The sequence below is a fragment of the Diceros bicornis genome, chromosome 12 (assembly GCF_020826845.1).
Source record: "Diceros bicornis minor isolate mBicDic1 chromosome 12, mDicBic1.mat.cur, whole genome shotgun sequence".
Taxonomy (NCBI): domain Eukaryota; kingdom Metazoa; phylum Chordata; class Mammalia; order Perissodactyla; family Rhinocerotidae; genus Diceros; species Diceros bicornis.
In genome coordinates this window covers 3,473,888-3,582,732 of record NC_080751.1, presented here as the reverse complement: position 1 = coordinate 3,582,732, position 108,845 = coordinate 3,473,888, and the positions used below count along the sequence as shown (strand labels likewise).

General features: G+C 38.5%; 1 protein-coding gene, 1 non-coding gene and 1 pseudogene across 3 annotated transcripts; 1 reads left to right on the top strand and 2 right to left on the bottom strand.

Annotated features, from left to right (window-relative positions):
* Nucleotides 1-18,940: 18,940 nt before the first annotated feature.
* CHMP3 (charged multivesicular body protein 3) lies at nt 18,941-105,736 on the bottom strand. Of its 2 annotated transcripts, XM_058550754.1 has the most exons (6): nt 105,589-105,717; nt 61,879-61,939; nt 47,292-47,471; nt 23,593-23,714; nt 20,384-20,498; nt 18,941-19,478 (listed from the first exon to the last, which is right to left on the bottom strand). In XM_058550754.1, exons 1-6 carry the CDS (start codon nt 105,631-105,633, stop codon nt 19,336-19,338), a joined length of 666 nt encoding a protein of 221 aa, XP_058406737.1. In that variant the 5' UTR covers nt 105,634-105,717; the 3' UTR covers nt 18,941-19,335. The 2 variants fall into 2 exon arrangements, with proteins under 2 accessions (XP_058406737.1, XP_058406738.1); XM_058550755.1 differs by lacking the exon at nt 61,879-61,939 and having other exon boundaries at nt 105,589-105,736.
* LOC131412306 (U6 spliceosomal RNA) lies at nt 26,595-26,701 on the bottom strand. The gene has a single exon (XR_009221749.1). It is a non-coding gene; the product is annotated as a U6 spliceosomal RNA (small nuclear RNA).
* On the top strand, nt 62,819-63,251 carry LOC131411755 (small ribosomal subunit protein uS9-like; annotated as a pseudogene).
* Nucleotides 105,737-108,845: the final 3,109 nt, after the last annotated feature.

Genomic DNA, 108,845 nt, shown 5'->3' with positions numbered 1-108,845 from the left:
TTAGAAGTCTGGGTAAAGTTCCTCAAAAAGTTAAACAGAATAAAATTAACGTGATCCATCAATTCCACTCCTAGGTTTATACTCAAAAAATTGAAAGCAAGGATTCAAACAGGTACTTTTACACTCCTGTTCATAGCAGCATTATTCACAATAGCCAAAAGGTGGAAACAAACCAAAGGTCCATCAACAGATGAATGGATAAATAAGATGTGGCATATACATACAATGGAATATTTTTAAGTCTTAAAAAGGGAGGAAATTCTGACATGCTACAACATGGATGAATCTTGAAAACATGCTAAGTGAAATAAACCAGAAACAAAAGGAAAAATATTGTATGATTGCACTTATATGAGGAAAAATCATTCCTAGAATAGTCAAGTTTCATAGAGAGTGAAAGTAGAATGATGGTTACTGAGGCTGGGAGGAAGGGGGAAATGGGAGTTATTGTTCAATGGGTACAGTTTCTGTTCGGGATGATGCAAAAGTTCTGGAGATGGGTGATGGTGATGGTTGCAAAACACTGTAAATGTACTACTGCCACTGAATTGTACACTTAAAAATGGTTAAAAGGGTCAATTTTGTGTTGTTTATATTTTACCAAAATAAAAATTAACTCCAAGTAGGAAAAGCCTTTGGAGTTCAATGGGAAAATGACATTTTTATTTTTAAAAAATTGATCAAAACAGGCAGGAAAGAAGGAACAAATGGAACTTTTCTAAATACTCCAATTGCAAGATACAGATGGTCTGCCTGAATTAAATAAAAGACTGAACTATATAAAAGATATAGTTTAACTATAGGTTAAAAGTATAGAAAAAGTTATACTATGGAAACACTAATCATATGAAAGCAAGTATGGCTATATTAATGCCAAAGTGATTTTAAGATAAAGAGTATTACCAGAGGGCTAGCCCGGTGGTGTAGCGGTTAAGTGCGCACGCTCCGCTGCTGGCAGTCTGGGTTCGGTTCCCAGGTGTGCACTGACACACTGCTTGTCAGGCCATGCTTGGTGCCATATAAAGTAGAGGAAGATGGGCATGGGTGTTAGCCCAGGGCCAGTCTTCCACAGTTAAAAGAGGAGGATTGGCATGGATGTTAGCTCAGAGCTGATCATCTTCACCAAAAAAAAAAAAAAAAAAAAAAAAGTATTACCAGAGAGAGAAAGTTTTCACAATTACAAAAGGATCAACTTGGCAGGAAGATACAATAATCCTAAGTAGGTTATGCATGTAATAGCAGAACTTCAAAATAATATGAAGCAAAATTTGACAGAATTAAAAGGGAAAACAAATTTACAATCAAAGTTGGAGATTCTAACCCACCTCTTTCTGTAATTGATATAATAAACAGACATAAAACCAATACAAATATAAAATATTTGAACCCAACAAATTGACATTTATTAAAACACTAAAGCCAATGACTGCAAAATACACTTTCCTTCCAAGTGCACATTTATTGTTCATCCAGAAACCATACACCGCACCAAAAAGCAACTGTAAATAAGTTCCAAAGGATTATGTAAGTTGAAATTGAAATCAGAGAGAGTATGTTCTATGATGTCAATGGAATCTAACTAAAAATCAATAACAAAGATAACTACAAAATCCCCAAATGTTGAGATATTAAGCAACATACATCTAAGTAACCCATTGATTGAAGAAGAAATCAGAATGAAAATTAGATATTTGGAACTGAATAATAAAAATACAATACTTCAAAAATGGTGGGATTCAGTTACAACAGTGCTTACAGGGGAATTTATAGCTTTAAATGTATACATTTAAAAAAGAAGGCTTAAATTTTTGCTTATGTACAAGTAATATATTAATATATATTGAAGATTTTTGCATCTTTGTTAATGAAGGATATTGGTTTATAATCTTTGAAATGTCCTTGTAGTGTCAGGTTATGATATCAAAATTATGATAACCTCCTAAAAAACAAGTTGGGAAGTGTTCTCCATCTAATCTCTGAAAAAATATATACACACTAGTAATATCTCTTTCTTAAACCTTTAGTAGAAGTATTTCATCAGTGAAAACATGGACTGGGAAGATTTTTAACTGGATTCAACTTGTTTAACAGATCTAGGACAATTCAGATTTTATATTTTTTATTGTCTATTTTATGTTACCTGTGGGTTTGTTATATATGACCTTTATTATGTTGAGGTATGTTCCCTCTATACTCACTTTATGAGAGTTTTTATAATTAATCGATGTTGAATTTTGTCAGATGCTTTTTCTGCATCTACTGAGATGATCATGTGATTTTTAATCCTTGATTAATGTGGTGTATCACACTGATTTGCAGAGGTTGAACCATTCTTGCATCCCTGGAATAAATCCCACTTGATCATGGTGTATGATCCTTTTAATTTATTGTTGAATTTGGTTTGCTAATATTTTGTTGAGGATTTTTGCATCTGTATTCATCAGGGATATTGGCCTGTGATTTTCTTGTCTTGTGTTGTCCTTGCCTGGTTTTGCTATCAGTGATGCTGGCCTTGTAAAATGAGTTTGGAAGTGTTCCATCCTCTTCTGTTTTTTTGGAAGAGTTTGAGAAGAGTTGGGATTAATTCTTTGAATGTTTGGTAGAATTCACCAGTGAGGCCGGCCCCGTGGCTTAGCGGTTAAGTGCGCGTGCTCCACTACTGGCGGCCCGGGTTCGGATCCCAGGCGCGCACCGATGCACCGCTTCTCCGGCCATGCTGAGGCTGCATCCCACATACAGCAACTAGAAGGATGTGCAACTATGACATACAGCTATCTACTGGGGATTTGGGGGGAAAAAAAGGAGGATTGGCAATAGATGTTAGCTCAGAGTTGGTCTTCCTCAGCAAAAAGAGGAGGAATGGCAAAAAAAAAAAAAAAAAAAAAATTCACCAGTGAAACCATCTGGGTCCTGGACTTGCTTTTGTTGGGAGGTTTTTGCTTACTGATTCAATTGCCTTGCTAGTAATTGATCTGTTCAGATTTTCTGTTTCTTCATGATTCTCTCTTGGTAAGTTGTATATTTTTAGGAATTTATCTGTTCTAAGTTGTCAAATTTGTTGGCATATAATTGTTCATAGTAGTCTCTTATGATCCCTTTTATTTCTGTGGTATCAGTTGTAATGTCTCCTCTTTCATTTCTGATTTGAGTCCTGTTTTTTTCTTGATGAGTCTATCTAAAGGTTGGTCAATTGTATCTTTTCAAAGAACCAATTCTCAGTTTTATTGATCATTTCTGTTGTCTTTTTAGTCTCTGTTTCATTTATTTCTGCTCTGATCTTTGTTATTTTCTTCCTTCTACTACCTTTGGGCTTCATTTGTTCTTTTTATAGTTCCTTGATGTATAATGTTAGTTTCTTTATTTGAGATTTTTCTTATTTCTTGGGTAGGCATTTAGGCTATGAACATCCCTCTTAGAACTGCCTTTGCTACATCCCATAGTTTTGGTATGTTGTATTTCCATTTTCATTTGTCTCAAGATATTTTTTGATAGTCTCTTTTAATTTCTTTTTTGATGCATTGGTTGTTCAGTAGCATTTTGTCTAATCTCCATATATTTGTGAATTTTCTTATCTTCTCCTAGTTGATTTCTAGTTTTATTAAAATCTCCTACTGTTATTGTATTAATGTTACTTTCTTCCTTTAGGTCTTTTAATATTTGCTTTATATATTTAGGTGCTCCTTTGTTGGGTGCATAAATATTTATAAATGTATGTCCTCTTGTTGGATTGACTTCTTTATTATTATGTAATGCCCTTCTTTGTCTCTGATTGCAATATTTTTGCTTTATATTTTAATATGTTAATTATATAATTATATTAATATAATATATTAACATTATATATATGGATAATATGATCATGTGGGGTTTATCCCAGGAATGCAAGACTGGTTTAATGTTTGAAAATCAATCCAAGTATTTCACTGCATTAACAGAATCAAGGAGAAAAACTTTGTTATCATTTCAGTAGATCAGAAAGAGCTTTTGAGAAAATTCAGTAGCCTTTTTTGATAAAAATTCTGAGTAAACTAGATGAGATAAAGGGTATTTATGAAAAACTACAGCTAAAATGATACATAATGGTGAAATATTTACTACTTTCTCCCTAAGGGCAAGAATAAATCAATGATGTTCAAATTCTAACCACATCGACTCAGCATTATACTGGAGTTCCTAACCAGTTCAATGAAGGAAGAAAAGGAAGAAAAAGATTTGGAAGTAAGAAGTAAAATTGTCTTTATTCACGGATGGCATGATTGTATACATGTTAAATCCAAAAGAATCTACAAACTACTAGAATGAATGAATTTAGCAAGGTCACAACAGTATACCAAAATCAATTGTATTCCTAAATATTAACAATAAACATTTTTAAAATAAAATTTAAAAATATGGTTTACAATAGCAGCACAAAGAAAATTCTTAGGAAGAAATTTAAGCAAAGATATGCAAGACTGTTACATTGGAAACTACAAGATATGACTGCCAAAATTAAAGAAGATTTGCATAGAAAGAAAATTATACCATGTTGCTAGGTTAGAAGACTCAATATTGTTTAGATGTCAGTTTTCCCCAACTTGGATCCCATAGATTGTTAGAAGCCAATTCTCCCTGAGTCTCTCACGTTTCTGCATGTATTGTGAGAGCCCCTGACTAGGCTTTGTTTTGGACTGTCTTCTCAAAGATGTCTGCTAGTGAACAGCCTTGGAGGAGATACTGCCTCCCTCTGGAGCAGAACTGTCCATTATAAAAGATTTGGATTCCCTAAGCTCAGGATCCCTCTCCTGTAATATAACCTCTGTGTGTGGAGGTATCATCTGGCCCTCTTCACATCACTCTGGGCATTGGGACTTGGGGAATTAGCAAAAGAAATGTGGATACTGAATCTCAAATCCTTTACCAGCATCCATGAAAATGTGCCATGCTAAGTTGTATATAGAGTAAAATGCTTGTAGAATGCAGCTGAAGAATTGCTTAGAAGAAAATGTGTACCTTAAAAACATTTATTAAAAAACAAAGACTGGAAAAAAAAAAGAATTAAGCATTTAACTCAATAAGCTAGAAAAACAAAGTAATCTCACAGTACACAGAAGGGCAAGATTAAGAAAAATGGAAGTAGAAGGTAAGAAGTGGAAATGATCAACAAAATCAAAAGCTGATTTTGAAAAAAATTAGTAAAGTGGACAAACTTCTGGCAAGACTGATGATGAAAAAGAAAAAGCACAAATGGACAATATTAAGAATGAAAATGAAAATAGCTACAAATAGAGATTTTAAAAATCATAAGTGAACTCTATTAATTTAAAAACAAATGAAATGGACAATATTCTAGAAAAATCAAAATTGACTGAAAGTCTAAATAAATATTATTAAAATAATTGAATTGTTAATCAAAAAAGCCTCTGCACAATCCATACCCCCCAAAAGGCACCAGACACAGACAATTTTACAAGTGAGTTTGAACCAAACCTAAAAAACAATCCTTGTTTTATGCAAAATAGTCAAAAGGATAGAAAACAGAAAAGTACTCTGAATTGTTTAAGGCCAGATTTTGCTAACAAAATCTGACAAGGGCAGTCCAAGAAAAGGTAATTACAGGCCAATATTACTTACACATACTTGGGAAAATCCTCAATAAAATATTAGCAAGGAAGGTCAAATGCAGCAGTGTATAAAAAATGGTATGACCAAAAAAAGATTAAGGAATACAAAGCTAGTTTAATATCAGAATATTTACAAATTAACTCACCACATTAACACAAGAAGGCAAAAAATCCCTGTAGTCATCTCAAATATACAAAAAAAATTATTTAGTAAGATTCAACATAGATTTATAAATATATTTTACTGTTTTTTATTGTGGTAAAAAAATATATGCCAGCCCTGGTAGTCTAGTGGTTAAGGTTCGGTACTTTCATCACCTTGGCCTGGGTTCATTTCTCAGTCAGGAAACCACAACAGCCATCTGTTGGTTGTCGTACTGTGGCAGGTGTGTGTTGCTGTGATGCTGAAAGCTATGCTATTGGTATTTCAAATACCAGCAGGGTCAGCCATGGTGGACAGGTTTCAGCAAACTTTCCACATTAAGACAGTCTAGGAAGAAGGACCTGGCCACCTGCTTCTGAGAAAACTGGCTATGAAAAAACCCTATGAATGGCAGTGGAGCATTGTCTGATACAGCGCTGGAAGGTGAGAGGATGCCACACACAAAAAGGGACTGAGCAAGGCTCCGCTCTGCTGTGTACAAGGTTGCTAGGAGTCAGAATCTACTAGATGGCACTAACAACAAAATATTTTAACCAATTTTACGTGTACAATTAAATGGAATTCACAAGTCTGTGTGACCATCACCATTATCTATTTCCAAAAATTTTTATCACCCCAAGCAGAAACTGTACCCATTAAGCAAAAACTCTGTTTATCCCCTACCCACAGCTCCTAGTAGCCTCTAATCTATTTCTGTTGATGAATTTGTATATTCTAGATATTTCATATAAATGGAATCATACAATATTTATCCTTTTGTGTCTGTCTTATTTCACTTAGCATAATGTTTTCAAGGTTCATCCATATTGTAGTATGTATCAGAACTTCATTATTTTTTATGGCTGAATAATATTTCATTGTGTGTATACATATATGCCACATTTTGTTAGTCTCTTTATCTGGTGATGGACTCTGGGGTTGTTTCCACCTTTGGGCTATTGTGAATAATGTTGCTATATGAACACTGATGTACAAGTATCTCTTTGAGTCCCTGTTCTTAGTCCTTTTGGGAATATACCTGGGAGTGGAATTTATAGATCACATGGTAATTGTATATTGAACTTTTTGACTTACCACCAAACTGTTTTCCACAGTGGCAGTATTATTTTACATTCCCACCAGCAATGCATGATGGTTCCAGTTTCTCCACATCATTGCCAACATGTATTACTTTCCTTTTTTTAAAAAAAAATATAGCCATCCTAGTAGATGTGAAGTGTTATCTTGTTGTGGTTTGATGTTCATTTCTCTAAATGATGTTGAGCATCTTTTCCTGTGCATATTGGCCATTTGAGTACCTTCTTTGGAGAAATGTCTACTCAAGTCCTTTGCCCATTTTATTACTGGATTGTTTGTCTTTTTGTTGTTGAGTTAAAAGAGTTCTTTATATATTCTGAATATTAAACCATTATCAGATATGTCATTTGTCAATATTTCTCCCCATTCTGTGGGTTTTTGCATTCTCTTGATAGTGTCCTTTGATGCAAAAAAAAAAATTCTTAAATTCTTTATTTCAATGGTCTAATTTATCTTTTTTCTTTTGGCTGTGCTTTTGGTGTTATATTTAAGAAACAATTACGAAATCCAAGATCATGAGATTTGCTGTTATGTATTCTTCTAGAAGTTTGATAGTTTAACTCTTAAATTTGGGTTTGATCCATTTTGAGTTAATTTTTGTATGTGGAGTAAAGTAAGCATCAAACTTCATTCTTTTGATTATGGATATCCAGTTTTCCAGCACAATTTGTTGACGAGATTGTTCTTTCCCCATTGAATGGTCTTGGCATCCTAGTCAGAAAACAATTGACCATAAATGTGAGGATTTACTTCTGGGATCTCAATCTGCTCCATTAGTCTATACATCTGTCTTGATGCCAGTACTGCACTGTTTTAATTCCTGTAGCTTTGTAGTAAGTTTTGAAATTAAGAACCATAAGTCCTCTAACTTTGTTCTTTTTCAAGATGGTTTTAGATATTCAGGGTCTCTTTGAATTCCATATGAATTTTGGGATGACTTTTTCTGAAAAAAAAAAAAAGCCATCTGGATTTTGGTAGAGATTACATTGAAACTTAACGTATATTGCTTTGAGTAGTATTGTCATCTTAACAATATTAAGTCTTGTGATCCATGAACATGAGATGTCTTTCCATTTATTGGTGTCTACTTTTTCTCCCTAGCTTTATTGTGATATAATTGACATATAACATTGTGTAAGTTTAAGATGTACAATGTGTTGATTTGATACATTTATATATTGCAAAATGACTGCCCACTCTTGTCTTTAATTTCTTTCAGCAATATTTTCTAGTTTTCAGTGTACAAGTCTTGTGCTGCCTCCTTGGTTAAATTTATTCTTAAATATTTTATTCTGTCTGGTGCTATTGAAAGTGGAATTGTTTTCTTAATTTTCTTTTTGGATTATTCATTGCTAGTATATAGAAATGCAACTGATTTTTTTCAACTGATTTTTGCATGATTTTGTATCCTGCAGCTGTTGAATTTGTCAGTTCTAACAGTTTTTTTGTTTGTAGAATCTTTAGAGTTTTCTACATATAAGATCATATGATCTGTGTGCAGGGATAATTTTACATCTTCCTTTTCAATCTGGGTACTGCTGATTTCTTTTTCTTGCTTAATTGCTCTGGCTAGAACTTTCAGTTCCATGTCAAATAAAAGTAGTGAAAGCAGGCATCCTTGTTTTGTTCCTGATCATTCTTTTTCTTCCCTGCCTATGCTCTTTAATTAAAATAAATCCAAATAGCTCTCCCCTTGCCCCCTTCCCTGCTTTTTCCTCACACACTTTCTTACTGATTCTAGACAATTATGAAGGCTGTTTCCCAGAAGGATTAAATCTGGGCTTCATCTTTTCTTAACTTTGTAATCCCTCAGCTTTTTTTCCCCAGACTGCCAATTTCCCACCTTACCATCTCTTTTGATTTTTAGTGTCATGTTAAACAACAATTTTTAGTGCCTGAGACTAGGAAATTACTTTCTTTATTTTCTTTTTCTTAAGTTTGATCACTTTATGAGTGTGCTCTGTATGGAAGATGCAAGAGAAGTAACCTAGTTCAGATATTAAGAGTAACTGGGCTGAGTGAAATCAATAGCAAGGTTTTTAAAAAGTCCCTCATCACGTCAATGGTAATAAACATGGACTTGATGCTTACTGTGAATCAGGCACTGCATTGAGCACTTTCTCATGTAACATTTCATAATCCTCCAACAACCTAATGAAGTAGCTGCCGTTATTATTTCCTCTTTTAGAGATGAGGACACGCAGCCATTTGCTCTTACTCAGTTTTGTTGCCTAATCTCAAAAGAGATTTTTTTTTAAGTTTATTTTTAAATTTTTTTTACCTTTTGACCCCCCTTCATCTATTTCTCCCCCTATGTCTGGCAACCACCGATCGGTTCTCTATATCTATGAGCTTGGTTTTCTGTTTTTAGTTTTTTTAGATTCCATATATAAGAGACATCATCTGGTATTTGTTTTTCTCTGTCTTATTTCACTTATGATAATGCCCTCCAGGTCCGTTCATGTTGTCACAAATGGCTAGATTTCATTCTTTTTGTGGCTGAATATATTTCATTGAATGTATGTACCACTATTTCTTTATCCATTCATCCATCAATGGACATTTAGATTGTTTCCATATCTTGGCTACTGTAAATAGTGCTGCAATGAGGGTGCATATATCTCTTTGAGTTAGTATTTTCGTTTTCTTTGGATAAATACCTAGAAGTGGAGTTGCTGGATCATATGGTTGTTCTATTTTTACTTTTTTGAGGAACTTTCATATTGTTTTTTGTAGTGGCTGTACCAGTTTACATTCTTACCAACCATGCACAGGGTTCCCTTTTCTCCACCTCCTCGTCAACACTTGTTATTTCTTGTCTTTTTTGATGATAGCCATTCTAACAGGTGTGCGGTGGTATCATTGTGGTTTTGATTTGCATTTCCCTAATGATTAAGGATGCTGAGCATCTTTTCATGTACCTTTTGGCTATCTGTCCTCTTTGAAAAAAATGTCTATTCAGACCTTCTGCACATTTTTTAATCAGGTTTTTTTTTTTTTTGCTATTGAGTCGTGTGAGTTCTTTATATATTTTGGATATTAACCCCTTATCAGATATATAGTTTGCAGATATTTTCTCCCATTTAGTAGGTTGCCTTTTTACTTTGTTGGTGGTTTTCTTTGCTGTGCAGAAGGTTTTAGTTTGACAAGCAGTCCCACTTGTTTATTTTTGCTTTTGTTGCTTTTACTTTTGATGTCTGATTCAAAAAATCATTGCTCAGACCTATGTCAAGAAGCTTATTGCCCATGTTTTCTTCTAGGAGTTTTATGGTTTAAGATTTTATGTTCAAGTCTTGAATCCATTTTGAGTTAATTTTTGTGTATGGTGTAAGATAGTGGTCCAGTTTCAGTCTTTTGCATGTGGCGGTCCAATTTTCCCAACGTCGTTTATTGAAGAGACTGTCCTTTCCTAATCATATATTCTTGGCTTCTTTGTGATCTTAACAGGGAAGCTTTCAGTTTTTCACGGTTGAGTATGATGTTAGCTGTGCGTTTTTTGTTTTTTTGTGTGTGAGGAAGATTAGCCCTGAGCTAACATCTGTTGCCAATCCTCCTCTTTTTGCCGAGGAAGATTGGCCCTGGTCTAACATCCTTGCCCATCTTCCTCTACTTTATATGTGGGATGCCTGCCACAGCATGGCTTGATAAGTGGTGCGTAGGTCTGTGCCCAGGATCTCAACCTGCAAACCCCAGGCTGCCAAAGCGGAGCGCGTGAAATTAGCCCCAGCTGTGCATTTTTTGTATATGTCCTTTATCATGTTGAGGAAGTTTCCTTCTATTCTTAGTTTTTTGAGTATTTTCTATCCTGAAAGGGTGTTGGATTTTGTCAGATGCCTTTTCTGAATGGAGATGACCATGTGGTTTTTCTCCCTTTGTTTTATTAGTATAGTGTATTACTTTGATTGGTTTTCATAGGTTGAACCATCCTTGCATTCCTGGGATAAATCTCACTTGGTCATGGTATATAATCCTTTTAATGTGCCTCTGGATTTAGTTTTCTAGTATTTTGTTGAAGGTTTTTGCAGCTATATACATAAGGGATATTTGTAGTCTTTTTTTCTTGTAGTATTTTTGTCTGGCTTTGGTATCAGGGTATTGCTGTCCTTATAGAATGAGTTAGGTAGTGTTCCCTCCTATTCAATTTTTTGGAGAGAGTTTGAGAAGGATTGGTGCTAATTCTTCTTTAAATACTTGGTAGAATTCACCAGTGAAGCCGTCTGGTCCTGGAGCTTTCTTTGTTGAGAGTTTTTTAGATTGCTGATTGTCTCCCTACTTGATATAGTTCTACTCAGATTTTCAGTTCTTCAGTTTTCGTTGTTTGTGGGTTTCTAGAGATTTTCCCATTTCATCTAGGTTATCCAATTTGTTGGCATATGGTTGTTCATATTTCTCTCTTATAATCCTTTTAATTTGTGTAAAGTTAGTTGTAATGTCCCCTTTGATTTTAGTAATTTGAGTCTTCTCATTCTCTCCTTCTCTCTCTCCTTCCCCTTTTGGTCAATCTAGCTAAAGATCAGTTTTGTTGATTTTTTTCATAAAACCATCTTTTGGTTTTGTTGATTTTCTCTAGTGTTTTCCTGTTTCCAGTCTCATTTATTTCCACTCTAATCTTTTTATTTTCTTCCTTCCATTAGCTTTAGGTTAGTTTGCTCTTCTTTCTCTAGTTCCCTAAGGTATACAGTTAGGTTACTGATTGGAGGTATTTTTCTTTTTTACTGTAGTCATTTACAGCTATAAATCTCTCTCTCAGCACTTTTACTGCATCCTCTGTGTTTTGGCATGTTGTCTTTGCATTTTCACTCATCTCAAGATATTTTCTAATTTCCATTGTGATTTTTCCTTGACTGGTTGGTTAATTTCTGTATATTTATGAGTTTCTGTTTCCCTCTGTTATTGATTTCTATTTTAATTTCTTTGTGGTCATAAAAGATATTTATTATGATTTTAGTCTTTTTAAATTTCTTGAGAATTGTTTTGTGGCCTTATATATAGTTTATCCTGGAGAATATTCCATTTGAGAACAATGTGTATTCTGCTGTTGTTGGGTGTAGTATTTTGTATATGTCTATTAGGTCTAATTGTTGTACATAGTGTTGTTCAAGTCCTGTATTTCCTTATTGACTGTATGCTTGGCTGTTCTGTTCATTATTGAAAATTCTATCCTATTGTAGAATTGTTTCTTTTTCTCCTTAGTTCTTGCAATCTTTGATTCATATATTTGAGGGTTCTGTTGTTAGGTGCATATATAATAGATTGATCCTTTTATCAATATTTTGTCCTTGTCTCTTGTGTTCTATTTTGACTTAAAATCTATTTTGTCTGATAATAATATAGACACTCAACTCTCTTTTGATTACTGTTCCTATGGAATATCTTTTTTCATCTTTTTACTTTCAACGTTTTGTGTCTTTGTATCTAAATTGAGTCAGCTTATAGTTGCGTTATGTTTTTTATCCAGTATCCCACTCTCTGCCTATTAATTGGAGAGTTTAATCCATTTATGTTTGTAAATATTACTCATAAGGAAGGACTGACTTCTCCTGTTTAGCTGTTTTCTGCATATACTTTTTGTTCAATTCTCCATTACTGCCTTTTCATAATATTTAGTTGAAATTTTGTACTGTACCATTTTGATTTTTTCTTTCCTTTTCTGTATATTTTTTAGTTCTATTCTTAATAGTTAACTTAGTGATTACAGTTAACATCTTAAACTTATAACAATCTAGTTTGAATAATACCAATTTTGTTTCATTAGTATACAAAAACTACACTCCTGTACATCTTTGTCCCTTCCTCTTTATATTGTTATTGTCACAGCTTAATATCACTATACATTGTGTGCCCATTAACATGGATTTATAATTATTTTTGTATACATTGTCCTTTAACTCATGTAGGAAAAAAGAGGAGTTACAAACCGAAAAGTACAATACTGGCTTTTATTTTTACGAATGTGGTTACCTTTACTAGTGTTCTTTATTTTTTCTTTTCTTTTTTTTTTTTAAAGATTTTATTTATTTATTTTTTTCCCCCCAAAGACCCAGTAGATAGTTGTATGTCATAGCTGCACATCCTTCTAGTTGCTGTATGTGGGATGTAGCCTCAGCATGGCCGGAGAAGCGGTGCGTCGGTGCGCGCCCGGGATCTGAACCTGGGCTGCCAGCAGCGGAGCGTGCGCACTTAACAGCTAAGCCACGGGGCCGGCCTTGTTCTTTATTTTTTCATATGGCTTTAAGGTATTCTCTAGTATCCTTTCATTTCAGCCTGAAAGACTCCCTTTAGCATTTCTTGTAGGAGAAGTCTACTAGTATTGAACTCCTTTAGCTTTTGTTTATCAGGGAATATCTTAATTTCACCTTTATTCTTAAAGCATAGTTTTTGCTGGATATGGAATTCTTCATCAATGGTTTTTCCTTTCAGCACCTTAAATATGTCATCCCACTGCCTCTGTTTCCATGGTTTCTTTCTTTTTTTTTTTTTTGTGAGTAAGATCAGCCCTGAGCTAACATCCATGCCAGTCCTCCTCTTTTTGCTGAGGAAGACTGGCCCTGGGCTAACATCTGTGCCCATCTTCCTCCACTTTATATGGGATGCCGCCACAGCATGGCCTGACAAGTGGTGCATCGGTGCGTGTCCGGGATCTGAACCTGGGCCGCCAGCAGCAGAGCGCGCGCACTTAACTGCTATGCCATGGGGCTGGCCCCTCCATGGTTTCTGATGAGAAATTAACTGTTAATCTTATTGAGGATCCCTTGTATGTGAGGAGTTGCTTCTCTTCTGCTGCTTTCAAGAGTCTCTCTTTGTCTCTATTTTTCAACGATTCTACTTATGATGTCTCAGGGTGGATCCTTTTGGTTTTATCCTACTTGGAATTAGTTGAGCTTCTTGGATGTGTAGATTCATATCATTCAGATCTGAGAAATTTTCAGCTATTATTTCTTCAAGTATTGTTTCTGCTCCTTTCTCTCAGTCTTCTTCTGGAACTCACGTAATGGATATGTTGGTAAGCTTGATGGTCTCTCTCAAGTCCCTTAGGCTATGTTCACTTTTCTTCATTTTTCTTTCTGCTCCTCAGACTGGATCATTTCAATAGTTCTATCTTCAAGTTCACTGATTCTTTCTTCTGCCTACTCAAATCTGCAGTTGAACCTCTCTAGTATATTTTTTTATTTCAGTTATTGTACTGTTCAGCTCCAGAATTTCTATAATTTCTCTTTATTGATTGGTAAGTTTCTTACCTCTTGAGCATATTTAAGATAGTTGGTTTAACGTCGTCTAGGAAGTGCAATGTCAGGCCTTCCTCAAGGATGGTTTCTGTAAATTTAATTTTTTCCTTTGAATGGGCCATACTTTCTAGTTTCTTTGTATGCTTTGTGTTTTCTTGTTTTTGTTGTTGAAAACTGAACATTTGAATATTCGAGAATAATTCTGGAAATCGAAATCTCTTCTATCCCCAGGGTTTGCTGTTCTTACTTGTTGAAGGCTTAGCTGTGTTCAGCCAGTGTTTTGACAGAGATTTCCTTGAATGCCAGGACCTTAAAAAAAACAACAAACAAACAAAAACACCTGTCTCAGTCTTTATGGATTGGCTTTGTGCTGGGACACTCTTTTAACACTTAGCCAGACAATTTATAATTCTGCCTCAGTCGTCACTTCCCTTTTGCATTGAACCTATTAGCCAGTGGTGAACGTTTAGTCTCCTCAGGTCTTTTCTGAGCATATTTCTTGTCTTGGGCATGCGTGTGGCTTTCTAAGTCCCTCAGTGTATGTATGCTTTTGAATGCCCTAATATCCCAAAGAAATCCTCTTCCTGGCCTTTCCTCCTCGGTTTTAAGCAGTCTACTGTATGTCTTAATTGTAATTTTTCACCCCAGGTAGTCACACATTTTTAAAATTTCCTTAACGTGTTTTCAAGCAATGCCTGCTGCTTTTCCACCCTAAGTTCCAAGATAGGCAAACCAGAGATGAGTGCCTTGTGTTAGTCCTTCAGGATGGCCCCTAGTCAGGTTAGGGCAGACAAACAATAATTTGTGAATAAGGTCAGCTGTGATCCTCTGGAAGTAGGGACCAGGGTTCCACACTGATAATATGGGCTGCTATCTTCAAGATTGCTGCCAACCTGGGAAAGGTGTTCGGCAAGGGCAAATAAAAATGACACAAAGCTTTCTTACTGTTTTTAAGGTTTTTTTTTTTTTTTTTTCCTTAATACAGCTTGCACTTGGTTGCTGTAAACCTTTGTTTTCCAGAGTTCTGACAAAGTTGGTTCTGACAGTTTCTGGTACCTTTTTCAGTGTTTCTCTAGAGGGATGGGTGTTGGAAGCTGTCTACTCCACCATTTTGCTGACATCACTCTATATTTTTTAAAACTATAATTATGTGTAGAAGAGAACTTCCTTAGTTTAAAAAAAGGCTATGAAAGGCTCTGAAAAGTTGTAAAAAAAATCTGCTTTATGTTTAACCAAACATTTCCCAAGTTTATTTTACTTGAGAGCCTTTCTTATTGGTAATACAGATTAGCATTTGAGGAGCATCATCTGTCACTAGGGTAGGACACGAAAAATGGTTCCAGTTCTTCAAAGCTGAAGTTTTATGATTTTTCACAGTTGTTCCCATAGCCACTGTTATGGGGTTAGGTGTCAAGGAGAAGTGCAGAGGCAGACATGACTAATACTATTTGGGAACAAATATGAGTCATAACCCCTTCTCTCCATGAGTTCTGAGACACACCTGGAAATGTACAAGACAAGGGGTCCCAAGGCCATGTGGCTGTACAAATGGTAAGAGCTCAGGAAAGCATCTTTTTTTTTTTGTGAGGAAGAAGATCAGCCCTGAGCTAACATCTATTGCCAATCCTCTTTTTCTTTTTCTCCCCAAAGCCCCAGTAGATAGGTGTATGTCATAGTTGCACATCCTTCTAGTTGCTGTATCAGGGACGCTGTCTCAGAATGGCAGGACAAGCAGTGTGTTGGTGTGCACCCGGGATCTGAACCTGAGCCGCCAATAGTGGAACGCGTGCACTTAACCGCCAAGCCACGGGGCCAGCCCAGGAAGGCATCTTTGATAGAAAATGTAGGGAGTGGGCAGAGAAAGTGAGGTTACGGTCTGCCTAGAGTGAACTGCTGGGTGATCACAACAAGCTGGGCAGTGATTTTTAAAGAGTAAGCTGTGTTTAAAAACAAAACAAATGAGTTGGTTGCGTGGAATGCTATTCTGAGCACCCTTGAAATTGTGTTTTTTAGGGCACCAAGTAGATTCAGTCTGTGGTTGGGATGGGGAGAGTGGGAGCTGGTACTGCTAGTGCTGGACCTAAGTCAAGGACCTCAGGATAGAAGAAAACTTTTATTGCAGGTGTTTACACCATTATTTCCCTTCCCAGATTGTGGACCCTTCCAGGGCCTGGAGAGTATCTGACCTTGTTTCCAATGATGCCTAACAGAGTACTGAGGGAAAATGGAATAAATGACATGACAATGAGCCAACAATGCGCTTTCCTTAGCCTGAAAGCAGGAATGGAGAAAGCAGGACCTCTTCAAAACAATTAAACCTACCCTACATTTAGATAATTTTATTTGAATGGCTATAAGAGTGGTTTTCATTATTCTGACTGTCCATCCATTCACCTGGATAAACTCTGGTTATCTGCATAAGAATAAAAATTCTCAAGGATTATGAGCATCCCTTAATTTCAATATCAATTCATGAATAAACTAGCCAGATAAATGCAATCATAGAACTATATCCTGTCAATATGTCAGTTCTCAACTTGATTTATAGAGTCAAAGCAATCCCAATCAAAATCCCAGCAAGTTATTTTGTAGATACTGACAAATGAATTCTAAAGTTTATATGGAGAGGCAAAAAAGACCCAGAATAGCCAACACAATATTGAAGAACAGAGTTGGAGGAGTGATGCTACCCAACTTCGACTTACTATAAAGGTACAGTAATCAAGATAGTGTGATATGGGTGAAATAGCATGAAACAGGCCCACATAAATATAGTCAAGTGATCTTTGATAAAGGAGAAAGGGCACTACAATGCAGCAAAGATAGTCTTTTCAACAAATTGCGCTGGAATAATTGGACATCCACATGCAAAAAAATAAATCTAGACACAGACCTTACATGCTTTGCAAGAATTAAATCAAAATGGATCACAGACCTAAATGTAAAACACAAAACTATAAAACTCCTAGAAGATACCATAGCAAAAAATCTGGGTGATCTTTGGTATGGCAATGCCTATTAAGATCCAACACCAAAGGCCAACCATGAAAGAAATAATTGGTAAGTTGGATTTCATTAAAATTAAAAACTTCGGCTCTGTGAAAGGCAATGTGAAGAGAATGAGAAGACAAGTATAAGCTGAGAGAAAATATTTGCAAAAGACAGATCTGATAAAGGACTATTATCATTTAAAACTATAGTTTTAAGAGAAACTCAACAAGAAAATGAACAACCCAATTAAAAATGGGCAAAACACCTAAACAGACACCTCACCAAAGATATACAGATGGCAAAAGAGCATATGAAAAGATGTTCAACATCATGTGTCATTAGGGAACTGCAAATTAAAACAGTGAGCTACCACTACACACCTATTAGAATGGTCAAAAGCCAAAACACACCACCAAATGCTGGTGAGGATGTGGAGCAACAGGAGCTCTCGTTCATTGTGGTGGGAATGCAAAATGGTGCAGCCACTTTGGAAGACAGTTTGGCAATTTCTTACAAAACTAGACATATTCTTACCACATGATCCAGCAATTGTGCTCTCGGTATTTACCCAAGTGAGTTGAAACATATGTCCACACAAAGACCTGCACAGACATTTACAGCTTTATTCATAATCGCCAAAACTTGGAAGCAACCAAGACATCCTTCAGTAGGTGAGTGGATAAAGTGTGGTCCATGCAGATAGGGGATTATTCAGCGCTATAAAGAAATGAGCTATCAAGCCTTGAAAAGACATGGAAGAAACTTACATGCATATTTCTAAGTGAAAGAAGCCAATCTGAAAGGGCTACCTACTGTGTGATTCCACTAACAAATGCATTTCTGTGGTGTGGGATGTCAACAAACACAAGTACAGGAGCCTATGCATATATTGGGGCAAGAGGTATATGGGAACTCCGTATTTTCCACTCAATTGTGCTGTGAACCTAAAACTGCTCTAAAAAATAATGTCTACTTAAGAAATATCCTGAAGATGAAATAAAGAGTAATAGGATGGTCCTCTGGGTTCAGGATTGCCATTGTGCATGATGAGACTAGACGGACCTCGCTGCAGCAACATCTGAGACATCAGGATTTCTCTACACAATCCACAAAAACCAACCTGTGAGAGAGTGGTTGGGTTTTCTTCCTGCCTGGTTAGTTTAGTGCACACAGGACTTAGACCAGAGGGATCTGGGTAACCCCAGCTCTGCCACTTCCTGTGATTTAGGATATGTCACTTCAGCAAGCTGAGCTGTTTTCCTTATTTGTGAAGATTGAATGAGACCACATATGTCAAAGAGCTCTGTAAACTATCAAACACACACAAACATAAATTGCTACTGCTAAATTATTTATAAATGTAACTTAGGAATGTCTCAGATGTGTGCGAGTTGTTTATAATGCATGACCATACCATGCCTCTCACTGCTCAGCTCCTGGCTTTGAGAAAACACTGGCGTGTAGGCTCATATCCCATGCATCTAGACAACCAGCTCAAAGCAGGGAAAGGCAAGCAGAGGGTGCAAGAGTCCTAATCACACAGCTGTCTGCTCTGGGTGCAACTTGCAATGGGAAGGAAGGAAGGAAAGCTACACACACACCTCAGGACATAATCCAGCCATCCAGCCAACAGGACAGGGGGTCACGATTCCCAAGCATCGTTTAGGTTAAACATGTGACAAAAAGCAGAAGAGTGGCTCCCACACCATGTCTGTGAAGGCCGAGGAGCAGCATCCACAGAGCAGGAGCCCCTTCTGCTGAGCTTCCAAGTCCCATATGCCTGGCCATAGCACCTCGTCTCCTTCCAAGGCCAACATATGAAATAATTTGGGACAGCAAACACCTTGAAAGTTCATCACACACAACAATCTACAGTAAGACCAAGTGTTAAAGCAGAAATTTATTAAAATCCATTTATATAGTGTTTTACAGACAAAAAAATGTACAGAGTCCTCAATATTCAGGCAATCAATTCTATTCTCAGAAGTGCTTTGCGAGAAGACAGATTTTTTTTGCCCTCCCTCCGAAAAGAAACTTCTGTTTATACTCCTGAAAATGATGCATTTATTACACCACCTCTCAAGAACAATCCTGTCGAGATCCCAAAACCTCTGCAGAGAGTGAAGAGATACTAGCAGAGAAACTTCTCCAGAATGCAATGCCTCATTCAGAAGTGTAGTGCAAGAGATACATAAATGGCGGCTACTTCAGAGGAGTGTGTGCACACCCGGCGGGTGGGCCATGAGAAGAGCCTGAGGGCCCAGCTGGGCAGCCCCTAGCTGCGGAGTGTGGCCAGCCGGGACTGCATGGCCTCTAGGGCCTCTTCCTCCTCCTCGTCTTCAGAGGCAGCCATCGCTCCTGGAGGTTCAGGCTCTGGAAGGGCGTCGGTCACTTTACTAGGTGCTTTGCCCAAGGCCCCTGAAAAGAAATAGAGCCAAGAGATTAACAAAACATCGGCTTAAAGAAGTGGTTCTTATCTTCCTTGCCTTTCATGCCTGGATCAGTCCAACAAGAAACAGAAAAAGGGCAATAAAACAAGCTGTTGTGGTGGGGTTTTGCTCCCTATGACAAATGTGCCAACAAAACTTAAATCTCACCAATTATATTTTTCATTAAACATAAAACTCAGAAAATCTAGAAGTAAAAATAAAGTTTAAAAACTCATTAACCGTCACTCAGAGATAATTACTATTTTTATTTATCCCCCCTTCCAGACTTTTTCTATAGACGTGTGTTTTTTACACAAAAGTATGTATTTAAGTAACAAGGCTTTTTCCACATAATATATTGTGAACATCTTGCTATGTTTCTACATTACCTATCAAAACAAAGTATTTCATTAAAACAGATATAACAATTGATTCAATCAGTACTCTGTTATTAGGTATTTGGCTTGTTTCAAACTTTTCAATATTATAAATAATGCTACTATAGACATCCTTGAGTTAAATCTTTCAGCACATCCTTAATTACTAGAGTAACTCCGAGAAGTCATTCTGTTAGGTCAAGGACTTTTGATAGCTACTGCCAAATTGCTTTCAAGAAAGTCGATACCAATTTAGGCTCCCAACAGCAGTATGTGAAAGCAAGATTTCCCCTTAACATTTTGAGAACTCTAGGAATTTAAAAAATGCTTTGTGTTTTTTAAAAGATGGTTCTAGATATTGTGCTTATTTTTCAAGAAATAACTTGCATAATCTAAAATAAAACATGTAGAAGTAAGGGAGTTATAACCTAAAGAAAAAGCTACTAGATAATTTAGTGACTCCAAGAAGAATAACCATAAAATGAAGGGAGAAAGAGGAAGAATCTCAGGGTCATACCTGCTGTAATTTCAAACAGAATCTTGTCAATTTCCATTTCTGCCGCTTCCTCCATTTCTTCCTGATCCTCCATGCTTTCAAAAGTGTCCTCTAACATCTCTTCTATGATCCCAGCCTAAACAAAGAAAAAACCATGTCACTTCCCTCAACTGTTAAATCTGTTCCCAACAGACACCTCTATGGGTCGAGCAGCAACCGAGCTCCTGTGTCTCCAATCTGGTCCACTCCTTCGAGGGCTAACACACAAGACAGTTGGCCACAGGCACTGTCCTCTCTGCAAAAGGCCAAAGGGAAATTGTTCTCCAAATTTATCACCACCAGGGTTGGAGGGGGCCTCTATCAGCAGAGTTTCACAAAGTAACCCAGACTCTAATGGCAGCACTTGGGGAAGAACTTGCTGACGGATGAGAGGATGTCCTGAGCTGTCTTGCAAAGCATCTCTCCTGACGTTGCAAATATAATCTGTGAGTGCAGAAGTTGAAACAGTGTGAAAACTGACTGGAGGCATAGTAGACACTACAGTAACAAATACCAAGAGCAGGTGGGGCTCCTTGGAATCCCAGAAAGTCCTGACGAGTACTTCAGCACGTCCAGGTACAGCTGCTGGCACCGGGTCAGTCCGGTGGGTCTAGCAAGGACCAATCAATTCACCAAAGCCTGATCATCCACTCCCGAGAGAACCGATAAGACAGTGTTTCTGGACCCATCAAGGTAACGCCCAGACTCTCTACTGGATGCCCTGTGCCTGGCAACCTGAAGCCAGCCAGTCACCCTCCTTTTGTCCTTCAGGAAGCATGGCACCACCATGGGGCACGAGAAAACCGCTCCAACACTGGCCAACGCAGGCAGGCCCTGCAGTCTGCCCTGCTGGACAGTGTTCTCTGCTCCCAGATAAGGCGCTATTTTCTGTTTGGTTTTGAAGCAAAAGATCAGAACAGCACCCTCCAGTGTCAAAAAGAGGGCCGCTGGCACCCCTGGGCAGAAGAGGTTGGAAGCGGCTGGGTGGCTGGGGCAGTGGGGAGGTGGCAGAGGGAAAGCATGGGTTCAGGCTTCTGAGAAGCTGCCAGAGAAAAATCCTGACTGCTCTGCAACCTGCAGTAACCGAGCCCGTTGCTTTGTACCTTGACATTCCAGTGATCCAACGAGCAGAAGGTCACGTGTGGAGCTCCAGCCCTGGCTCCCCTGCACTCAGCCAGGGCACGACCTCAATGACCATGCTGATGGGATCAGATTCAAAGCACGCCCTCTCTCCTGCCTCCCCTTCTGCTGCCAGACCACACAAGTGACTCTTAATGACATGAATCCAGCTAGTACCATATTCTGCCCATTCTCAGACCCTTTCCTCACAACTAAACTGAACAAATAAACAAATGTGCATTCAAGGTCATACAGGTGGAGCCCTCTGGCCTGGGTGGACCTCATCTTAGTGCTGGAGGCTATTGTAGAAGAGGTTCAATACATACTCCCTAACTGGTTAAAAGACAGAATCCTGACTGTTAACAGCCTCCACATCCTGGAGCTAGAAGTTGTCATTCATTCATTCATTCGTTCATTCAATCAATCAGCAACCATTCATCAAATGCCTGCTCTGTGCCACTCAACAGGCCAGGGTCTGGGGACAATTAGAATGACTAAGATCATGTCCCGGACCTCAAGGAGCTGGGCGCCCATCAGAGGCTTCAGTTTGTACCTGGGGATGCATCCTTGGCTGAATTCAGTAAATGTTTATTTATCTACTACATGCAAGCCTTCCTCCAAATCTATATTACTTTCAGGGTTCAGAAACCATTGTGGAAAAGATCCCCCCTTAGATCCTGGTGGTTCCATGAGTTAGAATGAGCAGGCCTGAAGTCATTTGAAGAATTACCTGTTATCCAGTTCTAGATGGACAGTCACCACAACCTGGGGGATGAGACATCCACACACTACTTTTAAAGGACACACCCTCCTGACCTGGTTTCCTCCTTACTACTACTGCCCAGGATTTCTCACTCCAAAGACCTGGGTTCTGGGCTTCTTACATTGCCTTTCTTTTCCATCAATTTTCTTCTCCCGTTCCTCTCTCCCATGCCCTAGAACCCTGTATATAATTCAAGTTCATAAATGAAATTCCTTAGGAGGAAGAGAAGTAATTTCTATGCACGAGCTATATACAAGAATTTCAGGAGTATAATCTTGGCTCTCAGGCCACAAGTTCGAAGCATGAACCAGCATCTGTTCCATTTGTATCACTGTTTCCTCTGAGGCAGCTCAGGCAATGAAGTCAGACACTTGTGCCCCAACTCCAGATCTGTCACTTACTATCACGGTCACTTAGGTAAGTTACCTGGTAACTTGAAGACTCAGTTTCCTCTTGTGTAAAATGGGAGAAAAAAATACCTACCTCACAGGGTCACTGGGAGGACTCTATAGGACAGTATGTGTGATGTACCCCTGCCTGGCAGGGGGCTCAGTAACAACACCCTCCTGAGCCCTGTCCCTGTCTGAAGGCCAGTTTATAGGTCCTTGCCAGGCCCTGATCCTGGGAGTGGATCAGGGAGGGGCAGGTAATTATTACTTTTTATTTGGTTCTCAGTCTCTCCTTTTTAGTCTAAAACAGGGGTCAGCAAACTACAACCCGCAGGCCCAGTCTGGTCCACTGCCCGTTTTTGTAAATAGTTTTATTGGAACACACACAGTCATGCTCATTTGTTTAAATATCTGTGGCTGCTTTTACACTGAAGAGCAGAGTTGAGTAGTTACAACAGAGATGTACGGCCCACAAAGTGTGAAATACATTTACTATCTGGCCCTTAACGGGAAAAGTTTGCCAATCCCTAGTCTACAACGACCTCCCTCGCCAGCTTCACTAACACTCCCCTTGAGCAGACGGAGGAACCTGGGTTTTCTGTTTCCTTGCTCATGTCAGAGCCTGTAAGCCCTAGCTCCCTGAATCTGAAACAGTTGCTCCCTGGATCCCCCACCTTTCCTAGGCCTCTGGGTATACTTTCCCTTCTTCTAAGGAACACTCTGGCAATCTGACCCAGTCTCTGCCAAGCTCAGCTCAGATGATTTCAACCAGTGTTAACAGCTGCTCCTGTGTCCTCAAAATCACTTCTGTCTAGCAACAGTGGTCTATCTATTCCCCTCCAGCCCTAGCCCTAGCCCCCTGCCACTTGCTGAGAGTGACTCAGTGGTCTGGAAGGGGATGCAGGGTAGCCCCAGGTCACCTTCATCATCTCTTTGGATAGCTCCCGCATGGTGGCCTGGATTTCTGGGATCTTCACAAGACTCTGCATGGCCCTCATCACTTCTGTGCTCTTCTGCAGGGAACCAGCCACTCGCAAAACCGCTGAAAGGGAAGGTATCAGTTAGGATTGTTCAACAGAATAAGACGCAGGATGGAATAGAGAGAGACAGTCAAATTACAAGCCATTCTAATAAGAGGCAGCTGTAGTAGGTAGGCTCCCACAGCTATTTATGTACCTATGGAATACATTACTGTGCTAGTTGACCAAGAGACTAACTTTTCTAAATTGTGTGTTACTTTGCCTACAATAGGTACAAATGGAGCACTCACACCAACTGGCCAACCTGGAGAGTGGCCTGAAGGCCTGCATGTGACCCTTAGGGAAGGAAGCTAGCTAGGAATGACTGTGACACCCTGGACAAATCACACATGGGAAGAACAGCTCTAGACCTTGCCAGGGCCACAGTGGAAAACAGAAGGCTTTAGGCTACCCAAGTAGTGCTCCCCATACACCAGCCTATGGGTGGCAGCTGCTCTGGAGAAACCTGCCACTGTTTCTCAGGAAAATGAGAGAAATCAGGGTAAGATGTAGTGAGTGTATGTATGTGTCAGTGTAAGGTGGTTACGGTTCCTTGCTTCAGAAAACTTTTCTGTAGTCTGAGATCATATACATACTATATATTCTTTATAAGAAATCACTGTAGAAGTAAATGGTCATTTTCCCCCTTAAAGTCAGTAACATGTCAAAATAGAGTTGGCAACCCTCCAAATCTGTTTTGGAACTTCATGAGACAAAGTTCTGAGAAATGCTATACATCAAGCTGTTCACCAAGATCGGCACAGAGACCTCCACTAGCACTGCGATGCTGGCTATGCCACGGGTCACTACAACTGGACGTCCGTCTGAATCAAGACTCTAGGAAGCTTTCCCATCTAAGGGAAAACAAGAATGACCAGAGAAATGCCTAGGTGACATACACGGCATTTTGCGATTTTTCTAAAGGAGTAAGGAAGTTTGCTAGTTGCAGAGAACACTTCATTCCCCTTAACATTGGAATGGGAAAGTAAAATATTTATCTATTTGTTAAGATTAGTATAATTACAGAAGAAGTGTCAAGAATCTCTATGACTGCAATAAGCAATAAATTATATGTGCCATTATCATGATATAAAAAGACAAATTCTAAAATGTTAAAGTTACTACTGACTATTGTAAAGAGGTAAGTGATGGGAATAAGACAAGAAGAGTAAAAATAAAACAAATTCCACATAATTCTGTTTGAATTATAAAAGTTTGATGTCTACACAGGCCAGTGTTTTATCCTAATTTGCATCCTGAGTCTGTATCCCAGAGAGAGTGCCTGAACATGACATGTGTTCAATAAACTTTTTTGAGCTGAATTTGTAAAAATGAGAAAAAAGATGGGAGACATAGAAAAAAACATGGTGTGACAAGTGTTAAGTTAAATACTGAAAAATTTGTATTTTGAAAATGGTATAGATTTCTGATAGTTAAACATGAAAAGGAAGAATCAATATAATGGGGAAAAGAGGAAGCAAAAATGAACTTAGAAATAAAATTGATCCAAAAAGATTTAATTTGATAACCAATTAAACAGGATTGGGGAAGTGGATTTTTAAAAGGCGAAAATAAATGTATGTTGTACACTTGAAACTCAAAACAAAGAAGGTACATACATAGAGGAAAGTAAAAGACTAGACTAAAATGTATTTTCTATGTTCCACGAGGAAAGCAGATGTGGCAGATAAAAATTATTTTATAATAAAAATAGTCCACCCCTACAAGAGAACGAGAAGACAAGCCATAAGCTGGAAGAAAATATTTGCAAAAGACATATCTGATAAAGAATTATTATCCAAAGTATACAAAGAACTCTTAAAACTCAACAATAAGAAAATGCACAACCCAATTAGAAATGGGCAAAAGACCTAAACACAAACCTCACCAAAGAAGATATACAGATGGCAATAAAGCTCTTGAAAAGATGCTGAACATCATATGTCATTAGGGAATTGCAAATTAGAACCACAACGAGATACCACTCCACACCTATTAGAACAGTCAAAAGCTAAAACACTGACAACAATAAATGCTGGCGAGGATGTGGAGCAGCAGGAGCTCTCGTTCATTGTGGTGGGAATGCAAAATGGTGCAGCACTTTGGAAGACAGTTTGGCCGTTTCTTACGAAACTAGACATATTCTTACCATGTGACCCAGCAACTGTGCTCCTTGGTATTTACCCAAAAGAGTTGGAACATATGTACATACAAAAAGCTGCACACAGATGTTTATAGAAGCTCTATTCATAATTGCCAAAACTTGGAAGCAACCAAGATGTTGCTTGCAAGTGAACAACAATAATGGATAAATAAATTGTGGTACATCCAGTTAATGGAATATTATTCAGCACTAAAAAGAAATGAGCTATCAGGCCATGAAAAGACATAGAGGAAACGCATATGCATATTACTAAGTGAAAGAAGCCAGTCTGAAAGGCTTACATACTATATGATTCCATCTATAGGACATTCTGGAAAAGGCAAAACTATGGAGACAGTAAAAAGATCAGTGGTGGCCAGGGGTTAGGGGAGGGAGGGATGAATAAGCAGAGCACAGAAGATTCTTAGCTACGTATATATTTCATAATAAAAAAGAATCTCCAAAATAAAAAGGTTAAAATTCTACAGAAAATGTTAATGTTAGCATTATAAAAACTAGCTGACATTTAAAATTAGAAAAAACAAAGTCACACAGAAGATTATGAAATAAAATGAGCAGTGTTTCATGGTTCCAGCTCTTTCTGCTAAGCCCGTCCCCAGCCCACCCCAAGGCCTTTCTGGGTTCCAGGCTCCATCCAGCTTCAGGGCCCTTGCACACGTTCCCCCCTCAGGGTGCAGTGCAGGGCCCCACTGACAGCTCTACACAGTGGGCACCTGATGGGCAGATTTCTTTCTTTTTTTTTAATATGGTACCCTTCATGAATTTGCATGTCATCCTTGTGCAGAGACCATGCTAATTTTCTTGGTAAGGTTCCCATTTTGGTATGTGTGCTGCCCAAGAGAGCACTAGATTTCTTTCTTATTTGGAGATGAACTCATGATTTTATGCCCAGTGCCTAGCATTGTGCCTGACACACGTGACACTCAAATACTGGTTGAATAAACCAGTGAATGAATTTAGAAGACAACAGGGAAAACTATCATGTTCAAATTGCATTAAAACAATGTTAAACATATTAGCGTCTTAATAGCAAACAGCACTGAGGTGGTTTTACAAAGCCTCAGGTGCTCCTACATATAATGACATTATTTAGTATTAGGTCAGAAATACATATTTCCTCTTCTGTACTGACCATAAAAATTCCAGAACATTTCTTTATAGAAATAAACAAAACAGTAACCAATTTCATATGGCAAAAGGAGAGGGAGGGATTTCAACAAACAGAAACTAGTTCCTCCCAAATTTTCAATTACAGACACAGAATGACTGCATACTAGTGACAAAACCAGACCAACTGATCTAGGAAAAGAAACTAAAATCCAGAAATAAACATAAAAGTATTAATCTTACAGCACGTTATGTGGAGAATTTTGACCATACACAAAAGCAGAGAAGCGTCATTTCACCAAAGAGGAGATACGGATGGCAAATAAGCACATGAAAAAATGTCCCTAATTGTTAGCCATTAGGGAAATGCAAATTAAAACCAAAATCAGATAGCTCTACACACCCACCAGAATGGCTAAAATAAAAAACAGTGATACCACCAAATGTTGCAAATGATGCGGAAAAACTGGATCACATACACTGGCAGGTGGGAATTTAAAATGGTATTGCCACTCTGGACAACAGTCTGACAATTTCTTATATGCAACCATAAATTGTTCTACTAGGCATTTATCCCAGAGAAATGAATACTTATGTTCACATAAAACCTGAACACTTTTATAGTAGCTTCATTTATAATAGTTGATAACTGGAAACAACCCAGAAGTTCTTCAACAGGTGAATGGTTAACACAGGTATATCCATACCATGGACTACGACTCAGCGATAAAAAAAAAGGAATGAACTATTGATACATGCAAAAACCTGGGTTAATTTCCAGAGAATTATACTGAGTGAAAAAGGCCAATCCCAAGAGGTTACACACCGTCTGATTCCATTTATATAACATTCTTAAAATAACAAAATTATAAAATGGATTATATTAGCAGTTGCCAGAGATTAAGAAGGGAGTGGGGATGGGAGGGACGTGGGTACAGTTATAAAAGGGCAACATGAGAGATCCTTGTAGAGATGGAAACTGGAAACGTTCTATAGCTTGACTGTATCAGTGCCAGCAGCCTGGTTGTGACATTGTACTATAATTCTGCAAGATGTTACCACTGGGGGAAAATGGGTAATGGGTACACAAAACCTACCGTATTATTTCTTACAACCACACATATGTGAATCTACAATTATCTCAAAACAAAAAACCTTAATTTTTAAAAAGCCCTCAGAAAAGAGTGTAAAGAGCCAGCCTGATGGCCTAGCAGTTCAAGTTCGGCACGCTCCACCTTGGCGGCCCGGTTCAGTTCCGGGGCACGGAACCACACCACTCGTCCGTCGGTAGCCGTGCAGCAGCTCACAGAGAAGAACTTTCAGAAGGACTTACAACTAGAATATACAACTATGTACTGGGGCTTTGAGGAGGGGAAAGACAGGGGGACGAAGATTGGCAACAGCTATCAGCTCAGGGCGAATCTTTCCCAGCAAAAAAAAAAACAAAGAGTATAAAGAGCCTCAGAAAACACTATATTCCCATGCCTGCTAGAGATACAAATGAAAATAAAAGATATTATACAATAAAAATACAAGTTCTGCTATGAATATTATTATAACAATAACCAAAGATAGAAACAAAGTAGCTAAATACAGACTTAGCTTCATAATCAGTAGCCGCAAAAACCAATTGAAATATTCTGAAAAGAAGCTGACACCAATAATGAAAGCGGCAAAACCACAAAGCTCTCTCTACCTATCACAGGTTCCTGTGGCAATTACAGTTAAATTAAAAAATCAGAAAAGGAAATGAAAATAAATACTAAAAATGGCATTAACAGCAAAATGCAGCTCCTTGATTGCAAGGGCCCAGGGGAGCAACACACTCACCAACTAGACTGATTGTGAATTTTAAAAGCCAACTGGAACATGGCAGTTACAAACAGAATGAATACAATTATCAGGAAATATGGCAACTTACAATGACATTTCACAGTAATGACAGGGAAAACCCAGAGAAGAGAGGTGATATTAAAAACATTCAAGCCTCAAAAGTAAATGTCTTTGAGGAGAATATTTCTTCCTTATAACAAGGTTAAGAAAAACAGTTAAAAGATAAATGATTTAAGGGCCAGCGCCGTGGCGTAGCGGTTAAGTGCGCATGCTCTGCTGCTGGCAGCCCAAGTTCGGATCCCGGGCGCGCACTAATGCACCGCTTGTCAGGCCATGCTGTGGTGGCGTCCCACATAAAGTGGAGGAAGATGGGCACGATGTTAGCCCAGGGCCAGTCTTCCTCAGCAAAAAAAGAGGAGGATTGGCATGGATGTTAGCTCAGGACTGATCTTCCTCACACACACACACAAAAAGATAAATGATTTGAAAGGAAATATCCAGCACATGATAAGAAATAAAGAACAGAAAGATAAAAATTAAAAGAAAAAGAGGATAGTACAAACATTCTATAATATAGGGAACCCAAACCAAAGGCCATAAAAGGGAATTACATCATAAAAAGTTAATGGAACCATGCACACTTGGGAAACTTTCAAAATTTAGAGTCAAGTTTATTTATAATTTATATGCTACCACTTGAAAAAATAATTTGAAGCTGTTTATTAAAAAGACATATATAGCAGGTATAAACTAAATACAGAAGCTCAAAAAGGTGAATTGATTCCTTAAGTGCCGGCCCAGGTGTCTCAACAATGGCATCATGGATAATCCTTCCCTGTAAGTGGCTGCTTTATGCATTCTAGAATGTTTAGCAGCATCCCTGGCTTCTACCCACTAGATGCCAGTAGCAATATCCCTCCTCCCTTGGTTGTGACAACCAAAAATGTCTCCAAACACTGCCAAATGCCCCGGGAGGGGCAAAATTGCTCCCTGTTGGCTAGTGCAACTGAGAATAAATGTGGCTTTGAGCACCTCAACAGCTAAGGCACAAAAGTTAATACTGTTCGGGGCTGTAGGACACTCACTGGTAGAAGCACACTGTTTCACTGGGAAAAATCATTTTTTTCCAGCACTAGGTTCTAAGATAAATTTCATAGACAATCTTTACTGACTGAACCAGTAACTGTATAGAAGTTACAGAAATATTCTTCGTATGGTTGTTTCTTATCCATTAAAAAAAAAAAAAGCAAAGGAACACTACGAAAACAGCTCAGTAAAGGCATATCTGTGGGAAGCAAAGCTAAAGGGGGTGAAAATGGCTTTCTGATGAGCTTGCTCCAGGGATGGGCTTTAAAATTATACATGGACAACTGTCTCATGTCACTGTCACTTAATGCCAATTCTGTGTTTTTTTTTTTTTGGTGAGGAGATCAGCCCTGTGCTAACATCTGCCAATCCTCCTCTTTTTTTGCTGAGGAAGACTGGCCCTGGGCTAACATCCGTGCCCATCTTCCTCCACTTTATATGGGACGCTGCCACAGCATGGCTTGACAAGCAGTGGGTCGGTGAGCGCCCGGGATCCGAACCGGTGAACCCCGGGCCGCTGCAGCGGAGCGCGCGCACTTAACCGCTTGTGCCACTGGGCCAGCCCCCAATTCTGTGTTCTTACACCACATTTACAGTTGAGTAAAATAAGTACTCATGTGAAGAAAAACTAAAATTAAATGTGAAACAAGCGGAAACAATCAATTTGCTAGGGAGGCTGATGTTTTTCACCCTTTTAAAAATTTCTTAATATTGCATTTTGTTTGTGTAAAGGAAAAACATTTCATTTGAAAAAGACAATTTGCTCTATAGAATTTGACTTGGTAAAAGTTACGAAGGAAAACATTTAAAACCACTGAATAAACACCACTGTGGACAATGCATAACACAGATACATATTTATTTTAGAAGATTACTACTGTTCAGCAAACCTTAAAGAAATTGAATTTTAATTTTGCATATGCTAGATCACAAACATTAAATGCCAAATAAAGGGAAAAGTCTGTTCCTATTTGTTTATTTACGGGCTTTGTCTTATAGACTTAGTTAATAAATAAAAGTGTATATATAATGACATACTGTTACACTAAAAAAGCAAACTGCAGAACAGTCCGGATGGTATTCTAATAGTAATTACTAGCGGATAAGAGGGCTGAGGCCAAGACAAGAGAATTGGTGAACATTTACTTTTTATTTGACATACTTCTGTAAATTTTTTCCTTTTTTTTATTTGGAAAGGAAGATTGGCCCTGAGCTAACATCTGTTGCCAATCTTCCTGTTTTTTCTTGAGGAAGATTGTCCCTGAGCTAACATCTGTGCCAGTCTTCCTCTATTTTGTATGTGGGTCACCACCACAGCATGGCTCGACGAGTTGTACAGGTCTGCGCCCAGTATCTGAATCTGTGAACCCCACACCACCAAAGCAGAGCACACCAACTTAACCACTATGCCACCGGGCTGCCTCTGTAATATTGTTTTTTACGGTAAGCCTAGATAACTTTTAAATTAAAAATACTAAAAAAATTATGAAAAATGTATGTGATTCAATGTTGGTTTAAATTTCACATCAAAGATCTACACTTTGCAAACTTACTTTCAAGTGCTCTGATCAGAGCAAGGAAACAAAACAGAGAAACAGGCCAGAGAAGGAAATCACAACAGGTACCTGGGAGAGGCATTGCCCGGGCCTGGCCCTCCCGGGCTTTTATTGCCTTTCTTGTCCCTCTAGACACTCTGCCCCCACCACCCAAGGGGTTAGAGCCCACATTGAGTCCTTGCCACCAGGACCCCACCATGGCTCAGCACCCAGGCATGCCCTACCTTTATTTTACTATTGTGGCAAAATATGCATAACATAAAATTCACTGTTTTAACCATTTTTAATTGTACAGTTCAGTGCCGTTAAGTACATTCACATTGTTGTGCAACCATCACCACTATCCATCTCCAGAACTTTTTCATCTTCCCAAACTGAAATCCTGTCCCCATTAAACTCTTAACTTCCCATTCCCCTCTCCCTCCAACTGCTGGCAACCACCATTCTACTTTCTGTCTCTATGAATTTGACTACTCGAGGTACCTCACAGAAATGGAATCATATAGTTATTTGTCCTTTTGTGACAGGAATATTTCACTTAGCATGACACCTTCAAGGTTCATCCATGTTGTAACGTGTGTCAGAATTGCCTTCCCCAGCATCCATTTATGATAAAAACTGAATAAAATGGGTATAGAAGGAAAGTACTTCAACACAATAAAGGCCATATATGACAAACCCACAGCCAACATCATACTCAGTGGTGAAAAACTGAAAGCTATCCCTCTAAGAACAGGAACGAGACAAGGATGCCCACTTTTGCCACTCTTATTTAACATAGAATTGGAAGTCCTAGCCAGAGCAATTTGGCAAAAAAAAAGAAATAAAAGGGATCCAAACTAGAAAGGAAGAAGTAAAACTGTCTCTATTTGCAGATGACATGATTTTATATATAGAAAACCTTAAAGAATTCACCAAAAAACTATTAGAAATAATAAACGAATACAACAAAGTTGCAGGGTACAAAATCAACATATAAAAATTAGTTACATTTCTGTACACTAACAATGAAATAGCAGAAAGAGAAATCAAAAATACAATCCCATTTACAATCACAACAATAAGAATAAAATACCTAGGAATAAATTTAACCAAAGAAGTACAAGACCTGTACACTGAAAATTATAAAACATTGTTGAAAGAAATCGAAGATGACATACAGAAATGGAAAGATATTCTATGCTCATGGATTGGAAGAATAAACATAGTTAAAATGTCCATATTACTAAAGCAATCTACAGATTCAATACAATTCCTATCAAAGTCCCAAAGACATTTTTCATGTAAATAGAACAAAGAAAACTAAAATTTATATGAAACAACGAAAGACCCCCAATAGCCAAAGCAATGCTGAGAAAAAAGAACAAAGCTGGCGGTATCACACTCCCTGATTTCAAAATATACTACAAAGCTATAGTAACCAAAACAGCATGGTACTGGCACAAAAACACACACACAGATCAATGGAACAGAATCAAGATCCCAGAAATAAACCCACACATCTATGGACAGCCAATTTTCAACAAGGGAGCCAAGAAAATACAATGGAGACAAGAAGGTCTCTTCAATAAACAGTGTTGGGAAAACTGGACAGCCACATGCAAAAAGAATGAAAGTAGACCATTATCTTACACCATACACAAAACTAACTCAAAATGGATTAAAGACTTGAATGTAAGACCTGAAACCATAAAACTCTTAGAAGAAAACATAGGCAGTACGCTCTTTGACATCGGTCTTAGCAGCATCTTTTTGAATATCACGTCTTCCCAGGCAAGGGAAACAAAAGAAAAAATAAACAAATGAGACTACATCAAACTAAAAGCTTCTGCACAGCAAAGGAAACCATCACAAAAAGGAAAAGACAACCTATCAAATGGGAGAAGATATTTGTAAACCATATATCTGATAAGGGGTTAATATCCAAAATAGATAAAGAATTCATACAACTCAACAACAAAAAACAAACAACCCAATTAAAAAATGGGCAAAGGATCTGAACAGACATTTTTTATAGAGATGGCCAACAGGCACATGAAAAGATGTTCAACATCACTAATTATTAGGGAAATACAAATTACAACTACAATGAAATATCACCTCACGCCAGTCAGAATGGCTATTATTAAAAAGACAAGAAATAACAAGTGTTGGAGAGGATGGAAAAAAGGGAACCCTCATACACTGCTAGTGGGAATGTAAACTGGTGCAGACACTATGGAAAACAGTATGGAGATTCCTCAAAAAATTAAGAATAGAACCACCATATGATCCAATTATTACATTTCTGGGTATTTATCCAAAAATACCCAGAAATTGAAAAAGATATCTGCAGTTGAAGTTGAAAAGATATCTGCAACCCTATGTTCATTGCAGCGTTATTCACAATCGCTGAGACTTGGAAACAACCTAAGTGCCCATCAATGAATGAACAGATAAAGAAAATGTGGTGCATATATATATACAATGGATACTACTCAGCCATAAAAAAGATGAAATCTTGCCGTTTGCAACAACATAAGGGGCCTTGAGGATATTACACTAAGCAAAATAAATCAGATAGAGAAAGACAAATACCATGTAATTTCACTCATAGGTGGAAGATAAAAACAACAACAAACGAACACATAGATATAGAGATTACATTGGTAGTTACCAGAGGGGAAGACGGGAGGCTGACAGGAGTAAAAGGGCACATGTGTACAGTGACAAATGGTAATTAGTCTTTGGGTGGTGAACATGATATAGTTACACAGAAATCAAAATATAATGATATACACCTGAAATTTATATAATGTTATAAACCAATGTTACCTCAATAAAAATTAACTTACTAAAAAAATAATTTCCTTCCTTTCTAAAGCTGAATAACATTCCATTGAGTGTATACCACATTTTGCTTATCCATTCATCCTTCAATGGATACTGAGTTGCCTTTACTTTCCGCCTATTGTGAATAATGCTGCTATGAACAAGGATGTACAAATATTTGTTTGAGTCCCTGCTTTCAATTCTTTGGGTATGTATCCAGAAGTGGAAATGCTGAATCATATGGTAATTCTATTTCCTGCCTCACCTTTGAACCTCTCTCTTAACTTTCTCCCCCAATGAAAACAAACTCATCATCTGTCTTCTGCAAGAAGCTGGTGTCAGAAAGCTATCACTTGGAAAGCATCTAATCATGACAATGTATTAACAGCTGACAAGGCCTAACATATTACCCCTCCCAGGGACATCGGCATTTTAATAGAGGAACATCTTAAGGAAAAGGAAGGACTTCATCAAACGGGGGCTTTTCAAAGCAGCAACATGCTGGGGGTGGGATGAGGGACATCCAAGGGCAAAATGAACAGAGACCTCTTGGGAACTCTCACTACAGTATTTCTAGTTTTATCTTTTCTCACTCCCAAAATGTAGACTCCTCCCTCCTGCTTTCCCAGGTTCTACCCTCAGTTACCTTCTCTGCTGTATTTAATTTGCCAACAAGCAATATCCTACTTTAAACCCTCTCAACAATCCTGCCTGGGGACTCCTCTGCAGGCATTGTGCTTAGGTGCTGGGGAAGCAGGGTTATGGTCTAGAGCTAGACTGGACAGCCCCAAATAGAACCTCCTTTCTCTCTTAGGCCCGTTTCTTTCCCTAGGTTTCCAATGTCTTTTAACGGCCCTGCAGTCTTTGCAGGTTCAATGGCTTGGAGCATCCCAGGCTTGTTTATACCCTCACCAAGTCCATTTACTCTGCATCCAGAACAGTTCTTCATAGTGTCCTCTCTTCCACTCTGTCCCATTGCACTAACCTAGTCAGGCCCTACCCGTCACCTCTCAGGTCCCACGCCCCCCACCCTGCCACATCAGTCCCTCCCTGCATCTGTATTCTGTGCTTACACTGTGCCAAGGCTCTTCACTGCCTGCGAAATGAAATGACGGTTCCTCAGCTTAACTCTCAAAACTCTGACTCCAAGTTACCTTTCTAGCTTTACCTCCCACTGCTCCCCTTAATACACTCCTGTCAAACTGAATCAAGTGCTGTTTGCTGAACCCAGTCTGAAATATTTCACCTGAGCCTTTGTGCACCCTAATCCCTCTGCTCAGATGCCTCCCTGATTCTCTCCAAAATACTTTTCCTCTGAACTCCCACTGCAGTTAATCTGCACCAGCACTACAGCATGTCTCAATCTGAACTTGTCTCTGAACACCCTTGTTCTCCTAACAGCTGTAAAAACTGTCTTCTTCACCTCCCTGCTCATCCTCTCTGGCCATCCCTCCCCCTTGCTCTCAGGTACCCCAACCTCCTAGAACTTCCTTCAGTGTTTTGAGTGCACAGTTCTTTTTGGCCCCAGGGCCTTCATACACGCTGGCTGGCACTCTGGTTGGAACACCCCCTCGCACACACACATACACGTAGTTGCTCATCCTCCCTCAGATATCATCATGGCCTGAAAGGAGCCATCCTTGACTGCATTTCCCTTTTACAGTCTCCTAGAGTGCTCATCCCAGTTTGCAATTATAAATATCCATTTATTTGATTATTAAATTTATTATTTTTATCCAATTATTTGCTTTTCACCCCATAACTAGAGGGCAACGACTGGGCCTGTAAAGTTCACTATTTTTTTTTTTGATGAGCAAGATTAGACCTGAGCTAACAGCTGTGCCCATCTCCCTCTATTTGATATGCGGGACGCCTGCCACAGCATGGCTTGATAAAGTGGTGCATAGGTCTGCACCCGGGATCCGAACCTGCGAACCCCAGGTGCCAAAGTGGAGCGCGTGAACTTAACCACTACGCCACCAGGCAGACCCCTTGCAATGTGCACTATTTTATCCTCAGTGTCCAGCAATATATCTGGCACATAATAGGGGCTAAAAGAAAGGGTTTATTAAATGAATTATCATTTTGCTCTTTGTAGCTTAGTCTATCTGCCTGAGAAGACTGGACAAGGTCCTCATGAAGCCTGCACTTAATCCAGCCTCCCTCCTCTCTTCCCTCCCTCTCTCTCTTTCTTTCTTAAAAAAGAGGAGAGAGATAGGAAGAAGGGGATAGCGGGGAGAAGGAGCTCTGAGAAACAATGCAAGAAACAAGAAAATTCCAAAAAGAAGACTATCAATAAGACAAACTGTCTTCATGAAATAAGAACAGGACGATAATTTTTAAAAAAGAACTATCAGAGAACTCTCCTGGAAATTAAAATTAAGATAGCCAAAATAAAGAATTCAAGAGGAAAAATGGAAAATAAAGTTGAGGAAATTTCTCAGAAAACAGAACACAAAGACAAAATTGATGATGACAATGACAATAATACTTAAAACCTACATATATAGCAATTACCATGTGTAGACACTGAACAAAGCCTCACGACTACCCTCTGAGGAAGGTACTATTCTTATTTCCAAAATGGAAAACAGGAAAGATAAGAAAATTAAAGAATCAGTCTGGGAAATCTAACAGCTGACTAACATCTTTTGCTTTCAGAAAGAAATAGAAAAATACAGTGGAAAGGAAATGATCACATGAACACACCCAAGAACTGAAGGACCAAGGAACAGAAAGGATAGAACCCCCGACTTTTAACAATCCAAGTGGAAATAACTATAGATGCAATTAAATAATATCTTGGATTCTCAGGGGAAAATATAAGGACTAGGTGGAGATATAGCTGAAATATGACCAGCCAAGATTTTTGTATGGGCACACGAATTTTGACATACTCATTAAGACATGAGTGGAGGCGCCAACTATACAACAGGTGAGAAAGTCAGGCCTGAAGATAAAAATTTGGAAATCAATGGCATTTAAAGGCATGAGGTTAGATGAGATCACCCAGCGGGGAGAGAGAGTGAAGATGCAAAAGAGCAGAGGATCTAGAACCGACCCTTAGAGCACTTTAACATTTAAAGATCAAACAGCAGATATTTTACCTTTCAGTTGTGATAAAGCCACAATATAACATATATTTGAAACAAAGATAACATATTGCTATGGATGTATATTTAAAGGATAATAGGCTCTTAGCTGCAGTACATAAGAGAGCTTTTGTCATATTTGCTACTGAAAGTACACGCTACAGGAGAAGAGATTTGTTTCACGTAGATTAATGATTATCTGTGAGCTATAACTGCTTGAAAAGGTATTTTGGAATCAGTATACAGGAATAAAAGGTGAACAGAGGAGAGTAATCAAGTTCACTAGTTCCAGAGAAATATTATAACAAGATAGCATTTCTCAAAAATTAAAAAGTCTAACAAGGGTTGGTGAGAAGGTATGGAAAAAAGAACTCTCATCTGCTGCTGGTGGGAATATAAAATAGTAAAGCCTCTTTGGAGAGCAATTTTGCAATTTGAGCAAAATTTAAACCCAGCTATTCTGAACCCAGCAATTCTACTTCTAAGTATATGACTGTCCTACAGAAACCTTTACACATGTGCACAAGTGAAAAGACATTTACAGCAGCACAGTCATAGCAAAAACTGAAACAACATAAATGTCCATCAATGGGGGAAGAGAAAAATAAAATGTGATGCATCCATATGATGGAATACTATCCAGTAGTTAAAAAATATATTTGTTATGGGTATATTTCAAAATCCAAGGATAAATAGGAAAAATCATGGAGAACAGTATATAGTATAATAATACCATTTATACAAATTTTAAGATTCATATTAGTGGTTACCTCTGGGGAGTGAGACAAGGAAATAGAATTGGGAAGGCACATTAAAGGAGCTCCAACCTTAGTAATACCGTTTTATTTCTTTTATGATATAAAAACTGAGGCAAATATAACAAAATGTCAAATTGTGTTGGTTCTGGGTGATAGGTACACAAGAATCTACTACATTATCCTGTGATTGGGGGAAAAAAGAGGCTGCACATACACTGCTTTACTCATAGGAGAAAACAAGGCAGAAGAAGTTGCATGTTTTCTGATGTTGATTCAGTAAAGGAAATACTGAAGACTTTTAAAATAAGTTTATCATGGTCAACTAAATATGTATCTTTTCAGCATGTTGCAGGAAAAATAGAGAGTAAATATGAAACTTTCGATGCTGGCTGTAAAAGGCAAGAGTATTTACTTAAGCTTTCAAAATGACAGTTAAGACTAGACTATTTCTTCACGGTACTGAATACATGGCCTGTTCAAAAGGTATACATCTAGATTATACATCCAGTATTTAAAGAGCCTAACTACATCACTTGCAGGCTGAAATGACACAGTTTTTAAGAAGACGAGGTACAAACAGTTTGACTGTCATATTTTTTTACTCTTTCCCAATTTATAATTTTCTTTAGTAACTGAAGAAACTGATGATATATTCATTATTAGGCATATTAAAAAACCACATCCAGGGGCCGGCCCGGTGGCGCAAGCGGTTAAGTGCGCGCGCTCCGCTGTGGCGGCCCGGGGTTCGCTGGTTCGGATCCCGGGCGCGCACCGACGCACTGCTTGGTAAGCCATGCTGTGGCGGCGTCCCATATAAAGTGGAGGAAGATAGGCACCGATGTTAGCCCAGGGCCGTCTTCCTCAGCAAAAAAAGAGGAGGATTGGCGGATGTTAGCTCAGGGCTGATCTCCTCACAAAAAGAAAAAAAAAAAAAAAAAAAAAAACCACATCCAGGAGAGAAGTCAAGATGGCAGCGTAGGCAGACTCTGAACTCACCTCCTCCTGCGGACAGAGCCAATTTACAACTACTCGTGGAAAAATTACCCCTGAGACATAACTGAAAACTGGATAAGAGGAACTCCTGCAAAAACAGACAATCCTAACTGAGGTAGAAGAGGCAGAAACTCCCTTCTGGAGAGGAAAAACGCCGCCTTCACGAGCTGCAGCGACTCACGGCTGCCCGGGAGCAGCCCACAGGTACGCAGCCTCCCTGGAGGAGCGGGGCCCTGAGCCAGGGAGCGCCCCCGCTGTGGGCATTTTGTGGATCCAGCACAATCGAGGCGAGTGGCATAATATCTGTCTTTGCCTGCTACTAAAACATTGGGGAGTACCCCCAGAAAAGCTGGTTCACAAAGACATTAAAACCGGCTCTTAAAGGGCTCACGCACAAACTCACTCGTTTCAGAAAGCAACCTAAAATCACCAGAAAGAAAGGTGCACAGTGCTTTGGTGAAAAGAGACTCACCTGATAGGCCCTGAGTGCATCTCGGTGAGAGGTGAGACCTCTCCAGGGACTGGGACATTGGTGGCGGCCATTGTTGTGGCCTGGTGTGGGCATGCTGACACAGACGCCAATGGAGTTCTCCCTGAGGCCTGCTAGCCCAGGGTCTGCCCCACCCGCTAGAGCACAGATTTAATCCAGCTCAGCCAGGGCAGGTAGCCCACCCTAGAGACTGGCCCCACCCAACAAGAAGCCCTCAGGCGACTTGTGGGCCTGCATAGATTGGTGACTGGATTCTCTGCAGCCTGGCAACTGAGCCGACTTCAGTGGGGCAGGGCGTGCACAAGGAGCGGGTGGAGAGTGTGGGGCAGTGGTGGAGTGTGTGGGGCTCCCGCCGTGGAGAGACTGGGTCCGCTTCGGGAGGTCAGGGTGCGAACACGGGGCAAGACTGTGTTGACTGTGTGTGTGGACCTGTGGGCGGCAGGGCTTCTCAACTGCAGAAGACTTGTGCTTCTCAAAGACCCACATAGGGGGTTTGCCCCACCTTCCAAAGCCTGAAACAACTGGGTGCTCCCGTGCCTGAGGCCAGCTCCACCCAGAAGCAATCCTCAGAGAACTGACAAGAGACCTAAAGGCTGGAGGCTTATAGCAATTGTAAGGCCCTGAGCCTAACAACCTGCCACGCTGGGGGCCTACTCACTTAAAAGAAATACTGCAACACAAATGTGGTATTAGAACTTGCAGCCAACTGTGCTGCAGCTCCCCACACCTGATAAAGAGACTGAAGGGCCCACAACAACTACAAGCAGCTGAGCATTACAACAGCTGGCCAGGAGCATAACTCGGCCTCCCTGGGTGCCTTCAGGGAGAGCAAACAGGCCACAACAGAAGGACACACGTAGCCCACATAGGGGTCACCCCTGAAACATTGAGAACTGAGGGAAACACACGGCAGGCCTCCTAAGCCATCACTTACGTAAGGTCACCTATCCAAGAGCAGGAGACGTAGCTGACCTACCTAATACGTAGTCACAAACACAGAGAAAGAGGCAAAATGAGGAGGCAAAGGAATACATTCCAAGTAAGGGAACAGGACAAAACCCCAGAAAAGGAACTAAGTGAAACAGAAATGAGCAACCTACCCGACAGAGAGTTCAAACAAAGAGTGTTAAGGATGCTCACTGATGTGGGGAGAAGAACAGATGAACTCAGTGAGAATGTCAACAAAGAAATGGAAGATATAAAAAAGAACCAATCAGAAATGAAGAATATGATACTGGAAATGAAAAATTCACTAGAGGGACTCAAAAGCAGAGTAGAGGATACAGAAGAACGGATCTGTGAGCTGGACGAAAGACTAGAAGAAATTACCCAAGCTGAACAGGTAAAAGAGAAAAGAATTAAAAAGAGTGAGGACAGTTTAAGGGACCTCTGGGACAACATCAAGCGCACTAACATCCGCGTTATAGGTGTCCCGGAAGGAGAAGAGCGAGACAAAGGGGCAGAGAATCTATTTCCAGAAATAATAGATGAAAACTTCCCTAACCTAAGGAAGGAAACAGACATCCAGGTACAGGAAGCACAGAGAGCCCCAAACAAGATAAACCCAAAGAGGCCCACATCAAGACACATCATAATCAAAATGTCCAGAATTAAAGATAAAGAGAGAATCCTAAAAGCTGCAAGAGAAATTCAAGTTACATACAAAGGAAACCCCATAAGGCTATCAGCTGACTTCTCAGCAGAAACCTTACAGGCTAGAAGAGAATGGCACGATATATTTAAAGTGCTAAAAGGAAAAAACTTACAGCCAAGAATACTGTACCCAGCAAGGTTATCATTCAAAATGGAAGGAGAGATCAAAATTTCCCAGACAAGCAAAAATTAAAGGAGTTTGTCACCAAGAAACCAGTGCTACAAGAAATGTTAAAGGGACTGATTTAAGGGGAAAAGAGAAGACCACAAATAGGAAAAATTATCTATTTCCATGATAAGAGGGTAATGGATACAAATGCACAAAAATGGTTAGATATGATATCAAAAACATAAAAGGAGGGAGGAGGGGAGTTACAGAGTAGAGCTTTCAGACAGAGGTCAAACTAAAGAGACCATCAATTCTGTATAGAAGAAGGAAGGAACAGAGAAGGACTACTAAAACACTGAGAAAAAAAGTCAAAAAATGGCAGTAAGTACATACTTATCAATAGCTACTTTAAACGTCAATGGACTAAATGCTCCAATTAAAAGGCATAGGGTGGCTGATTGGATTAAAAAACAAGACCCATATATGGTGCATACAAGAGACACACTTCAGACCTAAAGACACACACAAACTGAAAGTGAAAGGATGGAAAAAGATACTCCATGCAAATGGCAATGAAAAGAAAGCTGGGGTAGCAGTACTCATATCAGACAAAATAGACTTTAAAACAAAAACTGTAAAAAGAGATAAAGAAGGTCATTACATAATGATCAAGGGAACAATCCAAGAAGAGGACATAACACTTGTAAATATCTACGCACCCAATGTAGGTGCACCTAAATATATAAAGCAATTATTAACAGACATAAAAAGAGAAATAGACAGTAACACAATAATAGTAGGGGACTTTTAACACTCCACTTACACCAACGGATAGATCATCCAAACAGAAGATCAATAAGGAAACATTGGCCTTAAATGACACACTAGAACAGATGGACCTAGTAGATATATACAGAGCATTCCATCCAAAAACCGAAGAATACACGTTCTTTTCAAATGCACATGGAACATTCTCCAGGACTGATCACATATTAGGCCACAAAACAAGTCTCCATAAACTTAAGAAGACTGAAATAATACCAAGCATCTTTTCTGACCACAACGGTATGAAACTAGAAATCAACTATGGGAAGAAAATCAGAAAAGCCACAAATACGTGGAGATTAAACAAAATGCTACTGAACAACGACTGGGTCAACGAAGAAATCACAGAAGAAATCAAAAAATACCTGCAGACAAATGAAAATGAAAATACGACATGCCAGAATTTATGGGATACAGCAAAAGCGGTTCTAAGAGGGAAGTTTATAGCAATACAGGCCTATCTCAACAAACAAGAAAAATCTCAAATCAACAATCTAACAATGCACCTAAAGGAACTGGAAAAAGAAGAACAAACAAAGCCCAAAATCAGTAGAAGAAGGGAAATAATAAAAATCAGAGCAGAAATGAATGAAATAGAGACCAAAAAAACAATAGAAAAAATTAATAAAACCAAGAGCTGGTTCTTTGAAAAGATAAACAAAATTGACAAACCTTTAGCTAGATGCACCAAGAAAAAAAGAGGGAAGGCACAAATAAGTAAAATCAGAAATGAAAGAGGAGAAATTACAACAGACACCTCAGAAATACAAAAGATTATCAGAGAATACTATGAAAAGCTATATGCCAACCAATTCGACAATCTGGAAGAAATGGATAAATTCTTAGAATCATACAACCTTCCAAAAGTGGATCAAGAAGAAGTAGAAAATTTGAATAGACCAATCACCAGGAAGGAGATCGAAACAGTAATCAAAAACCTCCCCAAAAATAAAAGTCCAGGACCAGACGGCTTCCCTGATGAATTCTACCAAACATTCAAAGAAGACTTACTACCTACCCTTCTCAAACTCTTCCAAAAAATTGAGGAGGTGGGGAAGCTCCCTAACTCATTCTACGAAGCCGACATTACCCTGATACCAAAACCAGACAAGGACAACACAAAAAAAGAAAATTACAGGCCAATATCACTGATGAGCATCGATGCAAAAATCCTCAACAAAATACTAGCAAATCACATACAACAATATGTTAAGAAGATTATACACCATGATCAAGTGGGATTTATTCCAGGGATGCAGGGATGGTTTAACATTCGCAAATCAATCAATGTGATACACCACATTAATAAAATGAAGAATAAAAATCACATGATCATCTCAATAGATGCAGAGAAAGCATTTGACAAGATATAGCATCTATTTATGATAAAAACTCTGAATAAAATGGGGATAGAAGGAAAGTACCTCAACATAATAAAGACCATATATGAGAAACCCACAGCTAATATCATCCTCAATGGTGAAAAACTGAAAGCTATCCCTCTAAGAACGGGAACCAGACAAGGATGCCCACTGTCACCACTCCTATTTAACATAGTACTGAAAGTCCTAGCCAGAGCAATCAGGCAAGAAAAAGAAATAAAAAGGATCCAAATTGGAAAGGAAGAAGTGAAACTGTCACTATTTGCAGATAACATGATTTTATATATAGAAAACCCTAAAGAATCCACCAGAAAACTTTTAGAAGTAATAAACGAATATGGTAAAGTTGCAGGATACAAAATCAACATACAAAAATCAGTTGCATTTCTATACACTAACAACGAAGTAGCAGAAAGAGAAATTAAGAATACCATCCCACTTACAATTGCAACAAAAAGAATAAAATACCTAGGAATAAACTTAACCAAAGAGGTGAAAGAGCTGTACACGGAAAACTATAAAACATTGCTGAAAGAAATTGAAGAAGACACAAAGAAATGGAAAGATATTCCGTGCTCTTGGATTGGAAGAATTAACATAGTCAAGATGTCCATACTTCCTAAAGCAATCTATAGATTCAATGCAATCCCTATCAAAGTTCCAACAACATTTTTCACAGAAATAGAACAAAGAATCCTAAAGTTTATTTGGAAAAACAAAAGACCCCGAATAGTTAAAGGAATCCTGAGAAAAAAGAACAAAGCTGGCGGTATCACACTCCCTGATTTCAAAATATATACAAAGCTATAGTAACCAAAACAGCATGGTACTGGCACAAAAACAGACACACAGGTCAATGGAATAGAATTGAAAGTCCAGAAATAAACCCACACATCTATGGACAGCTAATCTTTGACAAAGGAGCCAAGAACATACAATGCAGAGAAGAAAGTCTCTTCAACAAATGGTGTTCAGAAAACTGGATAGCCACACGCAAAAAAATGAAAGTAGACCCTTACCTTACACCATGCACAAAAATTAACTCCAAATGGATTAAAGACTTGAATGTAAGACCTGAAACTATGAAACTTCTAGAAGAAAACATAGGCAGTATGCTCTTCGACATCGGTCTTAGCAACATCTTTTCAAGCACCATGTCTGACCGGGCAAGAGAAACAATAGAAAAAATAAATGGGACTACATAAAACTAAAAAGCTTCTGCGCAGCAAAGGAAACCATCAACAAAATGAAAAGACAATCTAACAATTGGGAGAAGATATTTGCAAACCATACATCTGATAAGGGCTTAATCTCCAAAATATACAAAGAACTGATGCATCTCAACAAGAAAAAAACTAACAACCGAATTAAAAAATGGGCAAAAGACCTGAACAGACATTTCTCCAAAGAAGATATACAGATGGCCAACAGATATGTGAAAAGTTGTTCAAAATCATTAACTATCAGGGAAAGGCAAATGAAAACTACAATGAGATATCACCTCACGCCCGTCAGAATGGCTATAATTAACAAGATAGGAAACAACATGTGTTGGAGAGGATGTGGAGAGAAGGGAACTCTCATACACTGCTGGTGGGAGTGCAAACTGGTGCAGCCACTATGGAAAACAGTATGGAGATTCCTCAAAAAATCACGGATAGAACGACCATATGATCCAGCTATTCCACTGCTGGGTATTTATCCAAAGAACTTGAAAACACCAATGCGTAAAGATACATGCACCCCTGTGTTCATTGCAGCGTTATTCACAATAGCCAAGACTTGGAAGCAACCTAAGTGCCCATCAAGGGACAAATGGATAAAGAAGATGTGGTATATATACACAATGGAATACTACTCAGCCATAAGAAATGATGAAATCCAGCCATTTGTGACAACATGGATGGACATTGAGGATATTATGCAAAGTGAAATAAGTCAGAGGGAGAAGGTCAAATACTGTATGATTTCCCTCATTAAGTAGTAGATAATAACAACAACAATAAACAAACACATAGAGACAGAGATTGGATTGGTGGTTACCAAAGGGGAAGGGGGGAGGGAGGAGGGCGAAAGGGATAATTTGGCACATGTGTGTGGTGATGGGTTGTAATTAGTATATGGGTGGTGAACATGATGTAATCTATGCAGAAATAGAAGTATAATGATGTACACCTGAAATTTATACAATGTTATAAACTAATGTTACTGCAATAAACAAAAAATTAAAAAAAAAAACAAAACACATCCAAATGTTAAAATTAAACATAAAGAAATACAGAGCCAAATACAACCAAATAATGGATTACGCACTCATTTGGCACCAGCCTCTAAATTTAAACATTCAAGTCGCCTTTGTTTTCTTTTTTTTGCTGAGGAAGATTCACCCTGAGCTAACATTCGTTACCAATCTTCCTCTTTTTTTGCTTGAGGAAGATTAGCCCTGAGCTAACATCTGTGCCAATCTTCCTCTATTTTATATGTGGGTCGCTGCCGCAGCATGGCTGACGAGCAGGGTAGGTCTGCACAGGGGATCTGAACCCATGAACCAGGCTGCCGAATTGGAGCGTGCCAAACTTAACCACTGGGCCATGGGGCCAGGCCAAGTATTCTAACTTTTGAGTGTCCTATAGTGATCTATGTAGTATCTGACAGAGCTGAAAATATTCTTTAACTAAAAATTTCTCCATAATATCTGAGTGTGTACCTAGGCTAAATATCTGATAGTCACTTGCTGCCATTCTCAAAGACCTATAATTCTGAGTTAGGACTTCATTTAACAGAAATTGAATAAGGAAAGAAGCTGACTGGATGTAAAATTTAACCTATGACTCAAGCTGTCACTGACCCGGAGACAGATGCCTGTGACAGATCACAAACAGTATTATATGGGGCACCAAAAGGAAAATAAAGTGTGTTTATTTTAATTTTAAATATAAGAAAGTTTTAAAAATTAAGTTGATAGTTCGCATGTATGCTGAATACCCGTTACGTGGTCTGCAGAGTCCTAAGAAGTAAGGAAGCATATAGAGCTAGAGATGAGGCAGAAAAGGAGGTGGGCGAAAGCCAAAGACAAACTCAGCCTGTTTTAAAATTCTATCCGGGGCGGCTTTGGGCCTAGGACAGAGGAAGCGCTTCTTCACCCTCCTCTAACGCACAGGCCCACTTTTTAGTCCTATGCCTCAATTCCTAGGCCACTTTATAACACTGTTCACATTAGGAAATACATTCTAAATTCTAAACAAAGCAGATTTATATGTAGATTTTGCCATTACTTCAACAACACTGGCAAAAGAAAATGAATAATAATAAAATAATAACAATAGTAATAATTATATTTTGCATTTGTATAACACCCCAACTAAGACAATATAAAGAATAAAAACCAGGGGCCGGCCCGGTGATGCAAGCGGTTAAGTGTGTGTGCTCCGCTGGGGTGGCCCGGGGTTCGCCGGTTCGGATCCCGGGTGCGCACTGACGCACCGCTTGTCAAGCCATGCTGTGGCAGTGTCCCATATAAAGTGGAGGAAGATGGGCACGGATGTTAGCCCAGGGCCAGTCTTCCTCGGCAAAAAAAGAGGAGGATTGGCAGATGTTAGCACAGGGCTGATCTCCTCACACACACAAAAAAAGAATAAAAACCAGAGCTGACACTGTTCTTCCTATTCAAGGAAACCAGCATTGATGACAACAGCAAGAGCATCAGCACTAACGAGGCGGCTGTAAGGTAAGGGCTCTTACCCAGCTGGTTCTTCATCCCCATGAGCACAGAGTTCATGTGAGCTTTGGAAGCATAGAGCTTGCTCACAGCCTTCCTCGACCTGATCATCTCCTTGGCCAGAACCACACAGACATCCTTCTCTCCCTTCTTGGCAGCATCTTTCACAGACCGTTTGACTTTTTCTTCTTCTCTTTGGATATCTAAATTTAGAACATAACAGAACACCAAAAAATTAAGGGTAAACCAGAAGATTTACTGTCACTCAAATCTGTTCTTATTGTGATCTAAATGTGTCTATTAAATAGAAAAACAGGAGGATATAAACAAAAATAAAATAATTACTGTTGCAAGTATTCATTATGTCCAGATACAACATAAAGTAATTTAAGAGTGAAAAGAAAAGTAAATCCTATTACACTAGACAAAATTGCAAAACTGCTTTTGTGAGCCCATTCTAATGTTTGTTGGTATCGGTACTAAGGAATTTTTAAAATACTGTAAATGCATTCCAGAGCCTGCTCTACTAATCAATAAGCAGTATTCCCACAATTATGGGAGTACAATTTCTGTATAGTCATTAATGATTTAGAAAAACCCGCAACTTAAGGAAAACCTGAACACGTTAGAAGTCATCATAACAGCATTAACTACAGGTAAGATATGTCTATATTATGTGCTTTATGGACAGCAGAGATTTTTCTTTATTGTGGTAAAATACACATGATATAAAAAATTTACCATCTTAACTATTTTTTTTTTTTTTGTTTCTTTTTTTTTTTTTTTTTTTTTTTTTTTTTTTTTTGTGAGGAGATCAGCCCTGAGCTAACATTCGCCAATCCTCCTCTTTTTTTGCTGAGGAAGACGGCCCTGGGCTAACATCGGTGCCTATCTTCCTCCACTTTATATGGGACGCCGCCACAGCATGGCTTACCAAGCAGTGCGTCGGTGCGCGCCCGGGATCCGAACCAGCGAACCCCGGGCCACCGCAGCGGATCGCGCGCACTTAACCGCTTGCGCCACCGGGCCGGCCCCAACCATCTTAACTATTTTTAAGTACACAGTTCAGTGGTATTATGTACATTCATATTGTTGTGAACCATCACCACCATCCATCTCCAGAACTCTCTACAACTTCCAAAACTGAAACTTAAACCCATTAAACAATAACTCCGCATTCCCTCCTCCCGCTAGCCCCTGGTAACCACCATCCTACTTTCTGTCTTTATGAATTTGACTATTTTAGGTACCTTATATAAGCGGAATCATACAGTATTTTTTGTGTGTGTGACTAGCTTATTTCACTTAGCATAACATCCTCAAGGTTCAACCACATTGTAGCATCTTATCAGAATTTCCTTCCTTTTTAAGGCTGAATAATATTTCATTGTGTGTATATACCAAATTTTGTTTATCCACTCATCCATCAATGGACACTTGGGTTGCTTTCAACCTTTACTTATTGTGAATAATGCTGCTATGAACATGAGTGTATAAATATCTCTTCGAGATCCTGCTTTCAAATCTTTTGTGTATATACCTATATGACCATAGACTGACTGGCTTAAACAACACAAATTTATTTCTCATAGTTCTGAAGGGTGGCAAGTCCGAGATCAAGATGCCAACAATCAATTTAGTCCCTGGTGAGAAGCCCCTGGTTTGCAGATGGCTTCTTGCTATATCCCCACATGGCCAAGAAAGAGATCACCTCTCGTGTTTCTTATAAGAGCACTAATCCCATTCATGAGGGCTACACCCTCAACATATGAAATTTAGGGGCACATAAACATTCAGTCCATAGCATTCTGCCTCTGCCCCCCCTAAAATTTACGTCCTTCTCACATTCAAAATGCATTCATTACATCCCAATAGCCTCAAAAGTCTTAACTCCTTCCAGCAGCAACTCTGATGTCTAAAGTTCAGTCTCATCTCAATATCACCTAAATCAGATATCAGTGAGACTCAACTATGATTCATCCTGAGGCAAAATTCCTCTCCAGCGACGACCCTGTGACAGACAGGTACAGGAAAGACATTCCCATTCCAAAGGGAGAAACAGGAAAGAAGGAAGGGGTGACAGGTTCCAAGCATGTCCAAACTCCATGAGATCTTAAGACGCAAGAAAAATCCTCTGTGGCTCAATGCTCTGACTTCTAGCCCACGGGGGTGGTAAGGTCACCTGCAGGGCTTGGTGGGGCACCACCACACTGAGGCTTTCTGTGGGGACCCCACCCAAGGTGAGGCTCTCCTGGCAGGGACTCACACCCCCAGGGCTCTGCCAGTGGTCCTTCCCCTATGGCTTCAGTTGGGGACACTCTGGGATATGAGAACTAAGATGGTGGCCCTGATAATCTCTGAATCAGCTTTGGGGATATTCTTTCCCTTCCTTGATGAAGAGCACAAGTCGAAGCCAAGTGGTTTTATCATCCTGTCCTGTAGAATCTAGTTAAGTCCAACAGCCTTCCTTCATTCTGTATCCATCTCCTTCAGTTCGAACTGGCAGTGATCTTGCTGGGGTGGCTGATAAAGTCCACAGTTCACACCTATACTAACCTCCTTATCAAATGGTCAGTCAGCCATACTCTTAAGTGTCTTCTTTCGAACATGTTTTCTCATTTTTTGCAACATAGATAGACTGAGACTATTCCAAATCTTTAAGTTCTGGTTCCTTTTTGTTTAATAATTCCTTCAATTCATTTCTCTCTCCTTGAATTTTACTACAAGCAGTCAGGAAGAATCAAGTCACTCCTTCAACATTTTGCTTAGAAATCTCCTCAACTAAATACACAATTTCATTGCTTGCAAGTTCTAATTTCCACAACACACTAGACCCTCAACACAGTTCAGCCAAGTTCTTAGCCACTTTATAACAAGGATGGCCTTTTCTCCACTGTCCAGTAACATGTTCCTCATTTCCGTCTGAGACCTCATCAGAATGGCCTTTACCATCACATTTCTACCAACATTATGTACATGGTTATTACCTGTTCTCTAAGAAGATGGAGGCTTTCTCTCTAGCCCTCCTTTTTTTTTTTTCCCCTAAGCCCTCACCTGAATCACTTTTAAAGGTCCATTCCTGGCAAAGCAGGCTTCTTCTACCTTGCAACTCAAAACTCTTCTAAGCCTCTACCCAATTACCCAGGTTCCAAAGCTGCTTCCACATTTTCAGGTGTTTGTTACAGCAGCACCCTACTTCATGGTACCAATATCTGTATTAGTCAGTTCAGGCTGCTATAACAAAAATATCATAGATAGGTGGCTTAAACCACAGAAATTTATTTCAAACAGTTCTGAAGGCTGGGAAGTCCAAGATCAAGGTGCTGGCCAATTCAGTTCCCAATGAGAGCCGTTTTCCTGGTTTGCAGATGGATGCCTTCTTCTTCTATCCTAACACAGTGGACAGAGATTATCTTTCTCGTGTCTCTTCTGATAGGGGCACTAATCTCATTCACGAGGGCTCCACATTCACGGCCTAATTACCTCCTAAAGGCTCCCCCCTCCAAATACTGTCACACTGGGGATTAGTGCTTCAACATACGAATTTGGGGAGGAACACAAACATTCAGTCCATAGCAATACTCAAAAGTAGGAATGTTAGATCATATAGTAATTCTATTTTTAACCTTTTGAGGAAAGAGATTGTTTTCCACAGCTGTTGCACCATTTTAAATTCCCACCAACAGTGACCAATGGTTCCAATTTCTCCAAATCTTTGCCAATACTTTTATTTTCTGTTTTGTTTTGTTTTGATAGCAGCCATCCTAATGGGTGTGAGGTGGTATCTCATTGCGGTTTTTTTTTTTTTAATTTTATTTATTTATTTATTTTTCTCCCAAAGCCCCAGTAGATAGTTGTATGTCATAGCTGTACATCCTTCTAGTTGCTGTATGTGGGACGCGGCCTCAGCATGGCCGGAGAAGCAGTGCGTTGGTGCATGACCGGGATCTGAACCCGGGCCTCCAGCAGCACAGCGTGCGCACTTAGCCGCTAAGCCGTGGGGCCGGACCTCATTGTGGTTTTGATTTGCATTTCCCTAATGATCTGTGATGTTGAGCATCTTTTCATATGCTCATTGGCCATTTATGTATCTTCTTTGGAGAAATATTCTATAGATTTGGAAGTCTATTCAAGTCCTTTGCCCACCTTTGAACAGGGCTGTTTTTAAGCTGTTAAGTTTTAGGAGTTCTATATATATTCTGGATATTAATCCCTTGTCAGATACATGATTTGCAAATATTTTCTCCCATTCTGTGGGTTGCCTTTTCACCCTGTTTACTCTTTTTACTGTGTCTTTGGATTCACAAAATTTTTCAATTTTCATGAAGTCCAATTTATCTACTGTATTTTTTTGTAGCCTGTGGCTTTGGGGTCATACACAAGAAATCACTGCCGAATCTAATGCTGTGAAGTTTTTGTTTTACCCTATGTTTCCTTCTAGGAGTTTTATAGTTTTAGCTTTTACATTTAGATTTTTGATCCATTTTGACTTAATTTTTGTATATGTTTGTTAGGTAAGGGTCCAACCTCATTCTTTTGACTGTGGATATTCAGTTTTCCCAGCATATTTGTCAAAAAGACTTGTCTTTTCCCCACTAAATGGTCTTGGCACACTTGTTGAAAATCATTTGACCATATATGTGAGGTTTTACTACTGGGCTCTCTATTGGACTTCATTGGTCTTTCTGACTGTCTTCATGCCAGTAGCACACTGATTTTCTGTCTACAGCTTTTAGTAAGTTTTGAAACGAGGAAGTGTAAGTCCTCCAACTTTGTTCTTTTTCAAGATTGTTTTGTCACTTAGGGGGTCCCTTCAGATGCCATATGTATTTCAGGATGATTTTTTTATTTCTGCAAAAAATATCTTTGGGATTTTGATAGGGATTGCACTGAATCTGTAGATCACATTGGGTGCTACTGACATCTTAACAATGTTAAGTATTGCAATCCATGGACATGGGATGTCTTTCCACGTATTTATGTCTTTAACTTCTTTCAGCAATGTTTTGTAGTTTTCATTGTACAAGTCTTTCACCTCTTTGGCTAAGTTAATTCCTAAGTATTTTATTCTTTTTGATGCTACTGTAAGCGGGACTGTTATGTTAATTTACTTTTAAAACTGTTCACTCTTAGTATACAGAAATACAACTGACTTTTGTGCATTTTGTATCTTGCTATTTTACTGAATTCATTTATTAGTTCTAAAAGTTCTGCTGTGGAATTTTTACGGTTTTATACATGTAAGATCATATCATCTGCAAACACATAATTTTACTTCTTCCCTTCTAATTTGGATGCCTTTTATTTCTTTTACTTGATTAACTGCTCTGGCTAGGGCTTCCAGTACCATGTTCAAGAGAAGTGGCAAAAGCAGGCCTCCTTGCCTTGTTCCTATCTTAGGGGAAAAGCTTTCAGTCTTTCACCATTGAGTGTAACGTTTGCTGTGGGCTTTTCACATATGGCTTTTATTATGTTGAGTAATTTCCTCCTATTCCTAGTTTGTTGAGTGATTTTTATCATAAAGTGGTGTTGAATTTTGTCAAATCCTTTCTCTGCATCAACTCAGATGATCATGTGGTTTTTTCCCTTCGTTTTGTTGATGTGGTGTATTTTGCTGATCTATTTTCACATGTAGAACCATCCTTGCATTCCAGGAATAAATCCCACTTGGTCACAGGACATAATCCTTTTGAATTCTGTTTGCTAGTATTTTGTTGAAGATTTGTGCATTGATGTTCATAAGGGATATTGGTCTGTAGTTTTCTTTTCTGTGTGTCTTTGTCTGGCTTGGTATCAGGGCAATGTTGGCCTTATAGAATGAGTTAGAAAGTGTCCCCTTCTCTTCAGTTTTTTGGAAAAGCACAAGAAGGACTGGTGTTAGTTCTTTAAACATTTGGTAGAAATCACTTGTGAATACATTGGGTCTAGGGCTTTTCTTTGTCAGGAGAGTTTTGATTACCGATTCAATCTCCTTACCAGTTATGTGTCTGTTCAGATTTTCTATTTCTTTGTATTTCAGTCTTGGTAGGTTTTGTGATTCTAGGAATTTGTCTATTTCATCTAGGTTAACCAATTTGTTGGTGCACAACTGTTCACAGTACTCTCTTGTAATATTTCTTATTTCTGTATCTTCATAGTAAAGCTCACTCTCATTTCTGATTTTAGGCATTTGAGTCTTCTCTCTCTCTTTAAGTCAACCTAGCTAAAGGTTTCTCAATTTTGTTGATGTTTTCAAAGAACTCACTTTTGGTTTCTTTGATTTTTCTTTATTGTTTTCCTATGCTCTATTTTGTTTATCTCTGCTCTAATCTTTATTATTGCCTTCCTTCTGCTAGCTTTAGGTTGAGTTTGCTCCTCTTTTTCTAATTCTGTAAATTGTAAAGTTAGGTTCTTGATTTGACATCATTCTCTTTTTTTTGTTTATTGATGCATAATTTTTTATTAAAGTCATAATAGTTTATAACATTGTGAAATTTCAGTTGTACATTATTATTTGTCAGTCACATATATATGTGCCCCTTTACTCCTTATGCCCACCCCCAACCCCCTTCCTTTTGGTAACCACTAATCTGTTCTCTTTGTCCACGTGTTTATCTTCCACGGATGAGTGAAATCATATGGTGTTTGTCTTTCTCGGTCTGGCTTATTTCACTTAACATAATACCCTTAAGGTCCACCCATGTTGCTGCAAATGGGACGATTTTGTCTTTTTTATGGCTGAGTAGTATTCCATTGTGTGTGTGTGTGTGTGTGTGTGTGTGTGTGTGTGTGTATACATATATACATACCACATCTTTTTTTTCCATTCATCAGTTGATGGGCACTTGGGTTGCTTCCACTTCTTGGCTACTGTGAATAATGCTGCAATGAACATAGGGGTGCATAATTCTCTCTGAATTGTTAATTTCAAGTTTTTTGGATAAATATGCAGTAGTGGGACAGCTGGGTTGTATGGTATTTCTATTTTTAATTTTTTGAGAAACCTCCATACTTTTTTCCTTAGTGGCTGCACCAGTTTGCATTCCCACCAGCGGTGTATGAGGGTTCCCTTTTCTCCATATCCTCTCCAACATCTCTTATTTTTTGTCTTGATAATTTTAGCCATTCTAACAGATATTAAGGTGTTATCTCATTGAAGTTTTGATTTGCATTTCTCTAATGATTATTGATGTTGAACATCTTTTCATGTGCCTGTTGGCCATCTGTATATCTTCTTTGGAAAAATGTCTGTTCATATCCTCTGCCCATTTTTTGAAGAGATCATTCTTCTTTTTTAATATAAAAATTTTTACAGCTATCATTTCCCTGCTTCTGCTACATCCCATAAGTTTTGATATACTGTCTTGTGGTTTTCACTCATTCTAAGTATTTTCTAATTTCCCTTGTGATTTCTTCTTTGACCCATTTGTTGTTTAATAGTGTGTTAACTTTCACATATCTGTGAATTTTCCAGTGCTCCTTCTGTTATTGATTTCTAACCAATCTTTGTTGTGGTCAGCAAAGATATCATACATCTATATTTTAAAATTAACTGAGACTTGTTTGGCCTAACATATGGTCTACCCTGGAGGATGTTCCACGTGCACTTAAGAATGTGTATTCTGTTGTTGTTTGGTAAGAATATTCTGTATATGTCTATTAGATCTAGTTCATTTGTTGTGTTGTTTAACTCCTCTATTTCCTTATTTATCTTCTGTCTGGTTGTTATATCCACTTTTGAGAGTGGATTATTGGGTTATTAAAGTCTTCAACTATTATTGTAGGACTACTTCCCCCTTTAATTCTGTCAATTTCTGCTTCATATATTTTGATGATGTTATTAGGTGCACAGATGTGTATAACTGTTATATCTTCTTACTGTATTGAAAGTTTTATTAACATATAATATCGTACTTTGACTCTTGTAATTTTTTTTGATTTACAGTTTATTTTGTCTTATATTAGCATAGCAATCTCCACTCTCTTTTGGTTACTATTTCCATGAAATACCTTTTTCTGTTCTTTCACTTTCAACCTATTTGTATCTTTGGATCTAAAATGAGTCTCTTGTAGGCAGCATACAGTAGGGTCATTTTTTTTTAAATCCATTCTGTCAAGCTATGTCTTTTAATTGGAGAGTTTAATCTATTTACATTTAAAGTAATTACTAATAAGGAGGGGCTTACTTTGGCCATTTTGCTATTTTTTCTGTAGGTCTTACAGCTTTCTCGCCCTTCTTTTACTGCATTAATGTCGTCTTTTGTGTTTACTTTTTTGTAATGAAACTTTTCAAGTCCCTTTTCATTTGCTCTTGTGTATAATCTATAGCTTTTTTCTTTGTGGTTACCATGGGGATTACACTTAATATCCTAAAGTTATAACACTAATTTGAATTTATACGAGCTTAACTTCAATAGCATACAAAAACTTTACTTCTATACAGCTCTGTCCCCACCCCCATTCAGTTACTGATGTCACAAAAGTACATTTTTCTGCACTGTGTGTTCAAAAACATAGCCTAATAATTTTTTTTATGCACAAGTCTCCTAAATCATGTAGAAAACAAAAAATGGTTTTTTTATGCACAAGTCTCCTAAATCATGTAGCAGACAAAAAATGGAGTTACAAACCAAAGTTACAAAAATACTAACTTTTACAATTGCTCATGTATTTACTTCTAATGGAGATATTTATTTTTTCACATGACTTCAAGTTACTCACTATTATCTTTTCATTTCAACCTTCAGCATTTCTTGCTGGGCAGGTCTAGTGGTAACAAACTTCCTCAGCTTTTGTTTATCTGGGAATGTCTTAATTTCTCCCTTGTTTTGCTGGATATAGGATTCTTGGTTTATAGGTTTCTTCTTTCAGCATTTGAATATATCAACCCACTGCCTTCTGGCCATCAACATTTCTGATGAGAAATCTGCTGAAAATCTTATTGAGGATCCCTTGTATGTGACAAGTTGTTTCTCTCTTGCTGCTTTAAACAATCTCTGTCTTTGACTTGCTACAGTTTGATTATAATGTGCTTTGGCATGAGTCTCTTTGAGTTTATCCTACTTAGAGTTAGTGGAACTTTCTGGATGATTATATTCATATGTTTCATAAAATGTGGGAAGTTTTTCTCATTATTTCTTCAAATAATCTCTCTGCCCTTTTCTTTCTCGACTTTCCTTCTGGGACTCCCACAGTGTGTATGCTGGTCTGCTTGATGGTGTCTCACAGGTCGCTTAGGCTCTGTTTACTCCAATTTTATTTTCCCTTCTGTTCTTCAGACTTGATAATTTCAATTCTAATATTTTCAAGTTTACTGATTCTTCTGCCTGCTCCAATCTGCTTTTGGATAACTCTAGTAAATATTTCATTTGTTACTGTACTTTTTTAGCTGCAGAATTTCTTTTCATGTTTTCTATCTCTTTATTGATATTTTCCATTCTGTTCACACATCATTTTCTTGACTTTGTCCACATCTTACTTTAGTTCTTTGCATATCTTTAAGACAGTTGTTTTAAAGTCTTTGTTTAGTAAATTTGTCATCTAGTCTTTCTCAGGGACATTTTCTGATTTATTTTTCTTTGGGCCATACATTCCTGTTTCTTTGTATGCCTTGTGATTTTTTTTTGATGAAAATGGGATATTTGAATCTTATAACAAGATAACTCCAGAAATCAGATTCTCCCACTTCCCCAGGGTTTGCTGGTTTTGTTTTTATTGCTGTAGGGTATCTCTGTGCTAACTCTTCTCATGTCTTTCCAGAGCCTGCTTCCTTCCCTGGGCATGCACAGTGACCTTCTATAATCCCACGTATAAGTGGTTGCTTTTGAATATCTTAGTCCTTGATGTTAGGAATGTAAAATGGTGCAGTGCTGTGGAAAACATTATGGTGGTTCCTTAAAAATTAAATATAGAATTACCATCTGACCCAGCAATTCCATTTTGGGGTATATACACAAAAGAATTGAAAGCAGGGACTTGAGCATATATTTGTACACTCATGTTCATAACAGCATTATTCACAACAGCCAAAAGGTGGAAACAACCCAAATGTCCATTGACAGATGAATAGATTAAAAAAATGAGGTATATACATACAATGGAATATTATTCGGTCTTAAAAAGGAAGGAAATTCTGATACATGCTATAACATGGATGAAACTTGAAAACATTATGGTAAGTAAAATAAGCCAGACACAAAGGTACAAATACTATTTGATTCCACTCATATGAGGTACTGAGAATAGTCAAATTATACATAGAGACAGAAAGTAGAACAGCGGTTACCAGAGGAATGTGGGGGAGGGAGAAATGGAGAGTTATTGTTTAATGGGTACAGAGTTTCAGCATGGGATGAAGGAAAAGTTCTAGAGATGAATAGTGGCGACGGTTGCACAGCAATGTGAATGTACTTGATGTCATGGAACTGTATACTTAAAAAGGGTTAAAATGGTCAATTTTATGTTATGTATACTTTACTATAATAATAAATAAATAAAACAGTAGCAAGAATAGTATGATCCATTCATAAACAAGTGATTGTGTGTAAATACATGTATAGACAGAAATATATCTGGAAGGATGATTGCCAAAATGTTTGTAGTAGTTATCTCTGGATGATAGGATTTCAATGATTTTAACTTTCAGTGATTTTAACTTTCTTATTTATACTTTTCTCCACCACTATGTGTATTATTACCTTTTAGTCATGATGGGGTTGGGGGGAGACCAAGCTATTTTCATTTAAGTAGAGGGCCAAAATGAATGATCTAAATTCAATCTAACATTGCCTTTCATGAGCGTTCTAAATGTGTTACATTTGACTGAAAGCTAAAAATGTGGACTACTGTGAGTCCTCCACGAGAAGATGAGAACTACCTGTAGTTATACTTTGCTTTATTGAAATTACTACTGTTTTTCTCTTTAAACTTTTATTGAAGTATATCATACATACAGAAAAGTACACATAACTGTAGAGCTATATAAATTTCACAAACTAAACACACCCATATAACCAGCAACCAGATCAAGAAACAGAATATTACCATATGCCTTAAGGTCCCTTTATGTCTCCTTAATTGGCCATGCCCCAACAAGGGTAACCAATATCCTGACTTCTAAGATCATAGATTAGTCTTACAGATATTCATTTTTGCACTAATATTTAAAAAAAAAAATCCATTCACCTTGACTGCTAATATAAAACCAAATGAAAGACATTGGAAGTATTTGTATGATAAATCCTGATATGCAAGTAACATTTAAAGCAATCACATTACTTCAAAGTCATACTTTGTCTAAAGTACCCAGGTTTTTTTTTGGTATCATCATTAATGTAGTAAACCCTCTGCTTGTATGCCAGGTACTGTCCTAAACACTTTACATACATTCACAGATTTAATTGTCAGAACAATTCTATGAGATTCAAAGAATTTTAATAGGGATAGATGGCTAATTGATAGAGACAGAGTTTAAACCTGGTATCATTAACACTTCAAAACCCATGATCTTTTTCTGATATCATGTTAGAGTTAGTTAACTAAAAAATTGCTATGAATGAGAAATAACAGCACAACACCATGAAAAGAGATAGGGCTTGAGGATAATTTAACAAGATAAATGAGCTACAGATGTGAGAAGGTATACACTGGGCAAAGCACAAAACAGGAATAAATAAGGCTTGTGAGACACTAATTGAATTTATGAGGTTTCTAAAGATGACACTGGTCAATGTTTGTGCTATTATGGTAATAGAGTTTACTTCTATGTATGTTACAAGCCCCATATTGTTATTTTTACTTTAAACAGTCAATAATTTTTAAAAGAAATTTTAAAGAAAGAAAAGAAATTATTTCTATTTACTTATATACTTACTACTTCCAGCATGCTTCATTCCTCTGGGTAGGTTCAAGTTTGTATCTGGTATGATTTTCCTTCAGCTTACAGCTTCCTTTGACATTTTTTTGTACTGTAGATCTACTGGTAACAAATTCTCTTGGCTTTTGTATAAAACTATCTTTACCTCACCTTCACCTTTGAATAATTCTCACTGGATACAGAATTCTAGGATAATGTGCAGGTTTTTTCTTTCATCATATTAAAGATGTTCTGGTTTGCACTGCTTCTGATAAGAAATTTTTAATCATTCTTATTGTTTTCTGTATTTAATGTGTCTTTTTTCTCAGAAAGTTTAATTTCTCTATTGTTAACACTCAGTAATTAGATTATGATATGCCTTAGTACAGTTTTCTTTGTGTTGATCTGTTTGAAGCTCATTATGTTCTCTGGATCTGTGGGTTTAAAGTTTTCATCAGCTATTATTTCATGTGATCCCTTCCTGACTCCTCCTCTTCTGAGACTCAAATTACATGTTAGATCACTTGATATTGTTCCACAGGTCACTAATGCTCTGTTCATTTTCTTTTTTTTTTTTTTTACTTTTTTCTTTCTGTACTGTGGATAGTTTGTATTACTATCTCCAATTTCACTGATCTTATTTTCTGTAGTGTTTAATCTGCTTGTTAAACCCATTCAGTGAAGTTTTCATTTTATTTCACTTCATTTCAGATCTTTCATCTCTAGAAGTTCCATCTTGTTCTTTTCTGTGTCTTCTATATATCTCATTATGTTCATGTTTTCCTTTAAATTCCTCAACATATTTATAATAGATGTTTAAAATCTTCGCTTACTTGATAATCTCTGTTTTTTCTGGGTTTATTTATATTGCCTGATTTTTCTCCTGATTATGGGTCACATTTTCCTGCTTCTTCCTAGTAATTTTTCATTGAATGTTGGACACTCCGAATGCTTCATTTTTGGGTGTCTGAATGTTTTGGTCTTCCTTACGTTCAGCTTTATTTTCACAGGCAGTTAACGTGGCCTGCAGATCAGCTTTCAAGACTTGTTTTTAAGCTTTGTTGGTGTGGGCTTATGGTAGCTTTTAATCTAGGGCTACTTCAGCCTTACTATTATGACCCTTCTGGGGTGTCTACTGAATGTCCCAGATGTTCAACACAGTCTCTTCACTGTGTCTGATGAGAATTTGACTCTCTCTCAATCCTTGGTTAGCTCTGGGAATTATTTCGTTTACAGCCTCCTGGTAGTTGTCCTGTCCCCAGGTATTGTTCTCTGCCCAACCTCTTGAATCTCATTCTAAATATGCTCAGCTTAGGATTCAGCTAAAGACTCAATGGGACCCCATGCAGATATCTCGCGCTCTTTCTCTGGGTATTGCCTTTCTCTCTGATACTCTGCTCCACAAATTCCAGCTGCTGCAGAGCCTCCTTGAACCCTGATCTCTGTGTCCTCAACTCAGTGAGACCACTATGCTCTGTTTGGAATCCCCTTCCATGAGCTACAATCCAGAATGTTTCTCCAGGAAGAAAATCAGGGCCATATTACGGCTCTCTCTGTTTCCTTTCTTTCAATGATCAAAATCCTGCATTGCCAGTTGTCCAATATTTGAAAAGAGTTATTTCAAAGATTCTGTCCAGTTTGTAATTTATTTACAATGGGAGTGCAAGTGCAAGTCCAAAACCATTACTCCATCATGGCTGGGAATGGAATTCGCCTCTCTGTTCTTTTTTTAAGGTGTGATATTGGGATATCTTTATGGTATTACTTTTTCTCCAATCATGAAAGTGATAAAAATCATCACTTTTAAACATTACTATCTCTTTGAAAGTTACCTTAATTTTAAGTGGTACTCAACAACAATCAATTTTATTTAGAAATATATTTTCCTCAATTTACAGCCATGCTAAGATAAACAACTAGAGTAGCAGGAAAATGGAATTGCATTCCTTACCTAGCACAATTTATTTAATTTGAATTCCATAAAATCATTTCTTTATAAGTAGGAAGAGGTTTTTTTAGTTCTCTTTTATGGATTAAAACAACACAAATTTATTCCTTTACAATTCTAGTAGTCGGAAGTCTAAAATCAAGGTGTTGGAAGGGCTGCATTTCTTCTGAAGGCATCAGGGAAGAATCTGTTTCCTTGCCTTTTCTAGCTTCTAGAGGTCAACTGTACTCCTTGGCTCATGGCCTCTTCCTCTATTTTCAAAGCACATCACTCTGACATCTAGTTCTGTGGTCACATCTGCTTTTCTCTCACTTTTTCTCAACATATTGTCTCTCTCTTATAAAGACCCTTGTGATTACATTGGGCCCACCCAGATAACCCAGGATAATCTCCCCACCTCAAGATCCTTCATTTAATCACATCTGCCAAGTCCCTTTTGCTGCGTAAGGTACCATATTCACAGGTTCTGGGGATGAGGACATGGACATCTTCGGGAGACCATTACTTTGTCTACCTCAGTGTGAGTATCTGCTTAGTTTCCAACACTAACCTCTAGGAAATCAGAGATAGATGAACATGGCCCTCCCCCTTGAAGAGCTGAATTCCAGGCCTGAGGAAAGATTTAGTTCACATAAAATGTAAAGTTTCTTTGAGTTCATTATGTCTTATTTGTCTTACAATGATTAGAAAGCAAAATAATTAGGACAGCTATAAATAATTAATATAAGAATAAACTATGTCCTACAATACACAGAATCATTTTATTTTTATGAAGTAATGTAAAATACAACAAGGGGGTGAGAATAGAAGACAGAAAATGATAATTTACCTCTTATTTGCCTGTCAACAACTCTCATTTCCTTTCTTATCTTCAAAGACCATTCATTGACCTGGGAAAAATTTTAGACAAGGAATTATAGGAGAAGGCAACATTCTTAATTCATTGAATTTTAAAGAATTTTATATTAAGTCTATATTTATTCCAGACATAAAAGAAATAAAGCCATTTTCAAAGAAAGAGCTTTAGGGCCAAATTCTGTTTTTTTCATCTTTTTATTCAGAGTACACAGAATTTCCAAGCTATTAAGGATTCTTATCTGCAGGCAGGCAGTAAGAAGCACTTTATACAAGACCTCACAGAGAGTTCAGTACCCTGCAAGTACTTAAAGATTTTTGTAGAGGTGCATGTGCAAGGACAGGTTTTAAGAGCATCAAAAGATTCTCAACTTCTACACATATTTATTTCAAAAACTGCTCTGCCTGTGTTATGAAAGTTCACCTTTTCCTTCTCCCTTTTAACAATAATGCTTTTTCATTTGACAAAAGAAAAATATTCTTCTAACCTGTCTCTTGTTACCATGATATATTTCCCTGAGAGGCAAAAACCTCTGAAGCACTACACATAGGGCCAACTGGAAATACTGGCATAGGTGTTGAGAAAATAGTGAACGACTCTAATGATTATCAAATTCTTATGCAAGTAAAGTGTTTTCCAATTCTTCAGTTTCAAAAAAATTGAAGGAAAATCTGAGTTGTCAGCTAATAAATCATTAAAACTAAATTTTACATTAAATCACTATGTGCTTTTCGGCATGTGTCACAGAAGGTCAAAGAACTGAGTGACAGTGACACAACAAAATTCCTTCCATTACCATCTACTTACTTATATTAACATGCTTCTCAGCACTTGAGTCTAACAAAGTATAAAATAGGGCTTTCTTCCAGTTTTAGCACCTCAGGATGAAGATCTCTTGTCTACACCTGAAGCCATGCCATCTAAGGGCCCGCTGCAATTGGTGCAGGTCTTTGAATGCAAGAAGATTGCTACAGCCCTGGTATACTGCAAAGGGGGCAACAGCCTCACTAGGTGAATGGGCGACCCCTGGAGATAATCCAACCATGATGTAATACAAGCTACTGGAACCTGTTCTGCTTCTGGGCGAGGAGCGATTAGCTGGCGTGGACCTCCGTGTCCATGTAAGAGGTGGTGGTCATGTGGCCCAGATTTACAAAATCCGTCAGTTCACCTCCAAAGCCCTGGTGGCCTTTTACCAGAAATATGTGGACAGGCTTCCAAGGAGATCACAGACATCCTCATCCAGTATGACTGGATCCTGCTGGTAGCTGACCCCCTGTTGCTGCAAATCCAAAAAGTTCAGAGACCCTGGTGCCCACAATCGCTCCCAGAAATCCTACCAATAAGCCCATTATGAGGATCAGGGTTCACCTTTATAATAAAGAATGGTCGTGGGATTTAAGGTTAAAAAAATAAGAAGAAAAAGCAGGAATAGAATTGATGCTGAACCTTTTAGCATTCATCCATGGATACATGAACTAAATGGCATAAAAAAACCCATACCATTAAGAGAAGATATATTTCCAATAAATTTCACTTTCAATGATTTAATTAAAATCATTTAACAAAATCTGTAAAACATTTATTAGGTAACAACTATAGTAACTCCACTCAGAGGAAATATATGTATATTTTTTTTTTGCTGAGGAAGATTTGCCCTGAGTTAACATCTGTACCAATCTTCTATTATTGTGTATGTGGGTCACCACCACAGTGGGGCTGCCAACAGGTGGTGCAGGTCCACACCTGGGAACCGAACCTAGGCTCCTGAAGCAGAGCATGCCGAACTTAACCACTAGGCCATGGGGCCAGTCCCCAGAGGAAATATTAAAGTACTTAAAACTGTATGGCTATACAATTTTTAAAAATTTTAATGTTATGTTTATAAACTTTTTTAAGTGAAATTCACATAACATACAATTAGCCATTTTAAAATGTACAGTTCAGTGGCAGTTAGTGCCTTCACAATGTCGTGCAGTCACCAACTCTCTCTAGTCTCAAAACTTTTTCAATATGTCAGAAGGACACACTATATTCTTTAAATAATCTCTCCCTATGTCCCCTTCCCCCCATTCCCTTGCGACCACTAATTTTCTTTTTATCTCTTTTGATCTGCTTATTTTGGGTATTTCATGTTTAAGAAATCATACATATATGGCCTTTTGTGTCTGACTTCTTTCATTTACTGCCGTGTTTTCAAATCCATGTTGTAGCACGTATCAATACTTCAGTCCTTTTAAAGGCTGAATAATATTCCATTGTGATGTATATACCACTACTTGTTTATCCATTCATCCATGGATGGACATTTGGGTTGTTTCCATTTTTTTAGTTATTGTGAATAGTGATGCTATAAACATTTGTGTACAAGTATTTGTTTTTGAGTGCCTATTTTCAATTCTTTTTGGTCTATATCTAGTTGTGGAATTGCTGGGTCATATGGTACATCTATGTTTATCTTTTTGAGAAACTCCAAAACTGTTTTCAAAGTGGTTTCACCATTTTACATTCCCACCAGCAGTGTACAAAAGTTCCTATTTCTCCACATCCTTACCAACACTTATTTTCCAATTTTTTTTTTTATCACAGCCAATCTGCTGGACCTGCTGAAGGAGTATCTCATTGCAGTTTTGATTTGCATTTCCTTAAAGACCAATGAAATTGAGTATCTCTTCATGTGCTTGGCCATTTGTATATGTCCTTTGGAGAAATATCTATTCATGTTTTCTATCCATTTTTAAGTTCAGTTGTCCTTTTGTTGTTCAGTTGCATGAATTCTTCATATATTTTGATAGTAGAATCTTATCAGACATATGACTTGCAAATATTTTCTTCCATTCTGTAGATTCTTCTCATTTTCTTGATAATGTCTTTTGATGCAGAAAAGCTTCTAATTTTGATGAATTCCAATTTGTCTATTTTTTCTTTTGTTGCTTGTGCTTTTAGTGTCATAGCTAAGAATCTATTGCCAGATATAAGGTCATATTTATCCCTATGTTTTTTTCTAAGAGTTTTATGGTTTAGGTCAAAGACCTTAATTTAGATTTTTGATCCATTTTGAGCTAATTGTTTTTAATTTATTTAATATATCTTTTTTTGTGTGAGGAAGATTGGCCCTGAGCTAACATCCCTTGCCAATCTTCCTCTTTTTCCTGAGGAAGATTACCCCTCAGCTAACATCCGTGCCTATCTTCCTCTATTTTGTATATGGGATGACACCACAGCACGGCTTGATGAGCAGTGCGTAGGTCTGTGCTTGGGATTTGAACCTGTGAACTCCGGGCCGCTGAAGTGGAGCACACGAACTTAACCACTATGCCACTGGGTCAACCCATTTTGAGCAAATTTTTGTATATGAAGTGAGGGAGGAGTCCAGCTTCATTCGTTTCCACGTGGATATCCACTTGTCCCAGCACCATTGTTTGAAGAGACTATCCTTCCCCCATTGAATGGTCTTGGCACCCTTGTGGAAAATCAACTGGCCATAGATGTATGAGTTTACTTCTGGATTCTCAATTCTATTCCATTGGTCTATATGTCTATCCTTATGTCAATACCACAGTTTTAAAATTTCTATAGCTTTGTAGTAAGTTTTGAAATCAGGAAATTTGTTTTTCTTGCTTAGTACTGTTTTGGCTATATGCGGCCTGTTGTATTCCATATGAATTTGATGATCATCTTTTCCATTTCTGCAAGAAAGGCATTTGGAATTTTGATAGGTGTTGCACTGAATCTGCAGATTGCTCTGGGTGGTACTGCCATCTTAACAACATTAACTCTTGCAATCCATGAACCTGGAATTTTTTCCAGCAATGCTTTGTAGTTTTCAGTGTACAAGTGTTTGCTTCCTTGGTTAAATCTATTCCTCGATATTTTATTCTCTTGAATGCTATCATAAAAGAAACTTTTTCATTATTTCCTTTTCAGATTTTTCATTGCTAGCATTAAAAAAACAGATTTTTTAATGTTTATCTTGAAACCAGAAAATGTGCTGAATTTGCTTTAACTAGTTTTTTTGTGCATGAGGATTCTTTGAAGTTTTTTATATATGGAATCATGTCGCTGCAAATAGATAGTTTTACTTCTTCCTTTTCAATGTGGATGACTTTTATATCTTTTTCTTGCCCAGTTGCTCTGGCAAGGACTTCTAGTACAAAGTTGAATAGTAGTGGCAAAAGCAGGTATCTGTGTCTTGTTCCTGATCATAGGGAAAAAGCTTTCAGTCTTTCACAATTTAGTAAAATGCTAGCTGTAGTTTTTCATAAACGCTCTTTATCATGTTTAGGAAGCTCCCTTCTATTCCTAGTTTGCTGAGTGTTTCTTATCATAAAAAGTATGTACGTATTTTTGTTCCAAGTATAATAGGATGGTTACTAACTCATTTTAACCATAAAACTGTTACATTAGGAGAAATTCATGTGGTAAAGGTGGAATAGAAATTTCCCTTTCAAGGAGAAAAAGAATAGTGAAAAATATCCAATTATAAATAAGAACTTGTGCAAGTACGTTTTAAATGAATATGATGGTTATCAAACCACTGTGACACTTTTAAAAGAGTAATGTAACAATTTTATTTAAACACAACAATATATACAATATGCTAAAAATTACATCCTATGCAATTCTATTTAAACTTATGATAAAAAACATAAAACGTTGATTTGCAACTGTCCAAGAGAGTACACAAGTACTCAAAATTATTTTAGACAATACATGAAGAAACTTGAAGACACTGGTATAATCTGACTGGAACCTTCAGAAACAGTAGGAAACATTCATTCAAATGTTTACTGAGCACCTGCTATGTACTGTTCAATGTGCTAGCGATACAGGAGACAAAATAAAGACTCCACCTGGAGCAACGTCAGCATCACGGCAGAGTGAGCTCTTCCCTTAGACTCTCCCAGATAAAATACAATGAAAAGGACATTCATATACCAACACAGGACATTCACATACCAACACAGGACATTCACAAAACACAAAAGATGTCTGCGAGACCCACACAGCCATATGTCTGAAGGTGGAGGTGCTGGACCTGCCAGAGGAAGTGGAAGGAGGTAAGGGGATCTCCTCTCCCTCCCTGAACATCAGTGACACAGGACTGCGTGTGGCTCTGAGAGGAGGGGGAGAGGGGCAGCCCTCCAAAGGAACACCTTTGCTCTCCAAGTTCCCTCACAGCATGTGGGAAAAGCCCATACAGAGGTGATTAAGCTATTGCAGGGGTGTCTTCATCAAGCCCACATTCCCGGAAAGCAGATAGCAAGGGCAGAGCAAGAATGCCCCCGGGATTGCACAGGAGAAAGTGTCCCTCCCCCTGCCAGGCGCTTCAGTTCAGCTGGTCAGCCAGAGTGCCCACGCAGACGACAGAAAAGCAGCAGCTGTAAGCAAGCAAGCCAGGGTCGTGGCAGGCTCAGAATACACAGCTCTTGACCACCACCCAGTGGCGGCAAGTTGGATCTGCCACCAGACACTGACTATGTGAAGGCACAAATCCATGCTATCAAACAGTATGAAAAAATATATTAATGCTCCAGAATAAAAAAGACAAGCACCCAGAAATCAATCCTGAAGGCACAGAAATTTATAATCTAAATGACAGAATTCAAAATTGCTATCATTAAAAAATTCAATGAATTACAAGAAAATATAGATAGACAGTTAATGAAATCAGGAACTTCTTCAAAAAAGAGACTGAAACTATAAAGAAAAACCAATCCGAAATATTGGAGATGAAAAACACAATGGATGAGATAAAAAAAGATATGGATTCCCTGAATCACAGAGCTGATATTACGGAGGAGAGAATCAGCAGTCTGGAGGACAGAAATATAAAAATGCTTCAGGTGACGGATGAGAGAGAACTAAGACTAAAAAGAAATGAAGAAATTCTCCAAGAATGCAACATAAGGATTATAGGTATTCCAGAGGGAGAAGAGAAGGACAACGGAGCAGAAAGCTTGTTCAAAGAAATAATAGCTGAGAACTTCCCAAACCTGGGGAAGGAGCTGGAATTACAAGTAAAAGCAGCTGTCAGAACTCCTAATTATGTCAATGTAAAAAGACCTTCTCCAAGGCATACAGTACTAAAGCTGTCAAAAATCAATGACAAAAAATGTTAAGGGCAACAAAGCAGAAGAAAATAACTTAGAAAGGAACCCCTATCAGGCTTTCAGCGGATTTCTCAGCAGAAACCTTACAGGCTAAAAGAGAGTGGAATGATATAGTCAAAATTCCGAAAGACAAAAACTTTCGGCCAAGAATACTCTATCTAGCAAAAACATCCTTCAGATATGATGGAGAAATAAAAACTTTCCCAGATAAACAAAACCTAAGGAAGTTCATAAGTACACGACCTCCCCTACAGGAAATGCTCAAGAAGTCCCTCAGACCAGAAAAAAAAGGGGAGGGGGTTACAAAGCCTTGAGCAAGGAGATAAACAGGTAGACATAATCAGAAAATTGCAGCTCTCTATCAAAACAGGTTAGCAAACAATTATAATATTAAAGATAAAAAGAAGGAAAACATCAAAAATCATATAATCTCATCATTTTAACCACAAACTCACAACACAAGATGGAAAAAGTCGTGACAACAATAACTCAGATGGGGAAGAGGAAAGGGATGGAACTGGCTTAGTCTAAGGAAATAAGAGGCTATCAGAAAATGGACTACCTCATTTATGAGATTCTTTATACAAACCTCATGGTAACCACTAAACAAATAATCAGAATAGAGAGATACAAATGATAAATAAAGAGAAAACTAAGAAAACCATCACAGAGAACTAACAAACTGAATTGATAGTTCAAAATACACAAGAAGAGAAACAAGAGAAATGCAGAAGAACCAGAAAACAAGTGATAAAATGGCAGCATTAAGCCCTCACTCTGAATGTAAATGGATTGAATTCTCCAATCAAAAGACACAGAGTGGCGGGATGGATTAAAAAACAAGACCCAACAATATGCTGCCTCCAGGAAACACATCTCAGCTCTAAAGATAAACACAGGCTTCGATGAAGGGATGGAAGATGATACTCCAAGCTAATGGTGAACAAAAGAAAGCAAGTGTTGCCATATTTATATCAGACAAAGTAGATTTCAAGATAAAACAGGCAATGAGAGACAAAGAGGGGCAGCATATAATGACAAAAGGGCCACTCCACCAAGAAGAGATAACAGTTATAAATATATATGCACCCAACACAGGAGCACCAAAGTACATAAAGCAACTATTAACAGACCTAAAAGGAGATAGTAACAACAACATAATATTAGTAGGGGACCTTAACACCCCACTTACATCAATGGATAGACCATCCAAACAGAAAGTCAACAAGGAAATAGTGGATTTAAACAAAAAACTAGACCAGATGGACTTAACAGATACATATAGAACATTCCATCCAAAACCAGCAGAATACACATTCTTTTCAAGTGCACATGGAACATTCTCAAGGACAGACCATATGCTGGGAAACCAGGCGAACCTCAATAAATTTAAGAAGATTGAAATCATATCAAGCACCTTTTCTGACCATAATGCTATGAAACTAGAAATCAACTATAAGAAAAAAACTAGGAAAGTAACATATGTGGAGACTAAACAACATGCTATTGAACAACCAATGGATCATTTAAGAAATTAAAGGAGAAATCAAAAAATATCTGGAGACAAATGAGAATGAAAATACACCATACCAACTCACACGGGACGCAGCAAAAGCAGGTCTGAGAGGGAAATTCATAGTAATACATGCCCACGTTAACAAACAAGAAAAATCTCAAATAAGCAATCTTAAACTACAACTAACAGAATGAGAAAAAGAAGAACAAAGCCCGAAGTCAGCAGAAGGAGGGAAATAATAAAAATTACAGCAAAACTAAAGGAAATCGAAACAAACAAACAAAAAACCAGTAGAAAGGATCAACGAAACAAAGAGCTGGTCCTTTGAAAAAATAAACAAAATCGACAAACCCTTAGCCAGACTCACTAAGAGAAAAAGAGAGAAGGCTCAAATAAATAAAATTAGAAATTAAACAGGAGAAAATACAATGGATACCACAAAAATACAAAGGATTACAAGAGAATACTATGAAAAACTATATGTCAACAAATTGGACAATCTAGAAGAAACAGATAAATTCTTAGACTCACACAACCTCCGAAAACTGAAGCAAGAAGAAATAGAGAACCTGAATAGACCAATCACAAGAGATTGAAACAGTAATCAAAAACCTCCCCCCAAAATAAAAGTCCAGGACCAGATGGCTTCTCTAGAGAATTCTACCAAACATTCAAAGAAGATTTAATATCTATCCTTCTCAAACTATTCCAAAAATTGAGGAAAATGGAACACTTCCTAACACATTCTATGAGGCCAACATCACCCTGATACCAAAGCCAGACAAGGACAACACAAAGAAGGAAAATTACAGGCCAATATTGCTGATGAACGTAGACGCAAACATCCTCAACAAAGTATTGGCACACTGAATACAGCAATACATTAAAAAGACTATACACCATGATCAAGTGGGATTTATACCAGGGACACAGGGATGGTTCAACACCCGCAAATCAATCAATGTGATACACCTACATTAACAAAATGAGGAATAAAAACCACGTGATCATCTCAATAGACGCCGAGAAAGCATTGGACAAGATCCAACATCCATTTATGATAAAAACTCTCCATAAAATGGGTATAGAAGGAAAGTACCTCAACATAATAAAGACCATATATGACAAACCCAGAGCCAACATCATACTCAATGGGGAAAAGCTGAAAGCCATCTCTCTGAGAACAGGAACAAGACAAGGGTGGTGACTCTTGCCACTCTTATTCAACATAGTATTGGAGGTTTTGGCCAGAGCAATTAGGCAAAAAAAAGGAATAAAAGGAGTCCAAACAGACAATGAAGAAGTGAAACTCTCACTGTTTGCAGACAACATGATTTTATATATAGAAAACCCTGAAGAATCCATTGGAAAACTATTAGAAATAAACAACAACTACAGCTAAGTTGCAGTGTACAAAATCAACTTACAAATATCAGTCGCATTTCTATACTCTAATAATAAACTAACAGAGAACTCAAGAAGACAATCCCATTTACAATCACAACAAAAAGAACAAAATATCTAGGAATAAATTTAACCAAGGAGGTGAAAGACCTATACAATGAAAACTCTAAGACATTACTGAAAGAAATTGATGATGATATAAAGACATGGAAAGATATCGCATGCAACACAGACTGGAAGAATATAGTTAAAATGTCCATACTACCTAAAGCAATCTACAGATTCAATGCAATCCCAATCAGAATCCAAGTGACATTCTTCATGGAAATAGAACAAAGAATCCTAAAATTCATATGGGGCAACAAAAGACCCCGAATAGCCAAAGCAATCCCAGACTTCAAAATAAAGTACAAAGCTATAGTAATTAAAACAGCACGATACTGGTACAAAAACAGACACAGATCAATGGAACAGAACTGAAAGCCCAGAAATAAAACCACACATCTAGGGACAGCTAATCTTTGACAAAGGAGCTAAGAACATACAATGGAGAAAGGAAAGTCTCTTCAATAAATGGTGCTGGAAAACTGGACAGCCACATGCAACAGAATGAAAGTAGACTATCATCTTTCGCCATACAAAAAAATTAACTCAAAATGGATCAAAGACTTGAAGGTAAGACCCAAAACTATAAAACTCCTAGAGGAAAATATAGGCAGAACACTCTTAGACATCAGCCTTAGAGGGATCTTTTTGCCTTCCATGTTTACTCAGATAAGGGAAACAAAAGAAAAAATAAACAAGAGGGACTTCATCAGACTAAAGAGCTTCTGCAAGACAAAGGAAACCAGGATCAAATGAGAAGACAACCCACCAGCTGGGAGAAAATATTTGCAAATCATATATCTGACAAGGGGTTAATCTCTATAATATATAAAGAACTCACACAACTGAACACAAAAAAACAACCCGATCAAAACATGGGCAGGGGATATGAACAGACATTGTTCCAAGGCAGATATACAGATGGCCAACAGGCACATGAAAAGATGTTCAACATCACTAATCATCAGGGAAACACAAATCAAAACTACACGAAGATATCACCTTACACCCATAAGAATGGCTATAATCACCAAGACATAAAATAACAAATGTTGGAGAGGATGTGGAGAAGAGAACCCTCATTCACTGCTGGTGGGAATGCAAACTGGTGCAGTCTCTATGGAAAACAGTATGCGGATTTCTCAAAAAATTAAAAATAGAAATACCCTATGATCCAGCTATCCCACTACTGGGTATTTATCCAAAGAACTTGAAAACAACAATCCACAGAGGCTTATGCACCACTATATTCATTGCATTATTCTCTATAGCCAAGAAGTGGAAGCAACCCAAGTGTCCATTGACGGATGATTGGATAAGGAAGATGTGGCATATATATGCAATAGAATACTATTCAGCCATAAAAAAGACAAAATTGTCCCATTTGCAACAACATGGATGGACCTTGAGGGTATTATGTTAAGTGAAATAAGCCAGACAGAGAAAGACAAACACTGTATGACTTCACTCATATGCAGAATATAAATTAACACACAGACAGAACAGTTTGGTGGTTACCAGGGGTAAGGGAGTTTGGGGTGGGCACAGGGTTGAAGGGGCACATTTATATGGTGACCGACAAATAATGATGTACAACTGAAATCTCACAATGTTATAAACTATTATGACATCAATTTTAAAAAATTAAATTAGTTAAAAAAAATTAACTCAAAATGGATCAAAGACTTGAAGGTAAGACCTGAAACCATAAAACTCCTAGAAGAAAATATAGGCAATACACTCTTTGACATCGGTCTTAGCCGCATCTTTTCGAATACCAAGTCTACTTGGAGAAGAGACACAAAAGAAAAAACAAACAAGTGGGACTTCATCAGACTAAACAGTTTCTGCAAGGCAAAGGAAACCAGGAACAGTAACGAAAAGACAACCGACCAACTGGGAGAAAATATTTACAAATCATATATCCGACAAGGGGTTCATCTCCAAAATATATAAAGAACTCATACAACTGAACAACAACAAAAAAAGCAACCAACCTGATCAAAAAATGGGCAGAGGATATGAACAGACTTTTTTCCAAGGAAGATATACAGATGGCCAACAGGCACACGAAAAGATGTTCAACATCACTAATCATAAGGGAAACACAAATCAAAACTACACTAAGATATCACCTTACACCTGTTAGAATGGCTATAATCACCAAGACAAAACATAACAAATGTTACAGAGGATGTGGAGAAAAGGGAACCCTCACGCAAACTGGTGCAGTCTCTATGGAAAACAGTATGGAGCTTTCTGAAAAAATTAAAAATAGAAATACCCTATGACCCAGCTATCCCACTACTGGATATTTATCCAAAGAACTTGAAATCAACAATCCAAAGAGACTTATGCACCTCTATGTTCGTTGCAACATTATTCACTATAGCCAAGAAGTGGAAGCAACCCAAGTGCCCATCGACAGATGACTGGATAAAGAAGATGTGGTATATATATATACACAATGGAATACTACTCAGCCATAAAAAAAGACAAAATCGTCCCATTTGCAACAACACGGATGGACCTTGAGGGTATTATGTTAAGCGAAATAAGCGAGACAGAGAAAGACAAACACTGTATGATTTCACTCATATGTGGAAGGTAAACTAACACAGGGACCAAGAGAACAGTTAGTGGTTACCAGAGGGGAAGGGGTTGGGTTGTGGGCACAAGGGGTGAAGGGGCGCATTTATATGATGACTGACAAATAATGATGTATGACTGAAATTTCACAATTTATAAACTATTATGACCTCAATAAAATAAAGACTCCACCTTATGAACTTACATTCTAATGAGGAAAAACAGAAAAGCAGCAAATAAACATGTAAATGTATATACACCACATCAGAAAATGAGTGGTGGAAAAACAAAGCAAGGAAAATAGGATGAGGGTGTTGGGGGAGCACTGCTATTGGGGTGATGCAAGAAAGCTCAACTGCTAAGGTGACTTTTGAGCAGAGACTTGAAGTCTGCACAAGAGCCATATGCCTATCCACTATCCAGGTGGGAGGAGGGGCCATGGCGTTTTACTCACTGAGAACAAGCAACTATGGGACCTAGGTGAAAGAGTGTCCTTCATTATAGACTAAGGGATGGGGGTGCAAAAATGGGTTTGATTAAATAATTTTTGTTTGAACTAGCAACTCTCATGGCTAACACTATTTCAATTTAGGTTTATGGAAAAAATATTTATCATCTATTATATACAAAGCAGTGAGTTATATAAGGCAGTGAGTTACTCCTAAATCCTGTTTATTATACAGCTTAATATAAATTTATTTCAGATTTTTATTTTCATGGATCAAAATATTGATTAGTTCCTATGATTTCTGTTTTCAATAGCTAATCCCTGAGGATAGCAAATCTATTGGAAGCAATCCACCCATGAAAAACTACCAACCTATAGCAGTTTACTAGAATTCCAGGAACAATGCCTAGGGTGAATTTAAAATGAGGCAGAATGAACCAGTGCAGTGTTTTTTAAGCTTGTTTTTAGTCGCAAAATCCTTCAGACAAATGTAATATGGAACTCCACAGATACAGGAAGTATTATGCTAATAAGTCATGTGCCACATTAACGATGGTTCAGTCAACAACTGATCACATATACGATGGTGTCCCATAAGATTAGTAACAAATAGCCTGAGGTGATATCACCTAGGTTTGTGTAAGTACACTCTATGATGGGCACACAAGGAAATCCCCTGATGATGCATTTCTCAGAATGTGCTCCCTTCATTAAGCAACACATGACTGTTTACATTTATCATGTAGGTTCAGATTCAAAACTTTTCCTAATATAAAGTAAATAAATGAGAATAATCTTTCTGTCCTGATGAAACATAAAACTTTAAATTAGTTATTACAATGTTATACCAACGTCAGAATCCAATGTATTTCCATATTTTGTTTTACATGCTAAGTATTGAGAAAATTCTAATTCAAAGAGATAAAAAACTATCTTATTACGTCTATTTATTATTATAGCTACTTAACAGTTTGCCTTTTAATTTAAGGTTATCTGCTACTTAACTAAATCCAGAAGCTTGCAAGAAAAGTCATTAAAATAAGGTTGTTTCAAAGTTTATCATTATAGTATTTAACTGCTCATATTCCTTAAAGGATGAGTATTCAATCTAAGACAACACATGGCAAGAGTGAAATGACTTTTGTAAAAATACACTGTTGCATTGTTTCCAGCAGCAAAAGACTAGAAATTACCTCAATGTATATCAATAGGAGACTAATTAAACATATTAGATAATTTCCATAAATGGACAGTATGTTCTAACTAAAGAGAAAAAGGCAATGCAATGAGGACTCCCCATGGAATTAATTCTAAAAATGTAAATGAAAACAGCAAGATAAAGAACATGCACGGTATGACACTACATTTGTTAAAGGGAGAGGAAGAGGGAAGAAGAGAGAGAGAGGGGGAAGGAACAGGTAAGGGAAGGAAGAGAGAGAAGTGGAAGAAGGGAGAGAGAGAGAGAAAGATTTACATGTTCATATAGTCATGTGTCACTTAACGACAGGGATATGTTCTGGGAAATGCGTTGTCAGACGATTTCGTCCTTCTGTGAACATCATAGAGTGCACCTACACAAACCTAGATGGTGTAGGCTAGGCTACAAATCTGTACAACATGTTAACTGTACTGAATGCTGTAGGTGATTGTAACACACTGGTATTTGTGTATTAAACCTATCTAAACATAAAAAGGTACAGTAAAAATACAATATAAAAGATAAAAAGTGGTACACCTGTATACGGCACTTACCATGAATGGAGTTTGTAAGACTGGAAGCTGCTCTGGGTGATTCAGTGAGTGAGTGGTGAATGATGTGAAGGTCTGGGACATTATACTACTGTAGACTTTATACACACTGTACACTTAGGCTACACTAAACTTATAAAAAAATATGTTTCTTTCTTCAATAATAAATTAACCTATCTTACTATAACTTTTTTACTTTATAAACTTTGAATTTTTTGTAACTTTTTGACTCTTTTGTAATAACACAGCTTAAAACACACATTGTACAGCTGTACAAAAATATTTTCTTTCTTTATATCCTTATTCTGTGAACTTTTTCCTAATAAAAATTTTTTTTTTTTTTACTTTTTAAACTTTTTTGTTAAAAACTAAGACACAAACACACACATTAGTGTAGGCCTACACCGGCTCAGGAACATCAATATCACTGTCTTCCACCTCCACAACTTGTCCCACTGAAAGGTTTTCAGGGGCAATAACGTGTTTGGAGCTGTCCTCTCTTATGATAACAACGCCTTTTTCTGGAATATCTCCTGAAGGACCTGCCCGAGGCTCTTCTTGAGGAGGTATGATTCTTTTCAGAAATATGCCCAGAAATATGGTGGTTTGCTTGGTTTGTTTCTTTTTTTCATCATAGATTTGCTTATAAGCAAAAAATGTACCATGAACATTCCTCTCTATTAATGAAAATATCTTGGCACTAAGGTCCACATTTTCAAACTTTTTAAGAAGATTGTTGAGGTCTGCAAAAGCGTTTGCCAACCCCTTCAATGCGAATTTTCTTGGGAGTTCTCTTTTTCTTCTCCTGCAGTTTCCTTTTCTCCTGCCTCTTGTTCAGCTACTTGTTCCTGTTCCAGTTCCAACAAGTCCTCATTACTCAATGCATCAGGAACCACCTCTAGGAGCTCCTCAACGTCATCCTCCTCCACACCCAAGTTAAAGTTGTTTGCCATCTCAACCACAGCCTTGTTGATTTTTTGCAACCTCCTCATACTTTGCAGATCCTCTGAAGTCATGGATGAACCTCTTGAGTGTCTTCTTCCAGATGCTATTCATACACTCCTTGGTGACAACAACCCCAAGCGCACCAAGGTTCTTGATGCAGATACAGATGTTGTAACCCTTCCAGAATTGCATCAGCATCTTCTCAGTATCTTCCTCAGTTGCAGCAATAGCCTGGGCAGAGGTCCTCCCTCAGGTAGGAGGCCTTAAAAGCTGCTATAACTCCCTGACCCATTGTTTGCATCCAAGAGGTGGTGTTTGGAGGGAGAAACACCACTTTGAAAATGGCATGAAGATCATCACTAAAAGGAGGATGTCTGGAAGCATTATCAACAATAAGCAAAATCTTGAAAGGTATGTTATTCTCCAAACAGTACTTCTCCATTTCACTGGCACAGCAATTCAGGAGGGCATCCTGGAAGAGAAGCCGGGTCACCCGTGACTTCTTATTGCTCCTGTAGTGCACTGGCAGTGTGTGCTTACTGACATGCTTGAAGGCCCTGGGGCTCTCACTGTGCCAGATCACAAAGGGCTTCAATTTGTCACCTGCAACATTGCCCCCAACCAAGACTGTTATCTTGTCCTTAAAAGCGTTGAAACCTGGCATTAACTTGGCCTCCTTATGGATGAAAGTGCTTTCAGGCATCTGTTTCCAGAATAGGGAGGTTTCATCCATACTGAATATTTGCTCTCGCAAGTAATTTTATTGAACAATCAGCTTATCTAGAGTTTCCAAAAATTATTCAGCTGCCTTCACATCAGCACTCGCAGACTCACCACTCACTTTCACATTATGTAATGAAGAATGATTCTCCAATTGTTTAAACCACCCAGAGCTAGCAGTAAATTCAACATCATAGTCAGATCCAGCCTTTTCTTTCAACATTGCAAACAAACTTTTTGCTTTGGCTGTGATTCTCATGGTGCTGAGAGGGATACACTTCTGTGTCTGCTCTTCAATCCAGGTTATTAGAAGTTTCTCCATGTCTGATATACGCCCTTCTCAAATTTTTGTTTTCTTGTTGCCTTCAATGAAGCAGATCCTTTAACAGCTTCTGTCACTTTGTTCTTATTTTTCAATATCGTAGCTATGGGTGGAATGAGACGGGCGAGCAACAACCAGCACCGATTTTCCACCTTCACAGAACTTTATCAATTTTAATTTCATTTCCTGGCACAATCACTCGATATGACCTCTTACTGGCAACATTAACAGTGCATTCTGTATACTGAGGGGGCCATGATGAAGAAAACAACACAGGATTAAATCAAGCAAAAGAGGAAATGACGCAATCAAGAAATGCAATAAACACAAAATATATGAGGCTGCTGCTGGCATAACACAGCATACTGTTTTACAGTAAATTTTTTTTTATAAGTAGAAAGAGAACACTCTAAAATAATGATAGAAAGTGTAGTATAGTAAATACATAAACCAGTAACACAGTCGTTTATTATCAAGTATTATGTATTGTATATAAATGTATGTGCAATACTTTTATACAACTGGCAGTGCGGTAGGTTTGTTCACACCAGCATTACCACAAACACGTGAGTAATGTGTTGCACTACGATGTTACAATAGCTATGTCACTAGGCGATAGGAATTTTTCAGCTCCATTATAATCTTATGGGACCACCATCATATATGTTGTCCATCATTGACTGAAATGTCATTATGTGGAGCATGACTGTACTAACTTGTTTTCTGAGTGTCTGTTTCTGAGCTATGGGATCCCAGTCCTCTAAACACTCTCAGGACAGCCCTCCTTCCAGAACCCTGGCTGGTTTTAGGTTTAAAAAGTACAGCCGTCCTCGTGTGCATTTTTAACTAAATGGACCAACCTAACTAAAGATAATCTAGAACTTCAATGGCCATTATGGGGAACTTCTGATCTCCCCAAATTTGTTTTTCTCAGAACTAAGTTAGAAGACAGCAGCACTAGAGTAAAACAACCTGAAAGTGATGCCTATTTCAATTGCTACCTCGAGGCTTCCAAAGGTATTCAGGACTCCAAAACTGCCTCTTTACAAATTACTGTTTCTAAACTAACTGAGGCAAATAAACAATTGAAAGAAGACAAAAAGGCATCAGAGGCCTCTTCTTCCCCTTCACTCCCAACACTAACTTCCTCTTTCCCTACTGCAATATCCTCACCTCCTCTGTACCCTCCACTCCTTCATTCTAATCCTCTTGCCAAGCTTCCCCTGTTCTCTGAACCTCTTTCCGTTTCCTCTACATCCAAACCTATCAGAATGTGCCCTCTTAAAATTAGACCTTCTGAAGATCCTAACGCTAAGCCCCTAATTTCATATGCCCCGTGGACTAAGGCTGAACCGCAAGCTATAGTCAAGGACTTCTCTAAAGGAACTGAAGACCCTCATAGATTTGCCAAGGAATTTAATATAGTTGTCCAGACCTACCAACCTGGTTTCTCACACTTATATCAACTAATCCACATGCTTGTTGGCAAAGGCCAAGCCTAACACTGGATGAAAACTGCCAAGTGGGATCATCCTGAAAGATCTCTAGAATTGCAGATGGAAGATGAGTTCTTCGCCCTTTTATATGACCAGGCTCATGGAATCGCTAAAGACCCCACCAGGCAATTCCCAGAGCCTTCACAAAACCTGTTGCTTGGAATAAGATCCAGACTTGCACTCAAAAACTCAATGAACTCTGTGCATGATTATTACAGCCGACTCCAAATTGTGTTTACGGAAAATTTTGGTCTCCCAATGGATGTGGTATCCACTCTATCCAACTCTATGCTCATTAATGGGCTAGACTGAGATCTTTCCCTCCTGGTTAAAAGAACCCAAATAGAATGGGAAACTATGTCCACTCCAGACTTAGTTAATTTGGCAAACCAATTAGCTCATACCCTAGATAGCTTTACTAAGTAAAAAAAAACACTAAAATCCTTAATCTCCAACTTCAACAGTTGGAGACCCTTAAGTAAAATCCTCCTGGCCTCTGTCATTACTGTAAGAAGCCAGGACACTGGAAAAAAGACTCCTATAAAGCAATACGCTCTGGGTGTCTTCAGTCATCCAACCAATCCTTCCAGTATCTTCCCACTTCCCAATGATGGGATTCCAAGGAATCACAGGAGCTTTTCCCGGTCCTTCTTCTTAACCAGCTCAGAGAAACAACTCTCCAGATTGGGAATGAATCTCTATCTGTCCTTGTCAACACTGGAGCTATATTCTGGGTGCTCAACCCCACTGCTATTTAAACAGTCCCTGCCTCAGAGTACCAAACAGTACAAATAGTGGGGGTCTCTAACAAACCTCAACAGCTTCCTGTTTCTGAACCCATTCTCTCTTGTCTAGGCCCTCTAAGAGATACCCATCACTTGCTACATAGTACCTCCATCCCATCCACCTACTGGGTCAAGACTTGGAAAAATATCATGTAAGGATTTCTTTCTCCCAAAAGGGGAAAATAATTTTAGAATTTTGAGTTACAGCCAAAACAGCCAGCCCAATGAATCAAATGAATCCTCTTTGACATCCTTTATTTGTACTGTCTCTGACAATACCAAAGCTAATACTGAAAATGGTGGCCATTCACCCCTATTGGATAATTGCCACCACTCCCATGGGCAAAATCATCAACCAATATTGGTAAAATCCATAGTGCTCCTCCTATTAAGATCCAGATTGACCCCTCAAAGCTTCTCCCTAGAACTAATCAATACCCAGTAAACAAAGAGGCCTTACAAGGAATCAGAACAAGCATAGAGGATTATAAGGCCCAGGGCCTCATAATCCCTTGTAACAGTCCCTGCAATACCCCTATTTTACCTATAAGAAAACCCAAAGGCTGTGTATGGACATTTGTTCAAGACCTCTGAGCCATAAAAATATTATCCCTTGTCACCCTGTTATTCCCAACTCTCATACTCTGTTAGCCTCCCTCCAAACCAAAGCAAATTTTTCATTGTAATTGATTTGTGTAGCACCTTATTTAGCATCCCTGAGGATAAGACCAGTCACTATCTCTTTGCCTTTACTGGAGAAGCACAACAAAACACCTGGACGGTAACGCCCCAGGATTTTACTGATGAAACCCTGTTCTCACCCTTACTTCTCACAAACCTTAAAAGCTGATTTAGATGATAAAAAATTTCCTGGAGATTCTGCTCTATTACAATATGTAGATGACTTGCTTCTCTGTTCCCATTCCCAAGCTTCTTCACAGAAAAACATCCACTTGTTAAAACTTAAAGGGACACAAAGTCTCTAAGAAAAAACTGCAGTTTGTTCAAACTCAAGTTCATTATTTAGGACATGTAATCTCAAAACAGGGGCTATACCCAGATCCAGACAAGCTCTACGGCACTCTGAACTTCCCAGAGCCCAAAACCAAACGCCAATTACAAGGTTTTCTTGAATTGGCTGGCTATTGCAGTAACTGGATTGCTAACTTTCCTCTCATGGCCCAACCCCTATATGTCTGGTTAAAAAACACCAAACCGAGGGCTGGCCTGGTGGCATAGTGGATAAGTTCACGTGCTCCACTTCGGTGGCCTGGGGTTCACAGGTTAGGATCCCAGGCACGGACCTATGCACCACTTATCAAGCCATGTTGTGGCAGGTGTCCCACATATAAAGTAGAGGAAGATGGGCACAGATGTCAGCCCAAGGCCAATCTTCCTCAGCAAAAAGAGGAGGATTGGCAATGGATGTTAGCTCAGGGCTAGTCTTTGTCACCAAAAAAACAAACAAAAAAACAAAACACTAAATCCGATCCTATTATCTGGGAGGATTGGGATGATGTGATCTTTCAGACCTTGAAGGAAAGCTTAATAAACCCACCAGCCCTTGAGCACCCCAATTACCAACTTCCTTTTTTCTACTTCGTATATGAAAAGGAAGGAAATTCCCTTGGGGTGCTTACTCAGAAACACACAGATCATCACTGACCCACAGGGTATTACAGTCAACAACTAGATCCTGTAGCACGAGGATACCCCTTTGCCTCAGAGCTATCCCTGCTACCGCTCTCTTAGTAAAGGCCACTGAGGAAACAGTCATGGGATCCCCTCTAACTATCTTTGCTCCTCATGCTGTTGAAACTTTTCTAAATTCCCACCATACTCAACACCTTTCAGCAAGTTGTCTTACATCCTATGCAATTCTCCTGCTGGCAGCACTCTCGTTCATGTAATAATCTTAACTCTGCCACCCTTCTTCCCTCTTCTACAGACGAAACTCCACACGACCGTTTAACTTTGACAGACCACCTCTTGACTCCCCATGATGACTTACAAGAAACCCCTTTAGCTAACGTTGAGTTTTCATGATTTACTAACAGTTCTTATCTGAAAGATAAATGGTAAATACTGTACTGGGTATGCTTTTGCAACTCGTTTTGAAGTCATCAAGGCGGCACCTTTGCCCTTAGCTACCTCGGCTCTACAGGCTGAATTATATACTCTTACTTGAGCCTGCATTTTAGCCAAAAACAAAACTTCAAGTATTTACACTGATAGTCGGTATGCGTTTGGGGTAGCACATGATTTTGGAATGCTATGGAAACAGCAAGGTTTCCTTACCTCCAGCAGGAATAAGATAAAGAATGGCCCTCATGTCCAGGAATTATTAGATGCCATACTCCTACCAGCTACCTTAGTAACTGTTAAGGTTCCCGAGCATTCCAAATTTGATTCCTTGGAGGCTAAAGGAAACCACCTTGCTGATATTTCCGCCAAGAATGTTGCTCTCAAAGGAATCAACAACCAAACCCAGAGGTTTGGTTGTCACGGTCCAAAGGGATGCTCCCCCAAATGATAATCTAGAAAAACTGACTATAGATGCCCAACAATTGGCCCCAGAAAAGGAAAAGAAAAGGAAAAACAATATTGGAAGTCTAATAACTGTTGGTTTGATGAGAAGAGACAACTCTGGTTTAGGCCAAATAACAATCCAGTCCTGCCAGAGACTCTAAAATTCCCACTACTGACTACCATACAAGCATTGGATCATTGGTCTACTGATAAAATGATAACCTTTATAAACCAATACTGGTGGGGAAATATCAGTAAGGCTGCAAAAAGTGCCTACTTTGCTTGTCCCACCTGCCCAAAACACAATCTTTAGGAAAACCTGTCTGCACTGCTCCCAGACACTTTAAATTGCCTAAAAAATAATGTGCCATTCGAGGTTTGGTAAATGGATTTTATACAGCTGCCCTCCATCTCAGGGATATAAATACATTTTGGTAATGGTTTGTACGTTTTCTCACTGAACTGAAGCTTTTCCTTGTAGACAGGCTACTGCCTTTTCTGTGGCTAAAATTCTATTAGAAAAGATCATCCCCACCTGGGGAATTCCCCTTGGACTTCATGGCAACCTGGGAACTCACTTCACCGGTCAAGTGCTTTGCCAAGTCTGTGGTGTTTGGCCAGTTATACAACATTTTCACTATACCTACCACCCTCAATCTTCAGGACTAGTGAACGTACTAACGGCATCATTAAGACTCAACTGGCAAAATTTGTAGAAACCTTTCAAATACCCTAGCCAAAGGCACTGCCATTGGTCCTTCTAACTCTCAGGTCTACCCCTTTTGGAACTCACAAACTCTCACCCTTTGAGATAGTCACAGGATGCCCAATACACCTAGCTCCTGCTTCTTTCAATTCATAGCTGATGAAAGGGGATATAATTCAATATTATAAAGGCCTAACTGCTTCTCTTGAAATTAACCATGCTTTAGTAGAACAAGCTTTTCAGTCTGCTCCTGGGAGATGAAAACCTTAAGCATCACACCTTACAACTGGAGATTTCATTTATGGGAGATGAAAACCTTAAGCATCACACCTTACAACTGGAGATTTCATTTATTGGAAAAGACATCTCCAGAAAGACTCTCTTCAACCCCATTGGAAAGGCCCCTATCAGGTACTGTTAACTGACCCTCGTGCCGCTAAACTCCAAGGAATAGACTCTTGGATCCATGTGTCACATCTAAAGAAAGGACCAAACCCTTACTGGACCCGCACGCCAACTGGTGACCTAAAAGTAAAGATTCCCAGGAACTGAAGCAGACAAAGCTGAAGGAGACAGCTTTCCCAAGATAACCAGATAAGGTCTGTATACCCTTTTCATGTTGTTCCTTCTTACCTTATTCTCTCTCTTGCTTGGAAAGACAATGCTCTTATCTGCATTTCTCATCTATTGCAAACGGGGAAAACTTATATAACTGTTGGGTTTACTACTAGAAACTAAGGTCTGTCCATGACAGTAGTGACCCTTTGGTCTGTCCTGTAACAAATTTATCACTTTTACCTTATGCTACTGCAAATTTTACCTAACTTCCCCTCGACATTAGCCACAAAGTGAAACTTCTGTCAACCCCCCTTCCTATGTCCTATTTCTTCCTAAACACCCCTATTGACTATAGCACTGACAGCACCATCCCAGACAAACTTAAAAATATGACCCTATTGCAACCACCCCATTCACGCCCTTACCCTTTATAACCATTGTCCAAAAAACAACTCAAATCCAAGTACCTTATGCTGTCACATTAGAGGATGGTCTTTTCGACTTGGAGGAATCCTCTCAAAACATCACTGATCCCTGGTTGACTAATGCTAATAGGTCCACTCCCACAGATTCACAAATAAATAATGATACTTTAGCTGGAGTCCTCTGTGCTCCGCCTGGTTTCATTTCTGTTTGTGGAGGATGGCACCACTTCTGGGCCTTTGAATGTCTATACATTTGGTGAATGGGAAGACGATGCCTGTTAGCATACCTAGCTGCTCCACTGTCCATTCATAATTGATCTGACACCAACCACTGGGCCAACACTTTAGGCCTACATCAAAGAACCAAATGTGAACTACCCAATGGGGTCCATGACTCTGGTTTGCCTCCTTTGGCAGATCCCTCCTCCTTCTCGGCTTATAGCACACGTAAACGAGTACGTGATTAGAAACCTATCTATTACCCTTGGTAACACAGCTGACTCCACCACTAAGGCAATATCAGCCCAACAATGGTCACTAGATTCCTCAGCTAAGGTAGTACTGGATAGCCTAATTGCCCTTGACTATCTCCTAGCTGAACAAGGTGGTGTATGTACGGTAGCTGATACTACTAATTATACATGGATAAATTCCTCTGGGGAAGTAGAAATCCATTTGCACAAAATCAGGAAACAAGAGGACGGGTTACAAGTTTCACCTAACTCCCCATGGTCATTTGACTTGTTCAGTTGGCTACCTTCAGCCCTGGGTTCATAATTCAGGACAATTATGCAAACTGGGTTTGTCATATTGCTTTTAATTCTGTTTTGCATAATCATTTTAAAACTTTGTACTTGTTGCCTGTAAACTCTCTGCAGAAATGATGCACAAATAGAATGATGTTAGCTCAGTGCTCTGAGATGATTTCGAACACTTACAGCCTAGATAAGATATGAACTTAAGAGTAGAAAATACCTGAGAGCCCCTACTTCTACCTTTCTTGTTGCTCAAATGTGGCCTCTATGGTTTCCAATCACCACTTGCCCTCACCTCAATATGGGACATGACTCCCGGGGAAGGTCTTCCCTGGCATTGAGGGACACAAATGGACAAAAAAATTTAATAAATAAATAAAAGATCTGATGCTTAATCAGCAATGGTTTCAGAGAAAGATCTTGATCAAAAGGGGAAAATGTAAAAAATGAATAAGGAAACCTGATTTAAAATGGAGTTGGGAAGCCATGAAGGGACAGCTCTCACACACATACCACTCATTTCGATTTGCATAAAACAGTAGGAAGAAGGAGGATTTCCACATGCCGCAGTAATAACAAACCGTCCACCCTTTACAGCCAATGAGAAACCACCACGACCCTGAACTCTGGTTCTCTTCCAATTAACTTTTATGCAAAACAACTCTTCCCGATTTCCTCCTAAAAACTAATAAAAGCTGAGTGTCCACTGTCTCCTTGGACTTGCCTATGGTTTGTTATAGTTTGCTTGTCCCAAATTGGAATTCCTTTGCTATTCCCAAATAAACTCAACTTTGCTTTTTAATTTGTCAGTTATAGTCATGCATCCTTAACAATGGGGATATGTTCTGAGAAATGCATTGTTAGGCGGGTTCATCATTGTGTGAACATCATAGAGTGTACTTACATAAACCTAGATGGTATAGCCTACTACACACCTAGGCTATATGGTACTAATCTTATGGGACCACCATCATATATGTGGTCCATTATTAACCAAAATGTTATTATGTGGCACATGACTGTTTTTCATTTTAAGGTTGACACTATGCAAGCAAGAAGAGAGTAGAGTGAGATATTTTAACTGTTGAAAAAAACCCACCAACCTAGAATTCTATATCCAGCAAAATTATCCTTCAAAAAAGAAGGAGAAATAAAGACTTTCTTGGACAAACAAAAATTGAGGGAATTCATCACAGCAGATCTGGCCTACCAGAAATGTTTTAAAAAAGTTCTTCAGGAAGATGGAAAACTGTATAGGTCAGACACTTGGATCTATAAAGAAAGAGTATCAGAGAAAGAATAAATGAGGGAAAAATCTTTTATTTTTCTTAATTGATCTAAAAAACATCTATTTAAAGTGATAACAGTAACAACGTATTAGGTGAAGACAGTATATGAATAAGTGAAATGAATGAGAGCAATGTCATAATGGACAGGGGGGGAATTGGGAATGCACTGTTATAAGGTACCTACATTACATGTGAAACAGCATAATGTTATTTGAAGTTAAGTTAGTTAATTATAAATGTATATTTCAAAATCTGGGGCAATCACTAAAAATTTTTTTTGGGGTGGTGAGGAACACTGGCCTTGAGCTAACATCTGTTGCCAATCTTCCTCTTTTTGCTGAGGAAGATTAGCCTTGAGCTAACATCTGTGTCCATCTTCCTTTATTTTATGTGGGACACCTGCCACGGGATGGCTCAGTATGCGGTGTGTAGGTCCACACCCAGGATCCGAACCTGTGAACCACGGGCTGCAGAAGAGGAGTGTGTGAACTTAACTGCTAGACCACCAGACCAGCCCCCACTAAAATTTTTTTAAAGACATATAATTGATACGCCAAAAGATGAGATAAAAAGAATTATATAAATGCTCAATTAAAACCACACAAGGCAAAAATAAAAAATAAAGAGGAGAAAATAAACAAAGAAAGTGTAACAAGTAGACAACAGTTACAACACTGATATAGCTGGATTAATATCAGCTGGATTAATATCCAGCTATATCAATAATCGTTTTAAATGTGAATGGTCTAACTAAACCAATTAAAAGACCGAGTGTAGAATGGAATAAAAAAACCAATATAATGCCTATAAAAGAAACTCATTTAAATATTAAGACAAAGTTAAAAGTAAAGGGATGGAAAGATGTACGATGCAAACACGAATCAAAACCAAGCTCTATTCCTACCTCACATCTTATATAAAAATTAACTCAACATGAATAAAAACCTAAATATAGAAGCTAAAACTATAAAACGCTTAGAAGAAAATATAGAGATAAATCATAATCTTGGATTTGGAAATGAATAATTAGAAATGTCCCAAAAGCATGAGCAAAACATTCAAAAAATACATAAACTGAACTTCATCAAAATTAAAAACTTCTGTGCAGCAAAAGATATTATCGGGGCCGGCCCCATGGTGTAGTGGTTAAGTGCGCACGCTCCGCTGCTGGTGGCCTGGGTTTGGATCTCAGGCATGCACCAATGAACCACTTGTCAGGCCATGCTGTGGCGTCCCACATAAAGTGGAGGAAGATGGGCATGGATGTTAGCTCAGGGCTGATCTCCCTCAGCAAAAAAATATATATATATATATTACCAAGAAAATGAAAAGATAACATATACAATGAGAGAAAACATTTGCAAATCATATATCTGATGAAGGTCTACTATCAGAATATATAAAGAACTTGTACAACTCAACAACAGAAAGACAGCCCAATCAAAAAACCAGCAAAGGGGGCCGGCCCAGTGGCGCAAGCGGTTAAGTGGGCGTGCTCTGCTGTGGCGGCCCAGGGTTTGCCGGCTTGGTTCCCAGGCGCACACTGACACACTGCTTGCCAAGCCATACTGTGGCGGCGTCCCATATAAAGTGGAGGAAGATGGGCACGGATGTTAGCCCAGGGCCAGTTTTCCTCAGCAAAAAGAGGAGGATTGGCAGATGTTAGCTCAGGGCTGATCGTCCTCACACACACACACAAAAAAAACCAGCAAAGGATGCAAATAGACGTTTCTTCAAAGGAGATATACAAAAGGCCACCAAGCACATGAAAAGATATTCAACTTCATTGGTCATTAAGGAAATGAAATTAAAACCATGAGATACCACTTTGCATCCAGAAGATTGGCTAGAATCACGAGATACCACTTCACATCCAGCAGATTGGCTAGAATCAAAAAATTGGCTATATTCAAAAAAATAAGTGTCAGCAAGAATGTAGAGAAATATGAACTGTTGTACATTGCTGGTGGGAATGCAGAATGGTGAAACCACTGTGAAAAACAGTTTGGGAATTCTTCAAAAAGGTAAATAAAGAGAGTGACGTCAGCGTCATGGCAGAGTAAGCTTTCCCATAAACTCTTCCCCAAATAAGATACAACAAAAGGAACAGTCACAGACCAACAACGGACTCCTAGACAGCAAAAAGCATGATCGGAAAGATCCACACTGCCACACATCTAAGAGAGGAACGTGCTGGGCCCCCAGAGGAAGTGGGGAGAGGTAAGGAGAACTCCTCTCCCTCCCCATCAAATCAGCGATCCCGGTCCGTGAGGCTCCCAGAGAGGGGGGAGGGGCGGCCCTCTGTGGGGAAACCAAGCTTTTCAGGCTCTCTCAGCCAGAGGGAAACTCCCACACAGAGGACTCAGAACTGCTACAGGGGTACCATCAACGTCTGAGCACCCCAGGAGAGCAGATAACGAGGGGCGAGCGAGAAGCCTCCCATGCCAGGGACCCAGTGGGCAAAAGAGAGAGCCCCCCCCCCCAAATGTCAGACATTGCAGCTCAGCCGACCAGACCACACCAAGCGGCTGGCGGATCGCAGCGAACAGCCAGGGCGGAGCACAGGGGGCTCAGATTACACAGCCCTTAACCCCCACACCGTGGCAGCAGGTGGAAATCGCAAGAGATATTTCCAGGATGAGGAAAAGAAAGCCAATACAGGAACCACAATGCAAAGGTACATGAAATCACCAGACCAGAAGGAAAATGACAAGCACCCAGAAACCAACCCTGAAGACACAGAAATCCATAACCTAAACGACAGAGATTTCAAACAGCTATCATAAAAAAACTCAAGAAATACGAGATAACACAGACAAACAATTCAATGAGATTAGGAGTTTCTTCACAAAAGAGATTGAAATCACAAAGAAAAACCAATCAGTACTGATGGAGATGAAGAACACAATGGAGGAGATAAAGGAGAATCTGGAATCTTTAAACAACAGATGACAATATGGAGGAAAGAATTAGCATTATAGAGGACCGGAATAGAGATATGCTCCAGATGGAAGAGAAGAGAAAACTAAGGCCAAAAAGAAATGAAGAAAGTCTCCGAGAAATATCTGACTCTATTAGGAAATGTAACGTAAGAATTATAGGCATTCCTGAGGGGGGAAAGAGGCAAAGAGGAACCGAGAGCCTATTCAAGGAAATAATAGCTGAGAACTTCCGAAATCTGGGGAAGGAGGAGGAAATACCAGTAAGTGAAGCCAACAGGTCACCTAAATACGTCAACAAGCAGAGGCCCACTCCACGACATGTAGTGGTAAGGCTGGTTAAAGTCAGTGACAAAGAAACAATATTAAGGGCAACCAGACAAAAACAAAAAATAACATACAAAGGAACTCCCATCAGGCTCTCAGTAGATTTCTCAACAGAAACTTTACAGGCTAGGAGAGACTGGAATGATATATTCAAAATACTGAAAGACAAAAACTTTCAGCGAAGACTACTCTATCCAGCAAAAATTTCCTTCAAATATGATAGAGAAATAGTAACTTTCCCAGATAAACAAAAGCTAAGGGAGTTCATGGCCACGAGACCCCCACTACAAGAAATATGCAAGAAGGCCCTCAGGCCTGAAAAAAAGAAAAGAAAGGGAATACAAAGCTTGCAGCAAGGAGAAAAATAGGTGGAAAAATCAGAAAAATAGATCTTTATCAGAATAGGTTAGCAACGACTTAAATACCAAAATCTAAGATCAAAGGAAGGAATTCACCAAAAATAAATATAACCTCATCACTGTAAACACACACCCACAACCCAAAATAGAATAAGGTATAACAAGAACTTAGAAGGGAAAGAGGAAAGTGATTGAATTGACTTAGTATAAGGAAATAAGAGGCCATCAGATAACGGACTATCTCATACATAAGATTTTTTATACAAACCTAAGGTAACCACTAAACAAATAATCAAAACAAAATCACATATGATAAACAAAGAGAAAACTAAAAGAATCATAAGACTCTTCAGTTTGGAACAACCAAACTGAATTGGCAGTCTGAAACAAATGGGACAAGAAACAAAGGAAATTCAAAAGAACCAGAAAATAAGTGACAAAACAGCAACATTAAGCCCTCATATATCAATAATTACCCTAAATGTAAATGGACTGAACTCTCGAATCAAAAGATACAGAGTGGCAGGATGGATTAAAAAGCAAGACCCAACAATATGCTGCCTCCAGGAAACACATCTCAGCTCTAAAGACAAGCACAGGCTCAGAGTGAAAGGATGTAAGACAATACTCCAAGCTAATGGCAAACAAAAGAAAGCAGGTGTTGCCATACTCGTATCAGATAAAGTAGAATTCAAGATAAAACAGGTTAAGAGAGACAAAAAAGGGAAATACATAATGATAAAAGGGACATCCCACCAAGAAGACATATCACTTATAAATATATATGCGCCCAACACAGGAGCACCAATGTACATAAAGCAACTATTAACAAACCTAAAAGGAGACATTAACGACAACACAATAATAGTAGGGGATCTTAATAACCCACTTACATCAATGGATAGATCATCCAGACTAAAAGTCAATAAAGAAATAGTGGACTTAAATGAAAAACTGGACAAGATGGACCTAGTAGACATATACAGAGCACTCCATCCAAAAACAGCTAACTACACATTCTTCTCAAGCGCGCATGGAACATTCTCAAGGATAGACTATATGTTGGGAAACAAAGCAAGCCTCAATAAATTTAAGAAGATTGAAATCATAACAAGCATCTTTTCGGACCATAATGCTATGAAACTGGAAATCAACCACGAGAAAAAAACTGGGAAAGTGACGAAAATGTGGAGATTAAACAACATGCTACTGAACAACCAATGGATCATTGATGACATTAAAGGAGAAATCAAAACTATCTGGAAACAAACAAAAATGAAAATATGCCATACCAAACCATATGGGATGCAGCAAAAGGGGTCCTGAGAGGGAAACTCATAGTGATACAAGCCCACCTTAACAAACAAGAAAAAGCCCAAATAAGCAACCTCAAATTACACCTAACAGAACTAGAAAAAGAAGAACAAACAAAGCCCAAAGTCAGAAGAAGGAAAGAAATAATAAAAATCAGAGCAGAAATACATGAAATTGAGACCAAAAAAACAGTAGAAAGGATTAATGAAACAAAGGGGTGGTTCTCTGAGAAGATAAACAAAATCGACAAACCTTTAGCCAGGCTTACTATGAAAAAAACAGAAAAGGCTCAAGTAAATAAAATTAGAAATGAAAGAGGAGAAATTACAATGGATACCATGGAAATACAGAGGATTATAAGAGAATATTATGAGAAATTATATGCCAACAAATTGGACAATCTAGAAGAAATGTATAAATTCTTAGACTCATACAACCTCCCAAAACCGAACCAAGAAGAAGTGGGGAATCTGAATAGACCAATCACAAGTAAAGAGATTGAAATAGTAATCAAAAACCTCCCAAAAAATAAAAGTCCAGGACCCAATGGCTTCTCCAGTGAATTTTACCAGACATTCAAAGAAGATTTAATACCCATGCTTCTCAAACTATTCCAAAAAATAGAGGAAGATGGAACACTTCCTAAATCATTCTACGAGGCCAACATCACCCTGATACCAAAGCCAGACAAAGACAATACAAAGAAGGAAAATTACAGGCCAATATTGCTGATGAACACAGATGCAAAAATCCTCAACAAAATATTGGGAAACTGAATACAACAATACATTAAAAAGATCATACACCATGATCAAGTGGGATTTATACCAGGGACGTAGGGATGGTTCAACATCTGCAAATCAATCAACGTGATACACCACATCAACAAAACAAAGAATAAAAACCACATGGTCATCTCAATAGATGTAGAGAAGGCATTTGACAAGATGCAACATCCATTTATGATAAGAACTCTCAACAGAATGGGTATAGAAAGGAAGCACCTCAACAAAACAAAGGCTATCTATGACAAACCCACAGCCAACATCATACTCAACGGGGAAAGACTGAAAGCCATTTCTCCGAGAACAGGAACGAGGCAGGGCTGCCCACTCTCACCACTCCTATTCAACACAGTACTGGAGGTTTTGGCCAGAGCAATTAGGCAAGAAAAAGGAATAAAAGGAATCCAAAAAGGCAACGAAGAAGTGAAACTCTCACTATTTGCAGATGACATGATTTTATATATAGAAAACCCTAAAGAATCCCTTGGAAAACTATTAGAAATAATCAACAACTAGAGCAAAGTCGCACCGTACAAAATCAATCTACAAAAATCAGTTGCATTTCTGTATGCTAATAACGAACTAACAGAACGAGAGCTCAAAAAGATAATACCATTCAACTTGCATCAAAAAGAATAACATATCTAGAAATAAATCTTACCAAGGAGGTGAAAGACCTATACAATGAAAACTACAAGACATTATTGAAAGAAATCGATGATGACATAAAGAAATGGAAAGACATCCCATGCACATAGATTGGAAGAATAAACACAGTTAAAATGTCTATATTACCTAAAGCAATCTACAGATTCAATGCAATCCCAATCAGAATCCCAATGACATTCTTCACGGAAATAGAAAACAGAATACTAAAACTCATATGGGGCAACAAAAGACCCCAAATAGCTAAAGAAATCCTAAGAAAAAAGAACAAAGCTGGAGGCATCACAATCCCTGACTTCAAAACATACTACAAAGCAATAGTAATCAAAACAGCATGGTACTGGTACAAAAACAGACACACAGATCAATGGAACAGAATTGAAAGCCCAGAAATAAAACCACACATATACAGATAGCTAATTTTCAACAAAGGAGCTAAGTACATACAACGGAGAAAGGAAAGTCTCTTCAATAAATGGTGCTGGGAAAACTGGACAGCCACATGCAAAAGAATGAAAACGGACCATCCACTACCACCATTCACAAAAATTAACTCAAAATGGATCAAAGACCTGAAGGTGAGACCTGAAACTATAAAACTCATAGAAGAGGGCTGGCCCCGTGGCTTAGCGGTTAAGTTCTCACGCTCCGCTGCTGGCGGCCCGGGTTCGGATCCCGGGCGTGCACCAACGCACCACTTCTCCAGTCATGCTGAGGCCGCGTCCCACATACAGCAACTAGAAGGATGTGCAACTATGATGTACAACTATCTACTGAGGCTTTGGGGGGGGGAAAAAACTTTAAAACTCATAGCAGAAAATATAGGCAACACACCATTTGACATTGGTCATAAAGGAATCTTTCCGGATGACATGCCTACCCAGACTAGGGAAACTAAAGAAAAAATAAGCAAGTGAGACTTTACCAGATTAAAGAGCTTCTATAAGACAAACGAAACCAGAATCAAGATGAACAGACAACCCACCAGCTGGGAGAAAATATTTGCAAAACATATATCTGACAAGGGGTTAATCTCCATAACATATAAAGAACTCACACAACTGAACAACAGAAAAACAAACAACCCGATCAAAAAATGTGCAGAGAAAATGAACAGACACTTCTCCAAAGACGATATACAGATGACCAACAGGCATATGAAAAGATGTTCAACATCACTAATCATCAGGGAAATGCAAATCAAAACAACACTAAGATATCACCTCACGCCCATTAGAATGGCTATAATCAGCAAGACAAAAAACAACGAATGTTGGAGAGGATGTGGAGAAACAGGAACCCACATATACAGCTGGTGGGAATGCAAACTGGTGCAGCCTTTATGGAACACGGTATGGAGATTCCTCAAAGAATTAAAAACAGAAATACCCTAGGATCCAGCTATCCCACTACTGGGAATCTATCCAACGAACCTGAAATCAACAATCCAAAGAGGCTTATGCACCCCTATGTTCATTGCAGCATTATTCACTATAGCCAAGAAGTGGAAGCAACCTAAGTGTCCCGCAACTGACGACTGGATCAAGAAGATGTGGTATATATATACAATGGAATACTACTCAGCCATAAAAAAAAGACAAAATCGTCCCATTTGCAACATGGGTGGGCCTGGAGGGTATGGTGTTAAGTGAAGTAAGCCAGAAAGAGAAAGACAAACACTGCATGATCTCACTCATATGTGGAATATAAACCAACACATGGACAGAGAAAACTGTATTGTGGTTACCAGGGGTAATGGGGGTAGGCAGTGGGCACAAGGGGTGAAGGGAGACATATATATGGTGACGGACAAACAAAAATGTACAACCCAAAATTTCACAATGTTATAAACTATTAAAACATCAATTAAAAAAAAACGTAAATAAAGAACTAGCATATGATCCAACAATTCTACTCCTAGGTATATACCCAAAAGAATTGAAAATAGGTACTCAAACAAATACTTGTACATGAATGATCATAGCAGCACTATACACAATAGCTAAAAAGTTGAAACAGCTCAAATGTCCATCAATGGCTGAATAGATAAATGAGTTACGGTTTACATACATACAAAGGAATATTATTCAGCTATAAAAAGGAAACAAGTACCAGTTACATCATAGATGAACTTTGAAAACATTATACTAAATGAAAGAAGCCATTTATGTCAAAGAAGACATAAAAGGCCACATATTGTATCATCCATTTATAAGAAATACTAGAAGAGGAAAGCAGATTGGTAGCTGCCAGGTGTTGGGCAGAGAAGAGAATGGGCAGTAACTGCTTAGAAGGCATGGGGTTTTATTTTGGAGTGATGAAAATGTTTTGGAACTAGATAAAGGTGGTGGTGGCACAATGTTATGAATGTGCCAAATACTACTCAACTGTTAAGGATAAAGTAGTTCATTTTACGTTATATGAATTTTACCTCAATAAAAAGAAAGAAGTAAAGAAAGAAACAAAGAAGGAAGGGAGGGAGGGAGGAAGGAAGAAAGGGAGAGTAGCAATATTAAGACAAAGTAGACTTCTGAACAAGGAAACTTATCAGAGCTAAAGATAATCATTACATAATGATACACAATTCAACAAACAGACATAACAATCCTTAATGTGCACGCACCTAATAACAGAGCATCAAAATATATGAGGCAAAAACTGATAGAACTCAAATGGGAAAAGAACAGATCCACTATTATAGCTGGAGACTTCAACACCTCTCTTTAGGTAACTGACAGATGGAACAGGCAAAAAATCAGTAAGGATATAGCTGATCTGAGCAGCACTATCAATTAACATGATCTAATTGACATTTATAGAATACTGTGTCCCACAACAGCAGAATACATATACTTTTCAAGCTCACATGGAATACTCCTCAAGACAGACCCCTTTCCGGGCCTTAACAAACATTCTAACAAATTTAAAAGAACAGAAACCATACAAACTATATTCTGAGACCACAATGGAATTAAACTAGAAATCAGTAACAGAAAGACAGTAGGAAAATCCAAATATTTGGAGATTAAACAACACACATCTAAATAACACACGGGTTAAAGAAAAAGTTTCAAGAGAAATTTTAAAATATTTTGAATAAAACTGAAAATAAAATACAATTTACCAAAATGTGTAGGGTGCAGCAAAAGTATTGCTCAGAGGGAAATTTATAGCATTAAATGTATATATTAGAAAAGAATAGAGATCTAAATCAATAATCTAAGATTCTACCTTGGAAAACTAGAAAAAGAAGAGCCTAAAAGAAGCAGAAAAAAAATAATAAAAATTTGAGAAATCAATGAAATAAAAAAAGGAATATAATAGAGACAATCAATGAAGCCAAAATCTGGCTCTTTGAAAAGATCAATAAAATTGATGAGCCTCTAGCTAGCCTAACCAAGAAAAAACAGAGAAGACACAATTACCAACATCAGAAATGCAAGAGGGGTCATCAATACTGATTCCATGGAGAGTAAAAGGATAATAAAGGAATACTATGAACAACTCTATGCTCACAAATTTGTTAATTTAGATGAAATGGACCAATTACTTGAACGACTACTAAAACTCATACAAGGAGAAACAGATTATCTGAATAGACCAACATTAAAGCAACTGAATCAATAATCAATAACCTTCCAACAAAGAAAGCATCAGGCCCAGATGGTTTCAGTGGTGAATTCTACCAAACATTTAAGGAAGAAATGATAACAATTCTCTATAAAATCTTCGAGAAAATCTAAGAGAGAATACTTCCTAACTCATTCTATAAGGCCAGCATTATCCTAATAACAAAACCAGATAGAAACATTACAAGAAAGAAAAACTATAGACCAATATTTCTCATTAACATAGACACAAAAATCCTCAATAAAATGTCAGCAAATTAAACGCAAAAATATATAAAAAGAATTATAAACCATGACCAACTGGGATTTATTCCAGGTATGCAAGGCTGGCTCAACATTCAAAAATCAATCACTGTAACTCCACCACATCAACAGGCTAAATAAAAAAATCATATGAATCGACACAGAAAAAGCATTTGACAAAATCCAACAGACTCACAATAAAAACCCTCAGCAAACCTAAATAAAGGGAAACTTCCTCAATTTAATTTTAAAAAATCTGCCAAAAAATAGCCAAAACTACAGGTAATACCATAATTAATGGTAAGAAATTAGAAGCTATCCCCCTAAGATTGGGAATAAGGCAAAAATATCATCTCTCTCTAGGCCTATTCAACATTGTAACAAGTCCTAGCTAGTACAATAAGACAAGAAAAGAAAATATACAGATTGGGAAGAAAGCAATTAAACTGTCTTTTTTGCAGATGACATGATTTTCTCTGTTAAAAAAACCCCAAAGAACAAAAGAAAAAAATCCCCTGGAACTAATAAGCAAGTATAGCAAGGTTGTAGGATAGAAAGTTAATATACAACAGTTAACTGCTTTTCAACATACTAGTAATAAACAACTGGAATCTGAAATTAAAAAAAAATTTTACAATAGCACCAAGCACAAAAATAAAACACCCAGGTATAAATCTAATAATATGTATAAGATACACACGTGGAAAACTACAAAACATTAACGAAAGAAATCAAATACAAATAAATGGAGAGATATTCCATATTCATGGATTCCAAGATGGAACATTAAGATATCAATTCTTCCTGACGTCATCTGCAGATGCAATGTAATCCCAATCAAAATCACCAGAATCTATATTGTAGATATCAACAAACTGACTCAAGTTTATATGGAAAGGCAAATGCCCTAGAATAGCCAACACAATAGTGAAGAAACACAAAGCTGGAGGATTCCCCACTATCCAATTTCAAGACTTAATATAAAGCTACAGTATTCAAGAAAAAGTAGTATTGGCCAAAGAACAGACACATAGATCAATGGAAAAGAACAGAATTAGAACACACACAAATATACTCAACTGATTATATAAGAAATAGATATTTTTCCCCACAATTAATTGAAGTAAATTAGTTGCTCTTAAATGGCCTAAATTCAAATCTTCAGGATAATGCTGTTAAGCTCAATCTCCAGTTTATTAACATCCTAAAATGATAAGTTCTACCTTATGTTTATAATTGGTGAAGTATTTCTATAATTAGAACCACTGAGGCATGAATTAGAGCAATTTAATAACTATGTAGAAGGTGGCAACTAGCTGATAGAACAATTTCACACAACCGCCAGAAAACATTTCTTTCCCCGAATGTTAGCGATAGTCAGGAAAATAAAGAACATTTTCTCTGAACTTGTTCAAGTCTCAGCTTAAATGTTACTTCAGGGAGGTCTTCCTTGACCCTTCGGATAGGTTAAACGCCCTTGTAGTATAATTACACAGAACCCTATACCTCCTTTCTTTTGTAAACCACATTATACTTACAATTACTCATAGATTATAAGCTCCAGAAGGTCAAAGACATTTTCTTATCCACTAAGCCCTTGCACAATGTCTGGCACAAAGCAGATGCTTAATAACTGCTGAATTTAACTGCATGGAATACACGTTGTGAAAGAGGGGCATAAAATTTCAGCCATGATTAATACTTAAGCAAAAATCTACAGGAACTTCCTATATGTTTTTAAATGTCAAAGAGAAAAAGTTTCATAAAATCTTTCAAAAAGAAAAAATTTTTTAAACTTACAAAATCAAAAGGGATTTTGCAAAATAAAAACTTACCTAAGAGAAATGGGAATAACCAAAATTATCCAGCCATTTCCAGACCAGTGGTTCTCAACTTGATTGCACATAGAAGCCACGTGGGCAACTTAAAAAATACCAATTTAATTGGGCTGGGAATAGAGCCCAAATGATATATAGTACCGAAAATCTTTCCAGGTGATTCTAATGTTCTGTTAGGGTAACATACAGTCAAAGACAAAGAGCTCAAGACAATGTATCAAACAAGTCTCATAACTGTCAAGATCACCACAATAAACAACAGGGAATTGAAAGCAGATAAAAAGAAATTTGACAAACATTTATTTAGCATCAATAGGATTTTAGCAATAAATGAGAACCGGTTATAATTGATAAATAAAACCAAACACTAAGAGTACAGTATAAAGAAAAGTCAATTTGTAAATTAGATAGTATGCTGTAAAAACCATAAGGAATCTACAGAGAGTTTCACACTATCAAGATATATACTTCATTCTGGGCCAGCCCCAGTGGCCTAGTGGTTAAGTTCAGCACGCCCCGCTTTGGTGGCCCGGGTTCGGTTCCCCGGCGCAGACCTATACCACTCATCTGTCAGTGGCCATGCGGTGGCAGCAGCTCACATACAAAAAGAGGAAGATTGGCAGTGGATGTTGGCTGAGGGCGAATCTTCCTCAGCTAAAAAAAAAAAAAAAAGGATATATACTTCACTCAAATTCATTTATAGACAGTCTACTACATGCCAAGCAAACTAGGCACAAGAAACTAAAACAAATAAGAGAGCATTTTCCATAAACAGTGTAGAGGCAAATGAAAAACAAAATAATTGAATTTCTGTTCCCATCCTTCACTGAAATTAATTCCAGGTGGACTGAAGACAAACACAGAATGCAAAACTGTGTTACTTTAAAAAATTACCTTTATGATTTCAGATTAGGAAAAGATTTCTTAAACAAGACATAAAAATCAATAAGCATAAAGGAAAAGACTGATATTCTTATCTATATAGAAATTAAGAACTTTTACTCACTGTAAGACACCACTTAAAGGAAGGAAAAAGGGCACAATTTTGGAAAAGATATTTGTAACCAATAAGTGGTAACAAATAAAAAGCACTCATACAGACTTGGTATCCATAATATATAAAGACTTGTATCCAGAATATATAAAGATTTCCTATGAATCAATGTCTTTTTTTCCTTTTTTTAATTGAATTCTAAACATCGTAATATTTTTTAATTGAATTCTAAACATCGTATATGAAAATATGCAGGATAATTTGTCTCTGGATGATGTTATCTTCTTCCAGAGAGACTTACATTTGCTTCTGAAAAACACCTATCCTAAGAGCACTGGCAACTGATTCTTAATTAAGCTTAACAGATCCAATTAGGGACAGAGATGATTTGAAACTGGACTTCAGTATTTGTGAAAGCCTGTTTATTTCCAGCTCACTATTACTGCTAAGGTGTATCCTTTCAGAGTCTGAACCACAAGCCCTGGGGATCTACCTCAGTCCCTTATCCTTGAGACTCCAATTTTTGAACCCCCTAACCAGAGTCTGTCAAGATTTCTATTCAAATTCTCAGTTTCTCAACCACTGCATAGGAATTAGAGGATCTCTTTGGAAGGCAAGTAGTCCCAAATGATTAGGCTCATGTGACTGAGCTTCCCTCTTCTCTGGGATCTTGATTCTGCAACTCTTCACTCCCTTGGTAGCATTCAGTGATTTCAAATAGTTATACTTTTTATCTAGCTCTTCTAGTTATTTTCAGCAGGAGGGTTGGTTCAAAACAACCTAGTATCTAATTACCCCCATGATGTTTTAAAGAATATACGTCTTAGTTCTATCCAATTAAAAGGCCTAGAAGCAAGAACACTCCAGTAGCAATAAGCACCATGAGCACCTAAATTTTGGTTTCTAAATACCGTTCCCACTAGAAGAAACCAGTGATCCTTGGAGAAATGGCTGATTCCAGGTCTCAGGCTAGGATATACAAATCACACTGCTATAGACAGAATGTTTGTGTCCCTCCCAAATTCCTACGTTGAAAGCTAATCCCTAACGTTATTTGAAGGTGGGGCCTTTGGGAAGTGATTAGGTCGTGAGGGCTCTGCTCTCATGAATGGGTTTAGTGCCTTTATAAAACAGACCCTAGAAAGCTTGATTCTCCCCTTCTGCCATGTGAGGACACAGTGAAAAGATGGCCGTCTATGAACTAGGAACTGGGTCCCCACCAGACACCAAATCTGCCTTGATCTTGGACTTCCCAGCCTCCAGAACTGTGAGAAATAAACTTCTGTTGTGTACCCAGTCTATAGTATTTTGTTATAGCAGCCGGAAGAGACTAAAACAGGTATATAGTGAATAAGTTCCCCTCCCACTTTTGACCCTCAGCTACCTAGCTCCTCTCCCTGAAGGCAAACTCTGTAAACTAGGATTTTGCGTATCTTTCAACATATAAAACATACATAAAACTAGAAATTAGCCAAAAGCAACAAATGTAAGTGAACTTAGGTCAAAATTTGCCTATTCTGATCACTGTCAGATGGATATATAGAAGATGGTCAATCAGGCTATACTTCAAATGTGTTAGCGTTTTCTCTCACCATCTCTACTTCTGCTCATCAAGCAAATATCTGACAGGCACCTAACTCTTATCAGGGGAGTTCAATACCATGCTGGCCCAGCAGATGAAAAAGAAAAATATGATCCTTGCTCTCAAGAAGCTTACAATTTTGCTGAGGAGAGAAAGAAGAAAAGTATTTTCCCAGGATAACCCTTTCTCCAATGTCTTCCCTGATCTCCTGAATTCTGTCCAAAACTGAGCTCTGTGGCTCCTTCCCCTCCACCATTACCATCCCATCAAATGTGCTCTCTTTCTGGATTTTCCTAATTTCAGTTCACAGCACCAACAGTCAGGGAGGATGATAGGTTTGATTAGGGGTGAGGTTAAACAGAACCTAAAAATCATCTTTGCACTCTCATCCCACATCCAGTAGATCAGCAAATTCTGACTGTCTATCCTAAATATATCTAAAACTCATCCTATACTCTCTAGCCCCATTTCCACTCTTAGTTAAGACCTGCATCATCTCTCATCTGGGCCACTAACTGGCCTCCATACCTAAGTCTCTTCCTTCCAATTCTTGTTCCAAACCACTATTTTTGAATGCTTCCCATGCTTAGCAAGCATAACACACAGGCCTTCACCAATCTGCCCTCTACCCACCTCTCCAATTTACATCTTACCACGGCCGTCACTCCTCCTGCAACCACTCAGATATAACAGTATTTCATCCTCCAACCACTCTGAACTTTTTTCTGGTTCTTCCAACCTATGTTTCACAATTCTCCACCTTGCATATGCAGTTTACTTTGTTTGAAATGCCTCTCCTTTCCCAATCCTACCCAACCACCTGGCTAACGCCTCTTGTGACAAGACCCAGATACTCTTCCTCCTCAGGTCCTCTTCCCCACTCTGAACAGTTAATCACTCCCTCCACTGTGACATCACAGATCTTGTACATACTTATATTCTATTGCTCTTATTTACTCTAAAATATATGTATTTGTTTACATATCAGTCTCCCCCCAGTAAATCTGGTAGTCTTTGAAGTTGTCATCCAGTGTCTTATTTTTGTAAACCTGGTGTCCAAGCCAATGCACACCAAAATATCACAATAAATGTCTGTTGTATGAGCTAAGCGAATGGAGCCTTCTCTATCTTTTTCTCCATCTCCCCTTCTCATTTTCTTCCCTTATCTGATAGCATCCCAAAACCATGAATGGACCCAATCTAAGGACACATTAGTCATCTGATTTAAGAACTCATGCCCTGGATGGTGACTCCTCTTCCCAAAGGCTAAATGAGTGAAGTCCCTAAGTAAAGACAGCACAATTTTCCAGCAGAACCTCAAGTCCAAGAGAAGAATCTCTTTCCAGCAGAATCTCATGTCCTCTTGATTGCTATCCCAAGATAGCCATAGATTTCTAAATGGATTACAAGGTTCCCTCAGCAGACCCAGTCTAGTCTTAACTAGGACTAAGAACAAGTTTCACCACTAAGATATCTCCATCAAAGTGTCTGAGTTGCCTGGGGGCAAAGATTTTACTCTGTAAGGTTCCAAATATATCTAATGTTTCCCTGGAGTATCCCTTGAAACACTGCTCCTCTTAGAACTACTTGACTTTAAACCTTACTTAATCTTATTCTGGTACTCATTTATCACTCAACATTTATTTAGCACTCTGTGTTGCATAATATACCAGAGCTCTGGGAATATCACCATAATATATCTCATTTGCTTGACCTGAGCACCATTTAGGCCTGTCACCACGGCCTAAATGACAACCACGATGGTGGCATGGCTGCACCTGGCCCCTGTTTATCCTGTGCTTGGACTAGGACCCACATGCTCTCATCTTCCAGTCTCCAGTGGAAGGCATGCTATAAATTTATCCTAACTCAAGAGATGCCGAGCTGAAACTACAGCATCTAGTCAATTCTCTCCTTTTTCTAACTCTTCTCTGCCAACATTATCTTGCTTGTTTTTTATTTCCTTTACTTAGCTTCTTTTATAAAGTTGAACATTTAATTTTTCTCCTTCTCTCTTAAGAGAAATGCCAAATTAACTAAAACTAAAATGCTTGATGTCTATTACTTGTCTTCTTATTCATATACGGCTCCCAATACTTTACCTGTGTGTCAGCAGCTCTACAGAGAAACAAGTATTTCTCATCCCTGCTTTACCAGCACTTTCTGGAATTACAAACTGAATGCTAAATAACTGTGGCAGGTGACAAAACACTTTCCTTGGTCATAAATCATGAGGTATAAAGAGAGCTTGGTAGAAGCTGAACCTAAAGCAAAAAGAGAGACACTCTCCTGACAAATTAGAACAAGATATAATCAGAACTGTAAGGGTAGCTTGGAGCACTGTGAAGGGGAACTTGAAGAAAATCTCGGGCAGGGCATCTTCAGCACCAGTTAAATAATCTAATACTAAAAATCCTACTGAAACATCAAGGACCAATTCAACGCAGGAAGTGTGTGGAAAACATAACAGAGGAGGCCAAAATCATTTCTGATCACCCCAGTCTGAGGGTGATCACTCCAATCTCTGCACTCCTACACCTGTAGATGTGGTACCCAATCCAAACTTGCTCTTGAAATGCTTATCTTACCTTCTAGATGATACATTCCTTGGCTGTTTCTTTCATCTTTATAACATCTCTCTGGCAGGCATATTTTAAAATCCAATCTCATGCATCAACCCTGTGACTTCCCAGCGTTAATTTACTTTCCCAGGTAGGTTACCCTACTGGAAAAGTATACTGACATCGTGTTCTTAGCAATTATATTATCATTTAAATATAGTCTAAGTGGGGGCCAGCCCAGTGGCGTAGTGGTAAAGTTGGCACCCTGCGCTTTGGCGACCCGGGGTTTGCAGGTTCGGATCCCGGGCATGGACCTAAGCACCACTTATCAGGCCATGCTGTGGCAGGCATCCCCCATATAAAGTAGAGGAAGATGGGCATGGATGTTAGCCCAGGGCCAATCTTCCTCAGCAAAAAGAAGAAGATTGGCAACAGATGTTAACTCAGGGCCAATTTTCCTCATCAAAAAAAACAGTCTAAGTATTATACGAGTAATACATATACTAGAAATCAGTTTAAATAGTAATAAGACCATTTTCCCAGAATCTTTTCTTATGAATGGCAAAGCTAAGGCCAAATACTGAAAGTAATAATCTTTCCCTGACATCAAAAATACACTTCTACAATAATCAGCATCTTAGAATACAGACATTTCACAAAACGTGCATCTATATAATGCTCTAGTTTGCAAAGTAATGTCACACACTCATAACACTTAATCTCCACAATTTTTATTTTACCAGGGAGTAAAATTGAGTAAGTTGCCTGAGGGAATGGTTATTAACTACTGTTCTAGGACCTATGATTAACAAATATAATCAACATTAACACACATATTATGTGCTAGCAATTTCATGACGCCTAACATTGGTTATAAAAATACTCCTGCCAGAGCTGAATAGCTAAGATCATTTATTAAACGAAGAATTTTAGGGTTTTTTCCATTATGGATAAGTCCGTCCTGGGTGTTGTAAAGCAATGCTTCCCAAACTTGAACGCGCATACTTAACACTAGTGACCTTGTCAGAATTCAAATGGTAACTCAAAAGGTCTTGGTTAGGGTCCGACAGTTCTAACAAGCAGGTGAGACTGATGCTGCCGTTCTGCACTTGGGCAGCAAGGTTGTAGAACATATAATTAAACCTAACTGGCACTACTAGCTAAAACTTGACATCCCTTCATCTTCAGCGACTCTGAATTGATACGATTACCATTCCTACTTGAAAAACAAGACTAAGGCACAGAGAAATGAGCTTTCCCTACCTCACAAAGGATATGTGGGGAACCAGGACTCAAACTTAGGCAGAATGACTCTGCAGGGCACTCTTAAGCGCTACACGTTATCCTGACACTATCTTAGTTAAAAGGCAGATCCAGAACTCGAAGCCAGGTCCACCGTTCTCTTCGGTACCATTCTGCCGAGTCGGGTCCCTGCTATAATCAATGTGTCTAGGGTCCACATAAGGCGGTAGGGCAGGGTAAAGAGGAAACAGGTCCTCCGTCTCAACACAGCGGGAGCGGTGGGGAAGTGCCAGGCGTCTGGACCTTTCCGCGGTCGGGCCGGGGTCCGCGGCGGACAACGCTCCGGGAAGGGCAGGGGCAGGGGCAGGCCCGGCGGGCGGGCGGCCGTAGCCGGGCGTGAGGGGGCGGGGCCTGCGCCAAGAAGAGGTTCCGGGCGGGACGTACCAACGCGCGCAGGGGAAGGGGTGTCGGGGCCAGGACCGCGTTGCTCCCTCCGTGCCTGTGCCGAGGCTGAGGAGCGCCTACTCCAGCCCTCGGCTCCCTTGTGGAGTACTGAGGGACGGGGGCTCTTTCGCTACAGCCGTCTCCTTAGAGACTCTTCCTCCGGCCCCTCGGTCAAGTGGGAGGCCCCGGAAATGGGGGCCGAGCGGTACCTGGCCAGCCGGAGGGGAAAGAGTATCCGGTCGGTTACCAACTCCAATACGCCCCTCGCAAATGCACCCGCTCGTTTGCCGCCGCCGTAGCCCTTACCAGCTCTTTGGGCGGCTTCTCCTGGGTTTTTCCAAACAGCCCCATGGCGCTCTGAACTGGTCTTGCCTCTCCCGGCTTTCCGTTCCCTGCGCCCAGGCAGGTCACGGGCAGCCGCCTGGGCGGGGCCCGTAAGAGAAAAGGAGTCCAGATGCCCAGAGAAGGGAGCGGCTGCGGTGCGGCTGCTGCGCGTGCGCCGAACGCCTGCGCAGGATTGGGCCGCGCGGAGGTTTGTCAGCAAGATTGCCTCAGTTGTGTACGCTCTGGGGCGGGCTTTGTTGAGCGAGGCGACAGATCAGGTGTTTGTTTCGTGAGGTGTAGAAGTGATTCCTCCGGAAGGTAGGAATTTATTGACTATACTTGGAGATTACAGCTGCACCTGATACTTCCTCTAAACGTAGATGTTGTTGGATGTCTGTATCTCCACCCAAAGTGTATTTACAACCCCTTTCCAAACGGCTTTGCTCTGGTGTCCCGTAGGCATCTCCCATGCAGCAAGTCAGAAATGACCGCTTCTTTCTCCCGCCAGACCTACTCCTCCCCTCTGTTGTTACCACCATCACCTAGTCACTAAACCCTGGGCACCATCTTCTCGCTCCCTCTCACCAAGTCCCAACAATTGTAACTTTTCAGTATGTTTGAACTCCAGCCCTCTCCATCCCAAGCGTCACAGCTTTTGTTCAGGCCGTCGCCATTTCCCATGTGGATGAGTCCTACCTGGCATTTGTGCGCGCGTGCGTGTGTGTGTGTGTGCGTGTGTCTTCCTACACTTAACATGGACCATGACCTTAATCAGATTCTCAAAGGAATCTGACTAAAAAGGACTAGACGCATTTTAGCCGGGCAATCTCTGATTGAACCTACACATTGAGCTGACGGTTGCTGTGACTACCTCACCTCATGATGGTGCAGAGACCATTCAGTTAGTGCCTCAACCCCACTCTCCCATCTCTGGTGGGAATGTAAAATGGTACAACCACTTTGAAAACTTTGTGGCAATTTCTTAAAATGCTAAACATACACCTATCTTATGCCATTCCACTGCTAGCTATTTACCAAAGAGAAGCAGCGGCATATGTTCTCACAAAGACTTGTACATAAATGTTCATGGCATCTTGATTTGTGATAGCCAAGAACTGGAAATAATCCAAATATCCATCAACAGGTGAATGGATAAACCAATTGTGATAGATCCATACAATGGAATACTACTCAGCAATAAAAAAGAACAAACTATTGATACATCTAACAAAATGAATGAATCTCAAAATAATTATGCTGACTGAGAGAAGTCAGAAAGAAAAGAGTACATACTGTATGATTTAATTTATATAACATTCTAGAAAATGCAAATGAATCTGTAGTGACAAAGTAGATCAGTGGTAGTTAGGGAACAGGCATTGGTTTGGAAAGAGGCAGGAAGGAGGGATTTCAAAGAGACAAAAGGAAGTTTTGGGGGGTGATGGATATTATCTTGATTGTGGTGATAGTTTCACCAATAAATACAATGTCAAAACAAATTGGACACTTTAAATATGTGCAGTTTATGTCAATTATACGCCAATAAAGTTCTTTTGAAAAATAGCAGTACATGTTCATTGTAAAAAGTAAAGCCCCCATTCTCACTTCCTTAGGGGAAAAGGTCTCAAAGAATTCACACCAACTATTTATAATTATAATATTCATACCAACTATTTCATAGTTGGAGAATATACTTTTATGTATTTTTATTTAACTGGGATCATATTATACATATTGTTCTGCAATTTCCTTTTTAAAAAAATTTACATAGATTTTCATTGATGTTAGTATCTATAGCTGAGGGATTCCATAGTAGGAATGTACTAAAATTTGTTTAACCATTTCCCTATTGTATGAAGTTCAGTGGTTTTCAATTTTTCCCTATTAAATAAAAAATATAGACACAGTTTAAATTTTAAAAGTACTACCAGTGTTCTTCATACAGGTTGCACAGTTTTGAATTCCAACAGTGTATGAGACACCCTATTCCCTAAATCCTTTCTAACAATGAATATTATCAATCTTTTACATTTTTTGCCAATCCGAGGGTATAAAATATTGTTTGTAATTTTCATTTCTGTAATTATTAGTCTAGATGATCATCTTTTTGTATATTTGTTGGCTATTTGAATTTCTTCTGTGAATTGCCTTTTCGTATTCTTTGCCCATTTTCCACTGAATTGCTTTACTTCCTTCTTTCCTTCCTCCCTCCCTCCCTTCCTTCCTTTCTTCCCTCCTTCTTCCCTCCCTCCCTCCCTTCCTTCCTTTTATAATGTGAAGGAGCTCTTTGAAAACGAGAGATCTATGGAAATTTTTTTAGGTCTCCTTCACCATATCCCTCTTCATTTTTTTGAGAATGAACCATAAGGCAGCAATTTTTCAGGTAGGAGTACACTGGACTCCCAATTAGTCAACAATGTTTATTGAATGCCTACTATGTGTCAGGCATTCTGTAGGCTCTAGGAAAACTATAGTGAACAAAAAATAACCTCATACAATCTGGTGAGAAAGACAGGTATTAAACAATGATGATAAATAAAATTGAGTGAATTATTACAAACGTGCAAAATTCTGACTATAAGAAGAACCTGGTGATCAGTGAATCTTCCCTGAGCTGGAGATGTATAAGCTGAGACCTGAAGAATGAGATTGCAGAGAGGTGAAGCGTATACAATGAAAAGAAACAGCATGTGCCAAAGAGCCTTCCCCATTTCCAGGTAGGGGTTTTAGGCCATGGGCATTTCAGTTCCTAAAGCTGCACTTGTTCTAAAGTTGGTCATCAAGGGCAGAGGGGCCAAACGGCGTGTGGAGGAAGGGTTGATTTGGCATGTGGCATCTCACTGAAATACTATGAAATACAGAGCCCATAGCTACTGACAGAGCCCTATAAACACATCAATGCAGTTGCTCCTCAGTGACTGGAAGGGCACTGTGCATCTTCCACACATTTTACAGGCTCCATCCTCAAAATAACATTTACTCTCTATTTGTGTCCTGATACTGCTTTGGCATTGGACAAAATTGAAACTGTGACTGGAATCTGTCCTTCCTACATGGACCTCAGGAAGCATGCATCAGATCCTCCCACCTGCTAAGACTCACATCCGAGGGGGTGGGAAGAACTAAGTGAGCAGGCATTCTAGCTCTTTGCTCCTGCCAAACACAGCAAGTGTTTAACAGGATCACACTCCCTTGCCATATGTTCACGTAGACGTTTATTCACACGCATTTTCAAAGGC

Coding starts and splice junctions, on each gene's coding strand:
- CHMP3 (XM_058550754.1), bottom strand. CDS start 105,633: ATGGGGCTGTTTGGAAAAACCCAGGAGAAGCCGCCCAAAGAGCTG. Junction 61,940..105,588: donor AGAAGCCGCCCAAAGAGCTG/GTAAGGGCTACG, acceptor AATTTTTCCCAG/GTCAATGAATGGTCTTTGAA. Junction 20,499..23,592: donor TATCCAAAGAGATGATGAAG/GTGACCTGGGGC, acceptor TTCTTTGTTTAG/GCTGGGATCATAGAAGAGAT.